The following is a 122,301-nucleotide window of genomic DNA, read 5'->3' as shown; positions in this document are numbered from 1 at the left end:
AGTTTTGTCTCTCCATTTTGATTGATCTTTCATTTGATCTTCAGTATCATAATATTGAACCAATTCACGTCTTCATCGTTGGGTTTCGTGCACGTTGTTAGTTTATAAAAGCATGAGAAGGGTCATTTTTGAGTGACTTCTTCATTAAGTTGAGGTCCGAGCTGATGCAAACCAAGGAAATGTTATGTTTCCTATACTTGGAATTTCAATTCAACCCTCACTAGTAGTCACTCACCACTACAGATGCAGCACAGGTACAGATTAACAACAAACACAGGTGATGCAAACCGTTTTTCTGTTTTTCCCTCCCATCTCAGTTGTCTTCATTGTTGCATAACCGTTTTCTGTGTAAATATGTAAAACACTTAATAGTATAACAGAGTGACATTGTCTTTTATTTAGACAGAATATCTATTTCAAATGTAGCCACTGTGACTAGACCAAAGCAACGTAACACATTTTCTTTTTTGTGGCATTTTTCTCAACTTTTTGTGTGCATTTTGTTTTTATGTTTACTTACGTTGTGTCTTCAGTAATTCATAATGTAGTTGTCCATGTATATTTTTGTGTACATTTCTTGTACAAATGACTGTGTTTTTAATTAAAGAACAAGTTGTCACACCTTAAAATTACTGTTGATTGATGTGCTCTTTTACCTAAAAGACATCAAGTGTGAGTAAAGTATACTGAATGAGCATTTATTGAATTTAAGTCAAATACCTGAAGCACTTTATAATAACTCAAAGGCATACCACGCTCAATTTCATCTTTAAATTTAATAGCATGTCTGAATTGAAACATTTCCCCTTGAGCTTTTCTAGCACTTATTTGTGTAATATTTATCAATGTTTTCCCCCACTGGCCATCTGCAGAAGAAGTAAGGCACTATGCACACTATATTCCAGTTATTTTGCTGCCCATATCTCCTCTAGCCTACTTTGATTTAAACTCTGACACTGGCCTTCATGTCCTGCATTTCTCATTGACATGTTTTTCCAACTCCTCCACATGTCTGCATAAGCTCAGTCCACAGCGTGGTGTAATTAAGCCTCTAAAGTGGCGGATTGCTCCAGAGCACAAGCACTTCTGCCAGAAAAATGCAGCACAAAAATACTGAGCAGCAATTTGTAATAATCCCCCCAGACATCCACTAAACCCAAACTATCAGTTTTGACATAATACAGGGGTTTAATCTGGGTATAAATCTATAAATCTCATAACTCAGGTTTGGGTAATCTCCCTCTGGCAGGCCTGTGGGGCTGCAGGACGGAGATGCTCCAACTGAAAAAAGTGCAGACCACTGGCTCCACAATCAGACAGTGCTCAGAGGTCACGGCAAGGATGCCACGTGTCAAACAGTGGCACAATTTCAACCAAGGAGGAGTTCATGAACCATGTGATCTTATCACAAAAGACATATTATTTTTTGTCCAGTTAATGTGCAATGTATGCGCTTAGTAAAATGTTTGCTAAAAACACTAAGAATGTTATAAAAGTTGTAACAACAAACTTAATTTCATCGTAGCAAAAGGGATCTATAACAAATCTTTATCCTGATAAATAACCTACTTCATCAGTCTTAAAAACCTGCTTCAACATGCATTCTCTTTGAAATATCATAACTCTTTCTCTCATAGGACAAATGCTTCTGTGCATCCATTTCTCTCCGCTATGACCGGAGATCTACCTGCCCCATATCTCCTCTTCAGGAGTGAATCCTGTAGTTTATTCCCTCCCACTGGAGTTGCGGGTTTTGGTGTCCTTCATGCCCAAAGTGCAGTACGACGAAAGGTTAGTCTGCTGGTCTCCTGGGGCTTGTAGGGGTGTTAGGGACCTTGGTAACCTTGACCACAAAAACCATCGGTTCTTTGGCCTTGTTGCTGAACACTCGGCGAATAACATCCACCGCGTGCTGATGAGACACTCCCTGCAGACTCTCGCCGTCCACGGCCAACAGCTCATACCCTGCCTACAAATACAAACACAGGGTAAAAGGTTTAACATGCAAAACTCTGTGTAAACAAAGAATAAGATTATAAATATCTTATATTTAATAAGATTAGTATTCATATTTCATGATTACATACATCTTTGTATGTTTTCCTCCCCCTCTGTACCTCTTTTTTTCTGTAGCAATCCGTCCCTTATGGACAGTTTCCATAAATCTGCAGTGATTGTGTCCCTTGGCGGGAACCTGATTTATGCCAGAGAGAATTGGGGCTCTCCCGTTAGTTTAATATATTCACACTGAAGGCCGTCACTAGTGCACATATAAAGTTTCCACTTCAGCACAAGGTTGTCAAAAAAAAAGAACATACACTGAGACAACCACACACACACACACACACACACACACACACACAAGGGACCATTTTCTCGCCGTTTCCTGCAGGATGCGAGTAGAGAGTGGCAAAACTTTGGAGGCCTGAGGAGAGAAACTTCCTCTGATGTCATCAACGTTTGACGAGGATGCACCTGCCTCATGTGCTCAACCTCAGTAAAGGTTAGCAAAACATAGCACAGAAACACGCAAGGCCGATGGCTATTGTTGTATTGTCTTTTTCCCTTTTCCTTTCCAGTGATTAGACACAAATAGATTTGTTTTCTCTTCTTTCTGCATTTCTGCATTTGATCTATTATGGGTCAAACATATTTGTATCGGAGTAGGTTCGACATGTGCTGCCCTGTGTTTGTCCAGACAGGTTTTCTTAAAGCTCATCAGACAGTCTGATGTTCACCAATATCCGTATAGCCTTCCAGTATCAAAAGATTTAGATCCATTTAACCAAAGAGGAGATTAAAAGTGTTTTTTTTCATTTTTGAAAAGTAATTTATTTGAATTAAATAGATCGAAACCTAATCTGCCCCATCCTCTTTACGGCCATTTATGGAGCGCATTTATGAGGTTTCCTCTTTTCTAGCCAATGGACGTCATAATCCAAAAATAACACGGACTGTCAAAATTACTACAGCTTGCATGGAAGGATCAGTGAATAGTTCATAATGTGGTTAACCAGGCTATTACAAATAAACTCAACTACATTATTTAGCTAAGGAGAGGAGAAGTATTGGCTCACTATTTTATTTATTTATAAGAGAAATCTCTATAGTAACATAAAATAGAACTTTATTAATCCCGAAAGAAATTCTTGTGCCAGAGATTGCTCAGAAATTACAACCACATAACAATAAAATCAGTAGAATAATACATGTAAGTATATAATAAGTAATTATACAATAAAAGTAAGATACATTTAGTAAAATAAGTAAGCTAAAATAGAAAGTAATTTATTATTTATATAGATAAGTAGACATACTGTATATTTATATGCACAAACAATAGTGGTACATCTCATTATAGATGCTAAAATTATTAATAAATATACCAAAATCCAAATTATCTCATTTACTTCTAATGGTATCTAGCCAAACATTTGCTCAGGTTTTGAGATATCTGTCCCTGAAATGTTTGCTAAATGCAAGTTCCAATAAAAACAAAGAAAAAGATTTTTTTTCTGTTAAATATATTGTGGGTAAACCAACTCTTTCCACAAAAGGCAGGTCCATTCAGTTGTCACATGTTGCAATATTTACTACGTCCTCTTACACAGCCAGTTAAATGCAGAAATGACACACTAACGTCCAGATTTCCACTGACAAAAGACAGGTGGGAGAGTCTAATGAACAGGAAAGAATGTGTGCACACGGCCACACAGATACACACACAAAACAACATTCTTCACTGATTGGACAATATCATGTGGGTCTAAGGAGACAGGATGCATGTTAACACAGAGCTGCCCTGGTTTCACTTCCGTCTGCAGAGTAGGGGGTGATAGCACTGAGCCAGGGAGCTGATATTGGTGAGTTGACATGCCTAGTTGTGAGGTGGGACGTGAAGACAACAGATAGCAGTAGGGTGCTGGAAAGTAGTCATATATATATATATATATATATATATATATATATATATATATATATATATATATATATATATATATATACATATATGTGTCTACTAAGCAACAACTACTCTGATTTTGCTAGCAGTAGTATATTGGTTTGTCAGTCATCCACAACTTTGGTCCAGACTAAAATATCTCTACAACTATTGAATGGATTCCCATGATATTTATTCATGGTTCCCAGAGGATGAATCCTCCTAACTTTGATCATCCTCAGACTTTTTCTCTTGTGTCACCGGCAGGTCAAACTTTTTACTTATCCTGTGTAATGTCTAAACATTTACCTAATGGATTACCATGAAATTTGTCTTGGTCATTTAGTAATCATACTGACTTTGGTGATTTCCTGACTTTTCCTCTAGGTTTCACCATGAGATTGACATTTATGGTTTTTAGTGAAATGTCTCAACAACTATTGGATAAAAAGCCATGAATTTCCACACAGACATGCATGTTGCCCTCAGGACTAATTGTAATACCTGTGGTGATGAAGTTAGCATTTATCTCAAAGTACCACTGTGTCTAAGTACAGCCTCACAGATCCGATCGCGTGGCTAAGTCTTGTTCCAATCTGTCCCTCTTTGCCAGGTTCTGGTTTTCACAAACCCCAATATCCTGCTTTATTCTCCATCTTTGCCATTCCTGTCACTTTGTTGCTCTGTTACTGGTGTTTTGCTTTCTCTCAGTTTTTTTTCTTCTCTTTCTTTATGTTTTTCTTTTTCCAAGATTGGGTGCACTGCATGTGTCTGTGTATTGTGTGATTATGAGCGCAGGCATATGTGTGACTACAGGAAAGTTTTTTGAATATGAAAAAAGAGCAGACACTGGTTCCCCCCTATGTTTGACACTCTAATCAGGCATTAGACATGGGTATTTATAGCTAGCTGTTTCGCTTCTTTTCAAGTATCTTAATGCAAGTGTTGTGTGACTGCTGTATCTTTGACTCTGGTCTAGAATTAGCTTGTGGTAAACTGCAGTGAATGAGTGTGTGTATCATGTGTGTTTAAGTGAATCATGCAAAGATCACAGACAACTGTTAAGTTACTGTGCAGGCAATACCAATACATTAGCAGACCAGCACCTGTGTACTTCATAAATAATAGAGGCGATGGGCTACTTGAGATGGCTCTCCACTCTTCTCGTCTCCACTCCTCATTGCACACCATCAACTTCTCCGTCATAGACGTGCTTACTTATAGCAACAACTCATAACCACAGGACAGAGGTCTGACAGGTACTTACAATACACTCCAACCAGGTTCAGGGTGTTATGGGGAAACTAAAGTACATTGTCATCATTTATGGTGAAAAGATGTAATTATGTTGTAACGTGTTAACCACCTTTGGTCAAGGCTAAGACTCGTAATTATTTTTCATTTTTTCAGCCCTTTGCCTTTCAATTGACACCCATTTTTGTGATATATTGAGGTGTTTCTTCCTCTCTCTCTGCCGTTATGGCTCACCTTCAGAGCCTCATTCGTGGATGCAGCTCCTCCTGGGAAGATTTTCTCAATCTTTATCATGGGCTGGACTCTAGACTCTATACCACCAGAGATACTAATACCTGTAAATACAGGAAAATAATAAATTAATAAACCAAGGGATTACTTGACAGTATTGTGTTCTAACTAGTCTAATAGTGTATATACACTCTTTGGTTTTTTCAGTTATCATTAAAGCATTCAACTCCTCAGTTTAGTAGTACAGTAAGTGATACCCTGACCTCTACTGGTGATGTAATGGATATGGGAGGATGAATACTTTGAAATGGACAGTTTTATAAAAGTAATTTGGCAGTTGCAGGCATATTGATCAAACTTGTTCACAGATTAAGAATAATAACAATTAAATCAATCAATCAATTCAAATCAATTAAACTTAAATCAAAGTGAAAACTATATGGATTTCTTTGTTGAACTCACCCAATGACTGCTTGGCCTTAGAGATGGTCAAAGTGTTAATTTCATACTCCTCAGGTGGCAAAGTTGCTCTTCTTTTTACACCATGACCATTTTGTGAATGTCCATTTAGCGGCTGACTGCTCTCTCTGCCTGTGGATGGACTCTTGTCTCTCTCAGGCTCAAACACATCAGCCAGAGGGGTTCTCCCTTGCAGCTGTGAAGGAACCTGTACGCTGACCTCTGTGTAGCCCTCCTGCCTGCTCATTCTGTCATCCATGCTGTCAGGACTCACCTCCCTCCTTGCTCTCCCATGGCCATTCCTCACAGGTGACCTCCCTCGTTCAGGAGCCACATCTCCTCGGTCAGACACTGACAACAAGGAGACATCGTCATACCGCGAGGCCCTGTTCTCTTTTCTGTTTGGGGAGTGATGGGTTTGGCGCCCACGTTGGGTGCTATGTGATGGTTCTGTGAGAAGGAAGCTGTGGGTGGGTGAGGGGCTCAGGGAGTGGGATCGCACAGTAGAAGAGGCATAGTTGTCCAGAGGTACATCCAGCAGAGGGGTGAAGGCACGGGATGGAGGCAGATGGCCTGACTGTTGGCTGGACAAACGTAATCTCTCCAACTTCTCAATCAACTGATGCTCCCGCAGTGTGTCCTGGACCGGCTGGAGGTGGAACCCACCCCTGTAGTCTGGACAAACATAAAAACAGTAAGTTCAGCCCTGAAAAGTAGATGTTTCTTTCAGAACTTCTGTAGAATGTCATCATACAAACACAGTGATGTGAAGATTATTCAGAGTAAAATCAGCTGCTCAGCATGAGTTAAAAGATTACTCCACTGATTTAGCATTTAACTTACAATGGAAGGTTTAAAAACACACATTCTTCTTCCTTTTCAAAACCATGTTCAAAACCTAGTGCTTACATCACCCACAGTTTGGGTCAGATATTCAGGTGCGTTATGCCAGAGATGGTTAGGATCTTTGGTTATGCTAGTAGCAACTAATGTAGCCTCGGGCCGCTAGCCTCAAGCTTTTTCATTTTCAAACATGTAGTCTTCAGTCTCAGCCGACGCTGAATTTGCGCAGCTTCCTCTGGAGCCACCAAAGGCTTTATACAAGTTTTTTTCACATGTGCAGTAACGTTAGTACTACCCAAGACCTGTAACGTTGTAAAAGGAGTCCCCCTTTAAATCCTGAGGATAAAACAAGCTCAATCTGTACTACCTTCTAGCATTCTCACTGCATCAGACTTTTCTACATTTTCTACGTTATTACATTTTACTTCCTCAATTGGGCAAGCCACTATAAAAAGTAAACAACATTGTAACCTATAAGGGTTACATAACATTACTTGGAATACTGATGCCACGAAAACATCCCGACAAGCTTGTTCATGCAAGGATCTTAAGGGTGTCCTTTGAAAGGCAAACAGTGGGTGACGATTTTACATTACACTGCCTGAATGACAAAATATGGATTTGATTTCATTTTAATATTTGCAAATAGAAATTGAAATTAAATAATGATAATAAGCCTACATTCTAAGGGATAACAGCAGCATGAAAGAACAATTTTACTGTAATATAGGGGAAACTGTTGGAACAAATGATAACATCACTGTCTGAAAGCTCTTTGAAATGGTGCTGTCATCTTATATTTATCATTTATTTGCAAAACAATTTATTTGTGAGGCAGAGCACCAAATGTTGACCTTATGACCACGAACCTGTGATTTTAGAAAATAAGATGGCTGCAGTCAGTCTAAAGTTAGTCTCTATTGATTGTGTCTCAAATGACTATTGGATGAGAAAAAGGATAAAATCATCTCTGTATTGTTGAAGTGTCACAGTGGCCAACCAGGCTCGTCTCAGTCTTTTCTGTTGGCCACAGAGATGTAACACAAGCCTCTGCTTCAGTGCAGGCACAGGAAACCTGAGATATTTTGTGCATGGCAATGTGTGTGTGTAAGTGTGTTTTTTATGAGGTCAGGAGGTGGGTATGTGTATGTGTGTGTTTGTGTGTGTGTGTGTGTGTGTGTGTGTGTGTGTGTGTGTGTGTGTGTGTGTGTGTGTGTGTGTGTGTGTGTGTGTGTGGAATGCCAGGGACAGGATATGGTATGTGCCTGCAGGTGTTTCAGTTTGACGCTACAGATATGAGATGAGTCAGGTAAGGGAGGAAAAGTAAGAGTGGGAGGGCAAAGAGATAAAAGGTGAGAGTTAAGCCCCTTGTGACTCTCGTGTTGCTCTGGGATCAGAGAAAGGACATCAATCAGACAGAGAGGAAGTCAGAAGAAAAAGGTGCTGTGTAGAAAGAGAAAGAGTGAGAGGAAGGAAGAGATACAGCGAATGTACCTGGGATTGGGGTGATGAGGTGACGTCGAGGGGTTCCACTGCGAGGGGAGCGCAGAGCTGGAGAACGCACTAAGAAGAAATAAACAACTAAAGATATATCATTTATTTTCCATTAATTCCTTTGGTCTGTGTACCTGTTTTTTGTTACTTCTATATTTCTTTTGTTTCTTTCATGCAAACAGGAAATTATGAATGTATGTTATAATCAGGAAAGTGATGTTAAGTCCATTCCTCTGCTTACCAGAGCGACTCTTGAGAATATCGTACGCCTCCAGCTCAAAGGGCATGACCATGCTGTCAAACCGACCCAGCTCCGTAGTAGGTATCAGCATCCTGCAAGGGAAATGAGTCAGTTACATACATATTAACACATAGTTACACAGTATGTATACAGAAAAACAGTATTATACTGTTCATATACTTACATATATGTATCTCACCTTATTTCTCTGAGAAGTAGCAGTTTCTCTGGCCTGTCCAAGATGGCCAAAAGGGGACGCACTAAATCCTCAATTACATTGTCGGACAAAAACTGAGAGAAAGATTAGATAGGTACACAAATTAGAAGAGAAGAATAACAAGAGCCAACTAGTGTGGTGGTGTATATAGACAGATTTCTATCAGGTTGTTTTCTGATTTTTTAAAGGGCACTCCACCAATTTTACACATGAAATTCAGTTTACTCGTCACAAAGACCACTACTAAGCTTGTGAAAACAGCCGTATAATGTCCTCTGTGTCTCTGGTAGGAGTTTTCCAAAGTTTGAAAAAATAACCCTGATGATGTCTTAATAATGTCATTAGAGTTGTCTTGTCGAGTCTTTAACAGTAAGTCTGAGTTGCAAACTGAAGGTGTGAGGTTTGAAAGAAGTGAGGAGGAAGGGAGTATCTAATGATGGACACTATAAAGGTGCATTTTGGGAAATGTATGATCCACTGTGAGACTAAAAGTCAGGATATCTCTGGCTCTGCTACATCAAGTTCTACCATTTTTTAAATTGTTTTATCTTGTCTCTTGTGAGTCCCCCAACTTAATGGAAGTGCAATACTGAATTGCTGGAGTAGCCCTTTAACTGAAGTTGTTTCATTTTCATGATTGGGAGTTGGGTTGTCTTCTGACATGTTGCATGTACATTAAATATTCACTTTTCCAAGAACACCACTGCACTCTGCTGTTTTCAGTCTTTGGTGTTTAATTACTGTATTGTGAGTCATACTGTGCTCTGAGTAGACTTGGTATCTTCTGCAGTGTTGGCAAAGAAGCTGATCCCCTGAAATTGGCCACTAAGTGTGAGATGGGCCCAAGAGACACAAGGGGATCAAATGATGGCTGGTATTTGAGCCTAATCATAAATGACAGGCCAAATCCATCCTTTGTCACAGCTGCTGCCAGACACATCTTTGACTAAGTGACACACTGAGCAACACAGGGAACAATATTGCACACTTAAGCCTGCAAGTAATATGGCTGGTTTTCATTCAGTGGGAGGAAAAAAAACGTCAAGAGTTCCACTGAGGTGTGAAACTCACCCGCCGACAGTGTCTCATCACAGCAGCCACCTCATCATGGCTGAGCAGTTTCTTTGCCATGTCCTCCACATGCATCAGGGTCTCTGGTCGGGGCAGCGGGCTGCTATCTTTAACCCCAGCACGGGTTTCCCTTGGGGAGGTGAAGAGCTGGAAGGGACGGCCCCGCTCCTTATCTAAGGAATTAATGCAAACTGTAATAAACAAGATGCAAACAAAAGCATCTGCAGATGGCATGAGACACTTACACTCATAAAAAATAAGATTTCACCTCACAAACCCAGAGATGTCCATGCAAAAAGTCCCAAAATCTTTCTATGTCTGATGTTTGTCGGTTCCCACCCCATCTCAGCACCAATGGCCAAAGCTGATGTAAACTTAAGAACTCCAAGGAATGAGCGAATAGCTACTGTGATGAACTGTAACCCCCCAAATGCCAAAAATATAATCTGAAACAGGATGCTATGTATTTTTCCTGGTTCCAGACCTGACTTGCTGCCCATTTCTCTGATTTAATTCAGGGATTCAAATATATTAATTAAAGTGAAACAAAATGGCAATTCAGTCAAAACCTTAGGGTATATTTTGCTGTGTGGGATGCAGAATATGTGCCTGGAAAGTAAAAATAATGCCTTGTGACCGTGCCCTCACCTTTGTCTGCATTGTGAGACAATGACTTGGATGGGCTCTTCTCTTTACGGTCTTTCTTAAAGAACAGGTTGACAAAGGTTTTAGATCGCTCAAGGCTGGTTTTACCCTCTCCAGAGTTTTTTTCCTTCTGTTGCCTCTGCTTCTTTTGTCTTTCCTCTAAAGGTAGAAAAAGAGGAAGACAAAATAGCATTCAAGTCCCTCTAAATCAGCATATGTAGTCAATACAGATACATTTTCCCAACCAAATGACAGATTTTAACACTTGCTAAATTATATAAAAAAATGCAAACAAGTATTTACCTAAACTACTAAATCATAGGAAAATCTTCCATACGTGGTGTTGACCCATAGCAAGAATAGGACATTCTGCATATCTGTGTATGGTGTTAAAAACATAATTCATTAGGCTTTGTACTACTTTATGCTGTTGGCCAATAACAGTGGGTGATACACACTCTCTCCGCTATGAGTACAGGCTGTTCATTTCTCTTCCAGTCAGCTCCGCTGTTCAATGCAGTAAATCTGCCACTGTGGAAAGTAACACAGTAATACTGATGAATTGCAGCTACACCAACCTGAACACACCCCTATCTATTGAAGGCACAACAGCAAAGTGCTCCAGCTTACATAACAAATGTCCAATCAGCCCTGAGCTTCATCCCAAGCCCCCGCCAGGACTTGGAGGTATGAATGAGCTGGATAAATTGAGAATGAAAGGCTAATAACTCAATAGCCCCACCAAGGCTTGGATGAGATATTTCTCCATATGCTTGTTCTTATTCATTTCTCACAGAGGTACAACAAGTGAGAGTAAGGGGCAGTGATTAATCATGAGTCTGCGTTGAACTTTGTGCTCTTGGACAATTTGTGTCTGGAGCTTAAATCAGCCATGTGGAGCCTGGATGTTCTTGTTTACTTCCTGGAGTGATAGAAAGATGAGGGGTCATTAAACTGACGGATGGCCTGCAGAAACATCTCTGGATGATTTGAGAGTGGACGTCATTACACAGGGAATGCAGGTACTGCCATATAAATCAGCTGAAGAATTTAACCTGATTTTGGCTGCAATACTCATCGTGCTGTGGCTGATTCCTCAACTGAGATGGCGGATACTACCACTATAATCAACAACCACGATACAGAGTAGAGCTGGGCGATATGGAAAAAATCAAATATCCCAATATTTTTGACCAAAAACATCAATGTCGATGTTGCGGCAATATTGTAGGGTCAACAGTTGGTGCATTCACAAAATACTAACACAATGAGAGTTTTGAAAAATAATCACCAATAAATGACTAAGTGGGTAAAGGCAAAAAATAAAACAGCTAGTAAGTCTGGTATGTTCAGAAAAGTACATCACTTTACTGTAATGTAGCCTTTAAAACCAGGAAAAGACAACACTTGTGTCATATATCGATGTCGATATAATATCGTTATATATTGCCCAGCCAGATCACAGAGTACAGCCTGACTGATACTGGACTTGCCTACCTCAAACATATGTTGCCAGTTTTGTACTGCAAATGTTTGTTCCTTTACAGCCGACATATACAACAATACTGATATATCTGCAATAAGCTTAGATCGGCTGATATACTAGCCGAGCCAACTTATCAGTCAACCTCTAATACAAAAAAAACTTTTTTAATTAATATGACCTTAAAGTCTATAAAGCAACCTTACAATCCTGACAATCCCAGTGAGCCTGTAGGTCTCACCTGACACAATGATGTGGCTCTGAGAACGTCTGATTGGCTTCCGTGGTCTGCTCAGGGCCATCAGCGCTGCCGTCTTAGGTGAGGGTTTCACTACTTCCTGGTCCCCAGATGACGTACTCGTACGTCCCCGCCCTCCTTCCCCAGCTCCTACCATCTCCCTTGGCCCTTCCCCTTTCCCACGTATGAATGTATCCTTCAGCAGCACTGTGGCACCTACAGTCCGGCTGGTTTCTGTGGCGACCACCCTGTCCGGGTACAACCCATTAGTGGAGGTGTGATCCAAGTAGTATGGAGGGTGGGGGTCGGTCTGTATGGCGGTGTCAGCAGTTCGTTCGGCGCTGCTTTGACGTTGGGAGCGGTCCTCTGTGGCGATGGCGACGTCTACCATCCCAGAGCCAAAGACAGGAGGGAAAAGGACCTGGGAGAGACCACTGAGGGAGCTGACAGGGGTGCTGGAGGACAACGAGGAGGCAGAGGAGTTGGAGTCTGAACCCTGGGAGGATGATGCCAGGCCTCCATTGGCCACTGTCAATGACAATCCATAATTAGAATGAAGTATGGGGATTGGTGTGTGTTTTAATATTATTGTGCAAGTGCAATACCTTATGAAACTGTCCAATTGTTATATCTGAGCACAACACACACACACACACAAGCACACACACACACACACACACACACACACACACACACACACACACACACACACACACACACACACAACTGCTAGGTAACACAGTGAATAGGATTTGCACAGGAAGATCAATTTCCTTATTTTACATAGTCTGCTTTGTTTGGATTAAAGTCTGTCTGCCCTCATGTCCTGTTAATCCTCTAAACATTTGAGAGACAGAACATGAACCCAGAGTTATTCTGTGTCTTTCTTTTTTTAATGAAACTCCAAAATGACTCTGCATCTTGACACAGATGTCAGGTCATGCTCTGTTCCAAACGACTGAGCTGCCTTTGAGTACACTGAATTAATCCCTGGCTGTGTTCAGAAGTACTCATATCAAACTAAAAAACAAGGAATTTGAGTCCTCTGAAGAAATTAAATGACAGGATTTTAGAATAAGCAGGATACATGTGGCCACTGTTCCACTTTTTTTATTAGATTTCCAAGTAGAATCAAACATGTGGCTTTGCAAACGGCTTTTAAAACTCCTAATCACAAGGTCACATCTTCATTATTTTGTTCTGTAATATTGAGTTTAATGCAGGTGATTCTTTCGCACTACTACTCAAGTCATCATGTCTTTACACTCATCTTTAACACTCCATCTTGTAAAATCATATTTTGGGATAGTCAACATACGTTTGTCGAGCCAGCCGTATTCAGCCACCATTTCCTTGTATGCAGGGTATCTCCCAGCTTCCTGTTGAAGAGCACAAACATGATAACATTAATATTCAGTGAGAACATAAACAACAAAACTACAAATTGCACGTGTCTACACCTTATACGCACTTATATTAAGTAGAATCTCTCTGTTTCCTAAACAACTCAAGCTTTAAGCATGAGTTTAAGGTTGGACACCACTGCTCTAGGCAATGTTTTTAAAGAAAGGAGCCATTTTGCATTAGCAATTAGTTCCCGATAGCCTCCCAAGTCTATTTTAAGAGACTGTCCCACCAATACATTGCTTAAGGTCAAATAGAAGACACGCAGATGTAGCAAGGTTACATCTACAATTTTCCACAAACTTTTCCATTAACACTGGCTCTACTATGTGTGACACACAAATGGAGCTAATACAGGACAGAAGGAAGACATAAAATTCAGCTTTCTGTTGATTATAACCTGATCCCTGACCGCCTTTGAATAATGAACGTTGTCCCTGGCTGTTTTTCACACGTGGAACCTGAGATCAGAGGAGTAAAATGAGCATGCAGTAATGTTAGTGAGCTAAAAGAGTGCTCAAACTCACTGCAAAACACACGTGCCCATTCATACACACAAACATATGCACAATTCCTTTATCTAAAAATTACACAGGTTATGTGGCGCAGCCTTGCACACATGCATGCTTACACAGACACACATGAGGGAACTCAGTGGCTGTAAGCCAGCGGCCTGCTCTGCTGTGCAGGCTCATTCATCCCTCCAGAGAAGAACTGTTGCTTAACACGCTGTAACAATTATTACTGTATCACATCACTTAAAGCCCCCAATCAATTATGTTTAAACCTGAGCAAATGATTAACACTGCCACAAGACACTGCACTAGAGATGTGTAAAGGACCAAGGGGGGGCACATATCTAAAATCTCCTTTTAGCTCTGTTTTGTTCTCCACCAACTCCTATTTCACATTTTAGCTGCTAAATGCTCCACTGTGTTTACCAGATAGTAGCTAACTGTAGTTATCTGCTGAGCAGGTAGTGTACAGTGGATTTTTAGAGTTTTTAGCTGAAAAATGGATGATGAGAGCGGTGAGAGTGAACCAAAACACTGACGTTGCGGGTAAAACTAAAACATTTAGGTTAAAGAGGCTAAAAAAATGCCGTAGAGCTGAGGGGAACTGCAAAGTTGGGTGATAATTCTCTGTCAGCTCGTCATTACAAACAACCCTGTTTCATATTGCACATAATAACTTGATCCATTAGCAATATAAAAACTATTGATTGGTATAGGTTTATTAATTTGACCAAACTTACTGTAATTTGACCTCAAGTTTATCTGTAAAATTGTCGGCTCACCCTGATGGTCAACATGACATGGGTGTGGCTCTTTAGGACCTCGACTGCATTACTATGGGTGATGTCATCAAAGCTGATCCCGTTGGCTGCAAGGATTTGATCGCCCATTTTGATGCCATGCTCTTCTGCAAGCCCACCTGGGTCCAGCCTGAAGGGAAAATATATAAAGGCATGCAAACACATACACACACACATACATACATACATGAGATATAGACATCTATTAAATCTGAGCAGTGGGTAAAGGCACTTACTTATAATTGACTTCTTATATCAATAAAAACTTATTTCATTTTCTATTCTATATTTAATTGTGATATAAGTATATTGAATATTTTGCATTTACTAGATGTATGTGTCTTATCCACATTCATTACTCATCAAGCTCATCAAGACAGTTTCTTAACCACTTGTGTCAACACAATTAATTTGCCACAACCTTCCAATTAAAGCCTGGTTGCTTTGATTTAATGCAAAAAACAGGAAGAAGAAAACAAAAACTGCAGATGAAATTATGAATAGATATTTAATTAATTAAACAACAGGGGGGTTGAAGCTGGGCTCCACTGCGTGCACACACTGCACCACCCTGAACCATTTTGTTTATCTGATGCTGATGGCCTCTTCAGGTGTAAAAACAACCATGAGCCGAATGTGCTTCAAACCACGCTTGGTTCATACTTAGAAACATAAATTCCCAGTCCGAACTCTTTGCCTCCTCTGATGTTGAAGCCCAGACAGTAGTCATCTGATGTGGTGAAGAGATGTACGATCCTGCGGAGAGCGCTGTCTGAACTGGCCTCTGACGGTGTGCGACCGCTCTCCTCCACCACCATCCGCCGGTGAATCAGATCCACCCTACACACACACACATGTAAAAGATGACATATATACACGCATGAAAACATTCACATACACTGCTTTCTCTTTCTCCTCTGCACTCAGGCCTGTCAGTATCGGTTAATCAAACAGCCATAAAGGTCAGAGCGGTAATCCATCCACTGCTGCCACATGAAACCAAGATACAGTATATCCCAAAAGAAAGATTACCAGTGTGAGCTACAGTCAAGTGAAAAGACTTCACAAAACAAGGGCCATGCAAAGGTCAGTGGCAATAACAACAAGGTGGTAGTCTGTACTTTACATAATAATAAGCAAAGTACAGTCATAATATACAGTTACTGTTTGGTAAAGTTGTTTAATTAACTATGTAGAGTACATATTTAATTGTAGATTAGATGCAAAATATCCTTTTTTTTTGCAGCCGTATTCACATTGGCAGAACCTGTACTGAGCAGCACCTCTGAGCTGTTGGGCCTCACCATGTGGTCTTCTCCTTGGAGTAGCGGATGCCGGGGATCTTGCCCACCCTTCTCACCACCATCCTCAGCCTGTTGTTGCCCGTCAGGACCTTCACAGCGCTGCTTATGGTGATGCTCTCCAGGCTGACCCCGTTCACCTCCACCAGCTTATCGCCCATAGCCAGCCCAGCCTGCGCTGCAGACACAGGTGGAACTCAGCATGATACACTACAGTAAATGTCACAGGGAAACAGAAGAACACATGCCCCACACTGAAAAATAAGCTTGCCTCCTAACCTGCAGAGCTGTCGTCCTCCACCTTGCTGACAAATATGCCGAGTCCATGTTCAGAACCCCCGCGGACACTGAAACCCAGACGCCCATCTGGACTCTTTTCTACTGTCACTGTGTGAATGTCTTCACTGTCATCCCCTCCTGCAAAACAAAAAAGAAAGACAGACAAAGAAAGACATTTCAAAATTGAATGAAAAACAAATAATTTGCAGAAATTCTTGATACTCAATTACTTTGGGGTAAAGAGAACTGAAAGATCAATATTTTTGCACCTATACATTTTTAAAAGCTTCTTGACAAACCTAGAAACATTTATTCATTGTTCCTCCAAATAGTGTGACATTTTTCAACCATGAGTCACTGAGATATTCATGTGTACCTGTGTAGTATCTACTAAGGCTGAAACTAATGATCATTTCCATTATTGATTAATCTGTCAGTTATTTTCTTAAATCATTGATGAATTGTTTCGTCAATAAAATGTCAGAAAATAGTGAAGAATGTTCAGCGCAAGTTCCCAGAGCCAGAAGTGAAGTACTCAAATTGCTTGTTTGGTCTGATCACAAAACTCAAAGATTTTGAGTTTACCATCATAGAAGAATAAGAAAACAAGAAAATATTTACACATCTCTGAATTTTTATTCCTGCTTTAAAAAATGAGATGAGCAATTTGATTGACAAAACAATTTATTGACTAATTATTTCCTCTCTAGTATCTACAGTATATTGCATTATTAATAATACATTGGCTTGCTCTAAACTCTAATCTAATATTGGACTTAAGACTGACTGAATAACAGTCCTGAGTGTGCCTCTGCAGCCAGTGGCAATGTGTGTGTTACCATGGTAACAGAGGATTGTGAACTCACCATCAACAGGTGAGTTAATGAGAATGACCCTGCCCATGGGTGAGGAGGACCTATGTCTGTAGTGGTGCTGTTTCTTTAGCATGTAGTGCGTGGTGCTGTGGGAACCCCCGGTTTGGCCTCCATGGTTGAAGTGGGGGTTCCCCCCTCCATTTGTCATCTCCCTCCAGCCAGAGGGATGAGAGGAGCGAGCCATGCTATATGTCTGGCAATACTTTCCTTAGTCATCCAGACAGGAGGATATCTGATGTCTGCTGTCAGGATGGAAGAGATGCAGCCTGGGATTTAGAGAACGGAGGTAGGGAACAAATGTTGTAGGGAACTTTTTTGCACTTGTTGGTCCAAAGTAGATGATGAAATACTGGAGCAGGCAACTTACAAAAATGTAGGTAACATCCCTGATCTTCATTAAAACCAGTTTCAAAAAATAAATAACTTAATAAATAAATCCAAGATTCAAAATAGAAAATGTCACAACTGAATTGACAAACCAACATTAATTTAAAAGCGATGGCAAGAAGTAGTGATCCATGATTGAACTGTGGACCTTTCTTTGTAGGTTAAAGAAGTTGGTATAATCCACTAGTTTCCTTTGCAGCCTCTGAACCCATCTCCATAGAGCCCATGGTACCTTGTTCCCCCTGCTTCAGCTGAGAGGCTGTCGGCCTGTCTGCAGAGAAGTCAGCGGTGCATGGTGATCCCCTCGGGTCATGTTTAATTAAATGGATATCTGTTGTGAAGAACATATGCTGTGGTGAGTAATGTGGGCTCAGAAGTTCCAGATGGGCTAATAAACTAATTTATATGATACAGTAATAACCTATAGCCTGGGATCTTAAATAGAATACAAATCAAATTGAATATCGCTTTTTAAATTGTGTCAACAGAAGTAACGTTGAACTATTAGGCTACTTCGTGTGATTTTCTATCAATCAGCACCATGGACAGCGAGTAAGAGATCGCATACATAAACGAGTGGCATCGTTTTGGTCGGTAATTATCATCTATAACTAACTAACAAAACTTCTGTAAGCTACTACTAATTGTTGACATTGTTCCGAGCGATGTCGGTAAACTTCAACGCGTCTTGTTTGGATCTAAACTTCTTCCTGTTGATTCCCTTCAACCACGAGTTGTACAAAACGCCCGTAAAACAATTGTAACATCATGAGCGTTAAAACTAAAGTGAATAGAAAAGCAGGAGAGCGTACCTGCTGTGTGTGTCCATGTTGTGTCTGATGAGCTCGGACAGACGCTCACTGCTCCGCCTCGCTGACGCATCATCGGACACCTCCGGAGTATTAGTGCCACCTCAGTCGTTCTCCAGGTGACAATCATTGTTGAGTTGTAAGCCTTTTACATAAGCCTCTGCAGCTGTGCAGCCATTAGCGCTGGACTAGTTATAATTAAGTACACTAATTGCACTTATATTACAGTAATACTGCTTCAAGTCTGTGTCAGTTTGTCCTCAGGTTATTAATGTGTCCATATGTTTCCGTAAAACTGCAGAGAGGTGTAGGCTATGTGGAGAAAGTGAGCTGTGGCTCTTCACCGTGCCTGTAAGGTGGGTAAACAACCCCACCCAGTGGTCAGATGTGTCATATTGTCATATCACAACTTCGATTCAGATCCATAGTGCAGATCCCAATCTCTGTAGATTCAGGGAATTGATCAGTCATATTAATACAAGTCAGTATACAACAGGAAACCTTGACCTTGAACATATGGTTTTTGTATTAGCGTTGCTTCATTATTTAAATGTTTTGGTGTGGTTGATAAGTGTAGCCTAAATATTGTAAATATTGTTAATCATATGACCTAATTTCTCCAAAATGATTAAAGTTGACATTTATCTAATTTTGAAGTCAGCTCATCACCCAGGAATCATAAGGGTTGTTTTAATTAGACAAGCTAAACTCGTACGTTTTCGTTCGTGTTTGTGTTCTCACATTAACAATCTGCAGAGTAATCCTCACCAACACAAGCATGTGTATGTATTGCCTTTCTGTTTTAAATGAGTGATAAATAAAATGATCATCAACCAGCTAACTGCCGTGCTAACCAGATGTCCTGCTAACAGGTTCAACCCATGGATGTAGCCAACCCAATGATGACCCACATAACTAGCTAACATCGGTTATTCATTGACCTAGTTACATATCCAAAAAAGAAACCCGTTCCCATGATCATTTAACTTAACACACATACAAAAAATATCGGTTAAATTAAAGATGACATGACACGGAAAAACAAAAACACTTAGGACTACTTCATTGCACATTTTTACTGCGGACTACATACATACAATATAACTGAATTAATAACGTATATTAGAATGGTAGGATTGCAATCAAAGTGGCTTTTGTTAAACACAATTATTCAAAGGTTTTGTCGTAGGCTGTAGGGCTAGTCAGCTGTTTCTTAACCAATCAGGTGTTGTTTACCTCCCACGCCCAGCGGTTTCCAACAACTCACGCATGTCCTCCATGACAAACACCGCCCCCAATATTTCCCTCACGGTGCCGCTTTCAAAGGCCTCTAGGAAGCTCTGATTTCCGGAATCCAATCTTCTATGGGATCGATTTGACCATATTTGATCGATTGTTGGAAAATAAGATAAGATAATCCTTCATTGATTTTCAGAGGGGAAATTCTGATGTTGCAGCAGCAGAAGGACAAAAATAGTACAAGTAAATACAGAAGGTAAAAGAAAAACGGTATTGGAACTTAAACAAGAATAATAGTTAAAATAAAATCTATACAAGAGCAATTAAAGACCAAATTACAGTGAGAAAGTGACAGTGGTGTGAGTAATAGCAGCAGAGTCAGCAAGTGTATGTAAACATACTAATATATAATAGGCTATGTTTAAGTTATGATACTTAATGTTTGTCTGTATTAATATTAAAGTGTAATAGCATTTTATACATATTACATACATAATGTAAAAAAAAAAACAGTATACAGTATTGACATAATATAGTATAATATAGTACAGTATAATATAATATCGTATGAGATATAAGATATAGTACTGTATAAGGTGAAATGTAGTTGAGTTGAGTTTGGGTATAACAGAAATTAATGTATAGCCTTCTTTTCCTATTTACCACCCAGTCATTTGCGGTAAAGCTGTGTTTTACGATACTTCTAAGTGTACTAGAAGGCAACACAGGTCTACCCGTACCGGTTGTGCTGTGATATTGAGAGAGGTCATACATCTTCGAAAAACAAAGAAAGCAAACCAGGTACGTTTCAGTGCTGACTGAATTCACGTCTTTATTGAATTTAAATTATACTACGACTAAGTAAATGTTTACTTCGCCTAAAAGAGTGCCATTACAACGCTAACTAAAGTGTTAGCATATTAGTTAGCTAGCTTGTAAACTAGCTGGCTGGTTGACATTAGTTTACCAAGAGAGCACTGAAGTGGTTTGTTTTGATAGCGTTAAAAAGCCGCTAATTGTCCGTATAACCTAGCTAACGTTTGATGTTGTGGGAATTTAATTTGATTTTTGTGTGTGAGTGTGAGTGTGTGTGAGCTGCCGGTTTGCTGCTGACGCCGGCAGCGTGTCGTGACTTCCCCAATCCCATCTGTCACTGTGTGTGTGTCACGCTGTATCTTTGATCAGCTAGCTAGCTACTTACAACTACTTGTTCAGCGGTTGTGTCTTTGAATCCACCATGCAGGTTGTTATCTCGCTCTAGAGTTATTTTCTTTATCAGTTTGCAGATGTTACCAGACAACATTTCTATAATAGTTTTGTTTGTACTCACCCACAGAAGTCTCTCCTGAGCACTTCACTCATGTACAAAACTAAAGAGCTGGAACTTGTTGTCAATATTTTATTAGTCATTTGACAGAAAATAATTTTGGGCTTAAACTAACGTTTTCATTTTTTCAAGCAACGATGTCTCGATATTTAGCCTACTTGTTCCAGGATTTCCTGCTTTTCGGTGTCTTAAATGACAGTAAACTCAATTTTTTTTTTAATTTTTTTTTTTTAACTATTAGTCTGACAAAAAGCTATTTCAAGAAGTCACCGTGAGCTTTAGGAAATTATGATGGACATTTTTACAATTTGCTGACATTTTATGAGACAAATCCATTAATTAAGAGAATAATCAGCAGATTAATCAATAATGAAAAATCATCATGAGTTGTCGCCCTAAATGGTGGTTTGTTTTTCAGTATAGTTACTTTTATCTTGTATTCACAGCCACAACTGATATAAGACTTTTGAGGTCAGCCTCAACCTGGTACATGCTTTCGAAGAAGCTACAATCTGACAAGGGGGGGCTACACCCCAGTGTAGCTCTGTACTGTAGCAGAGCTATTAATAGAGTAGAGGTGAAGGCTTATATGCATTATAATAATGATAATTTCACCTGTACAGCTGGGTATCAGCAATACTTATCCTCCAAACTGTGTCGATAGAGCAGAGCGCTGAAAGTATTCCCATCTAATGTCTTTTTACTTCGATCAGATGGTTCCCAATTGAAATAATAATTTTAACATTTTAGACAATATTTTTTTTAGACAACATTCAACAAAGAACCTTGGCTTTTAAAAACGTTTTGTTTTGAAGCAGGTATTGTATTTATTTGTTAAAGTATTGTGATGGTATGATTTCTCAAACAAGGCTCAGCCTGTGAATTACATAACTGGACCTCGTCATTTGTTAATCCGTCTAATATGAAATTCATTCAAAAATTTAAATCTGTGTCTTATCAGTTGTTCCTCTGAAATACTCTCAAAATGGCACACTTGTATTTACATGTGAATCCAGTATAGATTTGTGACATAGTGTGCATACTAATTAACATATCTGCTATTCATTAAAGAAAGCCAGGATGTCTGAAGAGCTGTCTCTCAACATAAACATCAAAGAGCCAAGATGGGACCAAGGAACATTTATGGGGCGCGCCAAGCACTTCTTCATGGTCACAGATCCTAGGAATGTCCTGCTGTCCTCTGAGACTCTGGAGGACGCCAGAGTGATCATGGAGAACTACAGGTAGAGGGTCATGAAATAAGAGGATGGAGTAGGAGTATACTAATGATAATGTTAGGGAGGTTGTGGTGGTGTGAGTCATGAATAGAAATGAGAATTGATGTGACCAAGTAATGATGTGGCTAGTTGTACCAACGGGAGAAGTGTTCTTTTTTTAATGGGGGAGCATCAATCTAAAAATCACATGCTATATTTTCGCATACTGTATAATTAAAAAGGCATATGTGTTCCACTGTTTTGACTTCTTCAGAGCCGGGGTCGTGAAGCCTGGCCTGACGGAGGATGAGCTCTGGAGAGCCAAGTACATTTATGACTCCGCCTTCCACCCCGACACAGGGGAGAAGATGTTTGTGATTGGCCGGATGTCCGCTCAGGTGCCAATGAACATGTCAATCACAGGCAGCATGCTCACCTTCTACAGGTACAGCAGAGGTTTCAATACATAATTTAATGTTTTACATTATTGAAAATGGCTTCATCAGAATAAAAAGGAAAAAGTAAAATGTACTTAATAAATATGATACTTTCATGTAATTTAAAGGTCCCATGGCATGAAAATGTCACTTTATGAGGTTTTTTAACATTAATATGAGTTCCCCTAGCCTGCCTATGGTCCCCCAGTGGCTAGAAATGGCGATAGAGTCCTGGGTATCCTGCTCTGCAGAAAGAACTACTTAGGGACCGTTCGGTATTTATGGAATGGACCACCGGAGGAAAATAGGGGAGCGTCATGTCTTTTTATTCTTTGTTGACGGGAGGGTCATCAAATTTTTTTTAGTCTAGGGGGGAGGATCACCCAACTTTTGTAGCTCCATGTAGCTCTCTCAGTCTCAGCCCCTATCGCTATCAGATGGGTCCCTCCCTATTTAGTCAGCCAGACAATTTGAACTGTAGCTTTAGAAACCGTCGGATTTCCCAAACTGAATAAATCCCGCTCGCACATATAAACACAAAACTGCTTGTGTTGTAACTAAGACATCTGATGAAAAAATAATTTTATTCATTAGCATGATTGCTGTACTGTTTAGTTCAAAAACATCCAAAACACAGAACGAAAACATAACGGACCAGACGCAAGCTTTTATTTTGAAAAGTTAAAGTCTGCGGACTGCACCAAGCCGGGAGGGCCTGAGAAGGGAGATCTCCAGGCTGCAGCCATACCCGACTCAAATATCCTTTCGGTCCCGGTGATGATTGATGTGTGTGTGTGTATGTATGTATGTATGTATGTATGTATGTGTGTGTATATATATATATATATATATATATATATATATATATATATATATATATATATATATATATATAAATAAACGTAGGCATTTGAGAAGGAAGGAGTGGTAGCATGCAAGCTCCCAAAGAGAAATGGAGTTTTGGATAATGTTCAGCTTTGGCAGCTTTACCTATATGCTAAAATATACAATGTCTGAGGAAGCTTAGTGACGAGTCCATAGCAACCAGTGTTGAATTACCCAGTTTGCTTTGCTGAATGGTCTCAATGTTTTATTGTTTTATTTCATGTGAATACTAGTTCACTAGATGAGTAACTTAGTATTTGAAGTAATGCAGGAAGTGTGCATTTAGTTTCCATGCTTATTGTGTTTCCACAACAATGTTAGTGAGTAAATCTACTGAAATGGCCACCACACCATAACAGAGGAGTGTGATGCGTAAGATCAGAATGCAGAGGTTTAGTAACATATGTGATGGCTGTAAAAAAACAATGGCTATCTGTATGTCTTTGCCAAGCGCAAACCAGTACAGAAGGCATCAATAAATTGTTGGGAAGGGTCATCCCTTTTTTCCATATCATTTTGGAGGGTCATCCAAAATGTATTGCTGGTGAAGGGAGGGTCAGGTCTATTTTGACTAAAGGTCCCAAAACTCCTCTGGTGGTCCCTGAAATAAATAACGAACAGTCCCTTACATGTCCCTATTCTGCAGGTATTCCACACAAAGTTTGGAAGTGTCCCTCGTTTAGAAGAAGTCTCCCAGCTAATCCTGCCCTGTACTACTGAAGTTGTAGAAACAGAAACAGCTAGCTAGATGATGTGATCCTTACCTAGCTACTGCGCATGTGCGACTCCCAACCAAGATGTTACAGTAGTGGGAGGTCTCACTCTGTAGCTAAAACAGAGACCTGAACACAGGGTGAAAAGAGGAGCTGCAGCAATGTGCAGTAGAACAAAAATTCAGTGTTTTTTGAAAATTAAACCATGTAAACCTATTCTGGTACAACCTCAAAATACAATTATGAACCTGAAAATGAGCATAATATGGCCACTTTAAAGCTACAGACACAGAAATGGCACGTCCTAAGGAAAGCTCATTGTGGGACTGGCTCTAGTGGCTGTAATTCTGCACCAAGGCTGAAATTCTGGAAAGAGACTTCAGATACCGTATTAGGGGACCACTAAGGCCTATATAAAAGCATCCAAAAAGCAGCATGTCATAGGACCTTTTAAATGTAACCCTAATACGGCATACAGCACTGCATAAAAATAGAGATTTTAATCCCTGCACAGTGAAAATCCTCTTAAAGAATAAAAAATATCACTCACTACTGAATACTGATAAATCATTGGGCAAGTGAAGTCATGTGACAACGTTGAGCTAAAACAACAAACTGATTAACAACTAAAAGTAATCAATGTAACAGTTTGAGATATTTATCAAGTGAAAATTCGGTGTTCAAAGATTTTAAAAAGTGTTCGATACCAAATAAGGAATGATTTTGTCTAATTTAGACTAACGCAAGTGGAATTATTATGAAATAAAACAGTCACTAGAAAAAATGGCGATGTGAAATAAAAGATTCACAACATAAAAATGTAAATTTGCACAACGGGCTTTGGAAAATTGACATTTTCAAATAAGAACTGCTAGAATTAAATAAAAATAAAAAATGTTTTTATTGCAGTAAAAACATCTGCAATAAACTCTTTCATTACAAAAACAAACAGGATGAAATAACATCTCATAATATTGATAATCTGATATATAGATAATATATATAGAATATCTATTTATTTAATGGAAATGTCATGCCTATATTCTATATGTTGTTCCTATTTATTTATTTATTTATTATTTTATGATGTCTTATTCATTTATTTAATATTGAACACTTTGGACCTCCATATTTTACATCCTTAGAATTGTATTACTTTGGTACTTTTTTTTACCCAGTAGACAAACCTGTGGTTTGGGGCTAAAATAAACTTGTGGCTTGACTTGTCCTATCAACATTTCACACCAGCAACTCTCTGGCTACATGTGTTTTTTTGGTTCACAATGCTCCAGAACAGGAAAATAACTTATCTATTACATGAGACAAGTGCAATGGAGAGGGACGAGTAGGTCAAAAGTTGCAAAGAAACTCCCATACTCTGTCTAACTTGCAAAGATAAATTCAATAGCTGGCAATTTAATAGCTAGATTGCCTGATGAAGGTCCGTTACACTGCTCCACTAATGGATGTCTTGATCTTTATCTTATGCATATCAGCTTTAGCAAAACTAAACTGCTGGGTTGACTGGTCATGTAATTAATTTGTAGTTGCAGTGTGAAATAAATGATTGATGGTACATGCTGTGTGCTTAATTTAATAAATATCTCAGACTCTTTCTACTGTAGGGACTGGAGAGCACACATAAATGTCTAATCCTTAGACAGTAGGGTATTTTTGCTCTATGCTCTACTATGACAGTCTTTACAATGTCACTAAACTCTTTCGCTGCAGTGCCAAAAACTTTAGTTTGTACTGTACATTCTGTTGTTCCCTTGTGTTTACAGGACTACTCCGGCAGTGGTGTTCTGGCAGTGGGTTAACCAGTCCTTCAACGCTGTCGTCAACTACACCAACCGCAGTGGAGATGCCCCCATGACCGTGAAGTAGGGAGGACTTCTCACTTCACTTCCACTCTAGATCATTCCTGTCCTCCCTCTAACCTAATGTCTGTAAGGAGGCTATGGGAGCTGCTGTCCTCTCCCCTTTCCTCACAGCGGTATTACGTTCCACTGTTAAGCATGTTCAGCCCCCTGTCACCATGCACCCATGCTGACATAGGTTATATGCTCCCAGTTGATGTCAGTTCAACGTGCATTTGCATTCTCTCTTCATTGTGCCAGAAAATGCATCTTTCAGGTGCTGCAGAAATGCATCGAATGCATACATGTGTGCAGTATATGGAGGGTTGCCTTCAGAACATGCAAATGCATGTTCATTTGTTAAGCATGTCATTGAGCATTAATGTTATAGTGTCTTCCTCTGTATTATTTGTGAGGATGTTCTTGTTTTTTACCTTTGCAAAATATTCACAGGGCATGCATTTGCAAAATTACTGAGGTAACTCTACTTTGAAATGTTCCACTTCAGAGTACCCCTAATAGATTCTCAGCTGCAAACTTCAGCAGAAAATGTTGAAGAGGAAGTGGGTAATTAATGTGTGATGTCTCTCCGCAGTCAGCTTGGTGCAGCCTACGTCAGTGCTACTACTGGAGCTGTAGTCACTGCCCTGGGACTCAAGTCTCTAGCTACGGTAATGCCTGTGGTTCAAGTGAATAAACTAGAGCTGCAAAGATTAATCGATTAGTTGTCAATTAGTTCTCTGATTTCAGCTTCCTAAATAGGAATCAATCGGAATACTAATTCACTCCTCTGATAGTAAACAGAATATCTTTTGAGTTGTGGACAAAACAAGACATCCGATGACGTCACCTTGGGCTTTGGGAAACACTGATTGACATTTTTCACAATTTCTTTTGACATTTTATAGACCAAACAACTAATCGATTAATATAGAAAATAATAGACAGATTAATCGACAATGAAAATAATCGTTACTTGCAGCCCTAGAATAAACAGATAAAGTAAAACAAAGTAACTCAAATACAGACACACTGATCTGCACACGTTTCTCTACATTTGTCTGAATGTGTTTCTGTTTCTATATCTTTGCAGCGTCTCCCTCCAATCATGAGCCGGTTTGTCCCCTTTGCTGCTGTTGCTGCTGCTAACTGTATCAACATTCCCTTCATGAGACAGAGGTAAGATCTCTAAACTAAAAGCCAAATGGCTTTGTTTTACTCAGTAGCTTTTAGGAACGGTGACGGCTTCCAACACTGCTCTACATGACTTTTGTTTTTGTTTCTTCCAGGGAGTTGAAGTACGGTATCCCTGTGATGGATGAGAATGGAAACCGGTTAGGAGAGTCCCCCAATGCTGCCAAGCAGGCCATCATACAGGTGGTGGTTTCAAGGATCGGCATGGCAGTGCCAGCAATGGGTATTGTCAACATGACATCTACTGTTTTGCTAGTCACACCGTACCATGGCATGAGGGATAAAATAATTTGGACACGTACTAAAGTGTGAAATTTTCTTTCATAAAACGGAACACTTGAAATATATTATTTTATTTTTACAGCTATTCCCCCTGTCATAATGAATGCACTGGAGAAGAGAGCTTTCATGAAGGTAAGTAGACTGCATGTGTTGCTTTCACACTGTTTTTTTAGTCACTGGATTTACTGGGTCTGCTGGTGTTTTGTGAGGCTGAAAAGAGCCCTGTCGCATTCAACATGTTACACATCCATTGAACGACTAACGTGTCAAATGTCCAACTTGTCCTCCTGACTCACTGCAGTTCTGCCTTCTCTGATTTTGTCTCCCTGTAGCGGTTCCCAATTCTAAACGCTCCAATCCAGGTGGGGCTCGTCGGTCTGTGGTAAGTAAATTACACATTCTAGTATCTATGGTGATCATTTTTAATGGACTCTATTATCTACGCTAATCATCCCTTTATATCTCTTGTCTTCAGCCTGGTGTTTGCAACTCCTCTGTGCTGCGCCCTTTTCCCACAGAAAAGGTACCAGCCGCCACATCACTCTCCTTAGAGGAAAAGGAGGTCATACCTTTATACAGCAGTTATGTAACATGTAGTAGCGTTTTAATCCTGTTCTATCATCTCTTTGTAGCTCTATGAGTGTGAGTGGGCTGGAAGCAGATCTGCAGGAGAGGATACGACAGACCAGTCCCAACACCTCCACCGTCTACTTCAACAAGGGCCTGTAGGACCAGCCAACACATCTCCATGCACACACACGAGACATGCAGACAATCAGACATACACACACGTCTGTTGTTCTGTGGGCACAAGTGGGAGGGCAATACAAAATGTATTTATGTTGTTTTTTTGTGTACTGCTGCATTTGTTTGTCGTTTATTTTACTGCGTGGAGCTGCTCCAAGTACAGCAGAGGGTTAGGGCGTTGATTGTTGATTAACTAAAGGGCAAACAAAACCCTTTGAAAAGGAGGATCACTGACCGTTCTCTCTGTACATACAGTAGATGGCACTCCTTAGAATAGAAAAACTGACTCCTGACTTTTTTCTATTGTGTCGTAGTGCGTTTTCTGTCTTCCTTTGGTCAAAACTGCCTATAGTGGGGCAGTTCATGAAGCTACAGATTTGTGTTTCACTCACCAATATTTCATGTTGCATTCAGGTTCATGCAAGTTTGAAGATAGTTTGAAATGAAGGCTTGTCCCTGTAAGTCGTGTATTGCAATTACTTCTGAATGCCACAAAATCTTTTTTTTGCCTTGGAAGAACCAGTGTGTTAAATAGCTCTGATTAGTCCCACCCTTGATGAATAAGTTCCTCTTTTGTTGTACTTAACCGGTGCAGCTTCTTACTTTCTTCAATTCTCCTTTAAGTGTACTTATGTCCCTTCATATTCATAGACCAGGTAATAAGGTGCTAGGTACAATGTGGCAAAGAAAATGGGTAGATATCCTACAAAAAATATGTAGAAATTATAATGCAAAAGGCAGCCTGTTTTTCAAGGCCTTCTATCGTTTGAGCACTTTAAGATCTAGTGCAGTCGCTATCTTTAGTGGCAAATTAATGAACAATAGATCGTTGTTGTTGGTGATGGTGCTTGTTTGGTGGTTGTCAGGTGGAGGAATATCCTTTCTTGTTTCTAAGATGAAATGATCTGATCTGAGTTTTGCCTTTTTGTGTTTTAAATTAACAATGATGTGCAGAAGCAAACAACAATTGATTGCTGTTTAATGTTTATGTTCACACTTGAACTGAACGATTGCATGAACAGGTTAAAAGAAGTGAAAGCTGTCTAATTTAAGTCAGAGACGCAGGGTTTTTAATGTGCAACAGCTATTTGAAATCGTCTCACTAAAGCCATTAATGTCCCATTGTACCAAATGAAAGTAGCTAATGTTGCGGTACAAAGTCCAAATACTAAAAGCTTATATCAGGGCAGTGGGTAACTGTATGCACGGTCTTTGTTGTTGCTTCGTTAAAGTGGACAGTTTGGCTGAGTTTGAGCTTCTCTGATCAAATTCATTCACAGTGTTGGCCGAACACATGACTCAGTGTGGTTAGATTGTACTTGAGGAAATAGTTGAATTTATCTCAGTGCCGTCTGGATTATGCAAGAATATGTATATTTAGAGATATTTATAAGTGTGTGTGTGTGTGTGTGTGTGTATATATATATATATATATATATATATATATATATATATATATATATATATATATATATATATATATATATATATATATATATATATATATATATGATGGACAATTATATGGAGCACATATGCATGAGGAATTTTAGAGATTCTAACTTCAAGGTGGGCCTCTGTTGGCCCCACATATTCAGGAGCACAGAGGAGTTTGCTGCAAATGAGCGAGTGCACCTTTAGGGCTAACGCGTTCTCAGATTAGAGGAGTGGTCCTCTAGTGGGATTTAAATTGATACAGTTAACACAGTCACAGATTACCAACTATGATTAAATGTTTGTGTGAAGTGATGTTTTGTGTTGTTGGCCAGGCATCTGTAATTTGAAATTGTACAACAATTAGTTAAAAGTGAACTGATTGTGGATGTTAAGGGACTGTAGCAACTGCACAATAATCAGCTTCTGTACAAAAATACACAATGATTGTTTCTATGTGATCCTGAAATTGAATGGGTTTAATTACGAAGTGATAGTTGGATCATTTTATAGACGCATAAGGCCCTATCCTGAAATACCGTGTAGATATGACTCCTCACTTCTATATGAGAATGTGGATGTCTTTGTATTATTTTTTTTTAAATGGATATCTCATTTTGGAACAAAACTCGTCTTTCAACTGCTTTCTTACTCTCCATTGTCTTTCATATCTAATGTAAACACTTAACCCCCAAATAATAGCTACTGTTTGAGTCCCTCGCCTCCTTCTGTAACACTGAGCCATGATCACATGCACTGCAGGACAGTGTTTCAGAGTTGGCATCACTAATGTATTCCAATATTTGATATGGCTGCATCATTATACAAAGTTATTGTGTGTTGTGTTTGGGGTGTTTTCCTGCTGAGGGTGAAACTGCACTATATAACCTTTGCTGTGCTGCTGTAGGAGCTAGTTGGATTTGTGTTGCTATTTAAAAGGATTGTTTTAAAGTATATTGAAGACTGTTTATGGTGCTGGATGATGTTAAACGAACTATGGTTACTGCTTTTATTTTAGTATTCCATTCAGTCAGTTTTCAATCATCATAACCGAGTAGCTTTAGCTTCTGCTTTTTTCCTTTTGTTTTTCTGGTCTTGGAATTATAGCACAAAAGTGTCGAGAACAAAACTGGAAGGTTTTAGTCAGCATTTAAATACATTTGTAAACATGTATCTCAGCTTGTGACTGTACTGTACCACCGTAACATGTCGCACCAATAGATCTAGCCAAAGATGAGACAGGTTTGAATAGTACAGGATTGAGGAGAAGTGTGTAACTTTTTTTGTGAACTTTTGTTTCAGCTTTAACCTTTTGTCATGCAGAAACATGTTTTTGTTGTTTATTTTAACAGAAATGGTCCTTAACTTTGTCAACAGCACACCAAAATGTTCAAGACCACCGCAAAGCATTGTCATTAACACCCAGCTAACAGATTGAGATATAAATAAATTAAAAACAAAATGTATTTATGTTGTTTAGTTTGGAAAGATCATATTATTGGCATTGATTTTTGTTTTTGTTTTGGCATTATAATAACATCTCATAATAAATGTGATTTCACATAGCACCAGTGAATTTTGGTGCACTGGTTGAAAACTCACTAATCTGTAACTTTGGTTGTGCATGTTAAGGAAATGTCAAATCTTTGCATACTGAAAGCACAAATGTAAAGACAATCCATTATTGTTACACTCCATTAATACTTATGTAATGTACATACAACTTACACACATGTAGTCCTGTCAGTATTGGTGCAGTGTTTTCTCCTTCTGTTTTGTATTGTATTGAAGTATATTTCCTTGATGTGGAATGTATTTCACTCCGAGCAATAGAATAAAATATGTAATGTTAAAGTATAAACTTGTCTGCCTAATTTGATGTTACAGTATTAAACATTGTAAATTCTAAATATATTATCCTCCTGCTCTTGGGGAACAACTACAAAAATAACTTTAAAGAGTGAAAACCATGTTCTGATCTGATAAGGATTGTTTGACTCACTTTCCTGGTTGAACAATCAGATAACACTAAGAGATAAGACTTTTCGGTGGTTTGTTTGTGTGGAAAAACTAGAAATTGGTGGAATCTATTACCAACACATCTGTAAATTGGTCCTGAAAAGTGCCCTAACATACAGATGAAATCTTAAAAAAAAATTAAAAAAACACACAGGAGCACAGTGAAGAGATGGTGAGGTTGTCTTCTTTATTTATAATTATTGACATGAACAGGTACACACAATCTTCACACAAACAAATACACACACATGCTTCAGGCAGCACAAACATTCCTCAACATGGCGACAGTGGCTGAACCTGTATGCCTTTAAGCATCAAACCTGCTCCTCTCAATGTTGAGTTTGGAGTCAAGTTGTCATTATCGCACACACAGACATCTTACACTCATCCGCCATGTTGGAGGCCCATTCAGGTGCCTGACCAGGAGAAGCAAAAGAAGATAACACATAGGAACATTATTACAAATGTACCCTAACAGACAGCTTATAGAATAATTCATCAAATGTGTAATCCAGCCTTTAGATTGATTTATGTGGTTCTCTAAAAGGCTGATTTCAAGTTACTTTAAATGTAATAGCTGATGTACCTGAATGAAAATGCTTTTTATTCCCTTACTACCCGTTATTAATACCCATCTCAAAAACACTAGCTTCTAGGTGACTGCAGAGGTAAAAAACAATAATCAGTGACAAATCTTGTAATAATATTGGCTCTTTACTAGAGTTGGGTCGATTTCCAGTTTTGTTGGTCTGGTGTATGAGCTTAAACCGGTTTGATTTTATGCAAAACGGCTGAATTTAATGTAAAACCGGCATTTGTCATTATGACTCATTGTGGTTCTGGCGAAATAAAAAAATAGTGTACATCAGCAACCTGTTCCAGCAGCGTCACGCCGCTAAATCCAACATTGTTGGGCAGTAAGGCCTACAGCAGCATACCTACTTCACATTGGTTTCTCAGTAGCATTGCTGTTTTCTGAATCAAAGAGATTTTCAGTACCTTAGCTCTTTTATTGATCAAGCAGTGTGGTAGCGACCACACAACGTAACGATACATTTCCCCAAGTATTTGTGAAGCTCAAGCACAGAAGAGCGTTCTGCTAAAATGTTGCGTTTGTGTTTTTTGGGGTGACAAGACGAGACATGACAGAGTAAATTAAAACTCATGGATGTATGCTAAAAGTGGGCTGCCCATATGGCAACATTTTGGATTTGAAGCCGACGAAAGAGGTGAGCTGAAACGCAGCTAAGACGAAGCAAACTTGCAAGAAAAAAGTCATGGCTTAGAGGCTCTCGAAGTCTCATTATGTCCCAATCAGGAGTGGCTGCTAAGTCAAGTGTGACATATTGGTATACTGGTCTGGTCCGGTGTTTGGCTTAATATCGAACCGGTTTAAACATTTTAACACTGGCCCAAGTACAGCTCCACTTTTGTAACCAACAATAAATTAATGTGCAAAAGAACAGAGGTATATTGTGATATTAGACAACACAACCAAACTTAAATGTCATTATAATATCAGTATTTCAGTGATGGATGGATTTTGATTGCATCTCAAGTTAAAAATGCAGTTATGTTTTGATCTAAATACAGTGTACCTTTGTCCAATGCCATTTGTTTTAGGAAAAAAAACTTATTTCATTGGCACAATTTTCTTAACAGCCTCTAAAACATCTGCAGTCTCCACTTTATTGCCAAACTCCTTCTCATGGTGTTCCAGGAGAATCCCCTGCAAACACAACATGCAGTGAAAATACAGGTTTTTTTTAAGCTCTATTGAGCCAAACTTCTTTGGTGCCGTCTAGATGTTTGCTACGCTTACCTGGTCTCCTGCTCCGATGACAAACACTCCCCCCAGGATAAAGCCCTCGCCGTTCATGTTGCCCTGGTAACCGGACCGCCAGGCCCGCATGAAGTTCTGCCACACTCCGAGGCGAAGGAATCCCAGGCCCCCCATCCTCCTCTGCAGCGGGCCGTAGAAGTGTTTCTACAATCACACAATTTAGTTTTAGTAAGCCTTATCAAGAGGAAAAAAAAAAATGTCCTTATAGATTTATGTTACTAATATTTTAACAGCAAAAATTGCTTTATCACCTCATTGGTCAACTCTCAAGTTGCCCCGCAGCAGATAATTATAGTAACACAGAAGGATTACTTAAAATCTAGCTCATTTTCCAGCAATAACTAATGATTAATAGCCTATTCACCATAACAGAATTGTTAAAAATGTAGTGGCCACATTCACTCCACTAATGGACTAAGAGTTCCACATCCAAACTATTAACCACACAAGAGCTGAAACAATTAGTTGATAAACACAAAATCAATTACTGACAATGTTGATAACGTGTATAATTTCTGTTATTATGAATGTGTTTTTATCATAGCAGACAAAGTGCAAAGAAGTGGATTGGGACAGGTTGTCATTATCAGCTGCTGAGGTCTTTAAAAGGTATTTAAAAAAGAAATAAGATGTTGTTTTAATCGTAATGTAGTTTAGATGGACTGGCAGGGTAAGCACTTCTGACAGTGGCTCTGGAAGATCTGATGTTATCTACCACGGCTGACCTTTTCATCTATGTAGATGTCCCCAGCAAAGTGCGGTCTGAAGTCCTGGATCTCTGTGCCGATGTTCTCCTTCACCACAGCGACCAGAGGGACCCCAAGCTCTTCCAGCTGGGTCTTCAGAGAGGACAGCTCAGAGGCCTCCTACAGAGAGAGAGAGAGAGATCATGCCATCTGGGGAGATATTACTCATATACACTATATACATTTCAGTCATGTGTAACAGCCTGTCCTCTGTCATTCACAAACATTATGCATCACCTCTCTGCACAAAAATCATCCAGGTCGTCGTACGGCCATGACCACAGCCCCATTCTTCTCCCACAGGCTCTTAGCTTTAATGATGTTGTTATCTGCAGACAAAACAAGAAAAAAAACGGTTTCTAAAACAAGGCTCCAATCTGACATGTCTCTGATAAAAAGAAAGCACAAAAATGTCATAGATTTTACTGCTGCAAGAAAATTCAGTAAAGCCATTGTGTGGAAGATAAAAGATGCAGCCTTCAAATGGAGAAAAAGCTAAATGTTCATGGTCACATGGACCATCAATATGTATTAAGAGTAACACAATAACTAGACCTTCAGCTTCAGACAAAGACCATTGCAGTGATGTAATCTGTAATACCAGGAGATTTGAGAAAGCAGCTTTGCCTTGAAGCCCACAAGACCTCATTCAGTGCATGTACAGTATGTTGCATACAAATGAAAACTGGAATTGGCTGATGTAATGTTAATTCCATTATTGCTATGGTTAATTCTCCTCCCAATGGCTTTAACACCAGCCAGCGTTGAGACAAACAGGTTTATTTGTGGTAGGTGACCTAGGGGTGTAAGAAAAAAATCAATACACTCGAGTTACACGTTTATGTTGTGTTTAAACCCCCTACCGCTAGATGGCTATGCTGAGACGCACCACTGAGACACAGACGTGTCCTTGCCTAACAGTGCCTAGCAGTGCCTGACTTATTTCTAGACGCTAACAATGTAGCTACGGATGAACTTTGGCCTACTTTAGCATGTAAACATTAGCTCACTAAGAAACGGTATACTATATATTACCACAATCCCAAACTGGCAGTTTGTGTACTGAATTGTTTACCTAAAGTAAACTTCTTTGACTTTTATGAACATTATGTCTTTTTTTAAATATTAGCTTTTCTAAAATTATACTTTTAAAAAATCCCAATATAACGCCTTACGCACAGTATCGAAATATATTGCAATATATTGAATCGTGACCCATGTATCGTGATACGTATCGTATTGCAAGATTCTTGCCAATACACAGCCCTGTATATTAGACAGCCAATCAGAAAGCCTACCATCTATGGTGGAGCGCAGGTCAGCATCTTCAAGGGTCTCCAGCGACACCTGTGCAGCTTTAGGCAGACACAGATCAGTGTTGGCCAGGAAGATCCCAGCAAGCGCAGCTCCAACAGCACCCAGACCCAACGACCACATCCCCATCCCAAACAGCTCCCCCTCCAGCCCGGACTCAGAGGACAACACTGCAGCACAAACAGGCAACAACACGAGGAGAGAAATGTGTCACAATTCTGACATTACATTATTTAACCATACAGTTTTTGCAGTTTTCTTCACATTGCCTATTGTAACTGAGCTGCTAGATGTGCAGACTAGTTGATATTTGCACGTACTCTTCACTCTCAGAGGGACCAACAAGACCCAGCTTGCAGATTTTGGCTTGTGTTTGAGCGTAGTGTTATGTCTGTGTGAGGTGCTTTTTATGCCCCGTCTCATTTTATCACTTTAATCTAAAGCCAATCCATGAGATTAAACAGTTTATATACTTACAAAGGAAATGGGATGCTGGTCAACATGACAGGATAAACCATTTGTAGATGCTATATTTGACTGCAGCTGGTGTGTTTCTTAATGAGTCGCTCTGGGACAGCTAACCTTTGTTTGTACAGTTTATTGTGCTTTCACCTGTATTTTAATTGTTCTTTTTTTCTTTAGGATGTCTTGCAGTATAATGTAGGGTTGCAACTAACAGTTATTTTTATTATCAATTAATCTGCCGATTATTTTCTGGGTTAACTGTTCCATCCATAAAATGTCAGAAATTACAGAAAAAATAATTTATTTTGTGTACTTTAATGACTGTTCAGTTTTATGAAGGTCTTGAATCACTCCAGCACAAAGTGGGTGGAAAGCAAGGAAACACTGTGCACAGGTCACGGCTGAAACACGGTTTCTAGAACACGCTGCAAGTTTGGGTTATGGCAGGGAACAGCTGTGTAGGCAGTCAAATATGTCCTTGCCTGTAACGGGCTTGTTTGGGTCAGGACTGGCTTTGGCTTTACTTTGGTGAAACAGAGCAGCCTGGGTTCTTAGAAACTGGGGCCTGGCTGCGGTGGAGGGCTGGCTGCTCATGGTACTGCTCCCCAGAGAGAGGGCAGAGCAGCGCAGGGACAGTCTCCACCTCAAAGCTCTCGAACACCTGGAAAGAGCCAGCATCGGGACTGTGGACAAAGTCTGACCCTCTGACTAGATTTCACTGAAAGAAAGAAACACAAGTCTTTTCTATGAGCGTTAAACCACTTGTGCCACGCCACAGACCGTTTCAAAGACAATACAATCCACCTCTACTGCAAGCACTACTTTCAAGGAGGCTGCATTTGATTTCACAGATTTAAGAGCGAAAAATACCATGGCATCTTTCTTCATCATTAGACTACCCAGATAAAACGTTAGCCAAGTTTTAGCTATGCTTAAAATGAAATTATTACCCAGCCACAGTGTGCAATATCAAAATGAAAGAACCATATAAGCAAGTACGAAAGGCCCTTTTCTTATCTTGATAATCTTACTGAGGTACTACAGTTCTCCACTTGCAAACAAACTTCCTATTCTTGCACGGAAGCTCTCGTGCGTGGTAAACACATCAACACATAAATTACAGTGAAAACACAAAAATATAAGTCAGTTTACAATTAGTACACAGAGAAATTCATGCACTGAGAATTAAATATGACCAGTCAGATATTACACTGGAAAAAAAACTGACTTCAAGTTTAAGAAGGATCAAATCTATCTTTTATAACCAATTAGAAAAGTAAAAATGTCATATACTAACTTGTCTCCATTTCCAAAATGTGAAGAAATATTTAGCTCATCCCGTTTCGAATCGTAAATGACCTAAATGCGCTTGTGTTCTGACAATTAACGACAGGGAGGACAAAGGGCTGAAAAAATTGCTACGCAAAAAAAATCATCACAGCAACAGCCAATACCTAGACAGACGCCCACGCCTGCAACTCAAGGAAGAGTCTATATTCCTTGAATGCGTGTGCAGAGCAAGCAGTGAGAGGAGCTGTCAACACTGGCACTGCCAAACATGATGTAGCATTGCCTAACACTTTGAACATATTCACCAAATATAATCTACATATACTACATTTATTTGACAGCTGTAGTTTCAAAATACTGTAATGATTTTCATACAAAACATGTGATCAGCTTCTAAAATATGATTTGTTATATAGGAGATTAAACTACCCAACGGCATACCTAATATGTGGTGAAATTAGCTCCACCACCACAAACTAGATACAACATTCAAATGCTGCTTAGATGTTTCTTGTCTTTGACAGCTATAAAGTTATAAAGTTATATATAACAATATATAATAATATATATAAAGTTTTCTCTCAGACTACTTGCATTACAATATGTTGAAAGATTATCATGGAATCTTTGCCCAACGATGCCTAAAATTAAGTTTTAAGGAAGCTGCGGGCATCTAGGATACTTCAAATTATTATACGTCGACTGCAGATTTAATGTGCTGTTATTTTTATTAATAGTCCAGCAGCTGTGTGTAGTTGGTATTGTATTTGTATTTGTGTTTGTTCCGGCTTAATATTTTGTATAAAATAATTTCATAGGTAACTTTGAATGCAAAGATTTTACTTAACATTTTTTATTTACTTTCCTACTTTTACTTTAAGTAAAGGATCCGACTACTTCTTCCTCAACTAACTTAGCTACATTAAAGATGAGGTAACTAAAATAGATAAAACCAGTAACGATCACCGCACTTTTCAGCCCGCAGGAAGACACAATAATGCAGATAATGACCTTAATGCTACCAATGTCATGTGTGACGTTAATCAATCAATGACAGTAGTCTACCTGATGGCTCTACACACTACACTTAAAATTGTAACCGAATACGTCTTGATATTTTTTTAAATAAATATGGTGATGGTGGTTATATAATCAATACGTTCAGTGTCCTACAAAGTTGGCACGGAGACAAGTGTCGTGGCATACGATCAATAAATTAGCAGTTAGCTCAGCTAACGGTTTAGCCTTTGGTTTATAGAGTCTGGGCCTGGAGATAGCAGGTGTTCCTGAAGCGGGTGCACCTGTTCAGAAGCTGTTACTGTCATATAAAGTCAATGGAGTAGTTTCGTAATAAAGGAGCACTCACCAGAATCAATGAAGCGACAAGCAGCACCTCTCTGAACGAGCGTTTTGTAAACAGATTTTGGCGCAGGCGTACTAAACGTCTAAGGAGCAGGGAAACTAATCGAGCAAGATGGCTGGCAAAGAAGATTTCAACTTTGACATGAATGTGAAGGAGCAAGTCATGGGAAAAGAATGCACGCGGACAGGTAAATATGCAGATAATCTTTTTCCAGCATGACTGGTTTAGTAGTTTATTACATGGCAAAACACAAAATGCGTTAATCACTCCAACGGTTCAAGCTCCCTCATGTCAGGCCTGTCTTGCTAAAAGTGTTGGATGTGTGTGCTAGCATCAGATCTGTTCTCTCAGCAGAGTTTAGAAACAAATCTTCATTAAAACACACAGAAGACCATCACACAACCAAGACCAGAACTGCAGACAGTGGGTCAATAAACAGTTAAAGTAGCACATATAAACCACAGAGTTGTGGCACAGTATAACATATCAGCAACAGGTGAATGCAGCCAGAAAAGCATTACATTTCCAAATACAATAGAAGTAGAGCACATCATGGTGTAGAGAAAAAATCCTGGGTTAGCTTAAAGAATGCAGACAGTAATGGCAACATGCTGCAACCAATATTACATAACGTCTCAATGACAAACAGTCCATTCATTCACATATTTGAGGTCTATCGTGCCATATTTTCTTGCATTTTGCGGGCTGTTCTGAGTACTTCCAGCATATTCACTTTATCCCCAAACTCCTTCTCGCGGTGCTCCAGTAGAATACCCTGGGGGGTGGGACACAATCAAAACCCATTAAAACATCCAGATGCACTTGTCAGAAAATATTATAAAAGTTACTGCCTACCTGATCTCCAGGCCCAATGACAAAGACTCCACCCAGGACAAGTCCTTCACCTCTTATGTTTCCTCCAAAGCCCTTCCTGTAGGCCCGCCAAATGTTCCTCCACACACCAATACGCAGAAATATGGATAGACACATCCACCTCTCTTGAGGGCCGTAGAAATTTCTCTATGAGAATAATATAAAAGCAGCTTATTGTCTTAAACTACCGGTATGTAACCCTTCATGTTTCACTTAATATCTTAAAGCCATGTGTAAATACAGACCTTCTGATCCACATAGACCTTCCCAGAGAAGTACATCTTGAAGCAGTCCAGCTCCTTGCCAAGGTTCTCTTTGACCACGGCAAACAGAGGGACTTCAAGTTCCTGCAGCTGGGACTTTAGAGAGGACAGCTCAGCAGCCTCCTAGAGAGGGAAGGACAGAGAGAATCAAATAGCATGGATGAAGTTAACCAGTTAGCTGACTACAGAGTTATTAGTACTGATACACATACAGTGATTTCTTACTTCTCTACACAATAATCATCCAGGTCGCCGTACAACCATGACCACAGCTCCAGTCTTCTCCCACAGAGTTTTGGCCCTGTGTCGCTCATGGACTGAAAGAGACAAAAGAGCATTATTGAATCTAAATCACTGACTCTTCTTCATAAGGGATAAGTGAAGAAGTCCATCAACTATCGTATGCCTTATGAATGATTAGGGCTGGGTATCATTAAAAAATGTTCGATACCGGTACCAATACCCTGACTTCGATACCGGTTCCTGAACGATAGTTTTTTTCGATACCAATTTATGAAATCCATTTTAAAGGTGCTCTAAGCAATGTCACGCGTTTTTTAGGCTACAACATTTTTTGTCACATACAGCAAACATCTCCTCACTATCCGCTAGCTGCCTGTCCCCTGAACACACTGTAAAAAACCGCGGCCTCTGTAGACAGCCCAGGCTCCACAAACACCAACAAAAACAAACTGCGCCAACCTGCACCACGAAACATAACAAACAGTCTTCCAGCGTTCCAGCCAATAACCAACAAGAAGGATTTGGGGGTGGGGGTTGGGGGATTAGTGCGCGGAAGCACGGAAGGGAGGGGACGGGAGGGGCGAGCTAGCCTTAATTTTGTTTGACAATACTTTGAACGTCAACAAGAAGTAACGTCACCCAACATCGTTAGAGCACCTTTAACGAAAATAAATTACAACATTACCGCAAATATCTCTACTAATACTCATACTAATACCTACTCTGCGTATAACGTAGAGTTTTTCCTGCGTGTCTCTACGACGTGTAACGCTAGACAGCCAATCACAAAAAATATTATTATTTTATTGAATGACTAGGCAGTTTTTGATACTCTGCAATTCGGTCGGTGCCTAAAAAGTATTGAATTCAGTACCCAGCCCTATGAATGATGCGGTCTGTTTTGGTCAACAAAGAGTTTGTTGATTGATTTGTGTGCCATACATTATCTCACACACCAAAAGTTGGATTTTGACCAGTCTTGCATTCACCTTCGTCCAAAGTGTTCATTAGCGTTCAGAGGTTAAAAATAGACAGTGTTTCCTTGTTGTACTGCGATGGAAAAATAGCAACACAAAGAGTGAATTTCATACTAAACATCTGTAACCTTTTCAGTGCAAAAGTGTAGCATGTCTGCAAGTTAACTGATTCTCCTTGTTTCTCTTTTTGGACTCACCGCCTCCAGTGGTCTTCAGTTCTGTGTCCTCCAGCACTTCTAGGTTTGCCCATGCTGGTTTGGACTGGAACCAGTCTGTGACGGAGCTGATGAACTCTGCAACAAACAGGCTCAACGCCTTCAGGACCACGGTCACACTCACCATGACCCTAAACGCACTCCGCAGGCCCTCTACAGAGAAAACATGTAAAAAGACTCTGCTTCAGGAACTTTTAACAAGATTAAGATGTTTTACCATCAGTCAGATCACTTTAGCATGGCTATTTATATATTATATATAGATGTGTATCTTTACACAGATAAACAGGTGCACTCATGCATGCTTTGTTAATTTGCCTTGTTAAAATGCTTTGCTAACCACATATTAACAAAAGAAACATACCAAAAAGATGAAAGTCTTGGTTTTTAACGGCTTAACATTTAACTTAACGTTTGTTCGAGTACAATATGTCAAACAAAACTGTAAAAAGGTGATACTGACCAGAATGTGCCTCGCTGCTAGTGTGAAGGAATCTGATGTTTGCAACCAGCCCCTTAAGCCGTCTAAACTCCCATCAGTCCCCCTCACAATGAAAGCCTTGCTTATGTGAACGTAACATGATAGGAATTTCTCAAAGACTGCTGTGAAACAAGGCTCATGTTGAGCTCAATCCTCAGTACCAGGTACAGCGTGGTGCAGAGTGGAGCTCACATCAAATAGCAATGTGACAGCAGTTTTAAATATTGATTTAATCAGTTATGTTGTCTTGATTTTTTTCCATAAATATAATAAATAGCATCTGTAATTCAGTATTTGACAACGATATAAAGTCTCCTGATTTTTTAAGTTAAATTAATGAACACCATCAGAAGTTCTTATTTTAACTGCTGACCTAAACACATGACAGTGGGGGGGCATACAAATGTCTTTGTAAGAGTTGGCTTTTTATTATCTCTTCAGGTCAGTCCCAAAGTAGCGGCAGAGGTCCTGAGATCACATTCCAGCTGTTACAGCTCAGAACAAGACGGCCCCCTGCAGGAGGTTAGTGACATTATAGGGCAGACACACCGTCTGCTCAGTGGCTGAATTCAGGGCTGCAACTAACAATTATTTTCATTACCAATTAAACTGACAACTATTTTTTCAATAATTTAATAATAATTTTTGTCTATACATTGTCAGAAAATTATGAAAAAATAGCCACTGGAATTTCCCAGGACCCAAGGTGATGTCTTGAAATTGCTTGGTTTTACCCAAAAATATTCAGTTTACTGTCATCATGACGAAGTTCAGCATCAAATCCTCACAGAGGCTGGGCCCTACATCTTTTTGCATTTTTGTTTGAATAATGACTAAAATGATTAATTGATTATCAAAACAGTTGCTGAGTTAACTATATCTAATGTAAAATTGATTCATGATTAGATAATACATCATTTGACTCATATGAAATTGCTAAAAGAGAAGTCATCTTCCTTATATCTATCATATACATTTTGACCATCTTCTAAAAAACATCCTGTCTCTATTGTATGACCCTTTTTCAACCACCACCAGTGGAGATAGCCGTTTTATAGAGAAGCCATTGATAAAAACCCAGTTCACCCCAGTGCGGTGTAGTAAAAGGGGTTCAGGTGAGGGGAGTGTGTGTGAAGGGAGTGAACTTACATAACCTCTCTAAACCCTGTGTCGGAGTTGTATTGCTATTGGTATTGTGGTAATATTTCACTCATTGGTGGCAGCTTCACAGATGAATGTGCTGAAAGTCCAAAGTGGGCTGAAATAGAGATGGGATAGGATGACACTCCACGAGCCCAGCTGCTGCACTCCCTCCAGCTACTCTGCCCGGCCATATGCTGGGCTGTGTGTGTGTGTGTAATACATTCAGGCATGTCTGCCTGGATGCTTGTTTTTGTAGTTGTAAACCATTTCACATCATCTACTATAAAACGTAATGGATGGCCAATGGATTTCCCCCCCAAAAGTATATGACAAAGTGAGGCTTATGCTTGTAATTTGGCAGATAATCATAGAAATATGCGAAGACTAGTCAATGTACCGTAAACATTTCACACATTCACGACGCACAAGACTCTCATCTGTAAGATTTAAGTGAGGTCTTGGGTCGGTCTGATTAGACTGTTTTGTCACTGGTATTCTCATCGCACACACGCACACACACACACACACACACACACACACACACACACACACACACTGCAAACATACACACAAATACAGAACAGACTCCTTGGACCAATGCTGCTCTAGTGGGGAGTGTGGGGGACCAACAGCCAATCACAGCTGAAGATTTGAACCCACCTCCTGTGGTGTTGTCGCTTGCTTGGTTGACACGTGATATTCTTATTGTGCAAGTGAAGCCAATCAGAGAGTAAAGTGGGCAGTAATAAAGGAAGGACAGGGAGTGCAATAGTAATAATAGTAATTACTGTCCAAATCCATTTGAAAAGAGAGATCTTCTTTTGGATCAGTTTGATGGCAGAAACATCAAAAACTTTGGGTAAAAAATTGGCAATATAAATAGTTCTATAATGCCAAAATTCCACCTTATAATTCTGTTAACCGCTTTCAGGCCGAATATTCAGATAAATACACACAAGAAGCCAGAAATTGAACACGACAGAAATTACCTTGTTTACCTATTACCTAATGCATAGAGCCAGCTAAAAAACAACAACAGTGATAAAACGAAATGTCCATAAATATACAGTAAACTAATTCTGGTGACAGACAGTGTGAATTATCTGCTGTTTATAGATATGCAATTCCTAATTTAACAAGTTGTACACACTCCACGATCTCTCAACCAAGCAATAAGTGTAGAGCTGCAAAGAATAATTGATTAATCGATTTGTTTTCAACTATTAAATTAATCACCCACTGTTTTGATAATCGATTAATCAATTTAAACCTTGTGTGGTGTTCATATTTTTGTCACACAGCCAATGTTCCCGGGTCTGGTGGACCCACCATATTATTAGGCTTTTAAATCAATACAGCCATAACAATTTATGTAAAAATACTTAACAGATGTTTACTTTAGCTCAGTTACCAATGATATATACATAATTTATGGTTCATATTTGCCATTTACCCCTGTGAGATCACATTTATGATCATATGATAATTTTCGTTTTTTGTGAGAAAACAAGGAAATTCAATTATAAAAAAGGTAAAAAAAAAAATAGAAACAAGATTTTTGATCATTATTGGTGCTTATTTCTTAGAACTCAATCAGAACAGGTGAAAGTGCTTGAAATGTAACAATTTTGTAACTTTGTGTGGGAATAGCAGGTGCAGAAAGACAACATAGTTTCATAGCACCTAGAATTAAATACAGGTAAATTAAAATCGGGTCCAGTAGACCCAAACACCTCATATGTAATTTATGTTCATCACAGAAAATGAGCCAAGGCCAGTGAGTTTGAGTTAGAAGAAATAATAAATAGCATATTTTTTCTTTTAGCAAACATTGAAAACGGGTCCCACGGACCCGAACACCACACAAGGGTTAAGTAATTTATTATGAAAAAAAAAGGATTATCTGATTCCAGCTTCTTAAATGTGAATATTTTCTAGTTTCTTCACTTGTCGTCACTCTATGACAGTACACTGAATATATTTGAGTTGTGGACAAAACAAGACATTTGAGGACATCATCTTGGGATTTGGAAAACACTGATTGACATTTCCATTTCTGACATTTTATAGACCAAACATTTATCAATTAATCGAGAAAATATTCAACAGATTAACAATATCAATCGTTAGTTGAAGCCCTAATAAATGTCTATGACTGGCAGGATCCAACTCGTCCTGCGAGCTGTGACTGCCATCCAGATGAAACTGGTTGGTAACCAGACGGGCTCAGAGCCGAACTGTGTCCTTGGACCTGGGGAAAGACAAACAGGTGCTACCTGCCCCTGACGCTGCCAGGGTTTATTTATCTCATCTTGTTCTGGCAAGTTTGAATCTGACCAACTCAAAAAACCCAAAACAATGACCCCTGTTTTTAGATTAAATTAAAGTGGATCAATATATGACACACCTTTTGATGTAGCCAATCAGATAGGAGGAGGAGACGCTGTCATGTCGGATTTGAGATTGATTCAGCCACATTGTGTTCTTTTTCTTTATATAGTGTAATGTGGAATTATAGTATTTAAACTACAAGCAGGAAATTTTGACAGTGTGCCTACTACTTGGTGCACATCTGAATAACATTGGCTAACAGTAATTCTGCTGTTTGACATGTCCGGAAAAGAGAGGACAACACGGCCTACAGTAAAGAGTCTCCTTGATAGGAGGAGGAGTGGTTGGTTATTCAGAATTTTCGAGAAACTCTATTCAAACTTTAAAATGTTAGGGTAGTATTCAACTTTCAAATCACATTAATACTTTTTGAAATATTCAACCTTCTTTGAGGCTTTTTAAAAGAACATGCCCCTTTCGGACAGCTACTGTCCTCACATTTCTTACACAACCCACCATTCTTGCACAGGATGATCAGCAGGGTGTCATGATATCTGTCACAGTATTAAACATTAAGCGATAGGAGTTAGGGTTTTTGAGCTAGAAACAGGACTATCTAAGGTGCACTACAGTCTCGTCTCAGGCCTGAAGTCAGTTAGGAGTCGGTCAGTTGGTCAGTTAGTCCATCATGACATCATGTTAGCTGACAAATAACACCTCTTATCCTTTCTTCATCTTCTCTCCTTTATTTCTCTCCTCTTCTTGTCCTCTCCTTTTCTTCTCCTCCTACTGTGGCAGTATGTGTTGCAAAAGTGATTCGACAATGGTTGAGTAAAGGCCATCCTCACCACAGGTATATAGTTAATATCATTAGTAACAGCTGATCTGAGCTACCTTTACTCTGCTGTTTGACATGTCCTGCAAAGAGAGGACAACACGGCCTACAGTAAAGAGTCTCCATGATAGGAGGTGTGTGTGTCAGAACTTGTTGCTATGGTGATTTCCGCAGGGAGGGGGAGACAGTCATCTTTAATGGGTCAAACATGTCCATTTAATGATAATTATACCTCTTAAGTTTGTTCTGTAATTCAAAAACCGTGGGTCCAAACAGCAAAAATATTATCATCACAAGAGAGATAAAAGTCTGGCGAACGCTTTGATGTGGTTTTTATGTTTGTGGTGTCAAATATATGTGATATGTTTTTATATATATATATATATATATGTATATGTATATATATATGTAGTATGTATATGTGTGTGTATATATATATATATATATATATATATGTATATATATATATATATATATATATATATATATATATATATATATATATATATATATGTATATAGTATGTATATGTGTGTGTATATATATATATATATATATATGTGTGTATGTATGTATGTTTTTTTTTTTCATTATTTCTATCAGCAGTTGGTATGAACAGAGCCAAAAGTTTAAGTCCGGTGGATTCAGTAGTTACATGTCTGCAACTGGCAAAATTTCAGAAAATCGTACTGCAGCTCCCCCCTCTGTCTGTCCCCATAAACACACATTGGAAAATCTGAAACGGTCTGAAAACTGGACGATACATAAACTGTGATTTGGTAGAAACCGTGCTTGATATCAGAATGCCCATTCAGCCCAATAAAGGCCAAAGTCTTGTCTTCGGTTTAACTTTTAATTATTTTTCTACCTTAAAGTATGGCGATACAGTATGGCCCCAAAGAGGGGTTGTTTTGAGCTATGTTAAGCGTTTTCCCCTATGTTAAGCGTTTTCCCGAAGATTTCCCATTAAAGGCTATGGGAAATTTTGCAGCGTTTTTTTTTTTTGTCGATTTCGTGAAATCTCTTATTCAAATGGTAGCACACCATTCCTGGTCATTACACACGTTTTGATGTATTTTGTGTGCATGTGTTGGCAACGCTCCATGACTAGTAGCGGGACAGAAATGTGGCAGAAGGTGGAGAGTAAGAAATAAGTATGGGGGATAATAGTCATTCTGCCGACTGCTATTGCAGCCCATTGGCACACTGAATGATGAATGTATAATGTGTGTTTAGTTTATTCAGCTACAAGCTGCCACACAAAGGTCATCAGGCTTTTATCATTGTGCTTGTCATCTTCTGAGGGACCCAACGGCTCTGTGGCTAAAGGTACAGGAGGGTTTGAACTTTAAACTTTATCTAGAGTGTATCTTTTATAGGTTTCATATATCCACCTCTTCTCACTGACCTATTAGGCAATACTCTTCATGTTGGAGTATGTCAAAATAATATTCCATTCCCTCTGTACCTATAGGATTATGTGTAATAATTCATCCCTAAATGATGCGCTCACAATTTTTACTACACTACATTTATTTTAGTTACAAGTCACTTTGCAGATTCAGATTAATAATAAAAAATATAATATTTAAAAAAATAAATGATGATGTATTATTATAGATTAGGATAAGACTTTATTGATCCCTGTGGGGAAATTCACAAGTAGCCTACTAGTAACCTAGTAGGCTAGTTTATAAAGTAGTTCAAATTCAAAAAAAAGTAACCCCTGCACACTGACTCCAAACAAGAAATGTATTACACAAGATTGACCCAACAGAGAGCCAGTCGATTGAAACATTGTCAATTTAATTTGTCAGTGTCTCAGATAAAGACACATGAAACCTTGCATCTGGTAGATTAGCTATATTAGCTAAAACCTGTGTTCCAGTTCCTTTTTCAACGACTGTCCATTGGTTTGGCTCTCTGTGAAAATTATTCATATAAAATGGTTTGAAAATCAGTACTTAAAGGCAGGGTTGTTAATGTTGAGAAGCTAGCAAGATTTAAAAGTAGCATTCCCCCCCCCGCTCTTGGGGCACCAACCCACACACAGACGTGCATAAGCACCTCTGCGTTACCGCTTCAGAGCTGAGAAAGGACTGCAATTTCACACTACTTCATGTCTCATTCCTGAAAACAGCGGACAGCACCCATGGTTCGAACCCCTGACCTGGAGGCCAGTGGCGCTAGGAATCAACATTTGAGTGGAAGTAACCACTGAGCTAAACCGCTGCTGACTGCTTACTACTGTTAGCACTCACAGCTGTCAAGCTAGCATGTTAGATGCCTCAGTTTTCTGTACTTTTAACTTATTTATTGAAATGTACAAAGTTTTCCATTTTTATTTATTCCCAGGAGCAATTAACGGTACCCTTTGTTTTTATATTTTGTGATGATGATGATAAATGACTTGAACTGATTTATGATATTATTACAACTATCAAGCTATTACATTTTACATATATGTACATTCTGCATGAAATAATTACAATCAATGTGGTGTGAAACTTTTTTATATAAACAATAATAAATATATAGTTATAAAAACTTTGTCCAAGGGTCCAGTGTTAGCAGCAGACAGGTCTGGCTCTGCATGTGGCAGCATCATCAGCTGTGGCAAACTATTCTGGCAGTGTTTGTCCACAGAGAATAGAAAGACACCCACAATGAGCAACAGTACCATTTTTTAGTTGTTTCACACTTTTCCCCTAGACACACATACACATACTAAACACTTACTGACATTTATCCACTGTCTGCACAAACGGGACCCATATCATACCGAGAGACAGTGATTGGTGGGTGTTTTTACAGGATTACAGCAGCTACAGTTGATGGATCTTTTGCTCCTTTTATTTATTTATTTATCGCTGTCTGGGTGTAAAGACCATTTCAAACAATATATAAAAAACTGTATATTGCAAATAGTTACCAACCCTGCCTTAGTTATCCTATGTTATCCCATCAGAATATATGATAAAAAAAATACCTGATATGGATCAAAATGGTGTCTCAGAAGTACAAAACTAGATTTGAATAAAATAGTTCAAACTAAATATTTCACTAGTAAAAACAATGGAATTTAAAAATGTATAGAAATAAGAAAACTTACAAAATGTTAAAGGCAAAAGCTTTGCTTGGAAAATTAGGAGTTTCCTACAAACGTCAATGAACTTTAAATTGCTTTAAAGAGAGGAAAAACTGAGTTAGATTAATATGAAGTAGATTAGCATTTGCTATAAATTTACAGAATGATTCATCACTTGTTGACCTTGTGTATCAGGGTTGCATTTTTTCCCCTGACAGACTGACCTCCATGTGCATGATAACATAGAGGTCAGATGTTTTCACCTCCAGGGACTTTACACTGTCTTTTAAGCTCCTGGAAGTCTTATTAAGACATTTTGGACGTTTTTGTGTTGTTTTGTTACCTTTTTGATGCTTTTTTTCTGGTGTTTTGTGGCTTTTTCTGACATTTTTTTGACATATTGGAAGTTTCTTTGACATTTTGGGCATACCTGCCAACACTCCTGTTTTTCCTGGGTTTCTCCTGTTTTTTAGCCCTATCTCCCAGACCCCTCCTGGTTTGTTATTTCTCCCGGGAAACTCCCGTAATTTGCATGGCCCAAACTCCTTTATAAATAATCGGACCAATATGTTTGTCGCAGTTGACCTCTGCGCAAGCTTCGTGGAAAGTTCAGACCCGAAAGCGAGCCAATAAAAAAGGAAGATGAAGGCGGTGTTCCCGCAAAGAAATCAAAATATAGCTGTAAATTTCAACAGTGTTGGGTGCAACAATTTACATGCATCTTACCTAGTCATATCGACAACCTCCACCCTTTTTGTAAGGTGTGTCACATTGATTTTAATGTAGCGCACAACAGGAAAAATGACATTACCCAGCACATTAAAACACAGCGGGTCTTACAGAACCCCTCCCATGCCCCCGCACAAATCTCCCAGATTTTGAAAACCAAATGTTGGCAGGTATGCTTTACACTGTCTTTTAAGCTCCTGGAAGTCTCTGTTCCACTGTGCTAGCCTCATGTAGAACACAGAAAGAGGTAGAAGTCAATAAATTACACGTTAAGGGTTATAGCATTATCTGTATTGTATTTGTCACAATTCCCTGGCACATATTCATCCTCTTCATGTTGACACATTATCAAAGCTCTGATAGCAGTTATCTTTCCACATAACCAGAGTGATCTTGTTGGAGGTGAAAAAAACCCTTCTTCTGGCCAGTCATTAACAAATGTTTAGAGGCAAACTACACAAACTCAGTTTGTTTGTCATTGTCTTGAGTGTTTTCATCCTGGCATACAGGCAGTATTCATGCCAAAATAAACAGGTGTATCATCCCAAGGTTGTGCACTGTGCCATCAGACTGGCTCATGTTGTCTCTTTATGATCTAGTTGATGTTTATCACATTTAACTGTCCCTGACCTCTGACCTCTGTCTCCTTGTGACGTGGCTGAGTTCCAAATCGCATACTTTTTCTTTTTACTTTTAGTATGTATTGCAGCTGCCCTTACAAAATATGTACTCTTGCATTTAGAATGCATACAATTGGGAAATGTTTTACTTTTTCATAACATTGCGTCTTGACCCTGTTGCTCATATGTGCTGCGCAAAGGATTGTGGGTCAGAATAGCCAGAAAAGCATGCTGGCTTATAACGGATGAAGTAGGACATCCTGATATTCTTGGCATACTGCATTTTACATACTATGTGTTGGGACATGCTACATTTATTCTGGTATACTAAATAGTATGGTATGGGTATTGGAATGCAGGGTTACTCTCCCACAATGCAAATGAAGGATCTACTTGCAGCTGCAAAACATGTATCAATACACAATTTAGCAACAGCAGAAAATATCATCCTCACTGTCAACAATTGGATCACAGTATGAATAAAATGATAACACTAAGAAATGCAGAATCGTTTTGCAGCCACACATCTACCAAGTTTCTCTGTTCTCTGTCACTCACAAACACAGGGTAACACCTTACCTCTGTGTTTCTCAAAGATAATAAATTATTCAGTTAACTCCAAACAACAAACTAAATGCAAGTTAATGCCCAGTTGTGGAACACCATCATTTGTTTTTTCATATATTTTATGCCTAATACAGTAGTGAGTGTTAAGCACCTTTATGGGGCCCATTGGTGAGTGTGGACTCTGGGCTTTAGCTTATTATTTTCACTGTTTACCTTTAGCTAGCGTAAGTTAATTATATCCACTGTCTATCAGTTACTTTTATCTTATAATTAGGGCTGTCAATCGATTAAAAATGTAATCCAATTAATTACATACTCTGTGATTAATTAATCGAAATTAATCGCATACATAATTAACGGTGCCTGAACCGATACTTTTTAAGAAAGTAAAAAAAGAAAAGAAAAAAAAGGGCTTGTTTATTGCTAAGGCCATATGGTCAAAATTAAATGATTTAATAATAATGTATAACAATAACAATAACTTATTTCACTAGTAAATTGCTGTTGAACGACAAAAAACAACAACCAGATAGGAAAAGGACATTTACAATAACTTCAAATGCACCAGGAGGCTGTAGTTTACCAGTTTCATTGAACGCACCGTCTGTGTTGTTTCTCCGACGGCGGCTACGGATTTTTACATCCCGGTGTTGAATCCTCTACAGTAAAACACAGTCAAACTTTACACCGTTTAGCGTTAGCTGTCAGCATTTTAACCGTGTTTAATCCAGCTACTAGCTAGCGGTAGGCTAACGTTAGCTGCTGTTGAGTATTGTGTTAACTAGCTAGCGGTAGGCTAACGTTAGCTGCTGTCGAGTATTGTGTTAACTAGCGTCACATGCAGCGGGGTTGTTTATAATTCTCACCCATTCCTCTTAACAACACAAAAACTAAATTACTGCATAATGTGTGTGATTCTATAATGTCCTGTGTGCATGTATGACCTGCACTCAAGAAATATCTTGTATGACTATATTTTAACAGAAATTTCCATAGAACGTGATTCACAGTTATATTTCTGTTTTTTACATTTCAAATTTGTGCTCCGATAACTTTTGGCGGCCACGGAGGTTGGTTTTGAGAGGTTAAAGAAGCCCGCCATGTTGCTTTTTTCGACGTTTGTTGCTTATTAAGACTTTAAGACTTTTTTCTTTCGGAATTTTTGTGGCTTTTTCGACATTTTGAAAGTTTTTTTCACAGTTTTCAGAAGTATACTAACTGAGAGAATTTAATAAAGGCCTGATAGAAAATTGTCTATATTTTAACTGAAGCTACACACAAAATTTCTGTTTTTAATTACGGAACAAAGTCCAGGTAATGAGCTGCCAGAACCTTTTCTGTTATTTTATGGATTTATTTCTTAGAGTGTGCAGTTCAGACAGAAATTCACTACTAATGTTTTTATGCACAGACCTACTGTAGTTTTACAAATACTCTGAAATACAGTACATGGTATCTCAAAATTCATTTTTAGACTCTGTAGAACTGTGAAGAAAAAAAGGTCATGCATTTACTGCTTACATGGCTCTATAGTTAATGTAGATTGTGCTTTTTTGCTTTTCTGGTTAAATCTGCTTTAAATGAGGCTTCAAAGAGTAAGGAAGAGGAATTGTATTCACTACTGAGAGCTAGTTAACATTCTCCTCTCATTTCATGAGGCCAACTCAACACTAGCTGATATTAGAGCCAGATGAGAGAGAGAGGTGGAGAGAATGGTTTGTCCATAGTCCCTCTGCACTGTTTACGCTACAGTAAAGAGAGATGTGTTTATCTCTCACTGTCTGCAGAGCTTGTATACCATATTAAAAAAAGCACAGAGTCAGTGTCTGTGCAGTTTACAGTCCCATTGTTTCTCCAGGTGTACTGTATGTTTGTGAGCATCACTTACATAAACAGTCCTCTACAGCAGGGGTCTTCAACGTTTTTTAGGCCAGGGATCCTTTGAGAATGAGTAGGGACCCCCTACTGCATATATTATTGAGTTGCATATTAAACCGGGCCGAATGGATAAAAATATATGGTCATTATTTATACATCACGTTTTAACGTTAAACATACATGTGGAAGGCACAGTGAATCTTTAAGCTTAACTGTACGGCTACCATAGTGGCTAGCTTACCTATAGTAAGCTTATCTTCAATATGTAAAATAAAAACAATATCACAAATAGGCCAATTTATCTTTGCTATTGACATGTTGGATTCACATTAAAATATATTTTTAGACATTTTAATTTTTGAAAAAAGAAACTTTATTATTATTACATTTTGAATAATTTGGCGGGCCCCCTGCACTAACTCTGAGGACCCCCTAGGGGTCACGGAGACCCTGTGGAAGATCTCTGCTCTACAGTCCCTGATATTCTATTAAAACACAGGCACAGTGAGTCAATATATCTGAGAGACACATCTTCATTATTTGATCTCCTCTCAGGAAATGGCTCGATATTTTCTGCAGTTGTGTACAGAGACAAGAGCCTCAGGCTGGGACTTGGATGGAAAAGAGCATTCAGACAACAGGTGGCTGTCTGTCTAAATTTAATTATCAACAGTGATGGAAAGTAACTAATTACATAGTACTGTACTGAAGTACAAATTTGAAATACTTTGACCCGGCCAGTTTAACGACAATACAGTAGCCATAGGTGGTTTTCTTTCTGGGTTTGGCTACTGGCACCACAGGGCTGAGTCAGCTAATAGGACAGCTGTACAGCTAACCGAGCTTACTAGCTAATGACAGCTTCTTTTTTTGATTATTTTTGGGCATTTGTAGGCCTTTACAGGATAGCTGAAGAAATGAAAGGGGAGAGAGAGGGGGGAATGACACGCAGCAAAGGGCCGCAGGTCGGAGTCAAACCTGCTGCGTCGATGAGTAAACCCTCTATATATGGGCACCCGCTCTACCAACTGAGAAATCAGGCACCCAGCTAATGACAGCTTACTACAGTTAGCAGTAGTTAACAAGTAGCCTAAAGCTATCTGTCTAAAACTCAGTAAATCACCTCGGTACTGCATTCTCTGTCGTCAAACAAGCCTTATAACATTTATGACATCTTAATGAAAAGTCCACAGTGTTCCACTTTACTTGAGGTCAAGGGAATTATTCATGCCACAATTATAGTGTTCTCATGTCAAAACCAACCACTTATAGTTACACTGATGGGTAGTTTCATATATTACATTCATTATATTGTTCATAAACTAATCATCAGATTTTCATTCAAAATCTTAATCTGCAAAGTAACTATAGCAGTCACATACATGTAGTATGAGAATAAAGTAGTAAAAAGTACAGTGTAAATTGTAGCCTACTTAATTCAACTACAGTACTTGACTAAATGTACTTTTAGTTACTTTCCACCACTGAAATTTACCAAAATGTAAGACCAAGAAAAGTAGCAAATTCTGGAACCATCAAAAGTTTGGCTTTTTCGCGTTAAAAATTATTTAACCGATTAATCCATTCATTTTTACGTTTTACATCCATATGTCATTATTTTGATTGCTTTGTAATCATGTTCCAGAGCATTTACTTTGTGTTCTTTAAGCACTGTTGAACAAACTCCTTGAACATGAGGTAAACAGAAGTAATTGCATAATTTTTGCATTTGACAGCAACCAGCTTTCTCTCTGTCCATAGACTGCCCTGATCTGGCTGAGTCCCAGCAGACAGAGCCACGCCACCGGTGTGACAAGGGGAGGGGAACCCCTAATTAAGATGTTCCTGCTTCCACCCTCCCAGTCTTCCACCCTAAAAAGCAGAGCTGTGGAGGTGATGACTTTAAACACACTCAAGTATCATACTGTACACAAGGTGTTTCAAAGCAGTTTCCACAAGCTGTAAATGCCCTCCCATCATCCACTCCCCCTGGAATGGACTGTCCCATGGATTCACATGTGTGACGTGTGTGTGTGTGTGTGTGTGTGTGTGTGTGTGTGTGTGTGTGTGCGTGTGCGTGTGCGTGTGTGCATGCATGCGTGTGCATAGAGAGAGTGTGCACGTGTGTTCTCTTAGCCATATATATTGGGCCATGTGGACACAGGCGTGGAGTTTTGTAGGATAGACTTTGTATTGGCTGCAGGGCTGTTGGCCTCTTTTTCTTCATTTTTTCTCTTAAAGAGAACCAGCAGGAATATAAGCCTTCAGATCTCTCTGGACTGCTTGTTGGAGGGAGCTGAGGAAACGTTTCTCTCTGAGTCTTCTCGAATACCTGGCCCTGTAAAGAAAAATGAGTGACATGCTGGACGATGGCTCTTTTATGTTCACGTCGGAGTCTGTAGGAGAGGGACATCCAGGTGAGTCTCCAATCAACTTTAGTGTGTTAAAGTGTTTACTATGAGATATTTAACAACTTCACAACAAATTTCTTCACACTTTGTTGTAAACACATCCAGAACATATCATTTTCAAAACACATCTTTACCTTTTTTCTTATCTATACACAGAGGAATAGATTTAACATTCCATGGTTAAAACATTAAGACATACATATCAATAAACTCTAAGCAAGTTGTACTTCATGTCCAAAATAGCTCTACAGTGCTGAGTATTTACTCTCCCAGCATGGTTTACTGTGTGTAATGTGTTTACTGCCCCTCACTCTCACTCTCACTTATGGGCAGCAGGAGGTGAATGTGTGTGACACTGGTGTAAGGTTGCACACTGAAGAAAAGTGTCATGTGGACTCTATGCGGGGATACAACTACAATAAGTATACATACATACAAATACATGTCAATCCAAAATGCTGCGACAGAACGACATTGTCCCACAGCCTTAACCTAATTAAAATTACTCATTACAGTTTCTATGTGGATTGCTGTTGGATATGGCTGTCACTTTTTGTCAATCCCATGTTGGCAAACCTTTACTTTAAGTCCCCCTATATAGCATTTATTAGCATTCTATAAATATTTCATAAATGGTTTATAACATCACTTATATAAGCAGATATAAGTCTTTATTAATGTATTTGTCAACAACTTGAACTCCTCCTGTGGGCAACCTTAAGTGGAGGCTGGTGTATGATTAATTGCAATATGGTAAAATACAGTTGTAATAATATAAAATATGTCTTCATAGGAGAAGTTATAATTGCTGACAACTACTGTATATTTAACAAACCCTTAAAAATGTCTATAGCTGCTTACATCTACATGATAGTGTTATTAACAATGTATTAAATGTTTATATACTGCTTATAAATGCTAAAAAAGGAGGACTTATGTAAAATCTTGCCCAGATGTTCTATACACACCTGAGAAAGCTAATTATAAAAGCTCAAATGTACTCTACCCTCTACACTGCTCCCCACCTCTTTTTGCAAAGTGTTGTAATCTATCACAAATATGTTACAAAGTTCCTAAATCGATAATCAGTAAACTCAGCAGAGTAAACCAGTTGTGTCACAGATAATGGCCCAATGTTGTGTAAAACCACAGGGTTAGAAAATAAGTTACACTGATTTTGAATTGGAGGAATTCATCTTGGTTGTGTCATAGTTTTGTTTTTTTGCATTCATTTTTAAAGAAAATGTTTGAAACATGGCCAAAAGTACATCTTTATCATAGATAGATAGATATATCACATTTCACTCAGTAGTTCATGGAGTAGACATTACTTAAAGTCTTTTAGGTCTTAAAAACAAAAAACAATCATAAAACAGAAGAAGACCTAGTTACCAGTTAAAATATTTTCCATACTGTTTGAACATTTACAGAGGTGTGTGGCCTTGGTGGACAACTTTTGATTTGATAACACACCACGAGGTCTGGGCTGTTCCCACAGATAGTGGCCTTTTTTGGGGGATCAAAGATACATAGTCCTACACCTACAGACTGTAAACCAGCTGTAAATCGATTTAGTCAATTTAAAGTGAAAATGACAAAAGGTTTAATATTATTTAAATTCCTCCGTATCTCAGAACTAAAACTATACATTGAGGTTCTCAGTGTCGTGTCAAGCCGATGCAACCAGATGTTGATGTTGTTTCTGATGTAACCCGTGTATTGCATGCTTCAGCAGGATGACAGATAGATATGAATGGAGCGGTTGGTGAGACATTGTCCTGCTGCTGACTGATACAACTAAAATCCAACGCTCGTCCTGTTCGAAATATTAGCTCGTAACCTTTCAGAGAAATATTTGTAGAACCTACAGTAATAATGCTACAATATTTAGTTGTTTCTGTCTTTCAAAAACTGAAATTACTGCCTCAAAAGGCTCATATATCTAGGAATCTCTGTGCAGTAATACATTCAAATCACATTGTCTCTGTTCTGAATCTAAACTTTTTGTTTAATGCTTGTCCTCTCTCCACAGACAAGATTTGTGACCAGATCAGTGATGCTGTCCTGGATGCTCACCTGAAGCAGGACCCAGATGCCAAAGTGGCCTGTGGTAAGTAAACTAGAATTCAGATCGATTTAATGTCATTATCTCAGTATCTTAACTTGTTCTTTAAATTCTCCACATAGGACAAAGGGCAACATGCAGCCAGTTTTGACATAAACCGACAGATCTAAATCTCAGCTCAAGTTTAAATCGTATGGATTGTTATATTTATTATATTTTAATATTGACCTCTGAGTGTCACGAGATCCCCACTCACCACTCAGAGCAACCCTGTGAATTTGCTAACGGCAATAAGGCCTGTCTTTGCAACAGCTATTTCCAAGTGATAGAAGTCAAAAAAGTAGAACTGTGCCCTAAGATTTTCTAATTTCACAAGGTGTTTAAAAGCATGTGTAATGTGTTGGTTGTATTGACAGAGACGGTGTGTAAGACTGGCATGGTGTTGCTCTGTGGAGAGATCACATCTCGGGCCAACGTGGACTACCAGAAGGTGGTGAGGGACACCATCAAACACATTGGCTACGACAACTCTGACAAAGGTGAGAAAACAACTTGGAAATCAACGAAAATAGAGGTAAAATGTGCTCTGTGTTGTCAGCTTTATCGCTCTCGTTCACTTTTCTTCTGTAGGTTTTGACTATAAGACGTGTAATGTGCTGGTGGCTCTGGAGCAGCAGAGTCCAGACATTGCTCAGGGGGTCCATGTTGACAGACAGGAGGAGGACATTGGAGCGGGGGACCAGGTAGGACTGTTGCAACAGGACAATGTGACCTTTGGCTCATGTTGGCTGGAGGGCTGGATGGCTGTGATATTTGACTTCTGTTTCTATTTGTTTGACTCAATACTACAGTGTTAAAGAATTGAGACAATTCAGCAGTGGCGGAAGAAGTACTTAGATCTTTTACTTTTTCAGTAAATATTCTATTACAAGTAAAAGTCCTGTATTTAAAATCCTACTTAAGTACAATTACCGCTAAATGTACTTAAAGTATCAAAAGTCAATGTACTCATTCTGAGTAATTTAAGTAAATTTAATTTAAGTGTAATTCAATTTGAAAAAGTCAACAATTAAAATAAGTTTTGCAATATCTATAATGCCACATCTAAGGATGCAAAATAAAGCTCACCGATTCAAGATCTTCTTATAAATCTTTTCTTAAAACATAACTTTATCTTATTTTACTTGATTTATCTTTTATTTATACGTCTATTTGAATGTCTTTTTACCTTCATGTTTGTTTTGAGAAGTGCACTTTTCATTTATTATGTCTGGTCTCGTGACATGACTGATATTATATCAATATAACTAGCTCCAGCATTATTCATATTTTGTCATTGTTTTTGTTACTCTCATTTCCTGCTGATGATGATCTGAGTCATTATACAGTTTACATCTTTCTGTTTCTGTACTGACTCTCTTTCTTTGCAGGGTCTGATGTTTGGCTATGCCACGGATGAAACAGAGGAGTGCATGCCTCTCACCATCGTCTTAGCCCACAAACTCAACTCAAAGATGGCTGAACTCAGACGATCCGGCAGCATTGCCTGGCTGCGTCCCGACTCTAAAACACAGGTGAGGTTCTGTGTTGTACAGAGTATTACAACATATGCAATATTTTTCTTTTTTCCTCCCGAAACAAAACAACAGTAGTCTTTCTGTGAATTAGTTTATTGTTTCTACTCTGGATGTCTTCCAAGAGATTTATTTTGGTGCCAGTAGACAAAATCGGATCAGCTGTGGTTACTGCAAGTATTTAACATAAAGCTCTCTGTGTAGAAATAATAGACTTTTGACAGATTTTGAGGCAGTTAGCCGCTGACTGCAGCTTTGTGACATTACGTGTCTAATGCCTTTGTGTCCCAGGTCCAATGTAGGTTGTTAGAAAACCAGGCAAGAAAGAATATATCCAAATTCAAACCAGGCATTCAAACACAATAGCTTTAAATGTATCACAGATTTGACAGAGCACACATTTTTACTATGACAAAGAAGTATTAATGAATCAACAAAGTGACTATGTCGTTACCTGGCTATTGCAAATTCTGGGATGTTAGAAGATATCAAGCAAAACTTTCATTCAGGGTTTCAGATGAGGGTCTGCACAAGAAAACAGATACATTCAAAGGAAAATGTAGTCATCCTGTGGGGACATTTGGTTCACAGCAGCAGCAGGAAACTAGATAAATGAGGGTAAAAGAGAGAGAACTGTAGATTAAGTCCGTAATTATACTATAATATATACATTATTGTGTGCCAACTTTTTGATTTCTTGGCTGTCCCGCAGGTGACGGTACATTACGACCAGAAGGACGGAGCTGTGATCCCCAAGAGAGTTCACACCATCGTAGTCTCTGTCCAGCATGATGACTTCATCTCTCTGGAGGAACAGAAGAGGGTCCTCAAGGAGAAGGTCGATGCTATAAACACACTTCGCTGGCCTCTGATGAATGCATTGCTTAGGAAATGAAGTCATATCTTTGGTTCTAATGTTGCATTGATTCTATTAGGTGATCAATGCCGTGGTTCCAGCTAAATATTTGGACGACAAGACCATCTGCCACCTTCAGCCCAGCGGTCGCTTCGTCATTGGAGGACCTCAGGTGACCATCATACCCAAGCTGCTCATTTCATCTCAAAAACAAACAAAAAAAACCGTAAACAAGTCACCACTGATTTTTGCTCATCATTCCTTCTTTCTTTAACAGGGTGACGCTGGTGTGACAGGCAGGAAGATCATTGTAGACACATACGGAGGGTGGGGGGCTCACGGTGGCGGAGCTTTCTCCGGAAAAGACTTCTCAAAGGTGGACCGCTCTGCTGCCTATGCTGCTCGCTGGGTTGCCAAGTCTCTGGTCAAAGCCAAACTGTGCAGGAGAGTTCTGGTTCAGGTGAGCCCACAGCATCATTCATTCACCCATGTGTACATGACCAGCGTTTGAAGCATTAAAACTATAGTGCGTAGTTTCTGTCGCCCCCATGAGAAATTCTAAGTAATGACAACAAAACTGTCGCCGCGTACCCATGATACAAGCCTTCCGTGATCGCGCACAGCCCCCCCTCCACACAGTTGCTAGTAGCCAAGGAGGACACGGAGGATTAAAAAACATGATGGACTCTTCAGAAGAGGTAATTATCTTCACTCGGGTTTCTGCGAGTGAAAGTCACTGGTCGACACAATCTTCTGAACATAGCCATACTGAGAAATACAGAGAGAGTTGTGTGGAGCTGATAGTCTTAATTAGCTTTGTAGCGACTCATTTGGCAATGGCTTGAATGTAACAAACGTTCATTAATATCAAACAGTTGTGCTGATAAAAACTTTTCTATCTACCTTTCTGTGTGTGTATTACAGGTGTCTTATGCTATCGGAGTGGCCAAACCTTTGTCCATCTCCTTGTTCACCTACGGTTCCTCCCAGAAAACAGAATCAGAGCTGCTCCAGATTGTCAACAAGAACTTTGATCTGCGGCCAGGAGTCATTGTCAGGTAACCATGACAATATGACCTCTGTATCCTCCTTATGCAAGACAATGTCAAGGCTGTTTCGTTTAAAGTCACTGTGGGTAGACTTTTTATTATAGCATATATTAAAATAGCCTGATGTCTTATGTTGTTTTTGTTTCTAGCAAAATTAGACTATTAGGGCTCCGTGAAAATGCATTTGTTTTATTTTACCACTAGGAGGCACCAAAGTTAGACACTTTCAAATTGTACACATTTTGTCTACATTTACATTTCTCTCTTTTGCAGTGAAGGCTGTATGTAATGACAGACAGAAAGATTAGAACATTCAGTTGTTTATTTTATGTATGATGATGATGAATAATTTTTATTTCGGTTAACATACATGAAAGAAACAATTATTTACCACAATTTGCCACCGTATCTAACCAAAAAAAGAATAGGCTGAAGCCAAGGCTTTTTTTTGCCTATCCCATCCCATAATCCCTATAGAATCACCCAGAAATTCATATGTACAGGGACAAGTAATAGGCATGAACCAATGCCACATACCACGCAATGACAAGCACCAGATCATTAATACATGACTGATCCCTCTTTAAACACTTTAGTTTCAAATGATCCTAGTGGTGATGCATTTTAATTTTGTGGGTTAGGAGTTTCACATATAGTTCCCCATAGAGGCATCCCGTGTTACTGATTTAAACATCATCCCTGCAACTAAGATGATACCTTACTTACCTTACTGTCTTTTCTCACCTCTTTTATTGTGTTGTATTTTTCCTTAGGGAACTGAACCTGAAGAGGCCGATCTACCAGCAGACAGCTTCTTATGGCCACTTTGGTCGACCAGAGTTCACTTGGGAGATGCCCAAAAAGCTTGTCTTCTAAATACTCCGCCTGCTCGTCCTGATCGACTCACCTGGAGGCTGAACCAGACGTCTCTTCATGGGCTACAACTGCCAGCTCCTTCAAACGATAGGACATTTTTCAATAGGAAGAACTAAAGCCAAAGTTAGTGATAAGTCAACTTTAAAGAAATAAGAAGACAATAACCGCTATATGCAAGAGTGGTTGTAGCCAACGAACATATAATGGGACACTCTACCAATGAGAAGAGAGACATTGCAGTGGACGTTACAGTAACCAATCCCACCCCCGTCCATAAACATCCCATTATTGGTGCTTTAGAAATATACATACAATCACTAGTCACATATCTTCCTCAGTAACGTAAAGGAACACTACACCAAATACAATCCTCTCAAGAAAAATACCTCTACCCCACTAGAAGCAGTGTTTTGTCTCAATGCTGTGAATGTTCCTTTACATGATACGTATGGTATACAGAAACAACCTCAGTGCTTCATTTACAAAAGTTGCTTTTGACAACAGCAAGTGTTTTATCGGTGACTATCATATAAATGTCAAAAGTGTAATTATAGCTTAACCAAAGGCACGGCTTTAGAAGAAAACGTAATCTTTTTTGTCGTGACTAAAATTCTTTTCTAAGTCTTATTTTGTAATGTGTGCTACGGGAAGCTGTTTGCAATGTTACAATCATCGTTGTACAACAAGACAGGACATTAAAACGTGGAGAGAGCTATTATCTCTTGAGCATATGTTACAATCAAGCCATGCACTCTTATGTATTCATACTGCTCTAATTTTCTGTCATCCTTTTAGCCCTGCTTTGCTTCATCAAGCGTTTTTTTTTGCCACACATCTCACCTGGTGGCTGATTTGTATCTGTATGACTTCTTTTTTTTACCAGCAGACCTGCTGTTGTGACTGAGTCTGTAGATGTGACCCGTTTAGCAAATAACTTGAAGTCTCTTCTCTCTTTGCTCTCTGCAGTGGATTACCAAGCTGCACGCTGTTGAGACAAAAGCATTAAGTCCACCACTAGTGTCTTACAACTGCTGCGTTTCTACAATGTTTGAACCCTATGCTGATCCTAGTCAATATCTGACTTGGAGTAGTTGCAGATCTCCTTCTATTTATAGATATTTAGTTAATTTCGTACTCAATGTGAAGTGCTAAGTTTTCTCTGCAGCTCTATATTGCAGACTGAGATCCTTCCCTTGGATTTAGAAGGAAAAAGGGAGTGTTTATTAAATTGTGTTTCTCAATAGGGCATTTAGAAAATTGAATTTTAGGTCAGCTTTCATCCTTGCTTAATCACAAAGTATTTAATTATTTCCTTCTGATGGGATTGAGGAAGTGTCAAGAGTAATCTTTAAACTTCATGTCTGTAGAGGTTTAGGAGTTTGTGGTGAGTGGAACAACCCGTGATTTCATCTACAGCCAACATTGTTTTTGTAAGAGAAGTTTTCCTCTATTAACATTTTTTTTCCGATTGCTATGACAATTTTTTTATCAAAGTATTTTTTTTCAATACTTTTAACAACTTTCCAACAACTCTTAACGCACCAACACACAATTTACAAAACAGTTAATTTCATGTTCAAAATCACACTTTGAAAACTAAACTCTAACACTGATTTTCAAAATACAATAATTCACAAAGACAATACACTAAGTCCACCAAAACAATGCAAACATGTCTCAAAATCAAATAATTCTTCCAAAACACTGTTCTCTTCCAACAGGAACATTTAGTCAATCACTGCACAATGTCATACAAAATACTAACATCAGATGGAATTACAGAAACTACATTATTTGATATGTGTCAGGTCTGCCCTTATACAATAGACAATAGTATATTGTATTGATCATAGATTGTGTTTTACACTGCAGTTTCTCTTGAAGCCTCTCTACATTTGTTTTGTTGGGTTTAGTAAATGCATGCATGTAGTTTCTTTTGCTGCAGAAATTCAATACCAAAAATGAAAGACCCATCTCAGAGTAGCTTTATAGAATGTACGGTTTACTGTATGAAAAAAAAGAAAACAGAGACAGAATTGTCCTGGTACTTGTCTTCCTCTCACTTGTGCAGCAATTTTTCTTACTTTCTTTGTGTTCATCTTTATTGTTCCTTTTCCACACAAAATCAGCCCAAATAGGTCATCTTACAACATATGGTCATGCGATTGAAAGTACCTCAACACCTGAGTGTGTTTCCTAGATGGGAATCAGCTGTGATCGATCTATTTGCATAGCTTCAATCAGCTGTTTCTCAGTAGCAATGGAATACACCTAAAATGGAGGGGGTATATTTGTGTTTATTTGTGAACAGCTGTTCACTTTCACTTTAGCCTATACGTTAAGTTTAGAACATGATGTTATCTGTTCTGACATATAGTGTGAAAGAATTTGCAAATTGGTCAGTAAAAATCCATTGTTTTGGTCTTGGTTTAGCTTGTGTGTAAAAGAAGTTCAAGCATTTTAAATTTGTGTTAACTGTATGCATTTTGTGTCAAAGCAACAAGAAATGTGTTAAATGTATAGCCTACATAGACGAATGTTGTGCTGGGTTAAGACTTTAGGAAAGTTGTTAAAAGTATTGAAAAAATTGTCATAGCAATCGGAAAAAACTAATGTGTTGATCTGTGTCATCTTCTGTCAACTCTGTTGGCAGAGGAACTGGACAATGTAAATAATTAAACAATAAATTAAACATAACTGTTATGTGGTGAAAATAAAATTGGATTAGATGAATTATTTTTAAACAGTTTTTATTTGTTGAACATTAAGGCATATATATACAATCATATGACTTTTTATCAAAATAGAATTTACAACCTAAACCTCTTTGGTTTTCATTATGAAAATAATATATAAGGCACATAGGGAGCATTTTGCATTTCAACAAAGACGTATCGAGTAACAGATGTCTGAGGTTTAGAGACGCTGGATTGTCAGCATGCTCTCACCAATGATCTACTGATTGTATGAGTGAGCTAGTTTTTCTTGCAGATATTTAACCATGTTGGCGTGAGCAGCATAAGCATTCCCACAAGCAAACTACACAGGAATATTTATTTTTTTAAGCTTTAAAAGAGTCTTGATTAACAAAAATAATCTATTATATCATGGCTACCCACCTATATTACACAAAACCATATAAACATGACAAATCCTCAAACATAAAATGAATGCCATTTAAAGAGACAACAGAAGGCAAAGTTCATTCTGCTTGGATTCAAACAATGCAGCTGGCGTCGTAATATTTTCCTGAGTGCAAAGTTCAGACAGATCAGTCAATGAGGAAAAAAGGACAGGAAGTAGAGAGGTTGATATGAAAGGACGCTGCAATGCAAAATGTGAATCAGACTAACTTCTCAAAAGACATTTTTGTAGTGTTCAGCTGGAAACAGGGGCATTATACATAGCTTCATAACATGCATAAACCATTCGATAAAATTACACCCTTTTAGTAAATGTGTAATAAAAAAATGTTTCTTGCTAGAGCAGCATCATTTGGCTTAACACTTAAAATGCATCAAATCTGAATATTACTGCTGAACTAAAGCCAGACGCACAGGCAGGAGTTCCATTCTCTTAGTAAATTTAGAAGTAAAACAAAAGCAGATTTGGCCTAAACCTGTAGGTGACTGACAATTCTAGGCTGTGTTCAAGTAGCCGAGCTACAACATTACAGCTCTGATTCCAACAAACTTTACATGCAATGAGCAGTTTGACCAGTAGGGAGAAGCAAGTGATCAGAGGTGGGTCTGGTGTTGTTTCGACTGTTGAGCAGCGTGCACAAGCTTTTCCACTTTAGTATTCATACATTCAGTCTGATAGTGAATTATTACATTCCAGTCCTTCTGTAACAGATTGTAAAGCTGTGATTAAAGAATGGGCTTTTGAGCAACTTGCACCCAAAATACTGGCAAGAACAAAACCTCTGCCCATCATGTGCTTTGTGGTATGATGAAGTGACATTTTCACTGAGTGAAAGCCTACTAACAAGACTATTACTATTGTAAACCCTCTGCTTGCTCTAGTTTTCACCAGAGAGCTCAGAGTGTGTTAATATTACACTGAGATGCTGAACATTTCCAACAAAATATAAACCGTAATTCTGGCACAGCACAGAACGTCAGAGAAAGTCAATGAAGAGGGACAACAGAGGGACAACTGTAAGAAAAAGATAAAAATAAAATGAAAAACTACATTGATAGATATCAAAATATCAAGTCAGTGTAGCTATTAGCAGGGAGCATTTTTCAATGTAAATGAATTGGTCGTGCCAAATATCAGCTTTGGTATTCCTGGCACTCACAAGCGTGCATGCAGCCTTCTGTCCCTGTTCCTTCACTATTAGCAGTCAATGATGCGGACATTGGCCCTACGTCTCAAGCTCATAATCACAGCTAACCTCAGCGGAAATGACAGGATAAGGCCTTTTGTGTTTTAGCACCGATACCACAGGCAAACTGATATTTGGCGTATTCTTCTGTACAGTAACACGGAGGCAGGACACTGTATCTCAGTAATCTCTTACTTTACAAATCCTTCCTTTTCCCTTTGTCCCGCTCCCAACTATGGAGAGTTTAAAGAAAGAGTAACTAGGTAAAGCAAAGACAGCATGTTCTGCTCCTTGTTGGGGAGTAATGAGATGCAGACGTACGTCCATAGGACCTGAAAACACATGTGTGCTTCACCAAACTCAATAAACCCAGTGCTCTGGCTTGAATTAGCTGGTACTGTAAGCATTTAGCCTCTGGACACTGTATCGTCTTTCTTTCATATTCTTTGGTAGAACTCTACAGAGAGGAAGTTGAATCAATTTGAGGTTTAAGGTTGATATAGTAACAACAAGAGGGAAGGACAACGTGTTTTTTTCAGACTCCGTCATAAAGGTTTGACGTAATGAGACACCAGGTCTACTGTTTGTTCTGTATGCAGTTCAAATAATGATATGGCACATAACCAAAAGCAACCCAACACAAAAAGACAATGTGTGCTCCATTGATACTTTAAAGATAGTGTAAGGCTTGCATATGTGGAGTTGCTGTTCAAACAAAGTTGTTGATGGTGCATATTTTAAAGCTGTATTAAGCTTTAATTAATCAGTAATTATTAATTTTTGACCACAAACCAAACTGACATAAGTTGTTATGGCTAACGTCTGGGCATACTCACACATCCAGCAACATTATCATCCTAATGGTCACCTGAAAAACACAAGTCCAATATTCACTTTTTCTTCTAGCCTTGATTAACCAACTCATGAGAAGAACATGTGTCTCCAGCTCGCCAAATGGTTGACTTACTTTGGATAGAAGGTAGCGTACAGTCAGCTTGACCGAGTATGCAGGCTGAATAACCAAAAGTCAGCTAAATGCAGCTAACATCTATGTAGAGTAGGGTGTTAATTCCATCAAAATATTATAATTAATATAATCCATTTTATTTCTATGGTTAATTCTCAGGGGATTCAGTACTATGAATGACTCTTTGACATTACAATTATCTGATTTGTTATATGAAAAATATTGCTTAATGCAGGTTTAAATTATCGGAAAATGCAGACTGCTGCTAGGTTCCGTCTCCAGGATCGACTAAAACATTTATATAGCCTTCTTTTATTACGTGGCTTCTTTGAATTTATTGCATTCATCCATTCCCTAGTTGGAAAACAAGCATGACCTTGCTTCCACTGTAATATTCACACACCATCTTCTCTCTCTCTCTGCTTTTCTCGCTGTCTCACGACTGTAATACTGTCAGCTTGGCTGTCCAGCAGCCCTCACTCCTTTTCGTACAATGAAAGCATTGCGGCAGTCATCTGAAGTGTAAATGGTCCAAGGCCACTTATTTAAACAGGTTACAGCGTCTAAGGGGGAACAGTACATTTTCTTGATCTGAGTGACAAACTACTCCTCTGCTGGTCACAGGACTGAGCTGTTTGGTTTCTCACTTGTGCAATGTACAAAATACAAACAAAGTTATTGAGAGACACTGAGCTCTGATGTGAGCACAATACAAGCTAAGCTCTCCACTGTGGCAGCAGGTCTACACCCTGGGGCTCAAATAGTAGAATTCACTCTGCCATGAGTGGCGACTGCACTGGCCTGGTTTGTTTCAAAGCTTCAGACGAATGTGGCTGGAAATATATAAGTACACTAAATCCACAACCAGAGTTTGAAAGGAATAAACAAGCCAACTGTGTGGCATCAAGATGTGCCAGCAGGCTACAGTATGGACATGTTTTCAGGTTGGTGTGGATGTGGCTGTGAGTGTGGAATGGGCCCTCCCAGCGATCCCAGTGTGTCCACCTTGTGTTCTCTCCCTGCAGGTCCCAGTGTCCCTCTAGCCAGCACCACCATGGTATCTGATGACATGCCGGCAAATTCAAAGGCAAATGTCCCATAAAACAGCATGATGATGACGCAGAACACCCATTCGAAAATTGCTGATGCGTGTTGAAGGACGAAGCTCTCCTGACAGAAAAACACACCACCTGAAAACATGGTCAAGGACAACAACAGCAAAGCAGTAAGAAAGCCTGTGCTCACAATACAGTGCAGGGCACAGGCCAGTGGTGGCTTAAAGGTTAGAGCTGGTGACCAGGAGGTCGTCGGTTCAATCCCCAGACCGACAGGATAAAATCTGGGTGGGGTGCTTGTCAGTCCCTCATTACCACCACCGAGGTGCCCTTGAGCAAGGCCCTTAACCCCAACCGCTCCAGTGGAGCTGCTCAGTGGCCAGCAGATCAGACTGTGGCTAACATTGCTCCTATTCACCTCAGTACAAACTCTCTTTGACTCAAGGTCAAATATCTTCCCAATTATTTCAATACTCCTAATGAGAAACTGAGCGAGCTGTTAACTGAAACCAGGCTAGCTGTTTCCAGTCTTTATGCAAAGCTAAGCTAACTGGCTGCAGCTTCATATTTCCCCGTACATAATATGAAGTGGTATCATTTTACTCATCTATCAGCAAGAAAGCAAATAAGCATATTTCTCAAAATGTCAAGTTTTCACAGCAATGACTGTAGGGATGCAGCGGTTAACCGATTTCTCTATTAACCGCGCTTTAAAACGTCACAGTTAATTAATCATAGGCTACGTTCACACCGCAAGTCTTAATGCTTAATTCGGATTTTTTTGCTCAGATTCCATTTTTTGTTTGGCTGTTCACATTACCTTTTAAAATGTGGCCTATATCAGATTCCAGTGTGAACGGTTTGCGGGTTTTGAACTGACCCGCATGCGCAAAAGAACAATAACAATGACATCAGACGCAGCACGCTGTTGCACTAAAGTTAGTTAGTTCTCCTGTGTCCCCGTTCTTCCATTTCGTTTGCTATTTTTTCAAAAACGGAGCGGTTACAGTATGATCCTTCTAGTTGTGATTGAATTGAAGTATCTCCCCATACACTAATTAGGTCTAACACCACACTCTCCATCCATTGACTTGCTCCATCACTGTTCTCCATTTTGTAGGCCTAGCCAAGTTTTAAGGCTAACTCCTGCTGGCGCATAATTGTGACAAATGTCGATGGAGATTGACGTAAAAGTCGCATTAAATCCGCCTTGGTTGTTCACACTGCGGCCGCATTGAAGAAAAAAGAAAAAAAAAGAAATCAGACCTGGGTCTGATTCAGAACCACATATGGAAGTGGTCTAAATCTGATTTAAAAAAATCTGATCTGGGCAAGATTTGAGTGTTCACACTACTTCTGAAGAAGTCTGATCTGGTCACTTGACCCCAAAAAAAATCTGATTTGGGCAACTTTTGCCTGCAGTCTGAACGTAGCCCTAAACGCTCCGCTACACAGTGTTAACTGACTGCAAGTAATGTGTAGCAGTGTGTGCAGTTCTTATTAAACCTCCTTGACAACATAAACGTTCGTGTTAGTGGCTCTCTGTGGTAGGATAACATACTGCTGCAATTTTTTTTAACGTTACACAAAGTTAGCAAACACCAGGGAAACACAGAGCAGAGCCAGCCCCCGACCTCAGGAGAGCTGCAGCTGCAAAAGGGGATTCAACCCAAATTGGTAAGCTTGCTAGCGACTTTATTATTTGTTAACGTTGTTGTTAAGTGTTTGTTAGCTTGTTAACGTTACCAGTTAGCTAACGTTAGCTTATCTAATGTTAACGGTAACGTTACAGTTAACAGCTAACGTTAACGAGTCAGAAGCCGACGTTTGCATTTACAGTGAGCGAGCTGACGATAGCGTTACGTTCGTACGAGTCAAAACTCCGCAACAGCTCAATCATGTCACTGATGTTATCACTTACGCCGCCTTCACACTGGCAGTTGAAATCAGCTCCGTAATGCGCAATACGCCCCCAGCGGACGTCGTACTACACCGTTGAAAAGCTTCGGAAGCGACTCACAAAAATGGCAGAGAGCCTAGAACGACTGATAAGTGTCTGAATGTACGATTCTCTATGACCTCTCTTATACAGATATAAATAGAAAGGCTGCTGCGTGGAGATAAGTTGCCCAGGACGTTGACATGTCACGTCGGTTAAATGTGATATAGCGGTATAATGTCAGTAGTTTGATGTCTGTTGCTAGCTAACTAATTAGCATTAGCAGGTTTGTTTATCAGTACCATAGCAACGCTGGAATTGTCGGATAGGAACCGTCCGTAGCCTTTCGCAAGAGTTAAATTTTTTGAACGCACCCGGATGGCCAACTGACACGATTTTTTTTGCACCGCACTCGTTCGGACCCAGTTCGGATCCATTCGCATGCAGTCTGCGAATCTCCATAGGAAATTATTGACTTCCGGTCGTTTCGAAGCCGTATCGGAGCTGATTTCAACTGCCAGTGTGAAGGCGGCGTTAACGTTACTTAATTACTCCTCTTCATCCTCTGTGGGACATAAGGCTGCAAAGAAATCTCTCAATCGCACTTATTCCTTGGCAACATGCTGCGTATCTCCCTGTGACAGGTGCATCTCGTCTAGCAGCTTCTCCAACTTTTAGACACACCAGCTAGCAAAACCCAAAATGGCCAACTTCTTCTTAACCCTTGTGTTGTCTTCCCTTCAACCTTGAAAAAAACACATTGTGACGCCTTTTTTTCAAATTTTTTTTTGCTTTTTCCAACGTTTTAAATTTAAAAAAATTTCTTCTACACATTTTCAGCGCTTATTTCTACATCCAATATTTTCTGATATAAATCAAAAATGTAAAACGGGCCAATGTGACCCAAAGTCAACACAAGGGTTAAGAAGAACAGCACTGTTGTTGCCAACTTGGCCTTTGTTTGTGGTGTGACTGATTCACCTCTAGTCTATAATCTTATCAGATGAATTTAAATAAAAAGGTTGATGATTGATCATATAGTCATTTTCAAAACAAAAACTCACTGTGTTATTTCTCTTTCAAAGAGCAGCAATAAATAACACAAACATCTAGAGTGTTCATATGATTTCATACATTAGCAGTAACATTTATTAATGCATAATAATCGTGAAACCGTGATTATTTTTCAGACTATAATCATACCAACAAAATCTATAATCGTTGCATCCCTAACTGACTGCAACATATCTGTTTGACATGTCCTTCGCGGGTACGGTAAACGTTTCTATGGTAACAGCGAGTTGGACTAATGACGTTGCTGTTACGCTTACCGGCAATTTCCACTGGATGCGGAACGTCTGCGGAACGTCTCCGGAACGTCGACAGAGTCATTAGGTTTCCATTAAAGTCAATGTGTGTATTTCCACTGACTGCCGAACGTCTGCGTCCCTACTCCGCCCCAGCTCCGGCGGTCGGCAGCCCTCCGGAGCAGATACGCAGAGCTTCTATTTTTGCCGGACACCGGAGAGCTCCGCAGCAATTCAGCACACGGCAGATATTGCGGGACAGGAAGTCGAGCACAGAAACAAAATAAAAATCCGGTTAATTTTCAAAGTAAAATACACCGTGCTCACGGCGGATCATATTTCCCTGCACTACACCTTGAAAACACAGCACAGAGTTGTTTCCCCTCAACTCCTCTGGATGGAAACAAACTGTTGTTGGTTTTGTGGTTCTATTCTACGTGAATTCGCGAGATATTGTGGGTCCTCGTGACTACAGCTGTCAGTCATAGCCGTACCGCAACAAATCCGGACCTAGTGGGTATTGATGGACGGCGGTGCACGCAGCCGTTTCGCAGCGGAGCCGGTCCGCAGACGTTCCGCATCCAGTGGAAATTGCCGGTTAGGATACAGATTTCTAGCTTCTACAGGAGCAGAAACTTTCGTTTCACAACCACGTAGCTCGTGGTCAGTCTACCTCGGATGGTTTAGACATTATGGCTGGGATGGCTCTCATGTATACTCTCTTGTATAGCTGTACAAATGGCCCATAACATAAAAGAAAGGATTTAACATTGAATACTGGAGGGAAACTGTAGTTGTGATATAATGTGGAGGGGATGTCTCTTTCCTCAATCAGGCTGACAGCTATGCTCTATTCTAAAGCACTTGATAGCCTCAAAGGCTGCCATCTGTTAATGGCGTTAGAGGATACTGAGCACCAAAGCTCCGAAGGCCAGCAGGGTCATGCAGAGCCGGAGGTGGGCCATGTTGTACTCCCCCTGGGTCTTGGCCAGTCGGTAAGTCAGTGCTGACTGCAGGCACACAAACAGCATACTGGTGGGGAAGGCGATGCCTGCTCCGACATAGTGGAGAACTTTGGCATTATCCACCTGTCATATAAAGAAAGGAAGGAGAAAGGAGAGGGTGGGGGAAAACAGGGTTTACATTAAAATTTAGTAAAACACAAAACCTGCAGTTTAGCAACTGACATTATTGAAAAAGAAAACACCACATGGGAGCGATCAGAAGAGGGCAACATCAGACAGCTTCTACATCAAGCTGTTGGGTCTGATTTGAATACTTTGTTCAAAGCCTCTTAGAACTTCTTTTAGTTAGGAGCCAAGAAAGAATAGGTGGTATATAGTAAACGACAGCAGCAAGCAACACCACAGAGCACCTCCTTTTTCCGTGCTGGTCACAAGAACCATAAGAAACAATACACAAAAGAGCTGCTCAGGAGCATGTGACCACAGCTCCCACTGCAGGACACACACACACACACACACACATACCCAGCTCAGATGTACTGATCAGAACAGATAAGAGATTCAATGGAGCATTGATCAAAGCTAGAAACAGATCTAGGACCAGACTAATTTAGACAGATGACAAAGAATTGCTTTTCTTGGCAGATGCAGAATGGTATAAACCTTGTGTTTGGAATAACAATCTTCCTCTGCTCCACGTAACTTTTAGGGATCATTAGAGCAATAGCCTAGAAGTTATTTAGATTTGGCTTCTAAGCCATTTGTCCATTGACCAGGCGAGTACATGCTGAACATTCTTGTGCAGTAGTCTAATCCCTAAAGTGACAAAGTGAAATTTCTAGACAATTCAATAGTAAAAGCCCACACAGCAATACAAGTCTTTTCTTGGATCTGCCTGTAACATCTTCAGAGCTGGAGATAAAGATGGAAGATAAATCACAGCAAGGATTAAAATGTTTCCACATTTTTGTTCACAGTGGGAATTTGTCTAGTACTATCTTCCTTAGTAAAGTCGCTGTTACAACATCCTATTCCTTCTATTGTATCACCCCTGTAGCTTTTACGCACTACATTCAGTAATGGAAAAACACACACAACAAACCATATGCTTTGTTCTCTTGGCAACTGGATTTGATGTTTTTTAAAAGCTCCATTGTGTAATTGTAAAAACCTTTGTTCTTTCACAAATATGTGCTCATTCATGTGTAATTACTTCCAACAACTAATCAAAGTATTCTTGTATGCGTAGAATCTGCCATTTAGAATCATTCAGAATACATAGGAGCGACTCGCGCGATTGACGGCAGCCATGTTGCGCCTCCATCTTTAAAAATACATTAGCCAAAGTTAGACATACCTCTGCATTTCGCGTTTTTCACTCAGTGGCATTGACTGTGACAAATGCCAGGGAGGGAGGGGGAGAAGATTACTTGCTACTGCCAGCAGATTTGAAAGCCTGTTGAAAATGGAGGATTGCGCCTATTCTCGAGGACATGTAACAGAGTCGCCAAGGAAGTTAAAAAGAGAATTAAAACGACAACGCGACAGGCAAAGCAACAAGACCAAAGTTAATATTGGAGTGGCTTTTCCAAGATGGAAAGAGATCATAAGGAGCAATGATTTTAAAAGGGACGTCCACGTTGCTTGCTTTCTTTTCGACAGGTAATTCTGCCTATTTGTGTAAATTCAAAGTTTTATAGTTGCTACCTGCTTGGCTAACTATAGCATGGTTGTGCATAACGCTAGAACAACGTCTAGGATACTTTTCATGCGTCAGTGATGCCAAAAGGATTGTCTACCTTGTAACATAAACGTAATCATATGTGTCGTGATTTCCCTGGCACACAACTCACGTAATGGAGTTGTAACACAGACTAGCTACAGCTAGAACAGCTGCGTGTAAACGATGGAGATACTAAGAGCTAATTTCGGTTTCATTGACATTGTTCATACTGCTCAGAGAAATATATTAAAAAAACACAAACCTCCGTTGCTTCTCTCCTACGCTGTAAACATTGCCTTACACTATTAATCTCGTACAATATACAGAATAACGATAGCACTGATACTTTACTAACATTAGCTTGCATATGTTTGGGAACCTGATAGCTGATGTTAAGGAATACTTACGCTAATTTCAGGTTCGGCCACCGTAGGAGTTTAAACGCCCTCGGAATGGGGGGGCTAGAAAGTAATATTCAGTTGGTTGACATATACAATTTCACCGCTAGATGGGAGAAATTCTTACACAATGTAGCTTTAAGCAAAAATGCTAGCTTCTCAATTGTGAGGATTTGATATGTATGTGTGTGTGTGTGTGTGTGTGTGTGTGTGTGTGTGTGTGTGTGTGTGTGTGTGTGTGTTGCCTTGTGTCCCAGATTCTATCACTAATTGCAGTCATTACCTGATGGAAGTAAACCTTTGCTGTTTTACTTTATGTAAGTTTTCAGACCTTATACAGTATGCAAGGACCATGTGCTAAACAAAGGCAAAGGTAAGGAAAATGGAAAATTTATGATAGTGAGAGCAGTGAGGTGAACGGAAATGGGGCAGCAGAAGCAGTGAGAAATAAGAAACAGGAGAGCCATATGGGGGAAGCTCTCATTATGGCTGCATGTGTTCACCAGAAATTACACATCTCTGAGCATCTGCCTTCATCTGTCACTGCTGAAATGTTCTGCAGCTAAAGGTCACCAGAGTGTGTGCCTACATCTGTCATATTTTTTACATTTTGGTGCCACATTTTAATTATCAGTTCACCTATATTGTCATTCTTAGACATTATCCTCTGCGTTATCTGTCCATGTAAATGTGTGTGCCGTGAAGGGATTTTGAATAGGTGTATGCCTCATTGATAAACTATCTAAAATAAATACTTTTAACTTTTTTGTGTGCTGCATTTTGAAAGATTGTATACTATGGCGATACAGAAAGTTAAAAGTGTGCAGGGTGACAGGGGTGTGAGGATGTACATGTGGAAACAAGCCCTTTCACTTTTCACTTTCTGGAAACTGAAACAAATGAGATGAAGTGAAACTCTAAACGTTTACAACATACCTGCTGGGCCAAAATCGGAGGATCCTGCATAAAAAGCCTTCAATACATTTATTTACTTATGGGCAAAAACTTTAAACATAATTAATCACCTGAGCCATCACCATGCACATGTTACATGCATACAACTTTTACCCATGACTACTTAAAGGTCTTAAAATGAAAGTTATTGCATTGGACTCAATGATTCCAATCTTTTATACTAGTACAGTGCACGTTGAAAATGTGCCTGTTTGGAACGGGCGACTTCTTGTAGAATATTTCGAAACCAAATTGTATCCCAAAATTACTTACAGAAGGACCCCAAACCACTAAATATGCAACTCCACTGTATAGCCTAATACTGACTTACAGTGTAGGCTACGTCTACATCAGAGGAAGACATTGTACTACTGTATTTACCTGACAGAGAATGGGGCAGATTCAGAATGTAATCACAAAATATCACAATGACAATGTGGAGTAATCAGACATTAGCGTCATGGACTCATGGCAGTGCGCTACCCACCTGGCCCGTTATGAGAGCTAATCAGCACATATCTGCGTTAATCAACCACCAGAACCGGACAGTTTGTGTGTGCGAACACAGAGAGAGAGAGATTAGAGTTTAGTGGCTTGACGGTTAACGGTGAAGTATGGATTTGATTTGCGGGGGTATTTTGCCAACGGTAATGTTAGTGTTGTAAGTTAGCAGTAGACTTAATTAACCCGACCCAGGGTGAGTCTGATGAAAACTGATGTGTCTGCCCGGTTCAACTCTGAGATTTTCCCGCATTGCACAGCGCTGTGAAGGAATAATCTCCAAGATTACGTTATGTTCTACCAGCTCACAGCAACTTGATACAATAGCAAGAAAAGAGTCAAAGGCTGTTGTAAAATGTTCTGCATTTGGCGTCTGCGTGCGATGTGCAGGTTACCTTCCCCCCAAACACATACATACAGATATGTCTCGCTTTATTAGATAGAATAGCCTGCCTATAAGTGGCTCTGTCTGCCACTTGTTGTCTGTAGCTGGTTGTGCTTTGCATGTGTGGGATTCTGAAACATCCTTAAATTCGGGAATTGTCGTTTGTTTATTCAAAAGTCAAAGACAGTCCAAAGTAGTGCTACTTTGCATTTTTGTGGGTCTGAGGTGTATGTCACATTTTAGCTGCCAAAGCTCCGCTGCTTTCTTCGACCCTCTCTGTCTCTGGTCCTGCACTGTGCTCACTCAGTGTGCAGTGTGAGAGGGCGAGTGGCCAGCGGCTAGAGTGGCAAAAGCCAATGTGTGCTTCTTTTACCAATATATATTTAACGATATCTTTTGCATTTCTAATCCAAACAACGTCAAACTTGGCACTACATTTACTCGTGCCAGTAGCAAGACACCTGTCAAGTTTGACAACTGCTCGAGAGATATGCGCATAACACACAGACATACAGACGTTCCTGCAATTGATAGATAGATAGATTACAATATGCAATATTAGTCAAAGAAAGGAAAGCATTGTTTAGCTTTTGGTTAGCCTATTTTATCTGAAGACTGTTTGCTTTTTTGACAAAGATGCTGCACAAGCCAACAACCCCAACTTTTTTTTATCATACAGAATTCACCAATTATAATCATTAATAATAACCGTTACTTTTACCTCAGAGACAAAACACCCATTATAACATACTTCATCAGTAGTCATGTCATATACGCAAAAACACATTGTTTTTACACTTGGGTGTTTGTACGGACTAAACAAACAAGATAACATTTGAATTAATATGTTTTAGAGGTGCTGGTAAAAAGTTTTTTTCACCACAGGACGGAGCCAGGCTATCCGTTTCCCATTGTTTCCAGTCTTTGTGCTAAGCTAAGATGGCTGTGGCTTCATATTTACCATACAGACATGACATGAGACATGAGAGTGGTATCATATGGGAGAGAGCAAACAAGGGGAAATAGCTCAACTAAACAGAATCTAAAACTTAGCTATTTGATTTATATCTAATTTAAATAAAAAACATATACATACAACTCATTGTAACAATTAGGTACTAGAGACACTCAGATTTCATGTACCACATGGCTGAAATATCATTGTCCAATGGGATGCAATCATCAGTGCGTTGCAGGTATCAAGAATGTTGACAGGACCTTTGAATGCAGCTGAAACAGCATCAACAAGGCAACAAGGCTCTGCTGACAGTGGGCATCATCTGTAAAGGAGCATGCTCCTCCTGAAGACAGCTTTCAACCTAGCCATGCCACTCTCATGGTGTGGCAGTGATGTGCTTTTCCATCATTTATTTATGTGCTTCTCTGCCCAAACCAGCAGACAGGAAAAAGCCCCAGTGGCCACACCACAACGGTGCTGCCAAAGTCTTACGTAACACACAGCTACAAACTGAAGCAGTTGCCACAACACAGTATGTTGCTATGTGTTGTGTTACTGGTGCTTTCTCTCGATGATGTCGGGTTCATCAGATCTTGGCTGCTGTTTTCTTCCCCAATTCCAACTTGTTTGTAGTGTTTGCCTGGGGATGCTGTGTCCTTATGTTTTAGGTCTGTGCAGCATTTTGCCAGCAGAATTTCTATTCTGTCATGTGGTTTAAACAGTTTATTCACCAACTCTATTTCCATCCCACTGGAATGTTCCAGATTATAAGAGATGCGATATCTGTGAACAAGTGGCCATGTTTATAGATAGGGCCTCTGCACACACACCCTGTCTGCCCAGTTCCTCTCCATGCATGGCCAGACTTGATGACTCACTTCCCCCTGGCTCTTCCCGTAAAATTCCTCCTAGTCCTGCAGAGCAGAGGCCCCGAAGGAGAATCGGGAAGAAGGTGAAAAAACCTTCTCAGACAAACTGCCAATGCATACCTCTGACGATTTTTCTTCCTCATCACACAGTGAACTTTCAGACATAAATTGTTTGACTAAGATGTCTAGTCATCCGCAGAAAACTAGAAAGTTTGCATCTCTACCACACCTGACATACAGAATCAGCACAGTCCCATCCTCTCGCCACTCATGTTTCAATAACGGACAACATGGTAAATCATACATATGATGTTGCAGGACAAATATATATGAAAGTGAAAATCTCCCTAGTAGTCACTTCTCCTAAATAACCAAACCATTGAATTTTGAATCATAAGCACATAAAGCAAGGCTATTCGGGAGGAGAGGACATAGGGCCAAGTCTTCAACATATCAAAGTATCAAATATTTCCAAAGGTACGAAAAGCTTTAAAGCTGTTGGATTCTTACATGGTGGCAATACATTGTCATACATGTTGAAAACATGCAGAGAATGAACAATGACAATAAGACAGTATTCTACTTTATAATGAAACGCGTTTCCATTCAAAATAGAAGCTTTTACCACTGCATATATTTTACAAATAGTATCAAAAACTGAAGGAGCATTTTGGAGGTCAAAAAGGCCAATGTGCGTACCATGTATGTCACATGTTTTCAACTTTAAAAAAACACATTCAACTTAATATGATGTAAGATCACAAAAAGCAACAAATCCTCACATCGAAGAAACTGAAGCCAGAGAATTTCTTGCCATTAGTGCCTGAAAAATTCCCGATGAATCAATTATCAAAATAGTTGCAGATTCATTTTTAACTCTTTCATAGATATGCATGCACACACTTGAGATACTTTCACTTATTTTTTATTTCCCTTGTCAAGTTGTATTCATTTTCTGCTATTACTTTGTTGCATTTTATCTTTTTGATGAAAGTAAACTGGATCCTCGTACCTGGAAGTTGCCCACCATGATGAGTCCAGCAGCACAGATCCAGCCTGTGGAGAGACTCGCCGTGTTGAGAACACAATTTTGGTGCTTCTCAATGATGTGGGCATAGCGGAGCAACACAATCACCATAACTACAGAATGAGAGAGACATAAAGAGAGAAGATGAATTAGTTATTGGTGGTTCTGATGACTGTCCAGCAGATTATTAACACATTCAAATCGCTGAAGAATAGGTAGCATTACACTTACTCTGGAAAAGTACCCTGCACACTGTTGGTATTGTGTGTTATTTCATTGCTGGCTGGCTTCAATTTAATTGAAACACTCACACACCTCACACAGCCAAAAAACACAAGACTTCCTTGGAAGCTGGTTAAAAATCACACAAAGAATTTCTCTGCCCAACAAGTGGGAATATGAGAGGCAGGAAATAGCGGGAAAGTGGTAGCGCTAAATGGGTGGCGGTTGGTCTAAGTCTTGCATAAGATTATAAGGCGAGGGAAACCAAGTACAGTATATGGGACAGATGACGGCTGACGTGCTAATGGGATGTAACTGGGTGTACTGTTGGTGCCCTGAGGAGCTAACCCCCCGCCTGGTTTCTCTTTGTCAGCTCCTCACGGGCTGGTGCTTGACGAGGGTTGACTAGGCTTGGTGGAAGCGGGGCATGGGGGGGAGTTGAAAAGAGGAGGCTGAGAGAATTAGAGGGGACAAGGAGCCCCTCATGTCTTGACCTGAAGCCCATACATTGTCTCAGAGACTAAACTGTTGTCTTAAATCTGTCACCATATGTGCAAGAGGCAGGCTTTAAGACATCTGTGCTGCCAAAAGGGAATAAAAATGGAGACCGTGGTCACAGAGAGGAAAGAAAAATGTCAGTGCAGGACTTAACAATGTCAAGCTTTGTCTCCACTAGTCAGAGTTTGGATATGCTGTGGCCTGTCTGGCTCTAAGCCAACGTCTCAATGTGGACACTACTGTCACATAGTTAAACGTAAAATGTTGAGATGTTTTGAGTAATCTCCTGTTGGTACGACATGTTTAAGTTCATGTCTTCTAACTGCCAAACAAGTGCACTAAATAGACTTTATATTATTAGAATAAAGTAAACTCAACTATATTAGGTTTTCAAGTCTTACTAAAATGTGAAAAGCATTTCAGTCTTTTTTTAATTTTACAGTAAAATTATATTTTAACATGGATTTTTGGAATATAGGATTAATTGAGATCAGAGATAATTAAGATTAATAAAAATGACGACCCTACATTTAACATGCAGTGTGATTTATCATTAAATACATATTTATTTATTTAACAGGGACCATACAGATAAACATTGTTATATACAGATAAGCAATGCAACAGATGTAATACAGGAAGACATCTATCTGAAGCCAATGCAATAGAGATAATTATATGATGTTATAAAAATGTATATCAATATTTTGTAAAGATCCTCAAGCCAGAACTTGTGAGTGGTTATTTTTGTTTCTCTCTGTTCCCTCTGCACTTAAATCATCTTGGCAAAGTGATTTCCATTACAATCATGGAAAAACACACAGCAGTGTCTCCAGGATCGGAAAAACAATCTTGTCTTTGTTTTTTTCCTACTCCTTTTTTAAAAATGGAGCACACACTGTATTGCTGAAGGGACAAGAAAGTCAACTGCTGTTCATTTCAATAAATCTCGGTCTATCTGCTGCAAACTGGCTGGCTGTTGTTTCCCCTATTTTAACAAAATTACTTTTTCATCATTACAAATGAGCATGTTTGAACTTGCATTTAGCGGTTAGGCTAAAATGATGTAAGCTAGATCTGAAGGTTAAAGACATGGAAAAACATTTTCCCCCATTACTCTCTTAAAGGAAATCCTTCATATTTAGCTTTTATTTTGTGCACTCTAAAAGGCACATTTTTGAGTGCTGTTTTCTGGCATATTTCTTTGAGGATGCATGTCATGCTTAAGGGGCGACAGGTTCTTACAGAATAAAGGTTGCATATCTGATAAGTAAGCAACATAGCTGACCTCCACCTGGGCTCAGATGGTCAGCAGGTGGAACTAATCTGTATCGTCGCCCCAAAAATGAAAACCGGCAGCTGATTGGACGAACCCGTCACATGGGTCTTGTTTCTCCGGAAATTCAAAGACAGACTGTCATGGCGGCTTGTTCCGAATCAAGGGGGTAAGCTTCTCCTCACAACGCGTAGATCCTATGGCGCCATTTTGATGCCAACAAGCACTCACCCCCCCGTTAGCATCCCACTGACTGCCATTCATTTTGACGTCACTTTGACAGCTAATAACTTTACATCTGAAGCGTTTAAAGACTTTGTTTGTCCATTGTTTATTTCTAAAGAAACATGGCAATGTATAAAAGGCTCCATTACCTTGTATCTCACGTTATGGCTCCGTAGTAGGCATTTTTGTGCTAAAGTCACATCAGCCACACCACACCTCACAGTTAAATAAACCCTGCTGTCCCCACAAGGAGATATGTTTCAGCTAAACACCCGACTGCATTCTCTCCCACAGGAGGCATGCTGAGAAAGAATACATGCATTGTCTTTGAAACATTGTGTGTACACTGGCAGAGAGATAGGAACTGGGATAAAAACGAGAAGTATAATTATGATATAATACATAGTTCATTGAGTCCGTGTTATCCCAGATAGAAGTGAACCCTTGAGACAACTGTAGCAGGCACAAAGTAAGACATAAACAGGCTAAGAAGCTAAGCACTGATTATTTACAATAGCCTCTTGTAAAGCTACATGCCACATCAACCTTAACCTACTTTTGTAGAGCCATGATAACTTACAATAGGTATAAACATGTGCTATGCTCAAGACTAATGAACTAATTGTACTAAACTGCAAATGCAACCAAGACTGAAGATTGAAGATTGAAGCACTCAAACCACCTGCAGAAGTGGTCACAGATTTACCGTGGTGCTCATAAGTTTATGAACCCATGCTAAAGTTGACTAAAAAGAGGAATAAAAAAAATCATCTTTTGGAAATTGATCTTAATGCCTTAATTTAAAAAAAAAAATAGGAAAAATTCAACCTTTAAGGACACCAATTTTCTTTGTGAATGAATAATATGTCGTAAATAAATAAAATGTTCTTCCTTAAAATACAGGGGGCATAAGTAAGTACACCCCTATGTTAAATTCCAGGCAGGCTGATTTTTATTTGGCCAGTTATTTCATGGATCCAGGATACTATGCATCCTGATAAAGTTCCCTTGGCCTTTGGAATTAAAATAGCCCCACATCATCACATACCCTTTACCATACCTAAAGATTGGCATTGGTATGGTTAAGGGTATGTGATGATGTGGGGCTATTTTAATTTTTCATATAAGTTAATATAACACAATGTGCTTCATGCAAAAGGGACATAAATAAAACTTCATACAGAGTTATACAGAGTAAAATATATACGCACACACGCACGCGCACACAAACACCCACACACTTAATAGATCAACATTTAACAGCGACAAACTCAGTTATTCATAAACTTTAGTAAAAAAGAAAGGTTTTTATCCTTTTTTTAAAAGTGTTCAGTGTGGAGGTCTCTCTCAGTTACACTGGCAGGGTGTTCCATATCTTTGGGGCATAGACACAAAAAGCAGCCTCCCCTGCTCTGGAGTTACAGCGAGGGATGGTTAAAAGACCACTGCCTGTGGATCTGAGGGTTCTTGCTGGTTCATATATAATGAGCATGTCTCTAATATACTGAGGTGCAAGGCCACTGAGAGCTTTATATACTAGGAGCAGAATCTTAAAATCAATTCTAGCCCTTACTGGGAGCCAGTGTAAAAGTCTAAGGACGGGTGTAATATGTTCAAACTTCTTTGTTCCAGTCAGAACGCGTGCAGCCGCATTTTGAATTAATTGTAATCGCTGCACAGTTGATTTCGGACTGCTGGTGAAAAGACCGTTACAGTAATCTAATCTACTTGTTATAAATGCGTGTATCAATTTCTTCCTTTGACAGAAAGCCCCTTAATTCAGAAATATTTTTAAAATATTAGAAGGCTGATTTTGTGACTTGATTGACATGACGCTTAAAATTTAAATCACTGTCTAATATAACACCCAGATTTCTAGCTTCGCTTTTGCTCTCTAGAGACAGAGAACCGAGGTAGGCCACAATTTTCTGTCTCTGAGCCTTAGCACCAAAGATAAGAATTTCAGTTTTATCCTTGTTTAGTTGTAAGAAGTTCTCTGACATCCACATGTTGATATCACAGATACAATTTATTAGGGAGTGTATGGGATGCATGTCATCAGGAGTTAAGGATATGTATAGCTGTGAATCATCTGCATAGTTATGGTAATTTATGTTGTGTTTCTTTATAACATGTGCAAGTGGGAGCATGTAGAGATTAAACAATAATGGTCCAAGAATTGAACCTTGGGGAACTCCACACATAATGGCCCTTTTGTCCGACACAAAAAAAATTGCCTATCCAACAGGTAAGTTCTAAACCAGTTTAAGACTGGACCAGACAGGCCAACCCATGTTTCTAATCTGTGTAATAAAATCTGATGGTCAACGGTGTCAAAGGCGGCACTGAGGTCCAGAAGCACAAGGACAGATAATTTATTAGAATCAGTGTTTATATGCAGATCACTCACAACTTTAATAAGTGCGGTTTCTGTGCTGTTATAAGGCCGAAAGCCTGATTGATAATTATCCAGAAGGTTGTTTAACGTTAGATAGTTGGTGAGCTGAAAGGAAACTGTTTTTTCTATTATCTTGCTAAGAAATGGCAAGTTGGAGATGGGCCTATAGTTACAGATGACTGTTGTGTCAAGATTGCTCTTCTTCAGGAGTGGTTTGATGACAGCTGTTTTAAGTACTGCAGGAAATATGCCTGATTTAAGAGATGAGTTTACAATATCTAATACCTCATGTGCTACAGTTAAAAAGTCAAAAAAATGGCGTGGGGAGAGGGTCCAAGCAGCAGGTAGAAGACCTGAGCTGTCCAACAATGTCATTTAATTTTTTGAGGTCAATGGGGAGAAAATGAGTCATCAATCATATTCCTGGAGAAATGGTGGGTAAGATGAATTATAGACCTTGATGCACTAATATTATTCTGTCTGATAACTATAATTTTGTTGGTGAAAAAAGTAGCAAATTCTTCACATTTATCAGTAGACAGCATCTCTGATGGAGTTGTAGATGGTGGATTAATAATTCGATCAAAAGTGGAAAAAAGCACTTTACTGTTGTTGATATTTTTAGTAACGATTTTAGAGAAGAAAGACTGTCTGGCCTGTTTCATCTCTTTATTATAGTGATTAAGTTTATTGTTATATATGCCATAGTGAACATGGAGTTTGGTTTTTCTCCATTTGCGTTCTGCCTGGCGACACTCTCTCTTACTCTGCCTAACAACCGCTCCATTTCTCCATGGGGCTTTTTTTTTTTTCTATGATTTTGGTTATTACAGGTGCAATGTTATCAATGATACATAGTGTTTTAGAGTTAAAGTTTTTTTTTACAGGAACCTCAATTAATAGTGCCATAGATAATGGTGAGTTATTTACAGTGCAATAGTAAAGGTAAGGTAAAGGTAACATTGGTAATGATCCGTTTTTTAACTGTTTGGGTAACTTTCTGCTGTACAGAAAAAGCAGACACATCAAAGAAAATGCAACAATGATCTGAAATAGCAACATCCACCACACAGGGCACACTAATATTTAGTCCTTTTGATATGACTAAGTGAGGGAGTGAGGGGACAATGGAGCGGGAGATTGGTCGGAGAATCGGCACAGCAGGTGCGGTATTACATTCAATTTATCGCACCGTTGTGACGAAAAGAGAGCTGAGCCAGAAGGCAAAGCTCTCAATCTACCGGTCAGTTTTTGTTCCTACCCTCACCTATGGTCGTGAAGGCTGGGTCATGACCGAAAGAACAAGATCCAGGGTACAAGCGGCCGAAATGGGTTTCCTCAGGAGGGTAGCTGGCGTCTCCCTTAGAGATAGGGTGAGAAGCTCAGTTATCCGTGAGGAGCTCGGAGTAGAGCCGCTGCTCCTTTGCGTCGAAAGGAGCCAGTTGAGGTGGTTCGGGTATCTGGTAAGGATGCCCCCTGGGCGCCTCCCTAGGGAGGTGTTCCAGGCACGTCCAGCTGGGAGGAGGCCTCGGGGGAGACCCAGGACTAGGTGGAGGGATTATATCTCTAACCTGGCCTGGGAACGCCTCGGGATCCCCCAGTCGGAGCTGGTTAATGTGGCCCGGGAAAGGGAAGTTTGGGGTCCCCTGCTGGAGCTGCTACCCCCGCGACCCGACCCCGGATAAGCGGATGAAGATGGATGGATGGATGGATGGGATATGACTAAGTCTAGAGTATGCCCCTTATTGTGGGTGGGTCCGGACACATGCTGAATTAAGTCAAATGCCTTTAATAGGGAGATAAAGTTTTGAGCATCGGCGTCACTTGCATTGTCTACATGAATATTAAAATCACCTAAGATAATTATGCGATCATAGTCAGTAGAGACCTTGGACAGTAGCTCAACAAAGTGATCTTGAAAACCGTATGTGGATTTTGGTTTAAGAGCGGAAAACCACAATTGATCGATATAGCAAGGTGTTCAAAAGATGCATAATCCCCCAGTGTGATTTCCTTGCAACTATAATTTTCAGAGAAAACACCAGCTATTCCACCGCCTTTCTTATCAGGTCTAGTAATGTGAACGAATTTAAAATTCGGAGGTGCTGCCTCAATGAGTGAACCATTTTTGTCCAGCCAGGTCTCAGTTAGTAGAGTGAAATCCAAGTTATGGGTGCTGATAAGATCATTAACCAAGAATGAGGTAGGATTGTGAAGATCCAGGACTTAGCCAAAGAATTTGAACATCGACAACTTCTCAGTCAATCCCCCCCCTTTCTGCTAAAGCCCAAACGGTCTCCTAAGCCCCTCCCCCCACAAGGGAGAATGAATGCTAGTGCATGAGCAGTGATTGACACGCAGTTAGACACCCCCCCTGGCGGAGCTGAACAGGGAGCTGTGGATTTTTGCAAATCGCACTACAGGCTGTAGGTGGTGCTAGAGGAGCTGGATTCTTTTTTAAATTACCTGCCTAATGTAGTTCTACTCGAACATAGGGTCAGTTTCAGCAAATATGACATTAAGTTAGTTTTATAAGTCTTACCTACTGCATCTTTAAAGGTTGGATTTTTCCTCATTTTTTTAATTAAGGCATTAAGATCAATTTCCAAAAGATCCAAGATTTTTTTTATTCCTCTTTTTAGTCAACTTTAGCATGGGTTCATAAACTTATGAGCACCACTGTATCGAGGTGTAAATGCAGCTTGACTCAAATCTAAATATAGTGTAGTTATTTTGTTTACCTGCTGCCAAAACTTCGACTGCTATTTATGTAATAATGTACAATGCAGGCAGTTAAACCTAAGAAATGTGGTTAAAACAGGTAGCCGCGATGTTACATGCCTGTCAGAAACTGACTGTCATAAAACTGATGGCTGGGGAACAAGTGTGCTTAACGTCAGTTTTGCGGGATATGTCGCAATGTACAGTCACCATAACAGTTTGTCAAGAGTCCTGACACATTGATCTTTCAGGATAGCTCTGTCTGCAAACAGAGTTAACACAGTTAATTGGAAAGTTGCAACAGAATTACACCTATATTGAATCAGAAATTAACTGTCATCATGGTTGAGCAATTGAGTCAACGGTGGAGACAGGGAATCTGCAATATTGTGTTGCTTTTGTTGGCTTTAAACCCTGGGATGCCACATTGTTTGGCAGCTACATTGTTTGGTTGCCACATACTGTAATTTTTTCTGAATTGATTCATCTGCATTTTTGTATACTTAACATTACAATCACAGTGCAGTGCTTAGCCTAAGCCTACTTCTCTTTCTCTTGCAAAAATAAGTATATGTACACAATGTTCGACAGACTGACCTACTGTGGTTTAGGGGGTCGTGGTTAGCTAACAGTGCTGCTCAAATGATAGACTTTGACTGCTGCCTGAGCAGACTTTCACACTGAGCTGCAACAGTCTGGTCCTTACCAGGATCTCTCAAGCACAGTATCCTATGTGTAGTCTCACTCCATACACACAAAGTCTCCTCTATTCTTGTCACAGGCAAAGGCCAGAGCTGTTATTCGGATGTCAACAACACAGCAGCATCATGGATCTTTCTCTGCCTCCCTCTCAGATGTATCAAACAAGGCAAAGAGACCTCTCCCCTGTTACACACACACACACACCTGGGAAACATTAACTAGATCAGGGTAGTCAGACCCACCAGTTAACGCAGGGAACAGCACGTGTAGACTCACAAAAAAGATACAGACACATGGGAGCTCATTCCCTTTCCTTTTATATCATGCATGTTTTCCTTGTGCCTATAAAACACACACACACTCATCATGTATTTTTTTTCTTGTACATTTGTGTATATTTCTGTATGAATTTTGTTGTCCTTTCTACCTCCCCTTTCACTCAAAATGAGCACATGCAAGGTTTTCACTGGCTCTTAAACGTGGGGTATACTCGCCGCAGCCGAGCTGTCGAGCGCCAGTGTGACGTCACGGGAGCGCCGTAACTGTTTATACTCGCGCGTGGTGGTCGCAACACTAGTTGCAGTCTTCTCCTGAACAGAGGTGGCGCTAATGAGGAAAGGCTACCGACTTTGCTATTTCTACAGACTAGAAGAAGAAGAAAAAGGTAAACAACGGCAGAACTGGCAGCAGCATTAACGTCAATGCTTCAATTTGATTCGATGACTTACTTCGTCGGATCAAGCCTTTCATTCTCCATAAAAGAACTCATCTTAACCCAGTAAGTTTACAAGAGAGACTAGCAGTCACTCTGAGAGTCCTGGCATCTTTTAGTAATTTAGACAAAACAAAAATTCTGTTTTATATGATAGTAACCTGAATATCTTTGGGTATTGGCTTGTTAGTCAAAACAAAACTGGAGATTTGATTCGCCTTGGTCTCTGGGGAATTGTGAAGGGCATTTTTACTATGTTCTTACATTTTATAGTCAAAACGATCAATTGAGAAAATAATCAGCAGATTAATGAATAATTAAAATAATGCTTAGTTGAAGAGCTAATGTTGTGACTTCTTAACTTACATAAAAAACTATCAGTGATAGGGTGACTTATAGCCATAATCAAAGATGATATCAATGATTGCGACAGAGTGTGTGTGTGTGTGTGTGTGTGTGTGTGTGTGTGTGTGTGTGTGTGTGTTGTTTGTGTGTGCACATGATGCCTTACCCATGAATGAGCCTGTGCTGCAGATTAGGCTGAAAAAGCAGCTCTCAGGAGGAAGAGTCCCACATTTACTGCAAGAAAGAGTACACATAAATACTACTGACATAAATCAGACAAATACTGTGAATCAACCTACGCACACAGCAACAGCACCGCTAACAGCCCTCCCACGTTGTATAAATTAAATATAGCATGTTGTTAGAGATGCATTTCTACTCATGCAATAAGGGGGGGGGGGTTCCACACTTCCTCATCCCATCAAGCCTTTGACTTTTCACCTACTGCCTCCTCTCGAGCAATGGGAAATGTTTGTAGGAGGGAAAGGCAGGAGACAGTCACACGCTGTCTATGCCCAAGCTCCAGATGCCTACAAATCCAAAGCCTTCTCAGCTGACCACACACACACACACACACACACACACCTTTGACTTTAATTTCAACTACTCACTGACTACAACAGCATATTATATAGCTGAAAAATGTGCATCGCTTCCAACTTCACCATTAAACTGTAGATTAAGCAACAACAGCAGCAGCAGCACTGCATTAGTAAAGATCACCATTGCAACAGTTTCAGATTCTCAGTTTCTCTGGTAATCTTTAGTTACACATATAGTCTGAGGGCTACTAAATATTTCTGGTTACATAATCATGCTCATTGCGTTTAGATAAAAACAAATTAAAGTATTAACACTGTACAACTGGCCTTTGATGTTGAAAGCTCAGTGGGACAAAAAGCCAAACAAAAGAGCGGGAGTGTCTTGATTTCCTCTCAAATGTAAGCCGACGCCTGTGTGTTTACATGGTAAACTGCAGACCCATGCTTTGCCTGTGAACTGCCACGGTGGCAGGCAGGATATTTCAGCCCCGAGTTATTTTCAGAATGCGCACACACACACACACACTCAGGAGAACCGTAGCCTTCAAGCTCACTCGCTTTTTTATCAACAATGTGCCGACAGGGGTCATGTAAAACAATGGGACAGTGTTCCTGTTTTAAATCGCCAGACAACACTTGAAACAAAGACACAGAAAAGGGACAGAGAGAGGGAAGGTTGGGTTCAGGGTGAGAGTCTCACTAACCTGATGAGAGGTACATTGTCTAGCGTGCAGCACAAGGTTGGCCCACTCTGCAAATACAGATCTTCTTCACATGACTGGTTGTACAACCTGGAAAATCAAACATGCATGCACCGTGCACACCCAAAAAAAGCACAGTTAATGTTAAACGACACACATATGAAAGTTTTAAAAGTATCAGTACGACTACAATCTTGCTGGGAAATCCCCAACTAGCAAAATTTGATTCAAAACCAAAACAAACCGCAGACCTATTCCTGATTAATATTATCGGATATATTCTTAGAATATCTGGAATAAATATTTCATTTGTGATATGATGAACATTTTCAGTCTTTACATCAAAGTACAGTAACAGTAATTGTTAGAGTGCCGTGCTGTGGGGTCACAACCAGGCTTTCTTTTGTTTTTTGGGGTTGCTGAGTCGAACCACTGTGTCATCAAATAGTATCTCTGCTGGTAGAAATTAACCTCAGCTTGTCTGAAACAAACCCGGGGTTCAGAGGAATAGTCAGTTACTCACTAACAGTGCATGCATTGAGAAAAACAACATTAAATCACAGTTAAAATCCATGTTAATGTACTGCAGTTTATTCTTTTGGTTTGTGCGAGTGGATTTTGGTGTCTCTTTCAAACATTTGTGAAGTCACCAACTAGGAAATAATCCCACTACCTAATATAACAACGAAGCAAATTGCTTTCCTTAAAGAAAAACATTTGGAAAGAAAGACACTGACAAATCACCAGATTGCAAGAAATGATTTTGTGAGTGTGTAGGGATCAACAGCGGTACGATGAAGCCAAATACAGGATAACATACCAGTTATCCACAGGGCAGACATGTTGATTGTATAGGGCCATGGCGTACCTAAAAGAGAGAAAGTATGATTAAACAAAACAAAAGGCAACAATGTTGGTATATTGTGAGCTTATTTATGATTACAGTGTCATCCAAAGTGATTTAATGAGTAATAATTCAGAATAAGAGATGTTTAGAACCATAGCCAATAGAGATGTTCCATTTTTTACCGATCCAATACCGGTGCGTTAAATAAATAAATAAATAAATATATATATGCCCAAGCATTGTTTGACAGTCAGTCATAACGGAAAAGAACATAAATAAACTCAGTTAAAGAAGATTTTTTTTCGGGGCTAAATTACGTCGGATCGGAGCATAGACTCACATAATCGCTGATACCAATATTTTTGGCAGGTTCGGAGGTATCTGCAATATGGAAACAACTCTAACAGCCAATGCAATGTCCTAAATATTATTGACCCCAAAATAAAACTAAAGCTGGAGATCAAAATAATATTTTTAACTGCCAGAAAAAGATAGAGAGACAGACAGTCTGAGTGAGCCACAGAGACTATTTGTCCTAATTTGTGAAAGCAGTCATAGTTTATTAGGAGGTTAAGTACCAATTACGAATGTTTTCAGGGCTGATTCCACAAACGTCTTTGAAGGACGGAGACATATCACAAAGACACACACACACACCTGCTACCCAGACGACAATAACAAGCACAGACACACATATGCACCATATTGTTTGGAAGCAAAACATATTTTATGTGTGACAAAGATCTGGTGTAAATAATTTCAACAATACAATAAAAGTGTCATAATTTAAAGTTGAACATCCTAATTGGAGTTAAAGGTTTTGTGCTTCAAACGAACATATACATCAGTGTGATAAACATACAGTATAACACAGTTATATAGTTACAGTTATGTTATCTTTGTGGGTACATACTGTAAAAATCAGTGCAAGAAGTCACTGCCAATATATACTACAGCATATGGTTCTAATAGTCCTGTATTAATTCAGTAATCAATAAAGAAGTAACCATATTATAATCCAATAAACATTATAAATATGTGTTTACTGTTTCACACACATTCACCCCTTGTTAAACTAAGCCAGGGTCAAAAGTCTGAGTCAGACAACACACACTGACCCACTCAGATCAACTAAAACACTTTTTTTCTATCCATTAAATGTATAAATGCTTCCCATCAATGAAAGCTTATGTTTAAACTTCTATTTTGTTATATCATACAATTTCATCTGTTTACATTGTCTTGTACACTAAGAGGGATCTACCACAAAATCCTACATACAAAAGATAAAATTGAACAACAATCATTACTACGCCAGCCAATCTCACCACTTAATTCTGAGAGATTTTAAGCCAATCCAAGAACACTAATTGTTGTTAGATAATCAACATTTTGGATTATCTATCTGTGGCTCATCTTGCTTATCTTCACAAGTCTCAGTCTCAAGTGTAAGCACGCAGAGGACAGAATCAATTAAAAGGTCATTCTTTTTGCAACTGGTTCTTCTCGTTTTATAACGCTTACATGTATGTCTGGTATTGACGGACTGCTGCAGAGGGTGGCAACATTTGGTTGGCTGGTTATTGGTTGGCATTAGGCTATTTGACTCACCATGTGAAAGTCATACAAGCCAGATGGCAGACATGTTGTCTGTGAAGAGCACCGCTCTTGCATAATGTAGTGAGGAAACCCACTGGTGTGAGTGGAATATGGCCGTCAGGTAGAAAGCTGCCAGAGCTCCAATACAATGCGACCATCTTGACAAAAACAAAAGCAGCTTACAACAACTGTAGATGATCATCAAGCGACTTCATTAGAAAATATATAGGGGAAAAAACTGTAGCCAGTTGAAGTTGTTACATTTTCCATAACTTTTAAGGGCATTTTTTTTATATATATTTGGTCAGCTTCCAAAACTAGAATAGCAGCAATGCAGCTCTGGGACATTTCTAAATAAAGTGGGTTTATTTAGCGGTATGTGAACTGAACTAGTGCATTCTGTGCTCAGAGTAGACCAAGTAATAATAGGTTTGTTTACATAGTTAGACCACTATTAAAGCTCAGCAGTGGTTGTAAACTGTAAACTGTAATTGCTTGCCTGTGAGCAATATATAAGTGAAAAAGACCATGTTTTTTTTAATTTAGGCTACAACAAGGACTTTAACAGAAGGATCTGGTATGGACAGTAATAATTCTCAAAAGCGGTACAAAAAGAATATATCAGAAACCACAGGAGAGGGTGTGATGCACAAACTATGAATTAATTTTGGAAGTATAGGCTAGTCCTGTTTCTTCTGGTTGCTGTAGCGCCTAAAACTTACAGTATTTTAAAACTGAAAACCTCAAAAGCAATCTAAAATCTAAACGACAAGAAGTACTGCTTATGGGTATAGTGGAGCCACACTGAAGTTTCAAACACAATGCTTAACTCACAAAACGTCAGCAAAAGAATCAAAGCCAAGACTCTTGGGTGGGCACAAGCCTTCCTCTGCCTCCACACAGACCTTTCGTACACTGGGCATGGCCACCAGATGCTGAGTGAAAGTTCTGCTTACGCTCTATATTACCGCCTTCCAATATTTACCTTACTCCCACCCATTCACCCAGAGTGAAAGAGGGCGTTACGCAACATGTCACATCCTTTGACATTCCACTAGTCTGGAAAAAGATCTTTGACTGCTCTTAGAAACAAGGCGTCCTTGTCAAGTTAACGGGAAGGAAATGGGTTTAAAGCGACTGACAGTCAGTAGCATTTAGCATCTTAACTCAAATCAATTTTCTACCTCAGAAACAAATGCCAAAATAAGAAAGAAATGTGCAACACTAGCACTAATTTTCAGTGTAGGACCTCAGTATAGGTCTGAAGCAACACTAACAGCTCAACCGTGTCTTTTCTGCAAAGCCCTGTACACCTGAATACACACACTCCTGACTGGACTGTGAAGCAGCCATGTTCACAAACACTGATTGGTGTGCAAGGTCTCAGCTTTGGCATCTGATTAGACTGCATACTGTCAACGCAACTCATCAAAGAATCTGGAATTGGGCCACCTGTCTCTCTTCCCTTGGGGTTAGCATTCCTCCTCCCAAAGTAATAACAGAGCAGAGAGGAGAGCTGTCAGCCCAAACATAACCAGGAGGTAATCATTCTTTTTTCTCCAGTACATCTGCTCAAGTCTCTCTATTAAAAGAGGGGTGATAATCCCAGATCCTTTCTGGAGAAAGTTAATCCACATGTAATCGCCATGGTTCCCAGGAATTCAGAGTAAATATGCAGTGTTACTCTCCTGGAGGCAACAGAGGCTGAGGTATCAAAATGTGTTTCTTCAACATTAACAGATTTGTAATTTGTTCGAATATGGCCTGGGTATAGCTATGTGTATTCTATGTGAAAGATCATTTGCAAAATATTTTAATTATAATGATATTCCTTTTTTGTTGTTATGTGCACTATGATATATAACAAGAAAGTCAAAGAAATGTAATACTTACACAACCCATATCCCAGTGATGGTCAGAACTGGGAGGCTAACAGGCAGTACCATCCAGAGAGACATCTTCCAGCACCTTGAGCAGCCCCTTTCTTCTTTTTCCTCTTCGGCCAGCCGAGCAATATCTGCTCAAGTAGTACTAACATTTAACTGAGTGTGACTGACATCTGCATTGTCACCGACAGATTAATTTTCTTGAAGATGGAGGATAGTAGGCTACATGGGACACTGGCAAGGACAGATGTGTCCTTTTACCTGGTGAATGAGAGGAGGGAAGTGAGTTAGGTCAGGATCATTCACCTACTAATCAGAAAGCAATCATCATCAAGCCTTGCCAGTTAAAGTAATCTGTTTTAGAAACTTTAACTTTGTTTTACTGGTTGGTTTAATGAGGGTGATGGCTTGCCTTTATACTAAGTTATATATCACACGTACATTTACTCATACGTTTAGCCTATTTACAACTCATGTTTGAGTAGCTACTTCTTAGCTGTTCACCTTCACGTTTTTAGCAAAGCAACTACGACGAATATCAAAAGCAAATATGTGAATACTCACCTTCTGTCTTAGCTAGCAAGTTTTATCTTTTGTTGGTAACTCTGAGTACGCCGACCTGTCCTCCACAACTCTGGTAACGTTAGCGTTATATCAAAACTATCCTGTGTCCTACTAACACAAGCAGGACACGGTGAAACCTTACTTCTATATCAAATCCTGTCTTTTCTTTTCCGTACAGAGGTCCCGTTAGCCGTTTTTTGCTTTGAATTGGAGAGGGGGAGGCTCGTAGCTCTCACACGCTGACGGTCTCGCTGCATCGCCGCCACGAGACACTCCAGACCGCTCCAGACAGAGTATCCAGCTGTTTGACTCCGCCCCCCAAAACCTGTAGTGGCAGTGTACGTTGAATTTAGGTTTGGTGGTGCAACGAGTGGGCGGCTCGACGAGGTCGAAAGCAAATAGGGACGCTAAAAGCAGTTTCATTATATTGTCTGTCGTCTTTTACAGTATAAGCCTACTTATGCACTTCAAAAAAAAATAATTGTGTTTTACCAAAAGACAGACCATCTCACAATTGTCATTGCCGGTCTATTAGTTTGAGACCAAAGCAAATATATTTTAATAATGTATTATATTATATTATACCAAAGTAAACTCGGGACCCAGCTGTTTCCTAGCAACGATTGAGATGAAGGAAGTACGATACTCCTTGTGTTAGCTTATCTTAATACAAAAAGGCGCTTCTGTTGTTGTCTTTACTCTTACGGTTGATCACAGACAAAGGTTGATCATGATGGATCATTTTCTTCTCTCACCCGACCCGCTCCTCACTGAGTGCAGTGCATAGTGTGTGCGCGCGTGTGTGTGTGTGTGTGTGTGTGTGTGTGTGTGTGTGTGTGTGTGTGTGTGTGTGCGTGTGTGTGTGTGTGTGTGTGTGTGTGTGTGTGTGTGTGTGTGTGTGTGTGTGTGTGTGATCCGTCCAACAAAACTTGTTTCTGCTGCCACCTGGAGCTTTAACTTGTTAATGTCTCTCTACACCTGTATCCCCTTGTGAGGACCGGGAGATGGCGATGTAATATCTGCATGCCTTAAGTCTGGTAATTATTCATTTAAATGTAATCCTGTTGATTTTCAAGCTTTGAACAAGCTGTTTACATTTGTCACTTCAAGCGAACAAAACTCAAAAGAGCATTGGCATAGTTTTTTTTCCAGGTCCTCACCACTAATGGGTCCAAGTAGTAGAGGGGTATTTCTGTATTAATGGAGCTATGATGCCTAATAGACTGATATGAGTGTGAAAAACAACAGCAACTACAGCTCCATATATAAAGTGCCATATAAATAAGTAAAAACGTGAGGGTTTTAGAAACTGTGATTTAATTTCATTTATAACATACCAGTAATATAACTTTAACATAATAGAGAAAAGCATTATGGAGCATTGTGATAACACAATCAATTGAACTGACACATTTTGTAGACTAGATTGCCCCAAAACAAGAACAGATTAACAGGATCATTTAAAACACATTTTTCATACAAAAGAAAATAATTACTTTTAGCAAAAGTTGGACCAAAAGGAATTATCAAACACCCTGTTTCAAAATGTTACAACAATATTGAGAATATTGTGTGCATTTGATGTAAATTACTTGGACTATGGCAACTATTTTACAATCTGATAGTAGTACCAAATCCCCACACACTAAATGCAGGGTAGAGGGGCTGTGTGAATGCAGTCTGGACTCTGTGCAGAAGCTGCATGCCATCAGAGACACTGTAAAATCCAAGTATTCCTGCTGCATGATCCAGGTAGATGCCAATACGAGATGGCACTGGAGCAGCAATATCTTTGCTCTTATTATTGTGCACAAAGGATAATTTGGAGTCAGAGCAGTACAGACTCCAGGACTTGTCATTCCAGCCCAGGCTGCATTCATTGCTGTTTCCTTTACGTCTGATTCCCCTGTAGGTGACGGCCATGTCTATTTCTGTCCCACTCCAGTCCACCTCCCAGTAACAACGATCAGTCAAGCCCTCCCTGCACAAGACCTGCAATGAAATGGACGAAATTATAGGTTTAAAGACAAAGTTTATGCATGGCTTATAACAGCTGTTAAGATGAGAATTTACTGCAACTGCACAACTGAATATATTGTTATTGTAAGAATAACGTCAAAGACTAAAGACTGATACAAAAAGTCTGATTTGGATAGCAATATTTCAATCAATACCAACAAAAGATATTAAGTTTACACAAGAGAGAGGAGAAAAACAAATTAAAAAAAAAGAAAAATACATGATTCAATTGACAATTTTTTATAAATAAGTCCGACAAACTTGGGCTGCTTTAGGAGGGTGATTCAAAGAGAAAGTTCCTAGACAGTTAAGTCCACTTTTACTCTTAAGTCTATATTTGGCTATTCTTTCAGGCACACAAAATGACATCCTGTTGGGCAGTAAAGTCTCACCTGCTGCCAGTGGTCGAATCGGTCTGGGTGATCAGGGTAGTTCTTAGGCTCATTCTTCATCGTAGCTGTTCGGTTACCCTCGGAGAGATGAAGGTTGCGATGGACACTGTTGACCTCCAGGACCAACTGGCAGGAGTCTAAACAATGCAGGACAATGTCATTATTAATCCTCTCTGTATTGTTGATAATCTGTTTTCCAATTTAATGGTATCATATGTTTTGGTATTTGTGTCTTTTGAGATTAAAAGTTTCTCTGCTTTTTTTTTGCTTCATCATGTTGCAAATTAATCACTAAACACTTGTGACAAAATCTGTCCTGACCGTTTCTCTTCTCTGTTGGTTCGGTAATCTTAACATCGCTAAACAGAGTTGTGAAGATGAGCAACAATATATTGGTAGTTCAACAGTGTACATTATCTGAACTGTTCCATAGACCGATAGTTAGGAAAGCAATTGCTATTCGCTCTGACAGTTCCCTCCCATTTTTCTCTGAATTTAAGTTCTTGCCCTCTGGCTCCCATCTAAGATGACCACTTGTCAGGAGTAACAGGTATAAGTACTTCTTTATACCTGCAGCCATTTCCCTCTTGAATACGGTTCAGGGGAGGACCATACTTGAACTCAGTGGCTACTTTATTTCTTTCATTATTTCTTGGTTGGTTACATATTCTAGTCTGTTGACGATGTGTTGAGGACGTCAGAGACGTTGACAAATAGGGGTTGGTGATGTAATGTAATGGATGCTGATGTTGTTGTTGACGATTATTGTTGTTGATTATATTGTGTCAACTTTGTAAGGCTGATAAGCACTTTTCCTACCCTGTGTAGGCTACTTTGACGCTGCTTCCCATACACCTTGCTCAGTACTTGTAAATATTTGTTCTCATACTGTAACGGTTGTGTTCCAGTTTTTACTGTTGTTCAGGCTTACTCGTGACTGTGTGTATATCTTGTATGTATTTATGTGTCTTTTATGTGTTTATACCTGCGGCACACCCAATAGCCCTTCGGGGACACAAATAAAGTTGAAGTTGACACTAATAGGTTCAGGAATAACAAACGTTAGCACACTAAAACCTTTGATTTATAACTCCCAAGCATCAGCTTGTTAAAATGCTTTCCACGGGTGGAGTACCGGGAACACCTGTGTTTGTTTAAGTGATACTGAGCTGTAAGTTTGCTCTCTTACATTTCACCAAACCAGTTCTGCACGGAGCATACCTTCTATGACACTCTGTTCAATTGTTTCACCACATAGTGTAGTCATGCCTTTGTTTGGGATGGAGATGGTCCTGCTACATGTCACCATGACTCCTGTTTTGAACCTTGTTAGTATACATTTCACTTGCTGGAATATGAGTGGGGTTTGATATAACTGCCAAGTAGCCTTGCTCACTTGGCGCTAAAGGTTTCACAACAGGTTAAAGGCACACTTCTCTGTAACTCACATTTCAGGAAATCTTCTCTCGTCTTTGGTTGTTCCCTTGTCTTTGGTTCTTCTCTTGTCTTTGGTTGTTCCCTCAAAATTGATTCTCTCCTTGTCCTTGTTTCACTTTCTTGCGTGATGTAGACATCTTTAACTATGAAGAGGCAGATAAAAACGCATGGCAGCATGAGCTTTAACAAAAGCAACAGAAGACTGCAAGGCCTCAATGCTACTTTAGATGATAAAAGACAAACTTGTTCACCTGTTCCTGAGATTTTGCTCATTTCTGTCTTGCTGACTTCTTCTACTTGTAATTTCAGTGAAGCGATGGCTCTCTTGGTGGCATCAAAAGAGTAATTGGGGGCAACACTGATGTTGTTGAGGTCCTCATATCCTGAGGGGCCTGACAGAGACTGCCAGCCCTGGTAAAAGGGTGAAAGATAGAGATGAGCCTAAACATTGCATAATACGACATAAAAAAAGACTCCTGATTTTTGCACCATACAAGGTTTTCTGTATAGATCAGCCTCACCTGCAGAAAATGTATGTGATCGTCAGTGTGTGAGAGCTTCTCGAGGTCAGTGTGTTTCTTCTTTAGCAGAGTGATCTCTTCCTCCAAACGGTCCAGCAGTATCTCAGCCCGTGTCAAAGTGGTCTTTTCGTGCGAGCGGATCATCTCCTTGACTTCATTGTACTTCCTCTCGATGGAAAGCAGAAGCTCAGTGAAGATCCGCTCATTCTCCTCTTGGGCAGTTTGAGCCGAGTGCTGATGAGATACATCAGAAAGAGAAGGAGAGAGTTTGTTCAAATATGGATGGAAAAGCAGTCAAAAGCATCATGCTGTTTCAACTTGAGTGAGATGATTTTTTTACTCACTTTAACTGATTCAACAGCTTGTCGTAGATCCTGCCACTTTTTAACTCTCTGGTCAATCCTTTGTTGAGATTTGTTCAATGTAGTACCAAGTTGTTTCTGTTGAGGGAATGACATTAAAGTGCTCATGTCAGCCTTGTACAGTAAATAACCTTTCAAATCATTCATTGAGAATATTTACCAAATGTACAGACTGAGAGATTGTTTGCACCACTCACTTGTTTCTCAGTCCTCTCAGTTCCAGCCGGGACGATGTCGTGGTGTTTGTGTTCATCCATCATGCACAAAACACACACAGATGTCTCATCAGTGCGACAGAAAGCCTCCAGCAACTTGTCATGCTGTGCACAGATCTTCTCTCTCATCTGACCTGTAGCTTTGACCAGCTTGTGCTTCATCAGGGCAGGGTAGTCATAATGAGTCTGCAGGTGGGTCTCGCAGTAAGATGCCAGGCACACCAAGCAGGACTTCTCAGCCTTCTGCTTCCTTGTTGTGCAGAAGTCACAGAGGACTTCACCAGGCATGTCCTGGGACCTGGACTGGCTACGACTGGTAGAGCGGCGAGATTTCTCCAAGCTGCTGTATCTGTCTAAGTCCAGAGGGCTAGGGCGGGACATTTTTTTGTTTTTTGTTTCCAGGAGTTAAAAAAAGATGTCCAGCAGCTACGAGGTGAAAATTTAAATCCACAGGTGATTTAGCTCAGCAGCGATATGTTAACCGCTTAATAAAATGTGTTGAGATCAACAGCTGAAGAAAAGACTTGACAAAAAGTAGGCAGCACTATGTATCCACAGAGAAAATGAGTTCCTGAAGTCAACAGCTTCAGTGAAACTGTGTGACTGACACTGTGTGCGACAGAATGTTAGCTATGTACTCAACTCTCATTGTGAAACCAGTATTACTGGTTGGGTCTTTAATAGACAGGGAATGAGTGTTACTACAAAGGTGCTACCTTAAACAAATAGAGTAAAGACAAAGAAGAGGAACAGTTAAAACTACAATAATTAATAAGCATTTACAGCACTTCATTATTGATGTACAGTACTTCATAATGAAATGTCACAATTAAATGTATTAGTTTTTATCTGAAAATGCAAAAACACTAATATTTCTTATTTGAGGATAAAGATAGCACGGACAGCACAATAAACAACCTTCACAGAGTACATTATTTTGTGTTAAGTGTTGATATGTTTCCAAAGTGTCACACCTACCAGACTCACCCATAATAATGCTAATCTACAAAAATCATTATTTTACTATATCTACACTGTTTTTTCACATTTGTGCTATGTCTATCTCTCATTATATGTGCAATATGTGCTGCCCATACTATCAGGACATTAATCAAACACTTGCATTGAGAAAACAGCATCATCTTGTGGGACTAATTAATTACTACATGAAATATATGCCCCTCTGTGTAGCCTCTATCCCTCAAATAACAGTGCACTTTATACAAAAGGACTGCGGTTGATAGAACCTCGCCCAGCATAGCTTGACTCTCCCACTCTTTGCATTATTGTGCAAATACTTCCACATTTTCTACCAAATGGTGATAAGTAGCCTATATACACATTGCCTATATCTCAGCATGGCCTGGCTGCCATAGTTTACATTTAGTACTTTTGGTACTTTATGTATATTTTGATGCCAACACTTTTGTACATTTACTTTAGTAACATTTTGAATACAGGACTTGTACTTATATTTCTACACTGTGGTGTTGTTACTTTTACAAGATAATAGTAGCCTACTTCTTCTTGGAAATATCATAGACTGTTAATATTAAGTCTATGGGAAATACTAAAGTGTTTCTGTGTGATCTCCTGTCTGTCTCCGAGGCTGTAGGGGGTGATAGTGGTCTCCTTGCTGTATTAAAATGACAATGATTGCTTTTGCTAAAGTGCGTCGATAGTCCAACGTTGGCGCCAGATGAGCTGTGGCGCCAGCTACACACAGGCAGAGAGAGAGAGAGAGAGAGAGAGAGAGGAAGACACAGCAGTTTGACCAGCCTAACAACAGCTTGCAAGACCGTCTCAACTCAGAGTTTGAAGCATATAAACGATTCTCTTTTTGTCTCTCTTCAGAAATCAAAAAGTAAAAGGACATAAGGTGGGTGTGCATGCAAGTATTCGTACATTTAAAACCGATTATTCATCGTTTAAATTCAACTTAATGTTACTCTATCATGAATAGTAGCAGCGTTAAGGCAGAGTGGAGTCTCTGTTTAACTGACTATAACGTTAATCGTAGTTATTTATTATGGTAGTCAACGTGTGGGTTGTTTATTTTATGTCTCCTGCTATGATAGTAACGTTACCGAACTTTGTAATGGAAAAATACAGGCCTTGGCTCGCATTGGTTGTTACATTTTGTCCTGTTGGAAAAGCAGACAAACACAGGGACATAACGTAGCTAACGTTACTGGTATGAGAAACTATTTCAGCTTTGAATCTCATCCAGGTTATTTTTGAGACACGTTCGTTATAGAATCGGCCCAGCCACCTTTCTTGGATCAACGTCCAGTTCATCTTTGCATGCGAAACCAGACATAACATGGTCGGATGGGCGGTTAAGCAAAGCTTCCGCTGCGATGTTTTACAATCTACAGGCAAGTACTAGACTGGATAGCAGCCTTTAGCCGTGCTAGCAAACTGGATTAGCTAGCTGCCTTGTTAGCTTTGAATCATGGCTACGTAGCCAGCACGCTAATAGTGTCTCGGCTGGATAGCTGCTAACCTCAGCAAGGCCGCCATTGAAGAAGTCGTTGTGCGGTTAGTCGGGTGCTGCCGCATTAGAGGAGGGCTCTAGGTTCATAGCCAAGATCCATCGTGCCCTCTTAAGCAGCAGTTTATTTACATGATCGTTTTCTATTGAGTTACAGTTTTTAAAACTGCTGTGGGATTTGTGTCCTGCACGGATTCTTCTTGCAAGCAAAAGGCGTCCTTTCCCGGGCTTTTCGCGCAGCATTCATCGCCCTCACGGTTAGCCATCTTTGTTTCAGCTAGCCAACTCCTGGTTGGAATTACGATGTGGTTAGCTTGCTACCCTACTTACCATTAGCCTACGACGTCGTATTTCGCTGCTACTACATGTTACAAATTATCTCCACATTGGCATAGGTGTGTTTGGCTAAGCGGTGTGTGTTTTTGAGTTACTCTGAGATCGCTTCGGGGGCAGCTCTTAATTCAATATGTTATGAAGGGCGGAAGCTAACTCTGCTAGCTAACTAGCAAGCGGCAGCCATCTTAGGCGAGCATGTAATCTTGGCTAGCTGAAAGTGCTGGTGTGGCACAAGATGGCCTGATAATACTCGCACAAGGAGAATTTCCGCGTCGCTAGTTGTGTCGTAAATTGCACCAAATTACCCAATTCGACATTTTAATGTAAGTATTTAACGGTTCTTGGGGTCTCTACTACATTTACTCGCGTGTTGCTTTTGCTAAGAAGCTAGTTAGCTGGCTAAATTGCGAACACATTAGCAGCTAACACAATGCTGTCTTGTCGTTAACCAGTCCCCCCTCGACCATAGCCAGCTAACTAGCGGCTATTTGTAGCTGTTATTGAAGGCTAGCAACCAACTGTTCAATGTTTAATAACAAGCGTTGTTATTTAAATGCCTCTACACCTTAAGTTGTATTTATTAATCATGTATAGCGAACTGCAGAGAGAATCTAAATCTGCATGCCGGTCAGGTTTTGGCTTGCGGATTAAGTTAGAATTGGAAGCTTGATCATGATGTGGTCCACTTTGATTTTATCAATTGTTAGCAAGTGAAGTGAAGCTCGTTTTGAGCGCTAACTTGGCTAGCAAATTGATCACTTAGCTAGCTTGCTAGTACCGTTAGTAATGCAAACTTAGATTAAACGTGCAGTTATAGAAAATGCATAATCAACCGGCCTAAGCATCGCTCACTTTAATTTAATCATTAATTTTCCTAGGCATTGTGCAGCAAACTTTGGGCTGTTATATATCAAATACATTTATGCCTATATATATATATATATATACACACACACACACACACACACAAGAGTGTGTGTAGCAGTGAGTAGCTAACTGCTCATTTAATATTAAGGGCTTCTTTGTCACACTTGTGATCACCTATTGTTTACAATAATACACCACTGGCCCTTGTCTTTGCTGTTGCCACCAACCAAGTGCTATTTTGTGTTGGCGGAGATAGTGCATGTCTATCCTAGATAGGCAGGGTTGAAAACCAGCTTTACTCTTAACTATTTAAATTAATATCTGATCAGATGATGACTATTAATATTGGCTACAAATCTCCCATCAAGCTTGTCTGTCAGAAAGACTGGCTGTTAATTAAATATTGGGGTTTTTGTCCCTGCCATAATTATGTCAAGACTCCAAACTGATGTTAAGTCCAAATTATGTCAAAATCTTAAATGAAGTCACAATTCAGCCAAAAACACCATCAGTGTGGTCTTTTCTGTACCCAGAATATAGTTTTTGTAGCAGAGAAACAATTTAACACTTGATACTCAATTTGGACTTTTCTCGTGTAATTGAGATACATTTTGTAATAATTGGATATTTTGATATTTATGTGGTGATTGTGGCAATGTTAAGTGGGAATATCTTGCTTTCCCCTGTGCATAGATGCAACACAGTTGGGTTCTTATGCATACAATTTCATCATGTGAAATTAGCATGATCACTTTTTGTACTATTAACAAATACCAGAGCAAAAACTAATTTTCAGGAATCACTGCAAATGACAAAGTGGGAGACTGGCAGGCAAAGACATAACTGGACTAGTAAATGAAGGCAATGTAGTTATTTATTTTTCTTCCTCTTTTGCAGGTCTGCTCACTGACTAGAACACCAGCGCGGCACTGACCAAAACAAAGATCTATATCCACCCGATTCCTTCTTGTGTCCCCGTCCGGCAAGAAAACGGAGGTCGTGGGGCTGGAGTGTGTTCTCATGGCCGAGTCAGAGACTGAATGTGACACGCCCGGCCTTGACACACTTGGGTCGGAGTGTGTCATAGCCCACAGCCATGTCGACCTTCACTATGGAGCAGAAACTGAGATCATGACAGAAGAAAAGCGTGGATTAGAGCTGGAGATCCACGGCTCAGACTTAAAGATCCAGGGACTGGGGACAGAGCTCGGAGCTGTAGCCTGTGTGGATGCAATTGTAGCCGAGACAGACCATGATTATATCAAGGTGGAACATGGTGAGATGCATTGTTTCACAGCAGCAGAAATCAAGACATCAGGAAACGAGACTCTGCTGGGAGAGGTGCTGCTTAAGACGGAAAGCGAGCATGTAGTGAAAGTGGAGTCTGACCATGGTGGGGAGTTGACAGTGGAGTCTGAAAATGGTGTAATCATACATGAAGCCCATGGCCTGCAGTGCAACGAATGCGGGGAGATTTTTGGCAGCATAGCCGATCTTCACCAACACTTTGAGATCCATAAAGACCTCAACCCTTACATCTGTGTCCACTGTGGTGAGAGCTTTGCTGTGGAAGCCAGCCTCAAACAGCACATGAAGATTCACATGAAAGAAAAGCCCTATGTACCCCCTGGAGTTGAGATAATGGGCAAAGATGTTATTGATGCCTTCAGCCTCAAGTCTCATCAGATGATTCATTTGCCAGACAAGCCTCACAGATGCTCCGAGTGCGGTAAGAGCTTTGCAGCTGCGATTACCCTGAGAGAACACATGAAGATGCATTCAGAGGACAAGCCCTACAAGTGCACCCAGTGTAGGAAGAGCTTTGTCCGCAGAAGGCATCTGAAAAAGCATCAGGAGGTCCATGCACGTGAGAAGCCATATACCTGTGGCCAGTGTGGCAAAGGCTTCGCCACAACTTCCAACCTGAAGCAGCACCAGAAGACCCACGCTGCCGTTGTTCTCGGAGACAAACCCCACCGTTGCGCGCAATGTGGAAAGTGTTTTGCGGCTGCTGCCACTCTGAGAGAGCACCAGAGGATCCACTCGGGTGAGAAGCCGTACAAATGCAACATGTGCAGGAAGAGCTTTGTCCGCAAACGCCATTTGAAGAAGCACCAGCAAGTCCATGCTGGAGGAAAGCCCTACACCTGCAGACATTGCAACAAGGGCTTCAATCACTCCTCTTCTCTCTCTCGCCACCACAAGACCCACCTGCAGAATCCAGTGTTTTCACCACCTCAGCCTGGGAAAACCTTGTCCTACGGCACTCCCCCAAAGCAGAGGGTGCACCAGCAGGGAGACAAGCCCTACATGTGCCATCACTGTGATAAGGGCTTCAATCATTCCTCTTCCCTGTCCCGCCACCAAAGAGTCCACTCTGAGGGAAAGAGTTACACCTGCGCTCACTGTGGCAAAAGATTCAATCACTCCTCCTCCCTTGCAAGGCATCAAAGAGTTCACTTGGAGAATAAACAGCAGCAGCCGCAACCACCACAGCCACAACCGCAGCAGTACAGCGCCATCCCCACAGGGAAGGGATTCCCTAACAACGCCTTCCCAAAACAGCACATCCTGTCTGTTGAAAAACCATACAGGTGCTCCCAGTGTGGAAAAGGCTTTAACCATTCATCTTCCCTCTCCAGACATCATAGGATCCATGTAGACCAGTGAGCACCTTTTCCCACCCTCAAATGCTGTCCCACGCAAGCGGAAAAAAAACCCTGCTCCCCATGGTTTCTGTTCTAACAATGGTTCCATCATTTCCATCACCACGCCACAACAAATATCAGGCCAACTTCTATAGATAAGTGGTCAGGTCAACACATTGCTATGTTGAAGTGGAGCAGATGATGATGATAAATGTCCTTTTGAACAAATCTTCAAAAGGGAGGACAGTGAACCTATAATTCAGAGCTGAACCCAGGACTTTGTGCTCAGTATGAAGAGGGTATAATAGATTGTGAAGGAGCCTCCATCTTGTTTGTGATTGTGCTTCACTTGCTCCATGACCTCTTTTGAACACTTTTAAAATAAAAAAAATGTGATTTGGTGATCTAAAAAAATGTTACCTGGGGAAAATGTGCTTTGCCCTGTGGTTGTCTTTTTGATAGAAGAATTGAGTTTATGTACCTTCAGGTGGGCACGTGCGCTTTTCAGCTGCAACTTTATCCAAGGCTACCAACACATTTGGTGAACAAGAACTTGTTCTCACTTGTCTCAAATTAAATAGTTATTTCTTTTTCACCCACATAACACATGTGAAGCAAACATCAACAATTTAATGTAAATACTTATTGATTTTCTTTTATATATATGTATAGGTGACTAGTGTGCTGTTCCAAAAGATTACATTTTTGATAGTAAGGTCCACTTTGTCTCCACCTTTTTTCCTTTTTATGACTTTAATTTGTTTTAAGTGTTGGAGATAAACATGTTGCAGGTGTTCTCATGCAGCTTGTTGAATTTGGGCTCCATCAGACATGAGCCATCTTGTATATTTATAAGGTTGTTTTCTTGTAAGTCTATGGTGGGTTAGCACAGCTGCATCAACTGTACAGAGAGCAATACTGGCTGACACCCTGATTCTATTATAACATGCAATTTAGCCATTAGGAAATGCATAATAGAAAATAAAAACCTACTGGGTAGCATATTACATGACCTGTGTCCTAATTATTTACTGTGCAGATTCCACTGTACCCCGTGCACCAAATGTACATGAAATGAACATCACTCTTTGTTTATTGCTTTGGAGACTAATTAGGTTACCTGTGTATAGAATATTGGTAACTTTAACTTGGGCTGCAAACTATCATATTTGATCTAAAAAACAAGTGTGTGTATACTAAGACTACACAAGGAAATCTCACTTTTACAAGACTTAAAGATTTTTCTGAATTCCAATGGATGCGTTCTATTTACTGTTCTGTGTAAAATATCTTTTACAAACTGATGTATTTTTTTAGATATGGCTTGGTTATATGAAAGGGAATGAGAGAGAGATACAGTTTTTATGGGAGTGAACATTACAGTGAGCAATATTTTTCTTTTCCTTTTTTTTTTTGGGATAACAATTGTGCTTCAAACTGTAGCATAGGTTTCTTCCTTGTGTTAGATAGGTGCCTTATTGCATGCTATGTAGAAATGTATGCTGACCTGTTATTTGACAAAAAAAAGTTAGGGTTTTCAGGAGTCTTTTGTTCTATTCATACTAACTTACCCTATATTTTAATTTGATGTCACTGATACCTATTGCTTTTTTTTTTGCTTTCATGTGTATTACAATGTGTTTACACTGTTACAACCATATTGTCTTTATTTTTCCCCCTTCATTTTTGTCAATGTAGAGAGAAAAATTGTAAATGATCCATATAGGCTTCTCTTAAGGGCAAATCCTGTAACACCTCTACCCAATTTCTGAGTGGCACATATATGGATAAATAAAGGTTGTTGACTCTCTTGTGGCGTTCAATCAGTGGAGTTCGGTTTTGAAATAGGAGAACCATTTAATCTCGCAGCTAAAAAAATATGTCTAACTGGTGCATAATGGTGACATTTTAACTTAAGCTAGTTTAATTTCCACTATTAAGACATTTTTTACTGACTAAGCAAGGAAACGCATTACTCTCGTCCATGCACTTCCTAACTGTATCCACACGGTGTCACTCAACCATCTCAAATGTTTTGAACATAACTGGTTTTGAAAGACCAACACCAGTTACATCAATTCAATGGGGAAACTCCATGGGGGGCAGGCACTTATGCTCTAGTTTTATATATATATTTTTTTATAGAACTCTTATTCTTCCTAAAGTCTTAAACTGGAATCTCACTAATACTGAACCAGTCGGAGCAGCCGAGTTAAAAGTGTAACTTGATCCATGTCTGGAAAGCTCATGGGAATGTCCTGTGAACTGTGTAAAAACATCAACATGTCAGGAAACTACCCACTTTCCCCACACTCACATAGACTATGCTGGTTTACATTCCTTCACAGCTGGAGGTCAGACTTCATATGCCTTTTGAGGTAGACACACACGATTGGGATCCACTGTCACTGTTAACCTTCAGAAATAAGAGCTTATCAGCCTTCTGAGTGCAAAACGATGTCTGGTTTACATCACTGATATTTACACTAGAGATAGCACTTAAATGTGTTTTTTTTAAGCTGATGCAAATGTCCAGGGATCTCCCTCCGACAGATAAAGTAAATTAAATTGATGTTCTTCGCACAAACAGTTCAACGGGGTAAGCTTTACAAATAAATATGTCTTTTTTAAATGAAATCTGGAAGTTCTATTAAGTGATATAAAACATCAACTTAAAATATGTATGCTTTGGATAAAAGAATCATTGGGACAACAATAATATTGCTTTCTGAAGTTTATATTGATAATTAATCTACGGTGGCATTGAGAGCTCATCGAGAAACATTTTCATCAAATTGACAACAGGTGCAGCATTCAGTTATTAATAAGCAAAAGCCAAACGCTAGGTTAACAGCAGATATCAGAATCTGCGTTTATGCCCAGGTATGTGTGCACACAAGGAATTTTATGAAGAATTTGGTTTGTTGCTCTTAATGTACTTACACAGAACAGCTGAAACAAGATAAACATGAACTGAATTTGACTTTTATGTACAGATATAAGTATTTATATAAAAAAAAGTGTACAGTGGGGCTCGAAAGTTTGGGTACCCCAGGTAAAATTTTGTATTAATGTGCATGAAGAAGCCAAGAAAAGATGGAAAAATCTCCAAAAGGCATCAAATGACAGATTAGACATTCTTATAATATGTCAAAAAAAGTTAGATTTTATTTCCATCATTTACACTTTCAAAATAACAGAAAACAAAAAATGGCGTCTGCAAAAGTTTGGGCACCCTGCAGAGTTTATAGCATGCACCGCCCCCTTTGGAAAGCTGAGACCTGACAGTGTCATGGATTGTTCTCAATCATCGTCTGGAAAGACCAGGTGATGTCAATCTCAAAGGTTTTAAATGCCCAGACTCATCTGACCTTGCCCCAACAATCAGCACCATGGGTTCTTCTAAGCAGCTGTCTAGAAAACTGAAACTGAAAATAGTTGCAATCACAAAGCAGGAGAAGGCTATAAGAAGATAGCAAAGCGTTTTCAGATGCCAATATCCTCTGTTCGGAATGTAATTAAGAAATGGCAGTCATCAGGAACAGTGGACGTTAAAGCAAGATCTGGAAGACCAAGAAAAATATCAGACAGAACAGATCACAGGATTGTGAGAAAAGTAAGTCAAAACCCACGTTTGACTGCACAATCCATCCAGAAAGATCTGGCAGACACTGGAGTTGTGGTACACCATTCCACTATAAAGAGATACTTGAACAAATATGGTCTTCATGGAAGAGTCATCAGAAGAAAACCTCTTCTCTTCTCGTTTGAAGTTTGCAAATGAACATATAGACAAGCCTGATGCATTGTGGAAACAAGTTCTGTGGACCGATGAGGTTAAAATAGAACTTTTTGGCCGGAATGTGCAAAAGCACATTTGGAGAAGAAAGGGCACAGAATTTAATGAAAAGAACCTCTGTCCAACTGTTAAGCATGGGGGTGGATCAATCATGCTTTGGGGTTGTATTGCAGCCAGTGGCACAGGGAACATTTCACAAGTAGAAGAAAAAATGGATTCAATAAAATTTCAGCAAATTTTGGACGCTAACTTGATGCCATCTGTGAAAAAGCTGAAGTTAAAGAGAGGATGGCTTCTACAAATGGATAATGATCCTAAACACACCTCAAAATCCACGGTGGATTACATCAAGAGGCGTAAACTGAAGGTTTTGCCATGGCCTTCACAGTCTCCTGACCTCAACATAATTGAAAATCTGTGGATAGACCTTAAAAGAGCAGTGCGTGACAGACAGCCCAGAAATCTCAAAGAACTGGAAGACTTTTGTAAGGAAGAATGGGCGAAGATACCTCAAACAAGAATTGAAAGACTCTTGGCTGGCTACAAAAAGCGTTTACAAGCTGTGATACTTGCCAAAGGGGGCAGTACAAGGTATTAACTCTGCAGGGTGCCCAAACTTTTGCAGACACCATTTTTTGTTTTCTGTTATTTTTAAAGTATAAATGATGGAAATAAAATCTAACTTTTTTTGACATATAAGAATGTCTAATCTGTCATTTGATGCCTTTTTGGAGAATTTTCCATCTTTTCTTGGCTTCTTTATGCACATTAATACAGATTTTTACCTGGGGTGCCCAAACTTTCGAGCCCCACTGTACATACATTTATACACATTAAGACAACAGTGCAATGCAAATTGTGCTGGAATAAAATATAGAATGATAAATATAACAGGTTGCTTATGTATATGAGGTAGGTGGATATAACAGTATATACAGTGTATGATTGACAGATATTTACATGTTTACAGTTTGCATTTAACATTAAAAATATATATATAATTTACCTGAAAAGTGGATACTTGGTCCCTTTATTGCACAGGGATTGTTCCTGACAATATGGACTGGTGCATCAATTTCCTTAGTGTTGTGAGCTTTTGCAGCGCTTTGTCTAAATGCTACTCATGTTTTTGTCAAATTGGTGAAGATGTTTCTTCATTTGCTTGTGTTGTTTCTATTTGCATGTGTTTTCTTATTTTGCAGTGCATTGAGCTCTCAGGCCACCGTATAAATCTCCAATTTTTTGCTTAAGTAACAGCACTGTCACTGCAGGTAGGCCTACTCATCTCCTGCTGAATGGTAAATGTTTTATTGGGAGCAATAATACGACAGCAAAGACACCGTGGTTGACGTACATTTTATTTATGGTAATTGCTACATGACGAGAGAAAAAAAGGGAAACACTATGAGATGTTATTGCTGCTATGACATTTTAACTAATGAGGCCTGTAGAGAGGAAAAACTGTACAGTTATCACAGTTTTACCACAAAAAAATGCTGTCAATACACCATGCATTTAACACACACACAGTGAATGAATAAATCATAGCACATTACCAGCTAGCAAATTACTAGTAAATTATTTACAAAAAGAAATATGTATATACATATTTTACATCTGTACAGAGACCCCTGTTTTAATATGTGGAGGTAGGCAACAAAGTGCGAACTTTCCTTTTTAGTTACGTTTCTGACCTAGCAGTTGCATAGAACTGGAGAGTATAGCACTTGTTTTGGCCTTTTCATGCTGAGCCACGTGAAGAGATCTGTCAGCTCCCACACAAAGCTTCGGCAGGGGACTCAGGCCTGCTATACGTTCATAACAGGAGTTAGCTGTAGCAGTGAGCTCTGTGGTCGAATGGCGCTGCCCTTTGAATGCAGTTTCTCCAAATTTTGTAAAAAGCCTCTTCTCTTAAGTCCCTCCAGAATGACAGTGTTGCTGGAGGCCAGACTGACACGGGTCCTGTAGGGAGAAGAAGGGGGGCATGGGGTTGATATCTTCTATGAATATGCCATTTGAACAAGGTGACATGTTCGTACACCCCATCTATCCACCCACATACCCCAGGTGCACAGCAAGTTCAATGTCAGAAAAGAAGTCTTTTCTTCCTATTTGATTATAACATGATCATTTAAGTGCTGCACAGCAATTACACATAATTATCAAAATGACTTCCTCCTGTCCAAATACTGGATGCATAATTGGTCACAAGGTGTTTGTTCAGCTTACTTTAAAGGAAAAAACAGAAACTGGGAGTAAGGCCAACCACTGACATGTAACCCAGAGGTTAACTAACATCAGAGTGTTTATTTTGCCTGTCTCTAAAGCTTCTCCAGAATGTAGTGGGATAGAGTATAGTGTGGGCTCACAGTCGGAGAGATAAGACCTTAGCTTACGGTGTGAAAACTAGTAAAAACATTGGCCTGAAGAGAATGTGCATCTGGGTTAAGGGATTAGGAGCATTTCCCTACTGGTTGTGGACATTTTTTTCTCTTTATAAAACCTTTTCAGTCTGTGTTAGCTGTCTAACTTTCAGCAGGTTCAATGGCTTTGAAAAAATACCCCTGGTCTCAAAGTAAGCTGAAATGAAATGGAAACATGATATCACAGTTTCTTATTACAGCTAATATGAACAACTATAAAGAGAGGCACTCACCGAGGAGAATCTATACCACTGTCTCCTGTGATGCTCTGGTTCTCTCCCATTTCTACCGCTTCCCCAATCTCTGCCCCTCGGACTCCACTGGGCATGCTCAGAACAGCTCTATGGGTCTGAGGAACACCCGTCTCATTGAACTCATCCTCCTGCACTTCCTCCACCTCCGCTGCCCAGTGAGCAGATTCACCGTCGCCCTCATCAGCTGACTTACGGACAGTCTCTGTGTCTGATTCTATCTCACTGGTCTGGCAGTAGTCAAAGATGCTACTGTCTGCAACTTCAGATGTTTCCAGACAATCCAAATCATGGTTGACCTCATGTCGTCTGTCCCCCTGGATCAACGTGTCTTGTCTGGGGCTGGATTCACTTTGGGCCCCTGGTAATCGAGTCTTCTGATGGTGATGGTGGCCTCTCCAGCTGGTCTCTCCAGATCTGGTGGAGATGAGGGATGCGTCCCTCTTGGTTGCTGGAGGAATGAGATCTTTGAAAGTGCTGTCCCTTGAATCTTGTATCGAGGCAACTATTGGTTGTTGAAAGTTGGAATTATAATAGTGACGGTGGGGTCCCTGATATTGCAAATCAGGTTCATGGTTATGGTAAACCAACTGGTTATGGTAGTCCGCTATACCCGTTTGGTATGCATTTTCAGCATCAATAATCTCCTCCTCAATCAGACACAAAGAGCTGCAGGCATCCTCATCCTCCTGCTCCTCTGCTCTCTGATAGAGCCTATAGTCATCTTCTATAAAGCCATCAGTGTCTGTAATTGAGGGAGGGCTGTCCACTATCAGTTCTGGCCTTTCTCCCTGGCTCATGGTCCTTTGCACTCTACTACTGACAGTGACAGGTCTTATCTCCCGTAGTTCCTGGGTGGCTGTAGTTCCACAGGCTTGCTGGTGTGAAGAGAGCTCTAGCCTCTGAATTTCATCCTTTTGTGGGTTGGACAGTCTGAGGGAGTGTTTCCGCTGTAAAGAGGGCTTGGGCCAGGGCAGAGTTAGTTCGTGAGTGTGGTTTACAACAAGCTCATAGGGATGGGTAGGGGGAATGGCATTAGTATTAGAGTATTGTTTGTTAGAGAGGCTGTCATCTATAGTTTGGCTGTGGTCTGGTACACCATTGTATTCTGCCTCCTGAAAATGACCATTTTTGCCTTCTCTCTCCCAGCTCTCCTTGTTGTTTCCCTCCCTCTGATGTCGGAACTTGTCGTCTATCCGAAGCGTACTGCTCTGTGGGTAGGCTGAGTTGTAGTCCAGTGGCGGCTCTCTGTTGATCTTTATGTCTGCTTGGAGCAGATGATCGGCAGTAAGGTCCCTCTCATGGACACAGTCATACCTGTCCTCAGATGTAGGGGATTTCCCTGCATGCTCTCCATCTGCTGCGATCACTTTGGCCCGATGGGGGTCCCATGATTTGGAGCGGTGACTTGTTCGGTCCTTCCTCCCTGGCCCCAAAGCCTTACCCTCTTTCACCTCTCGTCTTCGATGTTCTTTGTTGATGGTGGCAGGAATAATTGGCTCAGCTTCTTTGATTGGATGCGTCTGGAAAGGGTTTTCAATGCGTTTCTTATAAAGAGATTTCCCCTCAACAGCTCCACCTTCTTCCACTTGATCTGGGTCATCAACAGGGATTTCCACTCTGAGCCGAGCAGGGATCAAATCCTCCCCCTCTGGATATTCATCTGCACATATGGGATCCTTACTCTTAACCCCCTCCTTCTGCCTTTCCTTCTGCTTCTCTCTGGAGGAATGGGCCCTCCTCTTGCTGCGTGAGGCCTTTTGAGCAGATCTTTTCCCTGCCTTAGAGGAGTGATGATGCCTGGGTTTTGAGAATGCTAAGATCTCAGTAGACATTCCCTTGTTTACTCCCTTATCATCTTTATCCAGACCCCTGTCCAACACTCTGTCCACCCCCCTCTCCCTTCTCTCCTCTAGCTTCTTCATTAGGACCGTGTGGCGTGTCAAATTGTCCACAGTCAGTTCAGGGTTTATGCGTTTGATGATGGCATGCTCCAGGTCACGGGGTAAGTTGTTCAGGTCCTCCTCGTCTCTTACTGGCCACTCCTCGGGAGGGAACTGGGCTGAAAATGATGCATACTCCTTCTTTGGTTTCTCTTTTTTACCTCCATTCCTCCGAAACAAACTGAGACCAAACTTCCTCCCTGGTTTGTTGTCTTTTTCTTTGCGGCCAGTGGCGTTAGTAGTGGCTGTAGTTTTGCTGATCTCACTTGCCTGACAATCTGCCGCTGTGGAGGTGGATTGATGCTGCACTGTGGGTTTGTGATCTAACGGTCTGGGCCACTTTAAGCTCTTGCCTGTACATTCACTTATAGAAAAAGAAACAGACTGCTGGTCTGGGACAGTGGAGGAAGGGACAGGGGCTGTTACAGTAGAGGAGGCGATATTAGTGGATGTTTGGAGAGGACTGAAGCAGCTGCAAGACTTGCAGTGTGCCACAGGCAGCGTTTGAGGGCTATCAACACATGTGTCATTGCTCAACAGGTAAGTAATGGGAGGAGGTGAGGGAGGGTCGTCTGCTGAACCAGAAGCCCACCAGTTCTTCTCTCGGACCATGGTGTTTGTGATGAAATAAGTCTGAGGTGTGACGATGAAGTAGCCCTCGCCTGTATGGTAAATTTTGCGCTCCTTGATCAGAGCGCCTAGAGCATTGTAGAGGATGTCCTGAGTGGGGATGGTTATCCCTAAGACAGAACGAGAAAAGAGTGTTAAGGACAAAAGACAAACAAGGGGACACATTGTGTCTGGTTTAAAAGTGCACATCTACACTTTTGCTGAGGCAATATTTTATGGATTACCTGGGTGGGCTTTGCTCATGTAATTGATAAGTGCATCCTGGTTGACGGTGATTTGAGAGGAGTTCATATCTGAGATGACTGAGCACAACACCTCAGCCAAGGGAATGAACTGGGACTGGGGGACAGGGGACATCTGCACCGGGGACAAGTCACCTGAAACACACACACACACACACACACACACACACACACACACACACACACACACACACACACACCAGCAGATTATTGAGTGAAACAGGTGGGCCTGCTGCAGTACACACAAACACACCTGGGTTAGAGAGGTCTCTCTCTCTGACTTGTACTGCCAGTGAAAACAACTCAAAGTACTAAAGTTGACATTCCTCTCCTAACCACCTTCTAAATCATGACCAATGTGGTCTATGTATGTGAGTTATATGAACCATGCCTGACTGCTTTTGAAATTCCATCAGTACTAGGACAGACCACGAAATTCCATTACTCCCACAGAAATGACCACAGGTCTGCCTGCTGGGCAGATCAAATATCCTGCCCCCCATATCATACGGCCCTACACGGCTAGGAGGTGCTTTTAGACAAACATGTTACCAAAAGTGAGACAGACAGTCTTGGAAACATTTGTCTTATGATTATAAAAATAGTATGAAACTCATTCTGTATATGAATATGAACACATCAAAATACCACCAATCTGCACGACTCTGCAGACTGACAGTGTTCTTCTGACATGCAAACTGTGGGAGCCTAGCAGAAGCCACAAGACTTTCAAATCATAAAACTAAGCTGCTTTTAAAAGACAACCAGACATTTTAGAAAATAATCAATTTAGTATCAAAAACAATCAGCAGAGTTTCACACATGGAGAGATGTAATTGAAGCAACATGGAGTGGTTAAGTTCCTTCAGGCAGCTGCTTTTGTTTGTTTTTGTGCGAAAGCCTATACTGAAGAGAGCAAGAGAAGATAGGAGTGCCATAAAGAGTCTTGCACACCCCGTTAATGGGATAGGACATCAAAACTGAACAGTGACTTTGACACAGTTGTATCTAAATAATTGGTTATAATTAATAACATGAAAGTCTCTAATTGTCTAATTATGGTATTTATCTTGTTCAGAGACAAGAGGCAACAAATAGTACCAGTCTAAGGATGTGTAGTATTTTCTTTATTAAACAGAGTTCTTTTTTCCTACAAGTGACAACTGACTTCTCCAGTTCAACCAGAATTCCTGAAAGGAAAGAAGCAAAATTTCCAATAACAATGTCCCCCCACCCCTCACCCCCTGGGTTATGGGCAGAGACGCCATTACTAGCCTGCAAAAACTGAAAGGTTGTGTTTAGGCATAATATTAGAAATTTATTGTCAGATATAAGCCTTTAGGTGGTTCGTTTTAGTTCAACTGTTTGTGTTTAGGTTAAGATTAGATGTGGTTGAGGTTATGGTTAGGATGGAAATTTGAATGGGGGTTTTGTTGCTGTGCATACAGTGGGATCCCCAAGAATGCATTACGAACCCCTAAACCATAATATAAAAAGGGAAACAGAGAAATGTTTGCTTAGCTCCTGCAGCCTTTATGAAACAGTTTTTTTCTTTTACAAAGCTCATTATGATTTAAAATACTGACACAAAAGTCTGCATTTCTGACTAATTCTCCACAAAAATATACTCATATACAAAACTCAAATAGTGATGTTTACTAATAAGAAGTGAGCTCAGTGAAAGCACTAAAACAAAGCAGATCCCCCTGCTGATTAATGATTAGCATCTGAGTTACACAAACTCCCATACTATTAAGAGGAGACACAAGGGCATGACCATAACCTTACCCATAGGACTGGAACATTGGTTTTAGTTAATCAGCTACACCTCATTAAAGTAAAGAGCATAATGGGTGAAAGAAGGGAGATATAAAACTGCTGTACCTGCTGTATTTTATTTACTATCAACAGTAACCAATACAATTTGAGTGCAAGCTTGAGTGTAAAAATGCCACATTCCACTATATAACAAGTTGGAGCTTCAACTTGTTTTTGTTATTGAGACATTTTCCCCATGTGATTTCAACTTTCCAGTGTTGTACTGAACACTTTGTGTATAAATGTGTAAATCATGCTTAAACATGTGGCGTGTGTGATTGTGAGTGATTCTCCCATCAACCCCTGGGCATTTAATGAAAACACTGCCAAGCTCACACTTGATGTAAACTAAACATTTACCACCCTCACACTTGAACCACTTATGTCCAAGGCAGAGGAAATAAACAACTAATCAAATATCTGCCACGGTAAAGCATGACATAACACACACACACACACGTACCAAACACATACACCACTTTTTTGGTGATCCACACATGGATTATTACAACCAATCGAGCGCCACAGACAGTGTTGCTGGATTTGACTAACAAGAAAGTTGCCCAAGAATAATAATTTGAATAGGAAAAAGAGGTTCTAGTTGTAATAAACTAAAATTACATTTGGTTTAGGCGGTCATCAGTTATAAGTTATTGCAAGCCGAGCCTATGCAACTGACAATCACAATTCTGCAGATTTAGCCTCACTTTTCATAGGTGAAAACCACCCAAATGGTATAAAAAGTAGCCCAAATTTTAACAACCTGCCCAATTAAAAGCTGCTACTCATTCTGTGTTTTACTTAAGTAGAAAATGTTTTATCCTCTGTAAGGAATATGTCAAGCAAAAGTCAGTAAAAAAAAGAAGCAATTATCAGCACAGTGAGCTCACTTAAGGTTCATAAGTCTCACAGATGGGGGTCACAGATGGGGGTCTTTCTTTGTAAAACTGATCCTATGGCACACGGTGGGATTGTAAAAGAAACGCTGTCTGCCTTTACCCGGCTTCGACAGAAGACGTTAATCTGACTAAACCTCAGAGCGGATATCTCAATAGCAGTCTCCCTGGGCAGTGAATTAATGCTGCTACTTGTTGTTAACTTCCTACAGGAATGTCTCGCAGGCTGTCCACATAGCAACCGCTTATAACCACCGACAACAGTCAAAAGGTCAGCAAGGATATGATAGGGTCAGAGGAGAGGGAGGCACATAATTAATCACTAGGAATCAATAAAGTAATGGGAAATCACTACCTCCTTAAAATGACTTCCCAGATCACTTTGCACAGATGCAGTGATGTTATCTTCTCTGACTATGTCCTGTCCAAAGCAGGATATCCTGTCGGACACCTGCTAACATGATTTATACTCTTCAGGGAGTTAAAAACAGAAATACGTTCAAGCAGCACTTACTAAACAATTCAACAGAAACATGAGACTGACAATGTAGGTGTGTACAGACACCTACAGCAGTTTATTTGTGTGAAATAGCTATAATATAAGAATGGGCTGGGCAGAGGATTGCGTCTAACATTAGCAGGCGTGGCGGTCGGGGAGGTTCACTATTGTAACCGTCTTCTCCCCGGGGGGAACAGACCTCTGTGTTCCTGTAATCCAAGACCAGGCCACCGACATTACACTCATTGTCATACACAGCATGAATACCCTGCTGGGTGCCATGGCAACTGAACCCCATGCCGCAACGAAAAGGGAGGGAAGCTCAGAAGTCAAACAGGAGACGAGACTTGTGTTAAGGCAAGGAGCAGCAGTTTAATATACTAACTCTATACTCTATATATTTAACTCCTTAAATGTTATTTCACCAATTTTACATGTCAAAGTATGTTCATCTGTAATGATTAGTACTACTCAGCCTGTGAAAACAGTTAGTATAATGTCTTCGGAACTTGTCAAGTCTGAGAAAATAACCCTGATGATGTCACCCTGATGTCATCAGGGTTGTCTCACCTTCAAATTTATAACTGACTCACAAACTGGAGGTGCAGAGTTTGAAAGATGTGTTTACCAGGCAGGGAGGGTCTAAAGCTGCCAGTGTGCTTCATCAGAGCTGCTTGTCAGATGGTGAAATAGCTTCTGACACCCCCTCCCCTCACATCTTCTGATGTGAGAGGAGGGGGGGGATGTGTCCGAACATTTTTTTAACTTTCCGAAACCGGCATTCAGTCCTGCTTCATCCCTAATTGGCCGTTCGGAACAACAAATTAAATAGTTCTTTTCATGCAAAAACCGACTCAAATGAAAGACGCTATTGAGTTGCATTATTGGAAGTGTAGGATCCAGTGTTTTTGGAGCTTGACCCATACTTAGGACTACAAGTCAGGATATCTCAGCCTCTGCTGCACAGATTGTTTCTTGCATGTCCCCAGATGTTATGATGTGCAATACTAAACTGCTGGAGTAAAGCAATGCCTTGTTTCATTTGATTTATTATATGAATTGGAGTATACATATTATTTTATCCCATACGTCATCCCATGATCTCCAAAATTGTATCCAGAGTATCTCAGTGAGAACCACTGGCATAATGCATACTTTATATGCACATTATATTAAAATAAAGTGACAAACCTCACACTAAGCTTTCTGCTCCACGCACATTGAAAAACATGTATTTCTTCCCATGTCATACATTTTCTATGTGAGAATAAGTTTCTGCCTGGGGGATAAAAATGAAAAATGCCTGAAGTTGACTGCTTGATTGTGAAAATGATTGACAGAGACCTTCTCTCTTCTATCCCCACTGAGATCTTTTTGGCTGCTGACACTGATCAATGCCACATGTATTCACATGGCTGTGTTAGCTGGCCACATGAGTCCCATTTCACATGTGATTGCATTACCTCCAGTCTCTTGGAAGAAAATACTAACACACCACAGCATACAGTACGTGCTGTCGACCTTCCATGAGCTGCTACCTGCTGCTCTGAATGGGAACAACCTTCCATGTATCTACAGATTTTGACAGACAGGATTTAAACTATATTCATGCCTTGATAGGAGGCCCAAAGCAAGAAAGAAGGTTGCACAACTTGTGACTGAATGTTGTCCTTGACCTTTCAACCTTCATGCGATCACAGGTAAAAATCTAACTGAAACATCAGGCTTGTTGCCACAATCCCTCGCTCCATGGCCTCTCTGGAAACAGACACACACCATCTTATCTCATCCTGGTATCGTCTTATCTTCAGGCTCCAGTAAGCAAACAGGCTAATCTTCTCTCTCCCTCATTAAGGACACACTGCATGGCATTCAACATGAACTTGAGGCCTGCCCAAACTGCAAAATCCCCCTGTCTCCCATCGACTGAGACCTTCTGAAGAACACGCTTCAGTGAAGCTACAGTCTACAGTCTACAGTCTCTGGTGAGACAATGTCAAACATTCATAAAGTCAGATTTAGTATAATGAGAAGAGATGCCAACTGTAATTTATGTTGCGAATGCCTTCCAGTCCCACGACCACATCCCTTTGTTTTGGGTTTCTTGGTCTAACAGGCCTCCATGACCCCGCCCTTTTCCTTCTTGTGTGTGTGTGTGTGTGCATCACATTTTTTAGAAAGTGCTTTACGAGTTTGTGTCTTTCACTCCCGTAGAACACACAGATGTGGGCGTTGCAGTTAAATGGCCCAATAAACTGAGTGAAAAGACCCCTTCAGAGAGCAATCACAGCCCGAATGTCCGGACAACCAAACCTCGCCCAGTCTAACAACACTGCCCTTTCCTGTCCTTCCACTCAGAAAGCACTTGGAGAAACACTGTATGGCTATAAACATTACATTCAACATGTTTGCAATAAATATCTATGGTACTGTATAATTACTGGATGACGTTCCTGTGTTTAGTTAAAATGTTAGAAAACATGTCTGCCAACGTCCCACTTTAAAACCCATCAATAACCAATAAACTGGAAAGACTAAGCCACTAATCATTTTCCAGCTTTATTGATTGATTCACAACAATAAAACTAGCATTGAAACAACATTAAGGCATAAAGTAAATATTTAATCTGAGACACTGACGGTTCAGTATCTCAAAGTCCCTGTGTTTAAATATTAAGCGTTGAAGTGGGAGGAGATGAGTAAAGTCTGGACTGTGCCCTCTCTGTAGTCACAGAGTTTGAGAAAATGTCTTTGTTGCCAGGTTAACTCAGATTAACTAGATACAATCTGGAAAACCTTCTACATTATCTAATCTAATTTAGGCCTATTGTCAGGATATGAACACTGACTTTTGAAAGCTACATCTATAGCAAACAGTGCTCATTATTCTGTAGAGGAACAGATAAGATGTAACGTCCAAACACCATGACTAAAGAGAATTTATGAGCCAAAACGTTGAGCACTGTGGAGAAATAGGGGCAGGCTTTGTGTTGATTCACATTACCATAGAAACCATTACTGTGGCAGTGACCTGCCACATGCAATACAAGGCTAAAGAAAAAGGAGAACCAGCAGCAGAAGTATAATATGGGTATCTATAATCCAGCAAGAGCCTTGAGACTCACTTTGCCAAACCAACCCTTTGACATTTAACGTATGTTGGCAAGAAAGCATAAACAGGCTGTGACTAAACTTCTCAAATTGACATTCACAGAACTTAAAACATTTATGCTAACATAGTTGGTCACCACAGGTCTTGGCTGAAAATCTCTGCAGCTGTAATGCCATTAAATAATGTTCTTACCATCTGATTCACAGTAAGAACTATTTCAACAGCAGCTCATGTCAAAACAAATAAATGACCTGGTACTAAACCAGTGTGCAAAAACCCTGTTTTTATGTTTGTGTGCAATAGGAAATACACCTGAGCAGGTGTTTAACAGAAGACCAGTAACAATGAGAAGGTAGACAGGCCTGTATTTTAAAGCACAGCCCCAAAGTGCTCTGTGTAACATGATGCCAACACATGGTAGTGCCAGGAGACAAAATTTAAAGCACATCTCTTTATTTTCTTTTTACCTGATACGTCATACCTCTTCAGACTTTATGGGTCACACCCCAACATATCTGGCTCTCGTCTGCTTTCATGAACATGAACATTACTCCACAGTCTGCCAGTGCCGTTTCTGCCAGACCTCTGGAAAGTCCAAGCCATTTAAATGTGGACCACTGTACCTTTCCTTTATATTTTTCTAACTCTTCTGACTGGCTTCAAAGTAAATACATTTCCTCAGTGAGGAGAGCCAAATCATATATGCAATTTATTGTTTCTGCACAAACTGAATACATTCTGTAGGGTAGTACATTCTACTAGGAAGCAAAACAGCATTTCGATACCTAATATAAATAAACACATCTGTACATATTTAAAGGGCATAGATGGCAGCACGTTCTTCCAC

The 122,301-nt window shown here is 39.9% G+C and overlaps 8 protein-coding genes and 1 pseudogene across 15 annotated transcripts in view; 3 read left to right on the top strand and 6 right to left on the bottom strand.

The window, feature by feature from the left end:
• Positions 1 to 1,461: 1,461 nt before the first annotated feature.
• Positions 1,462 to 17,511, bottom strand: pdzd7a (PDZ domain containing 7a). Its single transcript, XM_078273289.1, has 15 exons — positions 17,282 to 17,511; positions 16,416 to 16,553; positions 16,140 to 16,314; positions 15,499 to 15,675; positions 14,818 to 14,965; positions 13,435 to 13,495; positions 12,120 to 12,644; positions 10,399 to 10,554; positions 9,751 to 9,923; positions 8,662 to 8,753; positions 8,463 to 8,554; positions 8,222 to 8,290; positions 5,888 to 6,559; positions 5,429 to 5,529; positions 1,462 to 1,969 (listed from the first exon to the last, which is right to left on the bottom strand). The coding sequence occupies exons 1-15, from the start codon at positions 17,472 to 17,474 to the stop codon at positions 1,793 to 1,795; spliced, it is 2,949 nt and encodes a 982-aa protein (XP_078129415.1). The 5' UTR covers positions 17,475 to 17,511; the 3' UTR covers positions 1,462 to 1,792.
• A 2,931-nt stretch (positions 17,512 to 20,442) lies between these two features.
• sfxn3 (sideroflexin 3) lies at positions 20,443 to 29,123 on the top strand. 2 transcript variants are annotated; one of them, XM_078272371.1, is made up of 11 exons: positions 20,443 to 20,526; positions 22,124 to 22,296; positions 22,544 to 22,714; positions 26,089 to 26,187; positions 26,759 to 26,834; positions 27,257 to 27,342; positions 27,453 to 27,580; positions 27,722 to 27,771; positions 27,972 to 28,021; positions 28,115 to 28,162; positions 28,272 to 29,123. In XM_078272371.1, the coding sequence occupies exons 2-11, from the start codon at positions 22,133 to 22,135 to the stop codon at positions 28,366 to 28,368; spliced, it is 969 nt and encodes a 322-aa protein (XP_078128497.1). In that variant the 5' UTR covers positions 20,443 to 20,526; positions 22,124 to 22,132; the 3' UTR covers positions 28,369 to 29,123. The 2 variants fall into 2 exon arrangements, with proteins under 2 accessions (XP_078128497.1, XP_078128498.1); XM_078272372.1 differs by having other exon boundaries at positions 20,444 to 20,526; positions 22,128 to 22,296.
• A 2,882-nt stretch (positions 29,124 to 32,005) lies between these two features.
• Positions 32,006 to 38,930, bottom strand: LOC144531965 (peroxiredoxin-like 2A). Of its 3 annotated transcripts, none has more exons than XM_078272375.1 (6): positions 38,864 to 38,930; positions 35,727 to 35,912; positions 34,666 to 34,757; positions 34,408 to 34,548; positions 33,662 to 33,826; positions 32,006 to 33,568 (listed from the first exon to the last, which is right to left on the bottom strand). In XM_078272375.1, exons 2-6 carry the CDS (start codon positions 35,869 to 35,871, stop codon positions 33,473 to 33,475), a joined length of 639 nt encoding a protein of 212 aa, XP_078128501.1. In that variant the 5' UTR covers positions 35,872 to 35,912; positions 38,864 to 38,930; the 3' UTR covers positions 32,006 to 33,472. The 3 variants fall into 3 exon arrangements, with proteins under 3 accessions (XP_078128501.1, XP_078128500.1, XP_078128499.1); XM_078272374.1 differs by lacking the exon at positions 38,864 to 38,930 and adding an exon at positions 37,505 to 37,610; XM_078272373.1 differs by lacking the exon at positions 38,864 to 38,930 and adding an exon at positions 36,690 to 36,912.
• A 217-nt stretch (positions 38,931 to 39,147) lies between these two features.
• Positions 39,148 to 41,566, bottom strand: LOC144531966 (peroxiredoxin-like 2A; annotated as a pseudogene).
• Positions 41,567 to 55,217: 13,651 nt separating this feature from the next.
• Positions 55,218 to 64,651, top strand: mat1a (methionine adenosyltransferase 1A). The gene is made up of 10 exons (XM_078272892.1): positions 55,218 to 55,520; positions 57,547 to 57,624; positions 57,996 to 58,118; positions 58,210 to 58,322; positions 59,010 to 59,153; positions 59,866 to 59,991; positions 60,089 to 60,181; positions 60,287 to 60,469; positions 60,934 to 61,067; positions 61,832 to 64,651. Exons 1-10 carry the CDS (start codon positions 55,454 to 55,456, stop codon positions 61,932 to 61,934), a joined length of 1,164 nt encoding a protein of 387 aa, XP_078129018.1. The 5' UTR covers positions 55,218 to 55,453; the 3' UTR covers positions 61,935 to 64,651.
• Positions 64,652 to 64,667: 16 nt separating this feature from the next.
• On the bottom strand, positions 64,668 to 94,850 carry LOC144532239 (transmembrane protein 150A). 2 transcript variants are annotated; one of them, XM_078272893.1, is made up of 8 exons: positions 94,551 to 94,850; positions 93,994 to 94,247; positions 90,475 to 90,522; positions 89,658 to 89,744; positions 88,578 to 88,645; positions 79,298 to 79,425; positions 72,443 to 72,620; positions 64,668 to 68,421 (listed from the first exon to the last, which is right to left on the bottom strand). In XM_078272893.1, exons 2-8 carry the CDS (start codon positions 94,056 to 94,058, stop codon positions 68,153 to 68,155), a joined length of 843 nt encoding a protein of 280 aa, XP_078129019.1. In that variant the 5' UTR covers positions 94,059 to 94,247; positions 94,551 to 94,850; the 3' UTR covers positions 64,668 to 68,152. The 2 variants fall into 2 exon arrangements, with proteins under 2 accessions (XP_078129019.1, XP_078129020.1); XM_078272894.1 differs by lacking the exons at positions 93,994 to 94,247; positions 94,551 to 94,850 and adding an exon at positions 92,113 to 92,236.
• Positions 94,851 to 95,846: 996 nt separating this feature from the next.
• ftr14l (finTRIM family, member 14-like) lies at positions 95,847 to 100,112 on the bottom strand. The gene is made up of 7 exons (XM_078272466.1): positions 99,479 to 100,112; positions 99,264 to 99,359; positions 98,920 to 99,153; positions 98,650 to 98,809; positions 98,410 to 98,541; positions 96,962 to 97,098; positions 95,847 to 96,542 (listed from the first exon to the last, which is right to left on the bottom strand). Exons 1-7 carry the CDS (start codon positions 99,875 to 99,877, stop codon positions 96,162 to 96,164), a joined length of 1,539 nt encoding a protein of 512 aa, XP_078128592.1. The 5' UTR covers positions 99,878 to 100,112; the 3' UTR covers positions 95,847 to 96,161.
• A 1,115-nt stretch (positions 100,113 to 101,227) lies between these two features.
• Positions 101,228 to 107,651, top strand: LOC144532006 (uncharacterized). 4 transcript variants are annotated; one of them, XM_078272462.1, is made up of 2 exons: positions 101,228 to 101,375; positions 104,091 to 107,651. In XM_078272462.1, the coding sequence occupies exon 2, from the start codon at positions 104,214 to 104,216 to the stop codon at positions 105,861 to 105,863; it is 1,650 nt and encodes a 549-aa protein (XP_078128588.1). In that variant the 5' UTR covers positions 101,228 to 101,375; positions 104,091 to 104,213; the 3' UTR covers positions 105,864 to 107,651. The 4 variants fall into 4 exon arrangements, with proteins under 4 accessions (XP_078128588.1, XP_078128591.1, XP_078128590.1 ...); XM_078272465.1 differs by lacking the exon at positions 101,228 to 101,375 and adding an exon at positions 101,785 to 101,874; XM_078272464.1 differs by lacking the exon at positions 101,228 to 101,375 and adding an exon at positions 102,011 to 102,247.
• A 3,331-nt stretch (positions 107,652 to 110,982) lies between these two features.
• The window catches only part of stox1 (storkhead box 1), a 19,756-nt gene continuing 8,437 nt past the window's right edge, over positions 110,983 to 122,301 (bottom strand). Inside the window, exons 2-4 of the mRNA XM_078273716.1 lie at positions 115,112 to 115,264; positions 112,297 to 114,997; positions 110,983 to 111,602 (exon numbers count right to left, since the gene is read on the bottom strand). Coding sequence (XP_078129842.1) covers positions 111,449 to 111,602; positions 112,297 to 114,997; positions 115,112 to 115,264 — 3,008 coding nt within the window. The 3' untranslated portion in view covers positions 110,983 to 111,448. The remainder of the gene's footprint in view (positions 111,603 to 112,296; positions 114,998 to 115,111; positions 115,265 to 122,301) is intronic.

Source organism: Sander vitreus, chromosome 17 (genome assembly GCF_031162955.1).
Source record: "Sander vitreus isolate 19-12246 chromosome 17, sanVit1, whole genome shotgun sequence".
Taxonomy (NCBI): Eukaryota; Metazoa; Chordata; class Actinopteri; order Perciformes; family Percidae; genus Sander; species Sander vitreus.
Note: the sequence above shows the minus strand (reverse complement) of the source record. Positions and strands in the feature narration are given on the sequence as shown.

Excerpts from the sequence above, each read along its gene's own strand:
- pdzd7a (XM_078273289.1), bottom strand. The coding sequence starts at position 17,474 with ATGGCTCGCTCCTCTCATCCCTCTGGCTGGAGGGAGATGACAAATGGA. Across the intron at positions 13,496-14,817 it reads ATGTCATGTTGACCATCAGG|GAAGCTGGGAGATACCCTGC; the intron begins GTGAGCCGACAA and ends GCTCTTCAACAG. Across the intron at positions 8,555-8,661 it reads CTACTTCTCAGAGAAATAAG|GATGCTGATACCTACTACGG; the intron begins GTGAGATACATA and ends TTTCCCTTGCAG.
- sfxn3 (XM_078272371.1), top strand. The coding sequence starts at position 22,133 with ATGTCTGAAGAGCTGTCTCTCAACATAAACATCAAAGAGCCAAGATGG. Across the intron at positions 26,188-26,758 it reads GATGCCCCCATGACCGTGAA|TCAGCTTGGTGCAGCCTACG; the intron begins GTAGGGAGGACT and ends GTCTCTCCGCAG. Across the intron at positions 27,343-27,452 it reads ATTCCCTTCATGAGACAGAG|GGAGTTGAAGTACGGTATCC; the intron begins GTAAGATCTCTA and ends TGTTTCTTCCAG.
- mat1a (XM_078272892.1), top strand. The coding sequence starts at position 55,454 with ATGAGTGACATGCTGGACGATGGCTCTTTTATGTTCACGTCGGAGTCT. Across the intron at positions 58,323-59,009 it reads ACATTGGAGCGGGGGACCAG|GGTCTGATGTTTGGCTATGC; the intron begins GTAGGACTGTTG and ends CTTTCTTTGCAG. Across the intron at positions 60,470-60,933 it reads GCAGGAGAGTTCTGGTTCAG|GTGTCTTATGCTATCGGAGT; the intron begins GTGAGCCCACAG and ends TGTGTATTACAG.
- LOC144532239 (XM_078272893.1), bottom strand. The coding sequence starts at position 94,058 with ATGTCTCTCTGGATGGTACTGCCTGTTAGCCTCCCAGTTCTGACCATC. Across the intron at positions 89,745-90,474 it reads GTCTGCCCTGTGGATAACTG|GTTGTACAACCAGTCATGTG; the intron begins GTATGTTATCCT and ends TTGATTTTCCAG. Across the intron at positions 79,426-88,577 it reads CAGCACAGGCTCATTCATGG|TTATGGTGATTGTGTTGCTC; the intron begins GTAAGGCATCAT and ends CTCATTCTGTAG.
- ftr14l (XM_078272466.1), bottom strand. The coding sequence starts at position 99,877 with ATGTCCCGCCCTAGCCCTCTGGACTTAGACAGATACAGCAGCTTGGAG. Across the intron at positions 99,360-99,478 it reads CTGAGAGGACTGAGAAACAA|AAACAACTTGGTACTACATT; the intron begins GTGAGTGGTGCA and ends TTCCCTCAACAG. Across the intron at positions 99,154-99,263 it reads AAGCTGTTGAATCAGTTAAA|CACTCGGCTCAAACTGCCCA; the intron begins GTGAGTAAAAAA and ends GTATCTCATCAG.
- LOC144532006 (XM_078272462.1), top strand. The coding sequence starts at position 104,214 with ATGGCCGAGTCAGAGACTGAATGTGACACGCCCGGCCTTGACACACTT.